This window comes from Beta vulgaris, chromosome 9 (genome assembly GCF_026745355.1).
Source record: "Beta vulgaris subsp. vulgaris cultivar EL10 chromosome 9, EL10.2, whole genome shotgun sequence".
Taxonomy (NCBI): Eukaryota; Viridiplantae; Streptophyta; class Magnoliopsida; order Caryophyllales; family Amaranthaceae; genus Beta; species Beta vulgaris.
In genome coordinates this window covers 40,276,751-40,420,929 of record NC_079210.1, presented here as the reverse complement: position 1 = coordinate 40,420,929, position 144,179 = coordinate 40,276,751, and the positions used below count along the sequence as shown (strand labels likewise).

The 144,179-nt window shown below is 36.5% G+C and overlaps 6 protein-coding genes across 7 annotated transcripts; 5 read left to right on the top strand and 1 right to left on the bottom strand.

The window, feature by feature from the left end:
- The first annotated feature begins 3,726 nt into the window (after window positions 1-3,726).
- Window positions 3,727-12,971, top strand: LOC125493447 (putative F-box protein PP2-B12). Of its 2 annotated transcripts, none has more exons than XM_048636829.2 (3): window positions 3,727-4,778; window positions 12,081-12,199; window positions 12,344-12,971. In XM_048636829.2, exons 1-3 carry the CDS (start codon window positions 4,455-4,457, stop codon window positions 12,795-12,797), a joined length of 897 nt encoding a protein of 298 aa, XP_048492786.1. In that variant the 5' UTR covers window positions 3,727-4,454; the 3' UTR covers window positions 12,798-12,971. The 2 variants fall into 2 exon arrangements, with proteins under 2 accessions (XP_048492786.1, XP_048492787.1); XM_048636830.2 differs by having other exon boundaries at window positions 3,730-4,778; window positions 12,347-12,971.
- A 48,921-nt stretch (window positions 12,972-61,892) lies between these two features.
- LOC104904154 (proline-rich receptor-like protein kinase PERK8) lies at window positions 61,893-62,474 on the top strand. Its single transcript, XM_010692345.2, has one exon. The coding sequence runs from the start codon at window positions 61,893-61,895 to the stop codon at window positions 62,472-62,474; it is 582 nt and encodes a 193-aa protein (XP_010690647.2).
- Window positions 62,475-87,913: 25,439 nt separating this feature from the next.
- LOC104904153 (uncharacterized) lies at window positions 87,914-88,375 on the bottom strand. The gene has a single exon (XM_010692344.2). The coding sequence runs from the start codon at window positions 88,373-88,375 to the stop codon at window positions 87,914-87,916; it is 462 nt and encodes a 153-aa protein (XP_010690646.2).
- Window positions 88,376-94,544: 6,169 nt separating this feature from the next.
- Window positions 94,545-95,294, top strand: LOC130590225 (uncharacterized). The gene has a single exon (XM_057392266.1). It carries the CDS (start codon window positions 94,545-94,547, stop codon window positions 95,292-95,294), a length of 750 nt encoding a protein of 249 aa, XP_057248249.1.
- A 25,829-nt stretch (window positions 95,295-121,123) lies between these two features.
- LOC104904147 (extensin-like) lies at window positions 121,124-121,783 on the top strand. Its single transcript, XM_010692338.2, has one exon. It carries the CDS (start codon window positions 121,124-121,126, stop codon window positions 121,781-121,783), a length of 660 nt encoding a protein of 219 aa, XP_010690640.2.
- A 2,174-nt stretch (window positions 121,784-123,957) lies between these two features.
- LOC104904146 (leucine-rich repeat extensin-like protein 3) lies at window positions 123,958-124,677 on the top strand. The gene has a single exon (XM_010692336.2). It carries the CDS (start codon window positions 123,958-123,960, stop codon window positions 124,675-124,677), a length of 720 nt encoding a protein of 239 aa, XP_010690638.2.
- The last annotated feature ends 19,502 nt before the right edge of the window (window positions 124,678-144,179 follow it).

Sequence of the window (144,179 nt, the reverse complement as noted above, 5' to 3'; positions counted from 1 at the left end):
GAGAACTAATTATATAGGGCTGCATTTTTTTTGAAAACGCAGCACTTTATTACTTAAAGTGCTGCCTTTTTTTAAAAAGCGCAGCCCTTCACTAATAAGGGCTGCGTTTTTTTAAAAAGCGTAGTCGTCCTTGCACCGCAGCCCTTTCGTTTTTTCCCCTAGTGCATTGCAGCATTGGGCATTATGGGGCCCAAACAACTTTGATATTGGTTTTAGAAATAGCTGATATAGCTTTTGCTATTTGCTGATGCATCTCGAATGCGACTTTATGTGTATGCCGAAAAGTGTGTATATTTTCCGAAGTATTTTAATAAGCTTCTCATTCAGAAAATTTTTTTCCGTCAAAGTCGGAGTCTATGTATAATGCTGCTGGTTTACATTTCTAGATTATACACTAGTGATTATTAGACTTTAGAGTTCTCCATCATGTTCAATTATGATTATTAGGCACTAACCTAATAAGTTTTGTGAATGTAGTTGTTTATGATCCTGAGTGTATCTCCCTAACTTGTTTCTTTGACATTTAACCTGTTTATGGACATTTGAGGCACCTTTGGCTTTTCATATGACACTATGATTTTTTACATGGCACCTTTGGCTTTGTAAGACTACCATGTTGTCATCTTTAGCGATTAAGGACCCAAATTGATTGGCCTTACTTAGAAGTCTTTTGGTTTTGTCATCATGTGAAGCATTGCAATCAGTTTCTTTTATTCTTTTAACACTTTCCTCGTTGACTAATAATTGACCGCGCAAAATTACGTTTTTTAATAAAAAAATATTCATTTGCGTCAGTTGTCCCATAAAATTGACTCAAATGACATTTTTTAATTTAGAAAACACAAATTATTATAATAGACGGTCTAATTTTAATATAAAATTAGACAATGCAAACCTAAGTTCTCCTAAGAAGCCCATTCAATTTCTCTCTAACCTAACACTATTTTTAGGTATCTTGCACCATCCTAGTCGTCCATTCTCTTCTCCTTCTTTTATTTCCCTTCTAAATTTTGAATTAGAACAAACAATTTTTAAAAATAGTCCGTCAGTCTTACAAAATGGATTAAGCTAGTCACTAAATGGATTAAATCAGTCACTAAATGAATTAAAGAATGTTATTAATGAATAGATTAAACTGGTCACTAAATAGATTAAAATGTCACTAAATAGATTAAAGTAGTCACTATATTAAGAAATATGATCTATTCTCTTCTTAATATTGGGCTTGGGCCGCGCCTACTTTTAAATTAAAAGTAGACGGTCTCTTACAAGACCAACTGTTTAGAAAAAGCCTTATTTGTCACAGTTGTAAGAATAAAACGAAGCAATAGACAGTCTGGAACAGATACATTTGCTTCAGGACAAACTGTCTCAAATAACCCTTTTCTGTATATATAAAAAAGCCATTAGTGTCGGCTTGAGCCCTCGATCCGACGCAAATGACTTCATTCCCACATCAAAAAAACGTTGTTTAGGAGCTGGCAGCAAAACGATTTGCGTTGGGCTACTATCAACATTCGACGCAAATGGTTCATCAATTGTGTCGAACTTCCATCTAACGCAAATCATCTTTGAGCAATAATTCGTATTGAGACCTGTAGCATTGCACCCAGATCCAACGGTAATGAGGCTCTAGGAGCAGACGTAAATCGTTAATTCTCTACTAGTGAGAAGTGATGACTTGGCTTGTAGACTAGGGAAGTCAAAGTAGATGCACTAAGCACAAGTTTGACCCTACTGTTTGTTGTGACTCAAACACATCCAACTTTGTGGAAAGTTCCAACTCCACTTTGGAAGTGGATAGATGCAGACTCGTTGCTTACTTTATTAGAGGTACCTAGTTGTCCATATGCCTGATCCAGGTGAATTTGAAGTACATGAGGGGAATCTTAGTTTCCAATGAGCATTAACAGAAGAAAATGTGCTTTGGAATTGGCAATTGATCGAGTGGAGTGCCATGTAGGGATGCCATCAAGGTAATGGTGCAGATACATGCAGATCCATCATTATCTGAGCTCTTGGTACTTTGTTAGTACTTACAAGCAAGCATACAACCACAACATATACCCTATCCCATATGTGCGTGAATTAGTGGCCTGATTATGACTTTCCAAAGATACTCCCTTCTTTTATAAAGAAAGGTATCGGTAGACCAAGCATAAATAAGAGGAGAGAAGAAGAATAAAACAAACAATGCAAGAGATCTAAGATTGTGAAGTGCAAGAATTGTGTTGTTTTGGCTATAGTTCTAGAATTTAAACAATGATCAATTAAATCAGTCACAAACAAAGTATATCACTGAAAGTAACAAGTAAAATTAGTTAAATATATTCCATTAATCCATTAACCATACATAGCTTAAACAACTAATAACTCCAAGTACATCACCCACATATACCCATCCACCCAAATACATCAGAACCAAATATATAACGACTACTATTTTAGAAGCCAAATTCACAAACTCACCTAATTCTTTATCTTTGAGTTGCAAGTTAACCACAACAGCATCTAAAAGCATTTTTGCCTGAGATTTTGAACCAATGACTGCACCATATCCATTCGCTGTTAAAATGTGATCTTTGCGCATCCACATGAAGAAATTGCGATGCTTGCACTTGTAGTACTACCTCCTAGAGTTGTTGGTTGAATCTGAAATCCTAATTTTTGTAATTGTTGGAGGCACGCAATTGCAGTTAATGGACTCAAATCGAATTTGGGCTACCACTCTTAAGGCTGACATAGCTGCTTTGGCATGCCTTCGTTTTATCCAAACACAAGCGAGGATTTTTCAGGATGAAGGAATATGGAGAAAGGAATGATGAAGATGGAGGAAAGAGGCTGCCTTTATGCTAGATAAATCGCGGCATCATAAATAATTGAGATATAAGCAAATGGAGGGAAAGAAAGAAATTAATCAATTAATGACATAAAGTAACTAAACCTAACGTTTTAATTGACAGATGTTTATCAACCTTTTTAACCCCTAATTACAGTAGCACCATTATGATTACAGAACTATTATATATGAGAATTCTAGAAAACTTTGGTGTACATTTTTCTTTACTATTATACCACTAACTAAAACCCAACTATAACTTCTCTAATTTTTTTTTTAAAAAAATAAAAGAAATATAAATATAATGAATGGAAAAACTGCAATTAGACTTCCCACCATCATCTTTTGATTTGTTTTCACACACATTGCGTGCATATAAGACTAGTACTAATATTATGTACTATGTGGAAAAGGCAATAGTACAACGATACCATATAGAAAAACCAAAAAAAAAAACTATCACGGTTTACTCGTCCCCCACCGAAAAACCGTACCGGGATACTGAAAAATCGGTCAAAACGGATGATAATCGTACCGATAAAAAAAATGTTTAACGGTACGGTTACAAGACCGATAAATTTAAAGGTTAAATGGTACAATTGCGGTTATGATTCTTGAGTGAACGGTTAACCGAATTACCGAAATATTTTTTTCCTCTATTTACTTATTGTGAAACATTTTCAAACAATTACATTAATTATAATATTTGTTACTAAGTTATAATAATTAGAGGTAGTATGTGATTATTTGGAAACACTATTACTAATATAAACAATATAATTAGGAAATAGAGTGAATTCATAGTGTAAGTTAGGTTTTTCAATAGATATATTATCCACTTTATAATACATTTCATATTAGAGTATATACTTCCTCCGTTTCCTAAAAATCTTCCCACTTACTGTTCCCACAGATACCAAGGAAAATTAAGTTGTGTGGGGCATGGTGCGAGTAAAGTATATAGGAGAGAGAAAGGGGTTAAGATAAATAAACAAATAAAAAGGGGTTAAAGTAGGAGAGAGAAAGGGAGTAAAATTGAATTAATAATGTAATGGTGGACCATATGATAGTGACATGGGAGGGTAAATAAGGAAATTTGTTTTGCCAAATAAGGAATAAAGCAAAAGAGGGAAGATCTTTTGGAAACACCCTTAAACGGAAAGAGGGAAGATCTTTAGGAAACGGAGGGATTATAATATAAAAAAATATGCACAAAAAAATAAAAATTATATATGTAAATTAAGTAAAACATGATGGTATAACTTAAATAAGGGTTAATGGTTAAAAAAAAAAAAACCGTACCAAAGTAACGGGTAACCGCTTAGGCAATAACCGATCTGAACGATTACGGTTATGGTTCAAAAAAAAGCGAACTGAAACTTTCGATTACCTAACAGAAATGTTGTTTCGGGACGGTCAACCATAAACCACCATAAACACCCCTACCCCTAACCCTAACCCTACCCTTACCCCCACCCATTCACCTCCTATGAAATCCGCCTCGCTCTGTCAAAGTCCTAAACACAAATTTACATTAACAAACCCTCAAAAGACAAATACATTCACAAGGTATTGTGGATAAACACAAACACAGAGAATAGGAGTATTATTGAAGATGGCAGTAGAAAGGCAAAAAGAAGAAGAGAGAGAAGGGGTAGAGATCTTCTGCGGCGCCGATTTCAACGTCCTACCAGAAGAATGCATCGCAGCCATCTTTACATTCACGAATCCTCGTGATGCGTGCCGATTCGATTCCGTATCTACAACCTTCAAGTCTGCTGCTGATTCGGATCTTGTCTGGGAACATTTTCTGCCATCCGATTACCGTCAGATTCTTGCTCGATCCAACGATGGTCAGGCCCTTTTAGATTCTCTCTCCAAAAAACAACTCTTTTTGCATCTTGCTCATACTCCTCTCCTCATTGACGGGGGTATTCTGGTATATTTCCTTTCACTAGATTCAACCGAATGTTGATGTTCTTTGAGTTCCTGTTTTCTTTTCTAATGGAATTCTCCTTGAAATTTACTACTCGGTACATTCAACTAACGTGTTAAATTGCATAATTTGTCCTTGATTTATTCACAGCTTTTTTTTTTTTTTTTTTTTGAAAGGAAAGGTTAGAGCCATATTATTAATGCAAATCAAGTTCCGCCAAATTGATCAAACTTTGGGGAAACGGATCCATACAAATAATTTCTGCATTCTCACTAGTATCTCTCCTAGCCATTAAGTGAGCTACAGTATTTCCAGCCCTTTTAACATGAGAAAACATAAAATTGCGGAAAGCATGTAATAGCCATCTAATATCATCATAAAGCATATGAAGTGGAGTAAAACCCTCCATCTCTTTTCGGACTCCTTGCACGACCTCCAGGGCATCACCTTCGAGCCATATATTCTCAAAACCATACCTCCTAGCCACCATCAATCCATAGCGCGCAGCAGCGGCTTCAGCTAGTGCAACCTCCCACCTTCCTTCCAGTCTTTTTACCGCAGCCAATGTGATGGTTCCAGCAGCATTTCGAACCACCACCCCCACATTTGCATATCTACCTTCCACTACATGAGCATCAATGTTGATTTTCAATGTACCATGAGGAGGAGGCTTCCATTTAGCATTCAAAACACTTGTTCCAGCCTGGGTGGGAAAAAAGGACACCTTCTGTTTGTATGTGATAAACTCAGCCACCATGTGAGTGAAAGAAACCACCATTCCTTGTGCATTAAGATCTCATGAGCATAGACATATTTATTCCTACAGAACCAGATAGCCCATGCGATAGTCATAATCTCGCGCACCTCATTTCTCCCTCTCTTACTCGCCCACCACAACAGCTTCGTCGCCATAGAGCCCGCAGGAGTCTCGGCTAAGAGTGCTGCGTATTTGCTATTTTCCCACACTTGCTTGATGGAATCACACTCAAATAAAACATGGTTTATGGATTCAACTTCCACTCCACAGCAACAGCATAATTCATCTTGTGCAATATGTCGCCTATATAACACTTCTTTCACTGCCATATGTTCCTTACATGCAAGCCAAACAAAGTGGGCTAATTTGGAAGGCCCTCCCAATCCCCATACTGTGCGCCATAACGTCGAGTCAGCATTGTCACCTACTTGTTGGCTTCCAAGCATGCCAACCCAATATCCAGCCTTCACATTATACGTGCCACATTTGGAGTGCTTCCAATACATGATATCTTTCCTTGGAACCAAAGAGAGGGGCATTTGTAATATTAATTTACTGTCCTCTTCTGTAAAACATAGCCTAACAACGCTTTCATCCCACTCCTTCCTGTCTCGGTTAATACAATCGGCAACAGACGTGATGGAATTCATCACTTGCAGATTTTGAGGGGTTGGTGGCCCTTCTTTCCCGAGAACCCAGCTTTGCTCCCACACCTTTATGTCGGTCCCGTCACCCACCCTCCATTGCAGCCCCTCTAGCAGCAAAGCTTTAGCACCCCACAAGCTTCTCCACGAGTAACTAGGGTCAAAACCCCTCCTCGCCTCGAGCACAGAATCATGTTTAAAGTAGCGCGCTTTTAAAACAGAATGCAGCAGCGACGTAGTATCAAACTGCAGGCGCCACATTTGTTTTGCTAATAGGGCCTGGTTAAATACTTTAAGGTTTCGGAACCCCATCCCGCCCATAGCTTTGGGCTTACACATTGCGTCCCAAGATTGCCAGTGCATTTTTTGCCTCGACCCATTGGAACCCCACCAGAATTGAGCAATAAGAGAATGAATCTCATCAATTAAACCATCAGGAATGCGGAAGATACTCATCATATACGTCGGGATAGCCTGAGCAACAGCTTTAATTAACACTTCTTTGCCGGGTTTTGACAGTAACTTCTCTTTCCACCCTTGCAATTTATTCCATATTCGCTCCTTTATAGCGGCAAAAATGACTTTTTTTGACCGCCCGATAATTGTAGGTAATCCCAAATATCGCTCATGTTTCTGAACCTCTCTAACACCCAATGTCGTCACAATCTCCTGTCGACGATGATTTGCTACACATTTGCTGAAATAAACATCCGTTTTATCCAGATTGACACTTTGACCAGAAGCTCTTTCATATTTACTGATAATATCAGTTATTTCCGAGCACTCTCTAACAGATGCTTTTGCAAAAAGTATACTATCATCGGCAAAGAAAAGATGGGAAACCCGCGGTGCACCATTGCATATTTTAGGCCCATGGATGCGCTTCTCATCAGCAGCTTTAGTAATCAAAGTAGAGAAAGCATCAGCAACAAGGAGAAATAAGTATGGGGATATTGGATCACCTTGCCTGAGGCCCCGAGATGGGATCACTGAACCCGACACTTGCCCATTAATCTTGAAAGCAAAAGATACACTCGATAAACAATCCATAATTCTCCGTACCCAATTTTCACTGAAACCCAACCGAAACATCACCTTCTCCAAGAAAACCCACTCCACCCGATCATATGCTTTTTTCATGTCCAGTTTCAACGCAACCGAGCCATCTTTCCCTTCACCCCTCCTCTTCATTGCATGGAAAATCTCAAAAGCTACCAGAGCGTTATCTGTAATCAGACGCTTAGGAATAAAAGCACTCTGATTTATAGAAATAATATCGCCCAGCAGTGGCTTCAGTTTATTCGCCAGTGTTTTTGAGACAATCTTATAAAGCACATTACAACAACTAATGGGTCGAAATTCCGAGATACGCTTAGGAGAGGCACATTTGGGGATTAACGTCACACATGTTTTGTTCACAGCCTCCAAATCAGCCAGACCCCGCCACCATTGTTTTACAAAGAAAACTATATCACTTCCTACAATATGCCAAAATTTCTGAAAAAATAAAGCATGCATACCATCCGGACCCGGAGCTTTATTTGGGTGCATTTGAAAGAGTGCTGTTTTTATCTCCTCCTCAGTAGGCTCCGTATCAAGGCTCGCGTTCATTTCCTCCGTTATTAATACACGCATCCCTGCCAACGCTGGTTCGATCTCAGAAGGGTGTTCCGATGAGAACAAATTTGCAAAATAAGACGATACAATATGCTCCAGATCAGTTTTGTTGCGTCGCCATTCCCCATCTTCATCAAATAATCCCACAATTCTATTATATTGTTTCCTTTGGCTCGCTTTTTGATGGAAGTAAGCTGTATTTCTGTCCCCATCTCTCATCTCATTCGCCCTTGCTCTTGCAAACCAATACGACTCTTCTTGCTTATGTAACTCATCCAGCTCCTGTGATAAATTGTTACATAGATTGAACATGGTCGCATCCGGGAATCGGGTTTGCGCCACCCTGAGCTTCTCCTCAGTTTCTTTTATTCTCTTTTTTATGCACCCAAACCGCCTCGCTGCCCACGAAGTTAAATTCTCAGCACACTTTTCTATTTTTGCAGTAGCATCGTCACCCACACTTCCATTCCATGCATCCTCCACCACTGCATTACATTCCGGGTTCGAGAGCCATAGAGCTTCAAACCGAAATCTTTTTTTGTGACGCCCCTGCTCGTTGAGGTTATAAGTGGAGAGTAATATCGGAGCGTGGTCAGACCGGTATGTAGCAAAATGGCGCACATTATGATTTGGGAACATCGAACACCACCCCACATCTGCCAAAACACGATCAAGTCTTTCACGCACAAAAGTATTTGGGTTATTACCTCGCTTCCAAGTAAACCGACTTCCTTTGTAACCCAAATCTCGCAAGCCACACCCATCTATGGCATTTCTAAATGCATCCATCACACGTTCACTCCTAGGTACCCCTCCTTCTTTCTCAGACTGGCACACAATTTCATTGAAGTCACCGAACATGACACAGGGGACATCACTGCTATGTTTAATAGTTTCCATCATGGTCCATGTTTTGTGTTTGTGCTCACTCTCGGGCCATCCATAGACTCCCACCGCTCTCCAAACAATATTATTATTATGATCACTAATGTCCGCACTAAAATGGTGGGCTGAATAATTGGCGGGGGACAAATTCACATCCCTCCACCAAAAACCCATACCCCCCGATCTCCCATCACTACTTACACACACGCCATTAACAAAGCCGCAAATGTTACGAATCCGCTCTAACTTACTTGCATCAATCATTGTCTCCATTAAAAACACCACATTTGGCCTTTCTCTCCAGCACCATTCGCGGAGAGCGTTAACTGTCCAAGGGTTGCCAAGCCCTTGGCAGTTCCAACTTAGGATTTTCATTGTTGTTCGCGGGGTGGTATCACCACCTCCGCTACTTTGACACCCTCATCATGGCTGCCTACAACGTTCAACTTGAGTTTTTTCTCCCCTACATCATTCGGACAAGACTCTCCATCCACCACCATATTATCTTCGATTTTTCGTTTTTCCCCACTATTGCGGTTAATATCATACCCCACTGTCTCCTCACTCCGGCTCACAGGGCTTGAAACTTTCTTTCTCACCACCTTGCCTCTTCTACTAGCTTTCGTACACCCAGGTTTGGAAGCAGAAAAATTATAGGTCTTAGCAGGACTTACATGAGATGTAGATGGTGATAAGGAGGCAATAGTATTGTAGTGCTCCTGGTGCTTGTCATCCTCCACCCCTTTCCCATTATTCTTGGAGTTTTCCTTCCCACCTGCTACACAAGGAACTAGCGCATGTGGCTCGATCATAGTATTTTCGAGCGTAACATCCTTCTTGTGGCTGCCAACCACCATCTCAACACCCCTCCTCACATCCTTTACACCAACGTCCGGGCTATCCACTAACTGTCCCTCTTCCGGAAAGGTCAAAGCTTTTGAGCATCTCAGAAATTTCTTTGCTTCTTCGATCATCTTTAAACGTCCCTTTCGCGGCGAGGCTCGTAACCATGATCCCCATTGCTTCTCATCACCTTTCTCATCCTCATGAACCATCGTACAATCACGTTCCATATGACCAATGAGACCACATACGTAACAAAAAGTGGGTAGCCGTTCGTACTTTATTTCAATCAACACTACCTGGCCATTTGAGTTTCTTATTTTTTGCACACGGCGAAGAGGTTTTGTAATATTCATCCGAATTTTAATTCTCGCTGATTTGTCCCATTCCACCCCATCCGATTCCACCTCCAAAATCTCACCCAGACTACCACCAATCATCCGAATATGTTTCACCGTCCGACAATCGAGAGGTAAATTATAAATCCTCACCCAGAAAGGGCAGTGGGTCAACGCAATATTTGAGGGTTGTATAGATCCCTCGATCTCGTTCATCATAACGAGATGTTGATCAAACGTCCATGGACGTCCTGCAAGAACTTTTTCACGATCGCGTGCAGTAGCAAATTGCACTATGAACAAGTTGTTTTCAATGGGTCTAAAAAGGGCATTTTTCGAGATGGCCCAAATTTGATTCATTGTATTTTTAAAAGCCTCAAAATTGTATGGCCTAACAGTCATCACTTTGCCGACAATCGCCAAATCCAGTTTTGATTTTTCTTCGACTGGGATTTCATCGAGTTCGACAATCTCATCTTCCTCCTCTGTAATCTTTAAATACGAACACCGCAGTGATAATTCATCTGCCATCAAGTCTCAATCCCCTCCGCAAGGGACAAGACTCACAAATCGAGACGATTCACTCGCAAAACAAGACGGCACCACTCAACCCTAGATCGCCTAGGGAGAGACTTTTTTACTTTGAATAACATTTATTCACAGCTTTTAATCACTTGATTTAGAGAAATGGTTACAATATTTTAACTTATTCAAAACATTATTTGAAGATTGTGAACGTATATTTATGTGTATGTTTTAAAATTAAATATTATTAAAGTCTTATGTCAAACTAATTAATAAAAGTATTGTTGTTAATTTCATAAGTAAATAAATGCCCTTTTGTTGTCTTTTATAATTTTAATTACACCCTTCGTTCTAAAATGTAGTTCCTGTTTTTATTTTGGGAGTCAGATTTCAAAAATATTGACCAAATACTCTCGGTAATGTATACTAACCTTCTTTACACGCGATGAATGCGTGGATTATTTTGGCGATTATTATTGAAATTTATTTAAATGTAACTTTGAAGGATATAATTTACAATCATCATTAGTTCTAATTAAATATCATGTGGTGTAATTACAAAATATAAAAATTCCTTGATGAAGAAGTTGTTTTATGGGTATGTTTATTACTTGTTAATGGATGTTGGTATTGTTATTGCATTTCAAAGTTTAGGTAAAATTAAAATTTATGTCTTTGATTTTGTAATTGATTTGAAAACTGTTTTAGTTATGTTAATTTGTTCTTCAATCATTAATTTTTTCTTTCACTACATATATTTTTATGAAAGTTTATTTTAATTACTTTGAACTTCCTATCTTTATATACATATTTTAAATTAGAAATGATGATGATTAAGGAAAATCTTGAAATTTTAATAGGTAATATTTTTTTATTGAATGAATGGTTAAAAAGTCTTTTCAAAAGGGGACACCATAGCTCTCCCTTGGCTTATATAACATAGATTAAAAAAAAATACTCATGTGATGTCTTGTTAGATTTGTATCAACATGTACATTCACAATATCAACTTTTTATATTTTTTTACTAATACGAAATAGAAGATATCGTAGGTTAAATGTACGTCTTGAATATTGTGCAAAAAGAAACAAGAATTATATTTTGAGACGGAGGGAGTACTAATTTTGCCAAACAATTATCTTTAAATTGGCGGCTTTGAATGCTAACAACTAACAACTATTTTGAAATCTAATAGCTACCTCAATAGCTAACAACTAGTTTTGCTGAACATGCTCGTAATCTGTTAAAACCAAAAACTTAGGGCCCGTTCGGTATTACTGTGGTTTTCTGTTTTTTGGTTTTTTGATTTTCAAAGTCATATGATATATGTTCTATAATGAATAAAAAATTAGTCAAATTTATTGGGAACATGATGATTTTGAAAACTGACAACTAAACCACTTTGTCTGGAGTTTTTGGTTTTTAGTTTTCAAAAAAACTGAATAAATATTACTTTAGCTCATTATCCTCTAAAAAGTTTAAGCTCATCTTAATATACTTATATATCATGATTGCAAAGATAAAAGAACTAATTAGAAACTGCAATAACGCCAAACAATCTTTGTTACTGGTACTTGTAAACTCAAAACATAGAACAATAAAAAACCAAATTGTTTGTTCCAAATTTGGTTGCTACAAAATTTTTGCTGCAGTATTGTAACTGAATCTGATGATCATATTCTTTTCTCTTCATCAGAGCTTCTCGCTGGAGAAATCAACTGGCAAAAAGTGTTACACAATTGGTGCGAGAAATTTATCCATCTCATGGGGTGATACACCAACTTACTGGCAATGGAATTCAATGCCTAAGTCAAGGTCTCTCCAATCTCCATGCATGCTTCATTCCGATTTCCGATCTTATATTATTATTATCTTGTCAGCTATTAGATAGAGGTCGCGCGCTAATTCCTCCTTCCAATATGGTTACTGATGCATAAATTTGTTACACGTAAAAATCAGCAGGTTTTCTGAAGTAGCAAAGCTCATATACGTTTGGTGGCTTGAAATTCGAGGGAAAATCAAGACATCGATGTTGTCACCAAACACACATTATGGTGTATACCTTGTTTTCAATGTTTCAGAGGACCTCTTTGGGTTATATGATCTTCCGGTAAAGGTTGGAATTAAAACCGGAGGAGGCGAATTGGTAACTGGGAATGTGTATTTAGACCCAAGGCGAGCAGGTATAATCGACGAGACGTTAATAATGTACGCTGAGGTATTTACAGAGAAAGAAGATGATGTAAAGCTTCCGAAGAAGAGAGGAAATGATTGGCTGGAGGTCGAAATTGGGGAATTATTGACTACCGGAGAAGATGAAGATGTGGAGATGTCAATATTAGAGGTGGAAGCTGGAAAGCCTAAAGGTGGTTTTTATGTTGATGGAATTGAGATTAGACCCAAAATAATTTAAGGTGATATGAATAGTATAATTTAGTTTTTTTAGTACTTATGTTCAATTGCTTTCTTAGAACCTACAATTGTGATTTTCCTAAACATATTGCAGTATTTGATTCTGATTTATCTTTCCAGGGACATTTTAATTTGTCTTACCGGATGTCATTATTTCATTTTCACTTCACCATAATTTAGGTTTTCTCGCCTTCTTCCATAAGAGAAAGTGTGTCAATAATATCTAGAACTCCCCATAACCTTTAATGAATTAACTAGTTATTAAGTCTGAATTATGCCGTGGATAAGAATTTTTTTTTTTTTTTTTTTTTGCTAATTAAGTGAACTTATATTTCAAACCAAGAAAAACCATTACAATCTACGCCTAAACTTTGAGGGGACAAACCAGTTAGGTTGGACCCTCCCCTACAAAGCTAGGATTATCTTCTAAGTACATGTTGAGTTATTGTAATACTCCGTATTTTTAGTAAGTTATTATTTATATTTTTATAAAAGTTTTAGTTTTTGAAAAAGGTTTTATTTACTAAAAAAAGGCTTATTATTTATTAGAAAGGCTTTTATAAGAAAGGTTTTGGGTATTTAAAACGAATTTTGGCCCAAATGAATTTTGGGCCTAACATTCCTAAGTTTTATATTCAAGTAGTTTGTTCAAAATAAATCATTTCAAAAAGGTTTGCAAAAAAAAAGAAAAAGATTTAAAGAAAAAGGATTTAAAAAAAAAAAAAAAGAAAAAGAAAGAAAAAGAAAAAGAAAAAGAAATTCCGCGGCAACTCACGCCACGAGTGAGTTGGAATGTAGTTTTTTAACAAACTTTTGTAACTTTTTCTTTTAACTTATCTTTTAGTTATTTTACCTTCTATAACTATGTAATATGGGATAATTTATATCTTTTCCTAATCTTAGTTGGATAAGCATAGATATTAGTTATATCCTAACTAGATTAGTTTATCTTTTTCCCTAAATCTATCTTTTAGTTTCCTAATCCTATTCCGATTCTACTTTTCCAACTAGTATAAATAGGGGTCTCCACCCATCATATTTTTCACACCAAATTTAGAAATAAAATCTCTTTTCTCAAGTTTAAACTCTCTCTCCCTCTTAGCCTACCTTTTCTCTTCTCCCTAGTAGTTATTATTATTCAAGGTGCGTGTATTTGTAGATTTTTAATAATTGTTTTACAAGTGTAGTATCATGTTTTTAGGAAATATATATTAGATTGATGTGCATGTTGTTTGAGTTTAATATGAACAACATGATTTTTTTTTTTTAGTTGAACTAGTCGAATATTATGTTTTATAATATGTTTGAAGTCGGCGTAGGTAGCCGCAGGATTATTTTAACAATCATTATCACATTCTTTGGTTGAAATTCCATATCATCTACTAGTATGAAAATTGTTTAAAGTTTTCATATCATACACTAGCATGAATACTGAAGAGCAACGTGATTAGCAAGACCAAAACTATTATGGTTTTATGATTATTTTTAAGAGTTTTCAAAGTTATTCTACGAACAAATTATTTATGTCTTTATATGGCTAAAGTCTTATATAAGAATTATTATTCTTTTTAAAGGAGGATTATTTCAGAAGGATTTTTATTAGTTATATGATCTTTTATGATCACAATTTATAAAGAGGCCACGGCTTGTTATTTATTAGCAAGAACGGTAGCTATTATATTATTTACCCATGTACTTTTTGTATAAGTCATGTGGACAAAGTAGTTCCCCTCGTAATAGACTCAGTAAGGAATACTAAACTTGGGAGGTGTGCACACTTTAGGCAAGGAAAAAGGATTTTTATCAAAGGTTATATACTTTATATTATATAAGTATTATCAAGTATCCAAGAAAGGTTTTTTGAAATTAAATATTTCAAAAGTTTAATTAAATAAAGTGTTTAATATTCCGCATATACATGTACTCAGTATTTTTACTGACACGCGTTTTGTTTTGTTTTATGGCTTTGTCCCTGTGATGACCCTTTTGGTGAGCAGAATTACAGGTTGATATGATGCATACTTCATATGGGGGAGCTAGTGAGGAATCATAATTAGTCAAGGAGTTGTTTTATTTTATTTATTTTATTGTTATTAGTATTGTACAATAAAGTTTATATTAATAAAGAGAAGTTATTTAAGTTATTTCCGCTGCATTAGTTTAAGTTCAGTTAGTAGTTAGTATTAAAGCCTTTAACGTTATCACGTGGCGGTAATACTCTCAAGTTTCTCAAGGAGTTTTATATTAATATATGTTTTCCGGGTTCTCTTTGAAAATAAAATAAGCAGTCAATGAGAGTATGGGTAGATCTAGGAAGGGCATATAAGCTAGAGTTTCGCATTCTATTTGCATTTTTTTTACATTTTATATTATGTGAAAAAAAAAATATTCTTCTTTTTAAGCAAATACTTATATTTTCAAGTATAAATATTTTCTGATTTATATTTTGAAGAACGGAATAAGTATGTGGATTTATTTTTCTGAGGAAAGTTCTGGCTAAGGAAAGACTTGGTACTTAAGTTGGCCGTTTGTGCCGCACCTCTCTTTCCTGGGAACTCACTCGACTAATTATTCATACACTAAGCCTAGTACTCAAATAAACAACCTTTTTGATCATATACATATATATGTATTTTTCAAGAATATCAAACAATTTTTTATATAGGAATTTAAATATTTTTTTGATTCATTTCAAATTATAGTTCAAATGTATTTTTATTTTGAATTTTTCAACATGCAATCCGTATTTATCTTATAAATCTATATATATTTATTTGAATTATAAAGCTGTAATTTTTATGAAGTACTGATTTTTTTTAAGAATTGTTTAGTGCTCATTGTTCTATTGGTGATATGATTATTTTGAATATATTTAAGGAAGTTTGACTTATTGTCAAGTTAATATGAAAAATCTTCGTATTTTTCATAAGCAAAAGAAAGAGTTTATATTGTTTATTATAAGAATTGAGTTATTTTTCTGTCTTTCATGACATGTTATTAAGAAAAACTACTTGCAAGTTGTGAGATTACTATCTCTTACGATATTTTTTTTGGCATGTATATTTTCTATGAGATGAACTTGGTTATTTAATGTCTTATATGACATGTATGCATGTGATCTAATTCATGCAAAGTGATTTATATACATTGTGTAAAGCATCAATATGTTTATTTTGTTGATTTATAAGTGTTAGGAGAACCTATGAGTTCAAAGTAAGCCAAGTTGACTATTTGAGATCCATTAAAGGTGAAGATTGTTCTAGTTTATTCCTTTGAAGGAAAGAAGTTTAGAGTTATTTTTTTTTAGTAGGAGTGAAGAAGGCAATACATTATATTATGGTAGGAATTGTGAAATTAGTCATTTGAAGTTTTATGTAGTTGGATGATCTTTAATGTTTATGACATGAGTAAGGAAGGAAAATTTCTATTTGTGGAAACAAGTAGGAGGTCAATGGTTTATACCGCTTGGAGGAATTATTAAGATTTAGATAAGTTATATATATTTTGTTTATGGATATATCAACACTCTTAGCAATGATATAGAGATAACCTTTGAAAGCTGACAAAATAAGGAATATTATGAGGACCTTACAGGTATACAAGGTACCATATTTGAAGTTGGATTTAATTAAGGAAATGTTTTTAATTTCCCTGTGCTGAATTGCAAATGTTTCAAAAGGAGTTACCATTGTTATAGTTAAGCAAAGAAAGTACGAAGTAACACCATATTTGAACTTTAGCAGGTTCCTTCAAATCATTTTATTTTAAAAGGTGAGTAAATATACTAGAATTCTCAAATGTATTCTAAGTTGATTTTGGAGATTATTGATGTCAAGAGGAGTATTATTTTGGGAGTAGTCTTAAACTTTGTTGAACGATAGCGTATAATTGTTGTTTTGGCAATATGAAAGATAGAGTGATTATAGGGATTGGGTATATCACTTAATATATTATTTGGGAAAATCTGAGATTATAAAGGAGAAAAAGGGAAAATTAGTCAATAAGGTAATTGATTTTGGAAAGAATAGTCGTATTTTATATTATGGATTTAAGCATTGAGTTTGTATTATATGAAGGAGTTAATGAAGATTGTATGAATTTTCAGGAAAAGATTGCTTATTTACTATCTCAAGTTATAGTTGAGTACTATCTATTTTGGAGAAATATTAATTATGGTACTTTAAGAAAATTTGAAGATAGAATTTTGAGGAGTTTTAGTTTTGAGGACCTAAGTAAGGAAGCTATTTTTTTCTTCAATTATATGTTGTGTTAGTATATATACTAACAAGTTTTGCTTGTGAATAATGCTGAATTGATTTGAATTTGATTTCTAATAAAGTAGGATCAAGGGTAATATTTTTATGATATTCATTGTGAGACCTTCATGAGTTATGTGAAGCTGAGGAGAAAGCAAACGTATTTTACAAACAAAAGAAAAAGTTGTTTGAATATTGTATTTTCGAGTAAAGCTTACGAAAGTTTTATAAAGTTCTTTTGTTCTCACTATATTATAGTATTTTGATAATATATTAGTATTTTCTCAAATAGTGTTCCTACAAAACTTATCTTTAGTATCAGTATGTAATTCTTTATTTCAAGAATTTGGAAAATTTTCCTACTCAAGTTTTAGAAATTTTTCGTTTGTCACAAACTGTACCTTTTGTACTTATTCAAATACCTTCTTTATTATGTTGATCTATTATTGAAAACAATTTTTCTATTTAATACCTTGAAATAGAGGTTATTCTTTTTAAAGTTTAAAAGTTATTTTTGAAAGTGTTATTCTCAGTGATTTTATTATTACATTTCCAGAACGATTCTTTATTATTTTTGTATTACAAAGTTGGTAAATATTTTAATAAAGTTTTAAGCCTTAGCGAGTTACGGGGGCGTAACTCCTTTTTAAGGGAGGTAGAATGCGATAGAGTTTCGCGCTTTTAACTTAAAATGTTATTTTTGACACAATTTTGACTTATTTTATGAGTTATTAAGTGAGCCAACTTACTTTAATAGAAAATTTTTGATATTTATGTTAATTATTTGCTTTATTTCTTACTTGCTTGCTTCAAGTTTCGAGGACGAAACTTCTTTTAAGGGGGGTAGTTTGTAATACTCCGTATTTTTAGTAAGTTATTATTTATATTTTTATAAAAGTTTTAGTTTTTGAAAAAGGTTTTATTTACTAAAAAAGGCTTATTATTTATTAGAAAGGCTTTTATAAGAAAGGTTTTGGGTATTTAAAACGAATTTTGGCCCAAATGAATTTTGGGCCTAACTTTCCTAAGTTTTATATTCAAGTAGTTTGTTCAAAATAAATCATTTCAAAAAGGTTTGCAAAAAAAAAAAGAAAAAGATTTAAAGAAAAAGGATTTAAAAAAAAAAGAAAAAAGAAAAGAAAAAGAAAAAGAAATTCCGCGGCAACTCACGCCACGAGTGAGTTGGAATGTATTTTTTAACAAACTTTTGTAACTTTTTCTTTTAACTTATCTTTTAGTTATTTTACCTTCTATAACTATGTATTATGGGATAATTTATATCTTTTCCTAATCTTAGTTGGATAAGCGTAAATATTAGTTATGAGATTAGTTTATCTTTTTCCCTAAATCTATCTTTTAGTTTCCTAATCCTATTCCGATTCTACTTTTCCAACTAGTATAAATAGGGGTCTCCACCCATCATATTTTTCACACCAAATTTGAGAAATAAATCTCTTTTCTCAAGTTTAAACTCTCTCTCCCTCTTAGCCTACCTTTTCTCTTCTCCCTAGTAGTTATTATTATTCAAGGTGCGTGTATTTGTAGATTTTTAATAATTGTTTTACAAGTGTAGTGTCATGTTTTTAGGAAAAATATATTAGATTGAAGTGCATGTTGTTTGAGTTTAATATGAACAACATGATTTTTTTTTGTTGAACTAGTCGAATATTATGTTTTATAATATGTTTGAAGTCGGCGTAGGTAGCCGCAGGATTATTTTAACAATCATTATCACATTCTTTGGTTGAAATTCCATATCATCTACTAGTATGAAAATTGTTTAAAGTTTTCATATCATACACTAGCATGAATACTGAAGAGCAATGTGATTAGCAAGACCAAAACTATTATGGTTTTATGATTATTTTTAAGAGTTTTCAAAGTTATTCTACGAACAAATTATTTAGTCTTTATATGGCTAAAGTCTTATATAAGAATTATTATTCTTTTTAAAGGAGGATTATTTCAGAAGGATTTTTATTAGTTATATGATCTTTTATGATCACAATTTATAAAGAGGCCACGGCTTGTTATTTATTAGCAAAACGGTAGCTATTATATTATTTACCTGTACTTTTTGTATAGTCATGTGGACAAGGTAGTTCCCTCGTAATAGACTCAGTAAGGAATACTAAACTTGGGGGTGTGCACACTTTAGGCAAGGTACCTAGGCAAGGAAAAAGGATTTTTATCAAAGGTTATATACTTTTATTATATATAAGTATTATCAAGTATCCAAGAAAGGTTTTTTGAAATTAAATATTTCAAAAGTTTAATTAAATAAAGTGTTTAATATTACGCATATACATGTACTCAGTATTTTTACTGACACGCGTTTTGCTTTGTTTTATGGCTTTGTCCCTGTGATGACCCTTTTGGTGAGCAGAATCTACAGGTTGATATGATGCATACTTCATATGGGGGAGCTAGTGAGGAATCATAATTAGTCAAGGAGTTGTTATTTTATTTTATTTGTATTGTTATATAGTTATTGTACAATAAAGTTTATATTAATAAAGAGAAGTTATTTAAGTTATTTCCGCTGCATTAGTTTAAAGTTCAGTTAGTAGTTAGTATTAAAGCCTTTAACGTTATCACGTGGCGGTAATACTCTCAAGTTTCTCAAGGAGTTTTATATTAATATATGTTTTCCAAAGAGAGAAATTTGGGGGTGTTACAGTTATTGTTCTCAACCATTCTCTATCACTTCTGTTTATCTTCTTAGGGATTACACTGTAAACTCTATCTACTACTACTCTTTGTATTCTATTAACAAGTACTTCCACTGAAACAACTTTTTTGTCCCATAGTACTTCATTTCAAGTTATCCATATATGATAAACCCCTGCTGCCACTGTGGCTATATACACTTGTTTTTTAAACTTACTGGCTCTACACCTTTGCAACCGTCTAATCATTCCATCAATAGTATTGTAATTACTATTGAGTTGCAGCCATTTCATGATCAACTTCCAGATTTCCTTACTGTATTTGCATTGAGTCATCAGATGATTTTGACTCTCCTCTTCACTATCACATATGAGGCAGTTAGCACTTTCACTAATGCCATATTTACATAGCCTTGCTGATGTCTGTAGCCTGTCCATCATTATGAGCCACATAAAGAATCTATGTTATAAAAATTAAATATCACTTGATTTAATGGTTAAGACTCTGTTATAAAAACTTGAAGTTGCGGGATTAAACTTATACTATGTAATTTCTAATTTTTTTATTGTATGGCGATTACATGAAGTAAAACACCCTTAGAAAATATATTAGTATAGATTTGCAATCCAGACTTTTTTCTTAATTAACAAGCGGGGTTAGATAAGTCATTTAGGTTTGCACCTTTACAAAGATCATAAACAGCCTAGATGTCACTAGTATCTATGGACAGTGAGTAGAAACCACTATGGTAAGAACATGCAACTTCGACAGATTAAAAAAAGCATGAATGTAAAAAGAAATTATTTGTTTTATATAATTATTTCATTTTGACTTTATGCTTTGCCAAACATAATTTTGAAATTCAAGGATTATTTAATTATCTAATAATAAAAATTATAAAAACTACATATTTTGAACCTCTAACAAAACTAATACTTTTAATAGTTAATTTTCTTAGGTCTTGTTTTCTATACTTTGATGTTTTTAAACTACTAACTTTCCTTAAGTTTTCGTATTGTTTCTCAACCTTTCTCAACTTTTCTTTTAATTTTTTTCCCAACTTTTATAAACTTTTCGTACCTTTTTTTTATTTAAAAAATAAGCAAATATAAACTGAACGGAATAGACATTCAAAAGTAGTCGAAGTAAAATAGGTGTATAAGGCAAAAATTAGAGATGGCCAATAGTACGGGCCAATCCAGCCCAACCCACCTCGTGGGCTGGGTCCACAAAAAGCCTGGTCCAGCTTAGCTCGAACCGTGAAATTGATGGGTGAGTCGTGGGCCAAATTTCTTGACCCCAACCCAACTAAAGCCCACTACTAAAACCGTCCAACCCGGACTATGAAACGGTCCAGCCCGACCCATGAACCGGACCAGCCCAGTCCAAGTAAATATTGAACCAAATTGTGTATATTTTAATCAAATTGTATATATTTTAATCAAATTGCATATATTATAATTCAATTAAATTTTACAATAATGAAATTATTCATTAATATTAATAATTGTAATATTTTAATTCATTTTAAAGATTTTATGTAACAATAGTGAATAATTTCAATGATTATATAATTTTTTTTAAACAAAATTCTCGTGTCGACCTGCCAGCCCGGTCCAGTCCACTAGACCCATGAACCGCCAGAACCGCTTTTCGAATCGTAAAAACCGGTAACATACCGGTGTGGGCCAAGATTTTTTAGCCCGCAGACTAGCCCGTCCAACCCATGAATTTGACGGTCTGATCTTGGATCGTGAAATCTCAGTCCAGCCCGCTACGACCCACAATCCGACCCGCCCAGTGTGCACCAGTGGCCATCACTAGCAAAAATCAATGTGGATTAGATATATTTGTAGGAATGAAAACTAGTAACAATAAAATCTAACTTATCTGATAACCGTGGCGTGAAAAGATCACTGCCATAAAGTTGAATTTGCCCCGTAACAACATACGGAATCGTAGCAATCAACCTCCAGGGATACACGGTTTCTGTGTTTCCAGTGTTGATGGAAAAACAGATTGAGAACGCTCTTGAATATTGCCCAGGAAATTTGAGGAGAAAGAAAGCAGTGAAGAAGAAAGTGTTTTCCTTTTTTTCTGCCCCATGAAATAATTTACCCCAGTATTTATAGAGAGATGAAACAAGAAGGTGGTTGAAAATGTGGGGAAAAAATGGTCACTTAGTGGGGAGAATCATGGCAGCAGTTATGGAGAGAATTAAGGAAACCGTCACATTAAGGGAGAGATTAAGGGGAAAAACGGTAACATAATACTGGATTAAAACGGTCATAATGATGACCCAAAAATTTAGTTAAGTTAAGTTTATTCCCCAAATCCAAAATCCCAAAGCCCAAGGCCCATGGCCCGGTCTGAGCGGCGCGCGTGTGGTGACTCCAATCACCACATACCCACTAAAAGCCTCATTGCTACAAAACTCAAAGGGTAGTAATGGTTATAAACCTTTACAGTTCCCTTATATTCTTTCAATGGGGGACAAGAGACTCTTCACATTCTTTTGAAGCAAACTTTGAGTTTATAAAAACCTCTTATAATCTCCAACAATCCCCCACATGATTCAAAAGAAGAAAACAGAAAGAAATAGGGCTGAAAACAGATGATCTAGGTAATAGATACTAAGTTTTGAAGTATCAATGTCTTATGGACTTGAATTGACACTCAGTGCATACAAATATGTCTTACTGTCATAAGAGGTAGATTTCTCTTTGAACCTTTCACGAATTCGCAAAACATAGTTGCGCACTCAACCTTTTTCAAATCAAGATACGTTCTCGCAAATATAATACAGGTGCCCCACAATTAGCCTGGATTCTCGTGAATGCTCTAGAGAGCCTAAGCCTTTGGACTCTCATAGGGATTGGGCGTAACCCCCACATTCACATAGGTAAGTTCATCAAGTTTGTACTGTCACAAACCACCTCAAATAAGGCTATGAACTTATTAAGAGCTTATGCTCAACCTTACACATATAACAGTAAATTAAAACAAAATACTACATCACTTTTATTAATAGGAATGGTAGTAGTACACAATAACTTGAGTTGTTTTGTGATTTCGTTTGACCCTTTGAACTTAGAAATTCCTAAGAAGGGTATCCATCACAATTCACTCAACACTAGGCTTTAAACCCATTCCTTGTGCTAACTCTAGCACCAATTTTCTCCAAAGGCCTTTGGTGAGAGGATCAACAATATTCCTCTCCAACTTTATATATACTCGAGTCACATTTTTCTAATTAGATTTCTCACAATAGCATTCCTTAAGCGAAAATGCCTTCTCTTTCATTATAGGTTAATTATTCGCTACCTTAATTGTTGCTTATGAATCACAACCCATAGAAACTGATAGAGCTGGCTTACACCACAGTGGAATATCAACAACCAAACCCTTTATCCACTCAGCTTCCTGTCCTGCCAATTTTCAGGCATTTAAATATTTGTTAAGCAACAATGTATTAACCATAGGCAAATGAACACTAGCAAAGTCGATCACATACAATACACACATGCATGAGGTTACATAGCCAAAGAGAAGAATAGTTCAATAAAACTTCTCAAACCATTACTTAGGTCTCTATAACTGAACCCATAAGACCTTTTCAAATGTACTCATCTTGCGTTCTTTATGGAGACACACACAAAAGAATTCATCTACTTCTCACTTTCACACTGAATTGCCACACCAGAATGCCAATCCACTATCAAATACCAAAGGATAAAAGGCAATCAACTAGAAGATAATACAAATTACTAGAGAGACAAATAAATGGTCAACACCAACATGATAGTGAACCCTCTTGCCCTTAGCCACTCTACTTGGCTTTCACCTTTCAACACACTTATAAAAGTGAACCTTACTGCCTATGACCCTACTAAGATTAGGCAGGGATGACACATCCCTAAGTATAATAAATTATAAAGTACTCATCGAGCACTAATATGGCTTCTTTTCATTAACTAGCACCAAAAGAGACTCATGACCTCTTAACCAAATTGGAAAACTAATCCATCACTTCCTTAATAATGTCCATGATTTCACCAAGACACTAGTACATTTCTAACCAAGATTGCACTGAAACAGTAGGACAAATCTAGTTTAAGGACTCCATCTATGTTACTCCTTAGCTGATCTACTCACCAACTATGGTGCACATGAAGGGAAGAATCCAACAACCATAGTTAGAAAACCCCTAAACGAACAATCCAAGTTATATCACAACTTCCTTAGACAAACACGGGAGCATATTAATTACTCACGAGCTTATCTAACGCAAAACTCTAACTACTGAAAATGACAGTCACCCCCAGGCCCCCACATAGGAGATGATACCCAAAGATGATCAGTAAGAATCTTAAGGAACACTCATGTTAATTTAACCTTGAATGATCTTACTCTCTTGGCACAAAACCACATACACAGTAAACTTCTGCTTTCAAATATGAAGCCGCAAATGGTCTCACCTAGACCCTTGACACAAGGAATGCTAGTTTCTAATCAATCAACACATGAAACATGAAAGCATTCACCAATTATTACTCGAAGTTTGCCGAAGAAGCTAAGTCCTCAAGAATTAATTCAAATAATTCAATAATTCTAATAGATATAACAATGGGGTTACTCTGAGACACGACTTAACACTTGAGTTGCAGCCAATAAACCCAGAGGGTCTCTCAACCAATACAAAAGTCTATATGACTAATTTAAACTCCTCAAAAGTTTTACAAAGCAACTCTAATAATCAAAAGTATTCAACATATATATAATAAGCAGAGTAAACCAACTCTCAACCCAAGAGTCAAATGAATGTTCTCAATCGATTAAAGTCCCATAGAAGTTTCCTTCCTTATGCTCACCTAAGTGAGTCTAATTAACTACGTGATAGTCTCAAACAGTAACTTACCCCCACATTGCACCACAAATACAGCAATAACATGAATTATTCAAAAAAGAACAAATAGTGGGGCACATAATAACATATTATGCAAAGTTAGAGTTTGACAGTATAAAAAGTAGATAGGAAACTTCCCTGAAGTTATCGGAATCACTTTGGTAATTTAAATGTGCTTAATCACTTCCCTCTTAATCTTTACCTTTCTGTTCACTTTTCTTGAGATTACAATAGCTCCGCAGCAATAACTACATTGATGCTATTTATCCTCTTGAGTCACCACATATGATATTTATACCGTCATATAAATGGGACCCTTATCAAACAAAGAACAAAACAATATAATATTCATGAACTCATTTTACGAACATATTGTTAAATTTGGGTTAGTATATGATAATCCGGAAAAAAAAAACCACTTTAATAAATGTGGTAGCCTCCATAATTTGTAGAAAAGAACAAAGAAACAGATATTAGAATATCAAGTTCCATGAACTTCTTCCTGTAGGACCAAAACTAATACATGACAACTCCACGTAATTAGAAGTGCGAGTTGACTTTGCTTCAAAAGCCATTGCTTTACTTAATTTAAAGAATTAATCAACATTTAAATTAAGCACTTCACAATTCACATGGTTAGAGTCCATCATATATGAATATGCCGAGTGACAACCCATCAGAGGAGATGATTATACTAATAAAAAACCATGAAACAAAAAGTATTAATTCACTGCATGATTTAGAGAAATCATGTGGTAATACCTCTATGAGTTGACATATCTGAATTGAACAAGATTGTTCATTGGTCCATTGCGACCCATTATTTCCTTCAACCCAGGAAATTTGAATCCTTTCCTTTTACAAGATTCAGCGATAAAATTGAGGAACAAACAGATCTAATACACAACAGCCAGAGCTTGTATTCACCCGCAACCTTTTTACACCAAGAAGTTGACTATGTTCGCTTCAAATTCACAGCACAGCAACAAATTAATTTCCGATTATAACACAATTCAGAAAATTAATCGGCACAAGATCTGAGCAACCAATAAATAATTTCTCATCCACCCAAATCAACAGCATATTCACAAACACATATAATCAACACTAAAATTACAATACCGAATAAATCAAAGAAGACATCCGAATACTCATATAATCAATAATTTAAAGACGCTTATAGATCTAAGGAAAGATCAACAAACAAAAACAATACTGAGTTACCAAGAAAAAAATAATTCATCTTTAGAATGTAGGAATGAAAACTAGTAACAATAAAATCTAACTTATCTGATAACCGTGGCGTGAAAAGATCACTGCCCTAAAGTTGAATTTACCCCGTAACAACACACGGACTCGTAGCAATCAACCTCCAGGGATACACAGTTTCTGTGTTTCCATGTTATGAAAAACAGATTGAGAACGCTCTTGAATATTGCCCGAAATTTGAGGAGAAAGAAAGCAGTGAAGAAGAAAGTGTTTTCTCTTTTTTTCTGTCCCCATGAAATAATTTACCCCAGTATTTATAGAGAGATGAAACAAGAAGGTGGTTGAAAATGTGGGGAAAAAAATGGTCACTTAGTGGGGAGAATCATGGCAGCAGTTATGGAGAGAATTAAGGAAACCGTCACATTAAGGGAGAGATTAAGGGGAAAAACGGTAACATAATACTGGATTAAAACGGTCATAATGATGACCCAAAAATTTAGTTAAGTTAAGTTTATTCCCCAAATCCCAAATCCCAAAGCCCAAGGCCCATGGCCCGGTCCGGGCGGCGCGCGTGTGGTGACTCCAATCACCACATACCCACTAAAAGCCTCATTGCTACACAACTCAAAGGGTAGTAATGGTTATAAACCTTTATAGTTCCCTTATATTCTTTCAATGGGGGACAAGAGATTCTTCACATTCTTTTGAAGCAAACTTTGAGTTTATAAAAACCTCTTATAAACTCCAACAATATTTAGAATAGACATAGAGTCAGCATAGATAAAAGCTTAAAGAGGAAAGAATCATAACTTGATTGTATTAAAGTAATGAAAAATAAGGAAACCTTTATATAGGTAACACAAACTAACTCAAGCTAAAACAAAGGAAAAGAAAGTGGGATCATGGCCCACGAAACATACTGCTAATTTGCTAATACTTAGAAAATGAATTAACAAATAAATACCCACTAACTTATGAATCCTAAATAAAAGCAAAGTCAAACAACAACTTTGAAGCACTACTTCCACTAATTATCCAACATAACCCCTTGATTCAAAGTTGCATACTCCCATGTGCAATCTGAAGTATTCTTGTTTCTTGGAAGCAAGTGACTTAGTAAGTATATCTGCAACTTGTTGATTTGTAGCACATAATTTCACTTCGATATCACCCTTTGCTACTAAGTCGCGAATGAAGTGGTGGCGTATGTCAATGTGCTTTGTACGACTGTGAAAAATAGCATTTTTGGTTAAATGGATGGCTGACATGTTGTCACTGTATAACTCTGTAGCACCTTGTTGCTCTTGAAGGAAGTCTGCTAACAACCTCCTTAGCCAAATTGCTTGACATGCTGCTGAAGTTATGGCTGCATACTCTGCTTCAGATGAGGATAAAGCCACTATACTTTGTTTTTTTGATTGCCAAGAGATAACTCCAGACCCAAGAGTAAATACATACCCGGATGTGCTTTTTCTGTCATCAATAGAACCAGCCCAATCGTTGTCACAATAGCCAACCAACTTCATTTTATCAACCTTCTTATACCAAATTCCATACTCAGAGGTACTTGCTATATAATGCAATATCCTCTTCACGGCTCCAAGATGATGCTTTGTTGGACTGTGCATAAAACGAGAAACAAGACCAACTGAATATGCAATATCCGGTCTTGTGTGAGATAGATAGTTCAAACCACCTACCATGCTTCTGTACAGCTTTGCATTTGCTGCACCTGTATCGTCATTTGCAGATAATTTCTCATTAATATTCATAGGTGTACATGCTGGAGTGCACCCTGTCAACTGAAATTTTTTTAGGAGATCTTCTGCAAATTTTCGTTGGGTGAGAAAAATACCATCAGCTTGTTGCTTCACCTCTAATCCAAGAAAATAATGCAATAACCCCATGTCTGACATTTCAAACTTCTTCATCATGCTACTCTTGAAATCAGCAACAATAGATTCACAAGACCCCATGTAGATCATATCATCTACATACAAACAAACCACCAGAAAATCAACATTACCTTGCTTCTTCAAATAGAGGGTAGGCTCATGGTCACTCCTTTGAAAACCATTCTCCAAAAAATAAGAGTCAATTTTGTTATACCATGCACGCGGGGCTTGTTTAAGGCCATACAATGCCTTCCGTAGCCTATAAACTTTGTTCTCTTCATCATGAACAACAAAGCCTTCGGGTTGGGCAACATATACCTCCTCCTTCAACTCTCCATTTAGGAAAGCTGATTTAACATCAACCTGAAACACCGGCCAACCAAGTTGAGCAGCTAAGGCAAGAAAGGTTCGTACCGTTTCAAATCGAGCCACCGGAGAGAACGTTTCATCATAGTCAACACCTTGCTCTTGTGCATAGCCCTTTGCTACCAACCGAGCCTTATGCTTTTGCACACTTCCATCAGCTTGATACTTGGTTCGGAACACCCACTTTAACCCAATTGCATTCTTTCCTTGCGGGAGATTAACTAGCTCCCATGTGTTGTTCTTCCTTATGCACCTCATTTCTTCTGTCATTGCATCTTTCCATACTTGTTCTTTTGCAGCATCATCATAATAAATAGGATCCGACACGGAGAGAGCAAAATTTGTTGTCTCATAAAGTTCTCTCAGTGAACGAAACTTGCGTTGAGACTCTGGTGTACTCTCTGGTGAAGATGTAGTGTTGCTGTCAGGTTGGGAAATAGGGCTTGTTGGCGGCGTAGTGTTGGTGTCGCCTTCATATGTGGCATTAGGTACTACACTTGTAGGGGATTCACCATCATCAATAAAAGGAACCATCTGTCCTGCATTATCAGAACTCCAGGACCAACTAGCAGACACATTAAATAACACATCTCGACTTATAATGATCTTGCCACTTATTGGATTATACAACCTATAAGCTTTGGATTTCAAACTATAACCAAGAAAAACACATTTTTCTGATTTATTTTCAAGTTTATGACGAGATGATTTTACCAAAGCATAGGCTATACAACCAAAAACTTTTAAGTGGCTTACCAGAGGCTTCACATTATGCCATGCTTTATATGAATTCTGATTCATGACTGCCTTTGTGGGAGAGATGTTGCGAAGATACACCGACGTAGCTACTGATTCTGCCCAGAACTGATTTGGAAGCCCTCTTGCCTTCAACATGCTTCTGGCCATTTCTACAATGGTTCGGTTCTTCCGTTCAGCAATGCCATTTTGTTCTAGGGTATAGGGTGCCTTAAGTTGCTTGTAGATTCCAAGCTTTTCACAAAATGCATCAAAATCATTTGAGCAAAATTCACCTCCATTGTCTGTGCGTAACTTCTTTATGGAATAGCCTGATTGTTTCTCAACAAATGCTTTGAACTTTTTAAACATATTAAGTGCTTCAGACTTGAGTGTCAAAAAGTAAACCCAACTCATCCTTGTATAATCATCAGTGAACAATAGAAAATAACGACTACCATTCAATGACTCCGTTTTCATCGGCCCACACAAGTCTGCATGTACTAACTCAAGACATTTAGTGGCTCTTCGGGACTTCCCAACGGGAAAAGGCTTTTTACTGTGTTTTCCTAAGACACACCCTTCACAGAACTCAAGTTTATTGATGTGTGGTAGGCCTAAAACCATCTCTTTTTGACTCAATAATTTCAACCCATTAAGATGTAAGTGGCCATAACGCAAATGCCATAGGTCAGAGTTACTACAACCTTTAACAAGAAGAGCCTTGTCTTCTACAAGAGACACATCAAGTGGGAACATTCTGTTTTTGGTCATACTAACACAAGCAAGAGTATGACCCGACTTCTTATCTCTAATAGCACACTGACCATTATCAAACACAACAACCAACCCATCATTCATCAATTGTCCCACACTCAGCAAATTGTGAGCTAAACTAGGTACAAAGAAAACATCATGCAATAATTTCTTTTTACCATTACTAGTACAAATAGCAATTGTACCTTTCCCATCAACCTGAACTTTCTTGTTATCACCAAGTCGAACTTCGGATTTTTTGGAGACATCCAAGGTTTCAAACAGCGAGCGAGAGTTGGACATGTGGTTGGAGCACCCACTGTCAATGAACCAGACATCCTGATCAGCGGTGTTGCTAGAAAAGTGTGCCATAAACAACGTCTTTGACGTTTCAGCTTGCTCGATCAAGTTTGCCTTTGGTTCCTCGGTGTTCTGTTTTGACCAACAATCTATCTCTTTGTGGCCAAATTTTTTGCAATAGTGGCATTGAGTGGAGCTCTTGTGGGTGAAGTGGCGTTGCTCCGAGGATCGACCACGTCCTCTACCACCAGTAGAGCGACCACCGCGGCCTCGACCACGGTATCCACCTCTGCCATAGCCTCGTCCACCAGAAAAATCAGCAGATTTCTCTTTAAAGGCTCCCCCTTTTACTTTGAATGCCTTCTCTTCAGTGCTTTCTTTCCTTCTATTCAATCTCTCTTCATGATTTTGCAAAGAGCTCATCAATTCAGCAAAAGTATAAGTGGAGAGGTCATGGGATTCCTCAATTGCAGGAACAATAAGATCAAACCGATCATTTAGAGTACGCAAAATCTCTTTGACAACCGTTTGATCAGTGATGGTCTCTCCATAAGACCTCATTCTATTGACAATTGAGCTTGCTTTAGACAAATAATCTTGCACAGATTCTTGCTTTTCCATCATCAAATTGGAAAATTCAGAATGAAGGGATTGAAGCTTTACCTCGATCACCTTCGCGGAGCCCTGAAATTCAGTTTTTAAAGTCTGCCAAGCTTCCTTAGATGAAGTTGCAGAAGCAATTCGTGAGAAGAGAGAATCACTCACAGCTTGTTGAAGGAAAAATAAGGCTTTAGCATCTTTTTTTTTATTTTCCTTCAATTTTTGTTCATCCTTGTCTTTATCATCATACCCATCTTCAACAAACTCCCATAATTCCTGAGATTTGAAGAGGGTCTTCATCTTAATTGACCAAAACTCATACTTATCCCCATCAAAAATAGGAATGAGTGGCTGGGAAGTGGCGGAAATCCCATTTGTGGCCATGAATACTCTCAATTTTGTGAAATTCCTCACTGGGTTTCACTCAAGCTCTCAATGAAACAATGGCTGCGGTGCCCACTTGTTTCTCACTCTAACTTTACTCTTTTTAACCTGGAAAATTTTTAATGCTTTGAAAGTAGAGTAAAGCTGCGGTGCTTTACTAACCAAGCCCACTCAAAGATTAAAAAAAGCTCTGATACCAAGATAAAAGCTTAAAGAGGAAAGAATCATAACTTGATTGTATTAAAGTAATGAAAAATAAGGAAACCTTTATATAGGTAACACAAACTAACTCAAGCTAAAACAAAGGAAAAGAAAGTGGGATCATGGCCCACGAAACATACTGCTAATTTGCTAATACTTAGAAAATGAATTAACAAATAAATACCCACTAACTTATGAATCCTAAATAAAAGCAAAGTCAAACAACAACTTTGAAGCACTACTTCCACTAATTACCCAACAAGCATCAATATACATTGACCTTTGGAGTCCTGAACTTGGTCTTGGTCTAAAGATCAAGGAAGTGATTGATCCTTTCATCATTAGTTGACGGCGAACAAATGCAATTTGGATATGCTATATATTCTTCAACAAATTTAAGGTATAGCGACTGTATCACATATAACGTGTCGAGAATAATTCAATGTCCTTTTGTTTTCAATGACATTACGGCTATGTTTGGTAGAGCGTAAAGCCAATATCGAAATGTGGAGCTACGGAAAAGAGGCGCCGTTGCTCCTTGTGGTGGTATTGGTAATGCCCGCGAGTTTGATCTCCACCACCATGTCACAAGTACCCACATCACGCAATCCCTCTCCTGCGCCATCCCTTGTCCCGCCCTCGAATGCTATTAATTACCTCTTTCAAGTGCTAGTCCACAAACAAATCCTCCATCATTACCTCCAGCTAGTGTTGTCCCTTCACGAGTAGCTCCAAAAGTACAATATCCCAATTTTTTATAATTATTTTATTAAGTTTATTTTGTATAATAAAATTTTACAAATATAAAATTTTGAAATAAAATATAATTATAATAATCAGATTTTTTTTATGAAAATTTGTTTTTATAATACCAGATTGAAAATACAAAAATTTCGAAATTAGACTACAAAAGAAGATGAAAATGTGGAGATGTCAATATTAGAGGTGGAAGCTGGAGTGACTAAATGTCGTTTTTATGTTGAAGGAATTGAAATTAGACCAGAAATGATCTAAGGTGATATGAATAGTACTATAATCTAATTTTTTAGTGCTTATGTTCATTGCTTTTTTAGAATCTACACTTGTAATTTTCCTAAACATATTGCAGTATGTGATTCTGATTTATCTTTCCGGTGATATTCTAATTTGTCTTAGCTGATGTCATTATTTTCAATTTCACTTCACCATAACTCAGGGTTTTCTCCTCATCTTCTATTGGAGAATACTCCAGCTCAGCTCAGCAACTTCAGCTTAGCAGCTCTCAACTCTCAGTAGCTCAACTCCAGCTCAGCAACAGTTTATATTTATTTCTCTTTTTCTATTTAAGTTAGTTACAATTAGTTAGTTTGTTACATGGTTGTTATAACCATCTTGATGAGTCCTTTGTAAGTAGTATATATAAACTACAAATCATCCAATTTCACTTCTGTAATTCTGTACAAAGTTTAGAGAGAGATAATAAAAATTCCCTGAAGTTTTCTCTCCTATTTTCTCTGGATTGCTGTAGATTACAACAATCAACATGGTATCAGAGCTAACTAAAGCTCACTGAAAATTTCTTCTGCGCAAAATTAAGAATCGATTCTGGAAATTGTAGAAATTCAGAAAAAATAATTTCAGGTTTTACAATCTGAAACTCTTAATCTTCATTTCCTGATTCTTAGTTGCTTATTTTTTACAAATCTCTTGAACTGAAACTGTTGTGCTAATTGAAATTCTTGCCTGAAATCACTGAAACTAATTGATGTGATTTTCTTCTCAATATTTCTGTTTAGAATTTTGTTTCTGATCAATCTGATTTCATTCATCAACCTGACATTCTTCAAGTTTTGTGAATTACTTGAACTCTGAAAAATTCCATTATCTGATTTTCATTTTGATTTACTTGACATTTATCAACTGAGATAAGAATAGTTCTATTCAAAATGCCTCAAACAAACAATGATTCAGAAAATACTCTTCCACCTAATACTCTTCCACCTAATCAAAATCCTTCTAGTGTTTACTATATACATCCTTCCGATTCAAACTTAGCTCAAATCGTTTCTGTCAAATTCAATGGTGATGGATATAATGATTGGCGAAGATCAATGATGATAACATTGTCTGCTAAGAACAAACTGTAGTTTTTTGATGGCAGTTTAACAATTCCTAGTGAAACTTCTGCTGAATTTGCTCCTTGGAAGAGATGCAATGACTTGGTTATTTCTTGGTTACTAACTAACCTAGATCAAACTATCAAGAAGAGTGTTCTATTTTTTAGTACTGCTGCAGAGATATGGAAAGATCCCCAAGATCGCTTTGGTTACTCATCTATGGCACAAGTTTACTCACTTGAGCAGAAACTATCTGAGATGCATCAAGAAAGTGCTAGTGTATCTGAATTTTACACTCAAATGAAAACTGTATGGGATGAATTACATGATGCAAATCCTCTACCCTACTGTACCTGTAACAAATGCACCTGTAATGTTACTAAGAAGATCCATACCAGGGATCAAGAACACAAACTCATTCAATTCATGATGAAGTTGAATGATATGTTTTCCACTGTCAGAGGCAATGTTCTCATGATACAGCCTTTGCCTAAAGTATCACAAGCCTATAGAATCTTTGCTCAAGAAGAGAGGCACAAAGAGATTGTTAGCTTTGCTAATTCTGAACCAATAGCTTTTGCAGCTGACAGGTCCAAAAATTACAGACCACAACCACAATCATACTATTCTAACAGTTCAAACAATTCTTATCCTAAGAAGTTTTATCCTCAGAAGAATGTTACTGGCACTAAAAGGCTTGCTTCTAGTTATTATTGCACACACTGCAAGATACCTGGTCATAGTCTTGAAAGATGTTTCAAGATCAATGGTTTTCCACCTGGTTTTAAAGGCTTTAAAGACAACAAGAAAGTAGCTGCAGCTACTTCTTCAGTTCACTCTGATGGTCAAGAGTTCAAGCAAGACACTATTACTGTGGATCAATATCATCATTTGTTGTCTCTTATTCAAAGCCAACCATCTACACAAGCTTCAAATGAAGAGCCTACTGCATCTACTACTAGTCATGCACTAGTTTCAGGTACTTGTTGTTTAATTTCTTCTCTTAATGATCAATGGCTGATTGATAGTGGAGCTTCAGACCACATATGTTCTAAACTATCTTGGTTTAGCACTTACAAAGCTCTTTCTCAAAGAAACACTATCACAGTCCCTGATGGAAGAAAAGTACCAGTTACTCATATTGGTACAGTTTATCTTACAACCAATTTGGTGCTTCACAATGTTCTTTATGTTCCTGACTTCTCTTTTAACCTTACATCTGTACCTCAACTTTGCAGAGATTTAAACTGTACTATCAGATTTACTCATAATCAGTGTTTCATTCAGGATCATTGCCAGACAGGGCAATCAATGCTTCTTGGTAAACTGCAAGAAGGTCTCTATCAAGTTCATATTCAAGATTCATATCCTGCTGTTGCTGAATCTATTACTACTACTCATTGCTTGTCTGCTATTGATCAAGCTAAGTTGTGGCACCTTAGGCTTGGTCACTTACCTTTTACAAAAATAAAACATTTGTTACCTACTTGTGATATAAGTACATGCTTACATGATGTAATCTGTCAAGTATGTCCTGCAGCTAAGCTTTCTAGGAAGTCTTTTCCTCATAGTAGTATCAAAACCACTAAGCCTTTTGAACTTTTACATATAGACCTATGGGGTCCTTATAGAGTCAAATCTCATTCAGGTTGTACTCAGTTTATGACTATAGTAGATGATTACACTCGATATACTTGGATTCACCTTTTGAAGTTTAAATCTGATGCTACTCATATCATGACTGCTTTTCTTGCTTATGTAAAAACTCAATTTTCTGCACAAGTTCTTTGTGTCAGGTCAGATAATGCTAAAGAATTCACTGAAGGTCCTATGCAAATCCTTTTTAATTCACAAGGTATTATCCATCAAACAAGTTGTGCAGATACTCCACAGCAAAATGGAGTTGTTGAACGCAAACAAGAGCATCTCTTGGAGACTGCAGAGCCCTATCTTTCAATCTAAAGTACCAGCTCACTTCTGGGGAGATTGTGTTCTTTGTGCAGCTATTTGATCATAATGCACTGTCCACTTAAATAATACCACTCTTATGAGAAGCTTCATAAAACTGTGCCTTCTTTAGATCATTTAAGAACCTTTGGTTGTTTGTGCTATCTATCTACAACAAAGTCCATAGATCTAAATTGATCCTCGTGCACTTCCTGGCATTTTCTTGGTATTCAACTACTCAAAAGGTATAAGGTCTGGAATCTTTCTACTACAAACTACACATTACTAGAGATGTTACTTTCATGAAAGGCACTTTCTTATACCACCTTCCTTCTTTCTCTTCTTCTTCTCCCATTTTCACTACTTCCTCTACTTATGATTTCTTTACTGATGATGATTATTTTCCTCCACCTCCCTTTACTGAAGTGGAAACACTTTCACCTACACCTTCTATTCCTGAAGAACAACTCTCAGCTTCTTCTTCTGCTTCACCTGTTTCTAATTCTCCTCCTCCTACTACCACTATTTCAACTCCATCACTTGATTCTCACCCCTCTATTCCTTTAGCTGTTGATCTCAGCTCTTATTTTCCCAGCTCAGCAGCTCCTAGACAGTCTTCCAGAATTCATAAGCCTCCTTCTTACTTAAATCAGTATTATTGTAACACTTCTTCTCTTCCTAGTCATTGGTGCAACCTCATTTCCTATAACCATTTTCCTTCCACTCACAAATCTTTTCTTTCTCAAACTTCTATTTCTCTCACAGAACCTACTTGTTATTCTGAAGCAGCTACTAAACCTGAAAGGATTCTTGCTATGCAAAATGAAATCAAGGCACTCAATGATAATCATACCTGGGATCTAGTGGATTTACCTCCTAACAAAAAGCCAATTGGGAACAAATGGGTGTATAAGGTCAAATTAAAAGCAGATGGTACATTGGAAAGATGTAAAGCAAGGCTTGTAGCCAAGGGTTACAATCAGAAATTTGGCATAGATTATGAAGAGACATTCTCTCCTGTGGTGAAGATGCCTACAATTAGATGTTTATTAGCCCTTGCTGCTAGCAAACAATGTTCTCTTTACCAATTAGATGTCAATAATGCATTCCTGCATGATGATCTATCTGAAGAGGTGTATATGAAAGTTCCTGATGGAGTTCCTAATCCTACTAAAAAAGTTTGTAGGTTACTCAAGTCCCTCTATGGCCTCAAACAGGCTTCAAGGCAGTGGTTTGCTAAACTTGTTAGTGAACTCATTTCTCAAGGCTTTCATCAATCAACCAAAAATGATTACAATTTGTTCATCAAGCATTCAGGCCCTCATACTACATATGCTGCTGTCTATGTAGATGATATAATTCTTACTGGCTCAGATTCTCTCTCAATTACTCAGCTCAAGCAACATCTTCACTCTACTTTTGGAATTAAAGATCTGGGTCTCTTACATTACTTCTTGGGTATTGAAGTTGGGTATCTACCTGAAGGTTTCCTTCTCAATCAAAGAAAGTTTAGTTCTGAGCTCCTAGCTGAATGTGGTCTTGACCTTTCAAAAAGAGATGTTACTCTCCTCTTCCGGCAAATCTCAAGTTGCAAGCTAATAGTGGTGATTTACTTCCTAATCCAGAAGCATACAGATCTCTTGTAGGGAAGCTCAACTTCCTCACTTGTACTAGACCTGATTTGGCTTTTACAGTCCAGACTCTTAGTCAATATATGCACTCTCCTCGCAGCTCTCATTGGGATGCTTTACATTACACTCTCAGATATCTCTCTCATTCTCTTGGTCAAGGAATTCTTCTCCAAGCTACAGACACACTCACTCTTCAGGCTTTTTCAGACTCTAATTAGGCAGCTTGTTCTGATTCAAGGGGGTTAGTTACTGGGTACATTCTTCTCTTAGGTAATTCACCCATTTCTTGGAAATCCAAGAAACAAGCTACTGTTAGCTGATCCTCTTCAGAAGCTGAATATAGAGCAATGGCTTCAGCTGCTTCTGAGGTAGCTTGGACTGTTAGATTACTTGAAGAGCTGGGACTTACAAACTTGAAGCCTATTTCTCTCATTGTGATAATCAGAGTGCCCTTCATATTGCTATGAACCCTGTGTTCCATGAGCGCACTAAGCACATCGAAATAGATTGTCACTTTACTCGTGACAAAGTGTTAGAAGGTCTGCTGCAACTCACTTACTTGCCCACTCACTCTCAGTTAGCAGATGTTTTCACTAAGTCCATGCCTTCTCCTCATTTTAAGGATCTACTTTCCAAGTTGGGTATGTTTGATCTTTCATCTCAATCACCCCAAACTTGAGGGGGGTATTGGAGAATACTCCAGCTCAGCTCAGCAACTTCAGCTTAGCAGCTCTCAACTCTCAGTAGCTCAACTCCAGCTCAGCAACAGTTTATATTTATTTCTCTTTTTCTATTTAAGTTAGTTACAATTAGTTAGTTTGTTACATGGTTGTTATAACCATCTTGCTGAGTCCTTTGTAAGTAGTATATATAAACTACAAATCATCCAATTTCACTTATGTAATTCTGTACAAAGTTTAGAGAGAGATAATAAAAATTCCCTGAAGTTTTCTCTCCTATTTTTTCTGGATTGCTGTAGATTACAACAATCAACATCTTCCATAAGAGAAAGTGTGTCAATGATGTCTAGAACTCACCAATCTTTAATGAATTAACTAGTTTCTAGTCCCCAACTACGCCCCGTCGCTCGGGCAATTATATCTTTCAAATGATCACAACAACTATCACTTGATTTAGTGGTTAAGACTTTAGTTTACATGCTTGTGATTATAGGATTAAATCTTATACAGTGTTTTTGTTTTTAGTGTACATATATTATGTGAAGTAAAACACTATATAGAGAAAGTTCCTATGTGACATCATTCTTTGTTCACAAACGCTTTTTAATATAGTAGTATAGATTTGCAATATGACTTTTTTCTTAATTAACAAACAGTTTAGATAAATTTATAAGGTTTGCACCTTTACAAAGATCATAAACAGCCTAGACTTCACTATACATTGACCTTTAAAATCCTGAACTTGGCCTTGGTGAAAGATCAAGGAAGTAAATGATCCTATCATCAGTAGTTGACGGAGAATAAATGCAATTTGGATATGCTATATATTCTTTCAGCAAAGTTAAGGTATAGTGACTTATTACATATAACGTGTCGAGAATAATTCATGGCATTTTCTTTTGGCAGCGAATTCAATGACATTACACGTAGCTATATATGCTTGTTAATCAAGTGCCGTTAAACCCAAAATTGAAATGTGGAGCTACAGAAACCAGGCGCCTTTGCTCCTTTTGGTGGTATTGGTAATGCCAACGAGTTTGATCTCCACCACCGAGGCCCGCTAAAAGTTAAGACCCCCTAAAGTTAAGACCTACACAGGTTAATCAATAGTTCAAACCTTTTAAAAATTATCGCCCAAAGTTCAGACCTCTATTGTCAATTTTTCCTTAAAAAATGCTACAAAATCCAAATAAAACCTCAAAGTTTTTAATAACTGAATTTATAAGGGGTTTTATTAATATGGTGCAAATTAGTACATACACGCGTCCGTAGGAGTAACACCATACACACGATGAACATCAAACACTAGATTATGAACATAAAGATCAACGCCAATGAACATGTACTAACAAAAATGCACATATGTTCATTTGGCTTGTTAGCTGTGTACATGTGTTTATTTGACTTGTTATTCATGTACATTTGGCTTGTTAGCCTTAGCCATGTGCATGTGTGCACCATGCTCTACGTACAAACGTGTGCACATAGCCATTGCAAGGGTGGCCTCTATATTCTAAACTATCACAAATGATCCTTAAAAGTGTTTTTCTTTTGTTAAGTCAGCCTATTTCCCTTCATAACAAGGTAATTATACTAATTTTTTTGCTAAAGTGAGTAGATATTATAAAACCAACATCAAGTAACATACAACCTAAAGCTCAAACTAGTAAGGGCAAACCAACTAGGTTGGACTCCCCTCACAAGAAAGGCTCACACAACTTAGATACAAACATCAAGAGTGAGCTCTCTTAACCACTCTCTATCTCTTCTGCTCACATACTTAGGTAAAACACCATAGCATCCATCAATAATACACCTCTTGATTCTGTTAACCAATTGCTAACAAACAGTTACTTTTTGATTCCATAAAGAATCATTCCTAGCCCACCATATGTGATAGACCATAGCTGCAATACTCACAGCATAAACCTGTTTTGTAAACTTTGAGCTTCTGCATCTGGCCAAATTCTGAATCATACCCTGAACTGTCCTTCTGGTGATGTTCCATCCAAGCCAAATCCCAATTTTCTGCACAACTTCAGCACTGTAGCAGCAGCTAAAAAACAAATGATCCTGAGTTTCATCCCTTGCATCACAAATCAAACAACTTGTGCTTAGACTTACACCCATTTTCTGGAGTCTGTCCCCAGTTTGTAGTCTGTTCTGCATAACTAACCAAAGAATGAACCTGTGTTTAGGGATCACCAGTCTACACCAAACAAACCTGTCCCAGTAAACCTTCTCATACTCACCAACCAACCTATTATATATTCTTTTGACAGTAATTGGTTCAGATTCATAAGCTGTGTTTCATTCACAACACGCTTCAAATTCTCCTTCACTTCACAAACTTTCTTCAAGTACCAACTACTGTTCACAGGTGGTTTATAAGCCCACCATTCCTGCTCCTTTATGTACACAACATTTATCCATTGAATCCACAAATTATCCTTCTTAACTGATATAGCCCAGGTGTATCTGCCCATAGCTGCTGTATTCCATTTAGTGATATTTCTGATTCCTAAGCCACCTGCATACTTAGGAATACAAATCTTTGGCCACGCCACAAAACCACCCTTTCAGCTATAGTACTCTCCAGTCCATAGATAGGACTTCCAAATCTTCTCAATCTCTTGCAACACTTTTCTAGGTAAAACAAAGATCTGGGCCCAATAAACATGTATACTACACAGAACTGAATTGACCAGTATAAGCCTCCCTTGGTAAGAAAGGTGCCTGCTGCTCCAGGTTCTAACTCTTTTTGTCATTTTATCAACTAACACCATGCATTCCTTTGTAGATATTCTCTTGTGACTGATGGGAACACCCAGGTATCTAAAAGGAAGTGAACCTTTTTTAAACCCAGACACATCAACTAGCCTATGGACTTCATCTTGTTTCATTCCAGTTGTATATAATTCTGACTTACTTTCATTAACTTCTAGGCCAGAAACTTCAGAGAAATGTTTGAAGCCTTGAAGAAGCATGTACACAGATCTATACTCACCTTTGCTACACAATATAATGTCGTCAGCAAAACATAGGTGATTAAGCTTCACCCGAATACATCTTGGGTGAAACTTGAATAAAGAATTATTCCCAACCCATCTCAAAGTCCTTGTTAGGTATTCCATACCTATGACAAAGAGAAGAGGTGACATAGGATCACCCTGTCTCAACCCCTTTTTCCCCTGAAAAAAACTACTACATTTCCCATTTATCAGCAGACTAAATCTAGGATGTCCTCACACATTCCATAATGAGCTGCACAATCTTTTCGGGGAACATCAAAGCCTTAAGCATATCTTCCATGAATCTCCAGTCAATGGAGTCATAGGCCTTCTTCATATCCATTTTTATGATACATCCAGGGCTAGTATTCTTCCTACCATAAACCTTGACCATGTCCTGACACACCATCACATTGTGTGCTATAAATCTACCCTGAATGAAAGCACCCTGTTTCTCAGCAATTATATTAGGAAGTACTTCCCTTAACCTGTTGCACATAAGCTTTGTAATACATTTATAGACCACATTGCAGCATGCAATTGGTCTAAACTCAGTCACATTTTGAGGGCATTTGACTTTGGGAACTAAGGTAATTAATGTATTATTTACCTCTTTTAAAAGCTTCCCAGTCATAAAGAAGTCCTTGATTGCAGTTGTTACATCAGGCCCTATGACTTCCCAAGCTTTTTTATAAAAAGCAGTGCTAAAACCATCTGGACCTGAGGACTTGTCTTCAGGAATTGAGAATAGAGTAGATCGAATTTCATCATCTATAACTGGTCTCATCATGGCTACTTGTTGATCAGCATTTAGGCAAGGACCTTGAGCAATGATTTCATTACTGATGCTACAATTATTCACCCTTGCTGTACCCAACAGCTGCTTATAATAATCTATAAAAGCGTCTGCCACTTGCTCACCTTCCTTCCTTTCCCCCTGAACATTATTGATGCCATACACAATGTTCTGAATCCTTCTCTGCTTAATAGCTTGATGAAACATGGCTGAATTTGTGTCCCCCTGCTTTAGCCAATCAAGCTTTGCCTTCTGTTGCAGGAAAGCTATGTATTTAGCATGAACCACCTTATAGACCTTTGCTGCTTGCCTTTCATTTGCACTTGTTAACTCATTATGATTTTCCTGGAGCTTCTTTTGACACTCTATCAGCTCATTGTAAGCTTTAGTGTCAGCTATGTGAATGTCATTAAAACCCTCCTTATTCAACCTCTTCATAGCTGCTTTAACCAATTTCATTTTTTGCACCACACTAAACATTGTTGTGCCTCTCATATTACAACTCCAGACTTCAGTAATCTTCCTCACAAACTCAGGATCTGAACACCACATCTTGTAAAATCTGAATGGACTTGTCCCACCCCTCATAACTTGGTGAACCTGAATTAGCATTGGAGTGTGATCAAACATTCCTTCAGGTAAGAACCAAGTTTCAGTTGTAGGGAAGACTTCTTGCCACTTGTTATTACAAAGAGTTCTATCAATTTTATAAAAAACCCTTTGCTCACCCTCTTGTTTGTTATTCTAGGTATAAAAGCTCCCAGATGATTTCATATCAGCTAGACCACATACTGAAATACATCTTCTAAAAGGTGCAATTTCAGAATCTCTAACAGCTGACCCAATCCTATCATCTCTATTTAACACATTATTAAAGTCACCAAGGACCAGCCACGGTTGTCTCATACCATCAGCTAATCCTTCAAGATCCTTCCATAACTCTTCTCTCTGGCCTGCAGTATTGTAGGCATACACAAAGGTACACCAAAACTCCTTTTTACTACTTACAGAACATATATGACAATGTATCAGCTGGGCTGTCATATACCTAATACTCACATGAAATGACAAATCATTCCAGGCCACAATCACTCTACCCCCTTCACTACATTGTGAATTTGTGCAAAAACGCCAACCACTGCATATACTTTGGTACATTATTGATCCCATCTTCTTTGTTTTCACCTTAGTCTCAAGGAGACTAACCAACCCCAGGGATCTGGTGCTCAGCATCTTCTTAACCTCCTTTTGTTTGCTGACACTAGAAATTCCCCGGACATTCCAACACATGATGTTATCCATCAGGTCTAGGGGAGTTCCCACCCCCACTACCATTCTTTCCCACTTTAGCACATACCACATTACCAACCTGAATACCTTCACCATCTAACTCACCCAATACCTCAAACGCATTGTGAGTAGTTGTAGTTATAGTTGCTTCTTCCTTTCCAGTACTCTTCTGAAGTACTTCCACTACATTATCACTCCCAGTCTCCTGAATAATATCCACTGGTGCCTCAACATCTAAATTTCCTTGGGCCACGCCTACTGCCTTTTCTTTTGGCATCCAGACTTGTTTCCCTGTTGTCTTTTTTTCCAGCCTCCTACATTCCTCCTTTGCATGCCCTAATGTCTTACATTCAGAGCAAATTATAGGTTTCCATTCATAATGAATTTCAAAGGTAGTTTCAACACCTTTTTCATTAATGAATGTCAACTGGTCAGGGAATTCCTGATTCACCTTCACTTCCAGTAAAACTCTAGCATACTGTAATTTGTCACGTTTTGCAGTAGCTTGGTCCACCCTCACAAACTTACCTATTGGCTCCGTTAATTTCATCAAACACCTCTCATGCCAGTATTTGAAATCAATATTAAACTGAATCCAGGTTGGAAGAACATTAAATTCCTCCTTCATAATATTCATGTCAGGATCCCAAGCTTTCACAATCAAAGGTTTATTGTCAAAGAAATTTAAATTTCCCGCCAATATTTTATCACGCATCTCCATCGTCAAAAATCTAACAATGTAGACTCCCTTCTTCAGTAATCCTACCTTATCAACCTTATAGTTTCTCCAGATTCGCCTAATGTATCCTTCCATAACCATTGGAGGAGGATTAGCTCCAACCACGTAACATACAATAGAGGATTTCCAGTAATCAACCTCCGGTTGTATATCATCATCAATTTTAATTACAGTTTTACTAACATTCACATCCCTATTATCACAAGATTGAGGTTGAATTTGTGGATTTACCTCTTCGCCATCCGAGAACGGGAGAATCGGAATTGGATCCACCATTCGCTCACCATTCGATCGATCAGACCAGTTGATTTTCCTACTCTCCTGATTTCCCGCCAGAGAATGGATTGATGATAACCATTCGGAGAACATCCGATGAGTTTGCTGACTCTGTTTCAACTCCATAATATCCTCTTCTGGTGATCTTAAATTCAATTCTAATTCCATCGCTGCTACCCCAAGCAATTCCTCCACTAATCGTATCTTTTTTGCCTCCGAGTCCGATGTTGGACCCTTAGGCTTACTGTTAGATTACCTTCTCTTTGAGCTCCTTGCCATTGCTACGAATCTCTTCGAGAGAAAACTCTTAAAGAGAGAAAATCGAAAAACCATACTTTTTATTTTTGTTTTTATTTAAGGTAATTATACTAACCACGATAATATATCATAGTTAACCTAAAATAATACTTCTGCTTCTTCTCTTCTATGGAATAAATAAAATTCAGAATTCGAAATCACTAACGTTTAATTTAGTGATCCAAGGGAGTGCAATTATTTCTGGGCAAATTTTGATGCGTTTTGAAGAATTAGGTAAATGAAGTTGAAACAATTTAGTTGATACAACCAATCTGCAAATTTTAGACTTTTAGATTTTTAGTTTTAGTGCTACTAGTGTTATTTTAGTGCCAAACTAAAATTTAGTTTCAAAAAGCATCTTCAAGTAACTTCACTTTACCAGTTGTTATTAAACTTCACCAGTTGGGTGCCAATCATAAATCATCAAAAAGCTCAAACGATTTGGTTTTTTTTTTCCAAACATTAAGTGCAGTAATTAACTGGACTAAGGAGAGAGAGAGAGAGAGGAGGCAATTGGACTAATGGCGGCCATCGCACTAGACAACGATAAAGTTTCAGATGAAGAAAGGGACTTGGGTGTTGAGAGATAAAGAGAGGAAGCAACTGGCTAGAACTCATCTTCAACCTCCACGCTTTCCACTTTCTCTTGGTTTCTTTTCAGAAAAAAAACTAATTTTTTTTTTTAAAAAAATTAGGGGTAGCAGATGCTACCCCTTGTGACTTAGTGGCTCCGCCACTGGGTGTAACTGTATTTTATGCAACATGTATGAAAAATTCAATAGCATTACACGATTACATATAGACGGGTATAGCTATATTAACTAGTTCATCTAAAGGCTAAAGCCAAATAAATAGTGTTTCACTATTGGAAAGGGAACTTACTAAACCAGATTGCCTTTCGCCCTTGTGGTGGTAATACTGGTGAGTGTGATCTCCACCACCATGTCGCAACCACTAACATCACCCAATTTCTCTCCCACGTCACCCATTTTAGCTTTTTTTGTAATTTCTTTCCACCAACACAGTCACCATCACCTCCTCCTACAAGTCTTAGTACTCCCAGTACAAATACTACCCAAACTAATTCTCCTAACACAACCCCTACACCGCCTACGCAGAACGTCCCCTCGCCACCACAATCGCCGAATTAAGTCCAACTACCGCCCCTTCACCATCAGACATTGTCTCTTCACCAGTGGCTCCAGAGGAAACTCCACCTCCCTTATTAAGCATTGTCCGTCCGCCACCAGCTCCAAGCAGTTCTATTCCCCAACAAAAGAGTATTCCATTTGATAAAATAACTGAATTTTTTCAAAGTCCATTACCGGCATTTCCACCTAAAATACAATATATCATTTCAAAATAAACTATATTATTTCAAAATACACTATGTCATTTCAAAATACATTATCACGAGAGAGAAGTTATTGGAGGAAAGATAAGTTATCAGAAGAGAGAAAGAGTGGAAGACTAAGTTCAGATCAGATCAGATCAGATCTGTCAGTTTTTAAACTCATTTTTACTATTAAATATCTTTCATTACATATTAGTAAAAATTATAATTATTGAATATTAATAAAGTATTCATTGAGACGAATCAAACAAGACCCCACATGACTATATTTTTTCTTATATATTGAGAGAAATCTAAAAGATAAGATTAATGCGACAAAAACTAATTGTTGTAATTATTACAACTCACGTGAGATGGATCGGGTGCACAGTTAGTGTGCACGGGCTTCATATTAGTTTTTTTTATAGCACTTTTTGTTAAAAACAAACTTTTAGAAATTTTCCAGCAAAGAAACAAAAGAATTTGTAACAAATCCAAATAAAAAAATTTGACAATTTTGTCAGAAACAACATTTGATATACTAATTTTTTATCATAAATTGTTGGAGCAGAGAAAGCAAAACAGGAGGAAAAGAAAATAGAATGAACTTATATTGCGGTATTTTAACAATAGTAGATTACCAGGCTTTATATAAGGTAGTACCCCATAACCAACAACTAGAAATAAGGAAACCATGAATAATGAGCATAACATGGACCCACTAAACTATAAAATCTCAACTACATAAAACAAACTAATTGACTAAGTAAAGCACCAACCCACGTTTATTCCTAATGCAATTATAACATAGGAATTAATAATTAAATATTTGAAGCATTTAGTTAAATATTCCCCCTTGCTTCAAATCTGCACACTCCAAGTCTCTGCCAGAAATAATTGTGCTTCACCTCAGGAAGTGCTTTTGTTAGAAAATCAGCTAGTTGTTCATCTGTCCCACAGAACTTCAGCTCTACTTCTCCATTTTCGGCAAGACTACGAACATAATGACAACGAATATCAATATGTTTTGTACGACTATGAAAAGAAGGATTTTTTGTCATTGCAATGGTAGCTTGGTTGTCACAAAATATCGGTGTTGCACTATTGCTCATGCTCAATATCAACCAGCAATTTTCTTAACCATACAGCTTGACACGTAGCAGAGGTTACAACAACATACTCTGCTTTAGATGAAGATAAAGCAACGACATCTTGCTTCTTTGAGCTCCAAGAGATAGCTGCAGATCCCAGGTTGAATACATAAGCGGAAGTGGATTTTTTGTCATCAATACTGCTTGCCCAATCACTATCGTTGAACCCAACTAAGTTATAGCTTGTTGTGCTTGAATACCAAAGTCCAAAATCAGAGGTTCCATCAATGTAGCGTAGAACACTCTTAGCGGCACCTAAGTGTTGCATAGTAGGAGAGTGCATGTACCTGGATAAGAAACTAACAGCGTACATAATGTCAAGTCGAGTATGGGTGAGATAATTCAGCCCACCAATGAGACTTCGGTAGTAGCCCGGGTCTGCATGTTATGTTCTATCTTCAAGCTGCAACTTTTCATTTGTGTTCATGGGCGTTGTTCACACTCTGCAATTCTGCATACCAAGCCTTAGAAGAAGGTCTCTGGCATATTTTCTCTGTGAACAGAAAATACCATCAGTTTCTTGTTTCACTTCCAAACCCATGATGTATTGTAAACTTTCAAGGTCTGACATTTCAAATTCCTGCTGCATACAAGACTTGAACTCAACAACCAAGGGTTCTGATGATGCCATATAAATCAGGGTTTTTTGTCAGAAAGGACCTAATAAAATACATGTTTTGTGGGGAAGGACCTAATAAAATTTTTTTTGTCAAAAAGGACCTAATAAAATACTTTCGATTGTGAACAGGAACCACTTTATGAATTTCCGGCCAAATTTACCATTTACCGGCGTTGACCCTTTTTTTTACCCTTAGTTAAGTCTTTAATGTTCTGTTTCTATTACCGTAAAATTAGGAGGAGAAGAGAAATTACAGTAAAATTAAGAACCCTAATTTGCGTTTTTGGGAAAAACGTATAATAGGAGCCCTAAATTTAAAAAAACCCTTAAACATTGAGAGAGTAAAATCTGAAGAGCAAAACATAGCTTGGATTTGATGAAGGTTGCAGGATAAGATCGAATAAGTTGATACTTCACTTCAATGGAGATTGCGCTGTTGGGAGAAAAGTGTGAGAATTCAATATGTTTGAGTCAGTTAAAATAGGAATTGAACATTAAAGAGTCAACTAGGGGTAAACAAAAGGGTCACGCCGGTAAATGGTAAATTTGGCCGGAAATTCATAAAGTGGTTCCTGTTCACAATCGGAAGTATTTTATTAGGTCCTTTTTGACAAAAAAAAATTTATTAGGTCCTTCCCCACAAAACTTGTATTTTATTAGGTCCTTTCTGACAAAAAACCCTATAAATCATGTCATCTAGATAAATGCAAACAACTAGAAATCCACCCTTCTCACATTTCTTCATATATAACGTGGGCTCATTCTCACTCCTCACAAATCCATTTAACAGGAAATATGAGTTGATTCTTTTGTCATGCCCGAGGAGCTTGTTGAAGCCCATAAAGTGCTTTCCTTAACTTGTACACCTTGTGTTCATTTCCATTAACAACAAAGCCATCAGGTTGACTCACATAGACTTCCTCCTCTAAATTTCCATTTAAAAATGCTGATTTCCCATCCAACTGAGAAATTGGCAATTTTAGTTTTGCACGAAAAGAGACGAGAGTTCTCACCATTTCAAATCGAGCAACCGGTGGGAAAGTTTCGTCAAGGTCAATACCTTGATGTTGTGCGTAGCCTTTAGCAACGAGCCTTGCTTTATACCTCTATATTGTCCCATCTGCGTGACGTTTGACTTTAAATACCCATTTTAGTCCAATGGGTGTCTTACCTTATGGTAAATCTACCAAATCGCATGTATGATTGTGCTCAATTGCTGCCATTTCTTCCATCATTGCATTTTCCTATGCTTTATTATCAATGGCTTCTTCAAAGCATGTGGGTTCCTGTACATACAAAGCAAATGAGCAAGATTCATATACCTCCCTCAAGGACTTGAATTTTCAAGGAGGTATTTTAGAACTTGAGGATGAGTTGCTTGATGGAGACCCACAGCCTGTCAGTGAGTTTCTTGATGGAGATGACCTGCTGCTGCTGTTTGGAGATGATGAAGTGCTGCTTCTATTTGGAGATGATGGAGTGCTGCTAACTCTAGAAGGATTGTTATTTGTATATATCTCCGTTAGTTTCAGGGATTCTAAGATCAAAAAAGTCTGCACTTGTGCCATTTTCCCAGGTCCAGCTAATTGCTTCACTGAATATCAAATTCCTACTCACAATCACCTTGCCACTTACAGGGTTATATAACTTATATGCTTTAGCTTGAATGCTATACCCCATAAAAGTGCATTTTTTTGATTTCTAATCAAGTTTTGAACGATAAGTATTAACCAAAGCATAAGCTACACAACCAAATATACGTAAGTGACTAACCTTGGGTTTATGACCTTTCCATGCTTCAAATGGAGTCTGATTGAGGTCGGCCTTTGTGGGAGAAATATTTAAGATATAGACAGTAGTGGCTACTGCTTCTTCCCAAAATTGCTTTGGAACTCCTCGTGCCTCCATCAAACTTCTAGCCATCTGAACAATGGTACGATTCTTTCGTTCTTCTACACCATTTTGCTTTGGTGAATGGTGTTGTGAGCTCTCTGTGAATTTCATGCTCCTCACAAAAGGCACGGATTTCATCTGACACAAACTCCCCTCCACGATTAGTACGTAAGATCATAATTGAACAATCACTTTACTTTTCAACAAGAGACTTAAATTTCTTGAAATAATCAAATGCTTCAGATGTATATTTCAAGAAAAATACACCCAACTCATGCGACTGTAATCATCAATTAAGAGTAAAAATATCGACTGCCTCCAAGTGACTCGATGGACATGGGACCGCACAAATCGGCATGTACTAGTTCAAGATGAGTTGAGGCTCTCCATGCCTTTCCTACAGGCTATAATGATCTACTTTGTTTCCCATACACACAACCTTCACAGAAACTAACATCATGAATTTTTGGCAACCCAACAACCATGCCTTTGTTTTCTAACAATTTCAACCCTCTATTGTTTGGATGACCATATCTGAGATGCCATAAATTAAACTCAAAATTCTCCTTAACACCAAAGCACTATGCTTTAAACCAACAGACACATCAAGAGAAAACATTCTATTCGGAGTCATTTTAACATGAAATATTTTGCTGCCAGATTGCTTATGAGAATTGCTACATTCATTTTTAAACACAACAGAATAACCACATGATATCAATTGTCCTACACTTAAATAAATTATGGGCAAGACATGGAGCATACTGCACATCATGAATAAGCTTAGCATTCCCACATTCAGTTTTAAGAGCAACGGTACCTTTGCCTTCTACCTGAATTGGCTTTCCATTACCAAGTCGGACCTTTGATTTTTTTTTTTTTTTTTTTTTGTTTCATCAAGGTCCTTAAAGAGCAATCTTGCACCAGACATGTGATGGCTGCACCCACTGTCAATGAACCAGACACCCTCTATTTCGCTATCTTTACTTGCGTGAGCCATGAATAAATTGCTCTCCTCATGTGCTAATTCTGTGATATTGGCATGTTTCTGCTCATCCCTATCTTCTTTGTGACCACTTTTCTTGCAATAGTGGCATTGATTATTGCTCTTGGATTGACGACCTCTAGATTGACCATGTTAAATATAATGTTACTGAAGCTGCTAGTACAAGCCAGCTCAGCACTACACAGCAACCACCTCATCTTACATTCAGTTAGTTTGTTACAATGTAGTTAGTTATTCTGTTATGTTTTTAATTAGTTTCTTTTCCCTTTTATTCTTTTCTTTCTTTCTTCTTTTTCTTTGTATAAATAGTTAAGAGTTTACTACATTTCATTCATTCAGAAATATAGATTGTAAATATACTGTAAGAATCTCTTCTATCAATGAAATTAGTTCTAAGTCCTGAGCTCCCAATGTAGAGCAGTGAAGGAAGAAAATCTCCTGTGTTCTTCATTGAATTTTTCTGAGTTTATACAATTCAGCTTATGAATTGTAACATGGTATCAGAGCTCCAGAATATGATTCTGGAAATTGATTAAACCTCAAAATCAATCGAGTGTTATGAAGGTATTCTTCATAAATATTCTTTCATATATCTCTTAAAATCTTCTCTGCTATAATAATCTGTAGATTCTTGAATGAAGTTAGTTTGGTGATTTGTGCTTCTGATTTCATTTGTTTCATCTGAATTCATCTTCATTATTCATAAATTCAGATTGTTAAAATTCTTTTCCATTCAAAAATGTCAACTCAATCAACTGAAAATTCCGCAAACAGTACACAAAACTCACAAAATAATCCTAGTTCTCCATATTATATTCATCCTTCAGATAATCCTGGTATGAAACTAATTTCTATTCAATTCAATGGAAGTTGTTATGGAGATTGGAAAAGATCAATGTTGATCAGTTTATCTGCGAAAAATAAAATAGGTTTTGTTAATGGAACAATTCCAAAACCTAGTTCTACAGATTCTTTGTTCAATGCTTGGGAAAGGTGTAATAACATGTTAATTTCATGGTTACTTGGTGCACTAGATCAGAATATAGCTAGAAGTGTGCTATATTTTGGTACAGCCAGTGAAATATGGAACAATCTTGAAGAAAGGTATGGACAATCTTCTGGAACTCAATTGTTTTCTTTAAAACAATCATTGAATGATCTTAAACAAGGTCAAGACAGCATTTCTGCATTTTATACAAAGTTGAAAATGCTTTGGGATCAACTTGACTCTATTGATCCAATTCCAGTATGTGAATGCACGAATTGCACATGTTTAATCACAAGGAAACTTCTGAAATCACAGCAAGATAGAAGGTTGATAGAATTCATGATGAAGCTTAATGAAGGATATGGAGTTGTCAGAGGAAGTATTCTTGAATTCACCTTTACCTCACATCACTCATGCTTATAGACTTCTAATGCAAGAAGAAAAGCATAGACAATTGTATAACAATTCAAGCAGAGAGGATAACAATATGGCTTTTGCTGTTGCCAAGAGGAGATATCCTGATTATAATGATAAGTCCAGAAACTTCAACAACAATTACAATAATCAGAATGACAGACAGAGATGGAATAGCAATCTTTACTGTGACCACTGTCATATGTCAGGACATATAAAACAGAAGTGTTACAAGATAGTTGGATATCCAACTAGTTACTTCAAGAAGAGAACTGCTGCTACAGTTCTCACTTCATCTGAAGAGAAGAATAATGATCCACCTGAGAGGAATGTCTCTCTCACAGCTGAACAGTATGATATCTTTGTTCAAATGATGAATCAACAACAAACAAATGTTGGTTCTAATAGTGCTCAGACAACTTTTTCAGCAAATGTTGCAGGTACTTCTTGTTTCACTTCTTGTTTAAATACTACATGGATAGTAGACAGTGGAGCTAGTGACCATATGTGTCATGATTTATCTCTTTTTGCTTCATATAAAGAAGCACCTGCTGATAATTTCATTACAATTCCTAATGGGAAGCAAGTCAAGGTTACTCATGTAGGTTTGGTTCATTTGAGTAATGGCATACATCTAACAAATGTGTTATTTGTTCCTGAGTTTAGGTTTAATCTTGTTTCCATACCTAAACTCTGCACTGACTTGGGTTGTTTTGCCACTTTTGACAATGCTACTTGTCATATACAGGGCCCTTCAATGAGGCCACAGCTTCTTGGTAAGCTCAAGCATGGTTTTGTACTACTTGGATAATTCCCTGGTTGCTGCAAACACAAGTTCTACTGCTTTGGTTAACACTGCTGATAATGTGAATAAGGTGAAATTGTGGCATTTGAGGATGGGGCATCTACCTGCCTCCAAACTTCACTCATATTCTTCCTTTCTTTGACAATAAAACTACTCTAGAATGCTTGTGTCAAATATGTCCTTCAGCCAAGCAAACTAGGTGTAGCTTTCCTATTAGTAGCATTAAATCTACACATGCTTTCCATATGTTACATGTAGATGTGTGGGGCTCTTTTAAAATTGCTACTCACAATGGGTGTAAGTTCTTTCTTTACCATTGTAGATGACTACACCAGGATGACCTGGGTGTTTCTTTTGCACCATAAATCAGATGTTATTACTATCATTCCTCAATTTTTTCAATACATAGAGAATCATTTTCAAGCATCTGTTAAATACATAAGAACTGATAATGCTCCTGAATTATGTGAAGGACCTCTCAAACCATTTTATCTCAATAAAGGCATCATTAATCATAAGAGCTGTGCTGATACCCCTCAACAAAATGGAGTAGTTGAGAGGAAACACAGACATCTTCTTGAGGTTTCTAGAGCTCTCTTCTTTCAAGCTAAACTACCTTCACAATTTTGGGGAGAATGTATCTTATGTGCTGTTCATCTTATAAATAGGATGCCTCTCCCAGTTCTGCAAAATGCTAGTCCTTATGAAAAACTATTTGGTCACAGTCCTCATCTAGACTATTTGAGAACATTTGGTTGCCTATGTTTTGTTTCTACTCCTAAACACAATCGTTCTAAGTTTCAACCTAAAGCTTCTCCACATGTTTTCATTGGCTATCCTACTGGCCAAAAGCCTACAAAGTTCTTAATCTAGATACTTTTAAAATTACAGTATCTAGAGATGTTGTTTTAAAGAGCAACACTTTCCTTTTCACTATTCTACTTCTCCTAATTCCTCTTCATCTTTCCAGTTCTTTTTACCCACTACTACTGATTACACTCCATTCTCTTTTGAAGATATACCTGATGTCTTTCAATTTTCTCCACCTCATTCTCCTCCTACTTCCCCTATAACTTCTCCTCCTACATCTTCTGAATCTTCTAATGATACTTTAGTTGATCTCAGTTTATCTTTACCTCTCAGAAAGAGCTCTAGACCTCATATTCCTCCCTCACATTTATCTGACTATGTCTGTACTACAGCAGCTGTTACACCTTCTTGGTGTGCTCTCATTGCCTTCCATACTCTTCCTCCTTCTCACATTGCTTCTATTTCTCTCACTGAAACTCTTACTGAACCAGTTTCTTATAAAGAAGCAGTTACTGACCCAAGATGGGTAGCTGCTATGAATGCAGAAATCTTAGCCTTGGAGAAAAATCACACTTGGCTTCTGGTTGATTTGCCTCCTTCCAAGAAACCCATAGGCTCCAAGTGGGTATACAAAATCAAACATAAGTCAGATGGTAGCATTGAACGTTTCAAAGCCAGATTGGTTGCTAAGGGTTATAATCAACAGTGGGGAATTGATTTTGAAGAAACTTTCTCTCCAGTCATCAAAATGACCACTGTGAGATGCTTGATTGCTTTGGCAGCTAGTAGAAGTTGGGATTTATTTCAATTGGATGTTAATAATGCATTCTTGCATGGTGATCTCAAAGAAGAAGTTTATATGAAAGTGCCAGAAGGTGTTCCTAATCCTAATAACAAGGTATGTAAACTTGTTAAATCACTATATGGCTTGAAACAAGCCAGTAGACAATGGTTTGATAAACTTGTGGGAGAGCTTCTCTTGAAGGGTTTTACTCAGTCTAAAAATGACTACTCTTTATTCCTTAAGCACTCTTCTGGCCACATCACTATCCTAGCTGTTTATGTGGATGATATTATCATCACTGGTAATGACCTCTCTGTGATTGAAGACATCAAAGCTCATCTACACACTGTTTTTAGTATCAAAGATCTTGGCAAGCTGAGTTATTTTTTAGGTATTGAAATTGGTTATCTACCTTCTGGTATTTGCTTAACCCAGAAGAAGTTTACCAAAGAGTTAATCTCCACTGCTGGCATCACTCCTACTAGAGCTGTTGCCACTCCACTGCCTATCAATCTTAAACTCTCTGCCACTGAAGGTGCTCTCTATGATGATCCCAGTCACTACAGGTGTTTGGTAGGCAAATTGAATTTCCTTACTCACACCAGACCAGACTTGGCATACACAGTTCAACATCTGAGTCAGTTTCTACAAGAACCAAGAATACCTCATTATGATGCTTTAATTCATGTCCTCAAGTATGTTGCTTCTACTATGGGTCAAGGTATTCTTTTACATGCTTCTGATCATCTAGTCTTGCAAGCTTATTTTGATTCAGATTGGGGGCTTGCATTGACTCCAGAAGGTCCATATCTGGTTATGTCTTATTACTTGGCAACTCTCCAGTGAGTTGGAAGTCTAAGAAACAAGGCATTGTTTCTAAAAGCTCTTCAGAAGCTGAGTATAGAGCTATGTCTGCTGCTGCTGCTGCAGAGGTTACTTGGTTGGTAAGGTTACTTGAAGAACTTGGAGTTACTAACCTTAAACCTGTCACTCTTCACTGTGACAATCAAAGCTCAATCCATATTGCTAAAAATCCTGTTCATCATGAAAGGACAAAGCACATTGAGATTGATGTGCATTTTACCAGAGACAAAGTATTGGAGGGTCTTCTTCAATTGACTTACTTGCCTACTACCTCCCAACTTGCTGATTTTTCACCAAGATCCTCCCTTCTCAGCAGTTCACTCATCTGCTTTCCAAACTAGGCATGGTTGACACCTTGCCAAGTTTGAGGGGGGGTGTTAAATATAATGTTACTGAAGCTGCTAGTACAAGCCAGCTCAGCACTACACAGCAACCACCTCATCTTACATTCAGTTAGTTTGTTACAATGTAGTTAGTTATTCTGTTATGTTTTAATTAGTTTCTTTTCCCTTTTATTCTTTTCTTTCTTTCTTCTTTTTCTCTGTATAAATAGTTAAGAGTTTACTACATTTCATTCATTCAGAAATATAGATTGTAAATATAGTAAGAATCTCTTCTATCAATGAAATTAGTTCTAAGTCCTGAGCTCCCAATGTAGAGCAGTGAAGGAAGAAAATCTCCTGTGTTCTTCATTGAATTTTTCTGAGTTTATACAATTCAGCTTATGAATTGTAACAGACCATGTCCTCCAAATTGACAGTGTCCTCTACCTCCTGCACAACCTCGTCCCATGAATCCTCCTCTATTATATCCTCTACCTCCACCTGAGTGTTCATTCTTCCCTTTATTGGAAAATTCTCCTTTCACTTACAAAGCTTTCTCTTCATTTTTTTCTGACGGTTTATTAAACCTTTCTCCATGAGCTAACAGGGAACTCATCAAATGTATAAGTTGTCAAGTCCTTAGACTCTATATAGCAGTAACAATATAATTATAATATGAGTTAAGGCTTCTTAAAACCTTACTAACAACTGTTTCATCTGGAATAGTTTCGCCATATGTTCTCATATGACTTACAAGTCCGGAGACTTTATATAAGAAACCTTGAATAGGTTCCTTGTCTTTCATGATAAAATTCCTAAACTCTAAATGCAAGGTTTGTACTTTTACAACAATTACCCGTTTATCGCCAAAAAATTCAGATTTGAGAAACTCCCATGCTTGCTTGGAAGAGGAAGCTGCTGCAATTCGGGGGAATATCTGATCATCCAATGCCAATTGAATGAAGAATAGAGCTTTTGCATCCCTTTTACGGTTCTCCCGCAAATGCTAGTTCGGTACAACCAGAGTCTCCGATGGTTCTTCATAACCATGTTCCACCATATCCCATAATTCTTGAGATTTGAACATGGTTTTCATTTTCGAGCTCCATAGGTGATAATTCTCCCCCTTAAATAAGGGAATTAAAGGTTGGGATGAAGAGGTAACTCGATTGTTGGCCATGTTTTTTGTTTTGTTTTTGGGGTTAATTTATGGTTCACTCCCTCACTGTGTTTCACTCTACGAATTTGGTTTCTCTCTCCTACTTTACCAAATTGAAGACTTGAAAGCAAACTAAACAAAGTCTGCACGTGGCTTGTTCTTTTATGCTGGCTCTGATACCAAAAACATGTTGGAGCAGAGAAAGCAAAACTGGAGGAAAAGAAAATGGAATGAACTTATATATTGCTGTATTTTAACAATAGTAGATTACAAGGCTTTATATAAGGTAGTAAGTAACCCATAACCAACAACTAGAAATAAAGACCAATACACTGAATAATGAGCATAACATGGACCCACTATGTAATACACACTAAGCTGTAAAATCTCAACTACATAAAACAAACTAATTGACTAAGTAAAGCACCAACCCACGTTTATTCCTAATGCAACTGGAACATAACAACTAATAATTAAATATTTGAAGCATTTAATAAACATAAATAACCTTTTAAAAATATCTTGCAAATTCAGGCCTCAAAATATATTTTCTTTGTGAGAAACAATCTTGTTTGGTTTTCTGGCTTTGAGTACTTGTTTAAAACACCCATGTGAGATGCACATGAGACGTTCTTTTATTTCTATTTATCACCTCCCCCCTGCATTTCCTTAGCAGTACCCTAGATAAAATCCCTTCTCCCGGTTAATGGCAAAAAAAATCTTCAAATTTGGAGAATTCAAAACTCCCATATAATGCATCTGTTGCAGAAGCTTCAAAATACCAATCAAGTCAAATAACCAACTTCAGCATAATGTTTTTGACGCGTCTCCTTATGCACAATGCCATTTCGGTAGTTATATTCAATTTTAGTTGTAAAATGGAGTCAGATGTTTGGGTTAGTATAAGTGATCAAGGGGTGGTAACTCATATCATAGGAGAAAACTCTACATAAAGTTATATTACTATTAAGGGTGACTCTGTGATTTCTTATGGGTGCAATGGTGCATACATGCATCCAGGTAATTCAGTCTTATGGTTCTTCATTATCAATTACTCTCAAGTAGGGATGGCAATGGGTCCTGGACCCGACCCAGACCCGCTAGGACCCGACCCATTTATATGGGTCTGGATCTAGAAATTTTAGACCCAATGTGTCTGGGTCGGGTCTAGGTCCCGAAGAGCATGGGTCGGGTATGGGTCCGGGTCCACATATGCTAGACCCAGACCCGCCCCACGGACCCATTTACATATTATATTTTTTTTTACCTAAACTCTGAAATTTCACGAGTTGTGATTTTGAGAACTCTTTAGTGTTGTAACTCCACTAAGACATGTAACTTTATAAGTTGTAACATTTTAAAATTTTATGAGTTAATTTTTAAAATTTTATTTAGAGAATGTTTTAACCATGGATACAAGAACCTATATATATTAGGGCTAAAATTTTTAATTACATATATTCAAAAATGTGATGAAAACTTAAAACTAAGGACCCATTTAGGACCCAGTATGGACCCATGGACCCGCTAGACCCATCGGATCTGGGTCTGAAAAATCTAGACCCAACGAATCTGGCGCGGGTCTGGGTCTGTGAAAAATAAACGGGTCTGGATCCAGGTGGACCCGACCCAGACCCGCCCCATTGCCATCCCTACTCTCAGGGTTGCAAGTCCACCTGCATAGCACACATGATCCCCCTTGAAAAGTGTCAAATTTAATTAATAGAGCTATTGCGCTAGCAATCTCAAGCATAGTCACCACCACTCCTAGAAGTAGGCTATTATCGGTTCCCTGTAATGTTCTGTGAAGTGTAACTAGTCAGAGATGGTAGGAAAAAAACATAAGATTGGGAGATTAATTGAAAGTGGGGAAGGACGAAGTATTTTATCTAGGCCAAGTTATTGCAATCTGGTTTAGAGAAAGGGAGGGAAGGGGCCGGGCGAGATAAAATAAAAAATTGTCACATGCATCTAACGTGCACGGGGTTTTTAAAAGAGTCAAGGCCGGAATATGGGAGTCAATGCAGGAAAATCAAATAAGGTTGTTTTTCATAAAGAAAAAATATGTTAAGGTTTGAATTTGCCACAGATTTTTTAAAAGGTTGTTTATGACAAAAAGTGGTATATAAAAGGCCATTTCTGATAATTGTTTTTAAAAACGTAATGCTGACTTAGTTGTAATTTAGTTTAAAGATGCAGTGATGCACACATACATGTGAATATGTGATGCCACGTTCTTGTTGTGCTTCTCCACTATGTCTTATTGAGGACTAGGTAAGTAGATAAATGATGTAAAACCTTAATTTTTTAAAAGACATTTTGGTTAAACTTAAATTTTTGTTCGGAAATCCTTTTTGCACTACATTAACTGTAAAAATTTATAGAGATATAGTTAGAGGAAGATAGGATAGTGCCACGGTGGTGACAACTGATCACGCCTAAGGAAATCATCAATGAAGAACAAAAGAGTATTTTACTGTACCTTTTAGGACAAAAAAGGATAAATTTAGGGTGACAAATACGTGGTTTTAATATATTTCTCGGCTTGTATTGAAAATATATGTAGTTAAATAGCAGCCCACTTTTGAAAAAATAAGTTTACACCACATATTCTAAAAACAAATACAGGAAGAATCAAAGTTGACTAAGTTAGTAGGACATTCTCCTTCACCCTTGTGTTAAATTCAATTGTTGGCCTGTATAAAGTGGGATCCCCAATGCTCCCTCAATTTTTTTTTAACAAATATACGAGCATAACACACTCCTCTACAATTTTCGGGGGGAGTGAGTAAATAAAGTGATATAACTCATTAGGCTAATACTTCAAAGGCATAAAAGAGATTGAATAATAAAAGGAAATAATAAATTTCCTATTTAGTTTGTATTCTACATTATTATTCAAGTCAGGATCTGTAAATTAAACTTTTAATTTTTTTTGTTTTTTTTTTTGTTAACTAATATTGAAGTTGTTACCACCATTTTTAAATATATGGTACCATTTATTATGATACATTGTATTAGACCCCTAAAGGTTTAATTTTGCCTTAATATGAAGGCCTAACTAGAAAATAAAGCCCATGGACAAAGTCAACATAAGTCAAAATCAAAAGAAACAGATCGTCAAGGCCATCAAGAGATGCATGAGAGTCAAGAATAGTAAAAGTACAGGACCGTGTTAAGAAAACACACCAGGGGGCTCGGCTTCACAAAAGCCTAAGGCGGAAAGGGTCGTGTTGCTCAAGATATACTTGGCACACGGCAGCCTGATGAGTGCGACCGACACCCTCTTTTTATTGACACATGCCGGTATGCAAGAAGCTTCAAAAAACTCGAAAGCCTCTTTCTCTTCGCGTGAAAGACCCCGGTCCGGGTGTGCCCCATCCTGGGGCGAGGTTTGGTCCACTACCGGCACAACAGAAAGTCACAAGGCACCATCACCATGAAGAATCTGGGTCGCCATTGCTTCAAGGAGGTAAGCTTGGGATATACTGTCAGCTTACCACCCTTGGTGTACAAGGACATCCATCCACCCTGGCCAAGATCCTCATCGCCCCGCGATCTCTTTCTCTTCCAACACCCCTTTTCTTACGTTGAGTCGTCTTCCTTGATCCAATGCAGTTAGCGAAACAAGTTAAGGGTTCGGGGAACTTCTTATACCGGATAGTCCAGACATGCACTATCAAATTGCGCAATCCTAACGGCGTCAATTGCGATAAGCATATGTTCCATGCCTGAAAAATCTTCACTATGAATGGGTCTAACAGGAAACAAAGACCGAAGTCCAGCATGTGCGCATAATTCACGACATGCCATGTTGGGAAATGCATTACTCGGCTCCCTACAATCGGTAACACTAATTGGTACCCGTCCGAAAAGGAGAAGAATTTAGGCCCTTTAATGCAGAATCTCTTTTACTCATAGATCTCTAGCCACTCTGAATTGACTTGTATAGAGGCCGCCCTGCCAACCTCACTGGGCGGCAAGTACATGTCATCTAGTGCGTCATCATCATCCTCCTCTGGGATAACTTCAGGAGGGTCCTCATCCACCTCGGCCTCTATGGTGGTCGACTCCACGTCAGATATCAGAGCATAAACCACGCTATCTACCTCGTCTGGGTCAATGGACGACACCTTGTCCTTTTTGACATTTTCATCACCTAACGGTTCTAGAGTGGGTGCACCCTCATCTGTTGCCCATGCCGGCTTAGAAGATGAGGGTTAGCCAAGGGGAAAGAGTAGGGGGAATGTTTGGCATGCCCCATCATAGTCCCATATTGGCTGTAAACAGGCACTCCTGAGGCACTCCCAAGCGCCGTGATAGCGGTAGGAGGGGGGAACGTACTACTGGCTCTTCGACAACCCTACCAGAGGTACTACAGTCATGATGATTTCAAAATTTTTAGTCCTAGTAAAATTAGCAGATACTACGGGGCTAGAGGAAGTATTATTAGAGTTATAATCACTATCGGTCATAGAAAAGGGACTTTCAAAAAGATTTTGAGAATCATATTGGAAGACAAGTTTATAAATTAGAAGAACGATAGAGGAAATTTGTGGGAAATACCTAGAAACAAAGAGCTAAAGGAAGAAATTTGCAAACGAGCACTCAGTTCAGCTGACAGGAAAGAATGTCTGCGGACGAGATGAGAGCAGTTTAGAGAGAGAACGATTGTTTGGAGAACGCAAGCAAATGAAGAGCAACGTGAAAATGAGCAGCGGAGGTCATCCACTCCCTATTTATAGGAAAATTCATGGATTGGATTAGGCGACTCTTTATCTTCTCGTGTTTGATCATGCCACGTGGTATGAGGCACGGAAACAGCTGTGGAGCACTTACTCCAAAATCTCTGACACCATTTGCGTAAAAACCAAGATGATATGACGATTGGCATTCCCACGCAATTCCCAATTGGTTATATCCATCGAAGTTTATTACTCATTAAGCAAGACATGCCTATACCAGGCGTACTGGCTTGAGGGCTAGTTGTATGGGGATTGACTAAGTTCCAAACCGGTCCTGAAGAACCGCTAAAAATTGTCATGGTCAAATCATTTACGGAAAGGTCATTGACTATGTCATAAGGGCTTTATTGGGACTTTGACGGTACTCCTAACTTGGGCCATTCTCGGATGAGCGTGGGTCTAATCCAGTATTTATCTAATTCACCTATGGGCCTCAAGATAAGTATGGAATAGGATAGAATTGCATCCAACTAATATGAGTAGATACCTATCTTAACAAGGACATTGCCATCTCCTATATATAAATACCTCATGATCTGAGTCATAAGGTACGTTCACACACACACTATTATATTCTACCTCAGATATACCGGCTATTACCCTTTATTGATTTAGGCATCGGAGCGGTGTTCTGTCTTGCAGGATATTAAACCGGCTTACACACTTGAAGGATACCGGTCCACTCCAAAGCATTTATTCCATACCCAAACAATATGATTTTTTTCTTTTGAATGATATATGATATAAAAGTATGTTTATTAATTCCTCCAACGAATTAGGGTGTACAACTGTATCACATTTAACGTGTAGGAATATTTCAATATATGGGCATTTCATTAGAAGCCAACTAGTTGTTAAGACATTCCATATAAAAAATGGTGAAGCTATTGCCAAAACAAAATGCCCTTGCTCCTTCTGGTGGTAATGCTGGGGAGTATGATCTCCACTACCATATCACAACCATCCTCATCACCAGATCTCTCTCCGACACCGTCCCCTACCACCAATGCTACGACTTTGGCGTTCTATTTTATAAGTTTATTTCCACCACCGCAACCGCCATCATCTCCTCCTCCTTCAAGTAATAACCCCGGCAACAACCCTAAACCGCCTGCGCAAAATCGCCCCTCCCCACCACAACCGCAAAATGTAGTCCCTCCAATGCGTCCTTCACCACCAGGTGTTGTCCCTTCACCAGTAGCTCCAGAGGAAACTCCGCCTCCTCCATTAAGCATTGTCCGTCCACCACCCAGTCCAGAAAGAGCTCCTGTCAAGGCCTTCTTCATATTGCCATTTTTAAACATAACTCTATTGGCTCCAAGTCCTTCGCCTTCATTTCCACCCACGCCGGATTTTTCAACTCCTCCACCTGCTAGCGCACCAGCAGGAGAGAATGAAGTTCCATCATCTAATACACCATCACCTTCAGATGAAATTCCTCCTCCAGATCCGGTGGAAAATGAAGTCCTGTCATCTACACCACCGCCATTTGATGAAATTCTACCTCCATCACCTGTAAGTGCACCTCCGGTGGAAGATCAAGTCCCATTATCATCTTTGCCTACACTTACCGATGATACTGATCCACCTTCACCTCCGCCGCCGACGGTGGATCAAGCTCCACCTTCACCTCCGCCGCCGACGGTGGATCAAGCTCCACCTTCGATGCCCACTGATGATACTTCTGTCCCGCCAACACCGGAGGTGGATGCCACACCATCCGATCCCCAGACTGATGACTAGGACTCATTCTCCCTCTATTAATTTTATCATAATGGATATGCACTGTACTGTGCAGTGGACGTTGTGCGATTGAAAAAGCTTCGTTCTTCGCTGGGCTGTTATTGTAGTTTTAAATACTAATAAAAAATAACACAAAACATTGTATGCAATGCAACTGTTGTATATAGAAAATCTTTGTTAACTAGTATCCTTTTAATTTCTTCTCAAAAATTATCATATCGTATAAAAGTCGGTATTTATTTTTTTGATATAATATGTCTGCACTTTCTCATATGGATCAAGAATCAAGATACACGGTCACGTATCTAATTAATCACCCTATATAGAATATTTGTCTCATGAAATGAAATAGGTGAATCTAACTTGATGCAGATTGTTATCAACCATATGTCAACCAAACCCAAAAATAATAGTCCGTTTTTGGTAAAGCAGACCACACACAAACAAATCTTGCAGCCAAAAAATCCCCATCCTCCTTCCTCCTTCCTTCCTCAAATCTCCAACTACTTTACTGTACCTCTTCCTCCTTCCCCTTCACAATTCATCTTCTCCTCATATTTGTCATTTTCTCTCTCCTCCTCCAAACAAAAATCCTACTCCCTTCTCTCTCTCTCACCTTTTCCATTTTCTCTCTCCTCAGTTTCTTCTACCATTAAAGTTGTAATGGCGGACCACAAAGAGGAGCACCACGAGTAATTGTCGACTTGTCGTTGATGGAGAAGATCTTCGACAAGATTCACGAAGTTCTTTGAGTTCGCGAACAGTGATTTCCCCTGAAGATTGCAGGCGCTGGAAAACTTCAACGACGATTGAAGAGAGGTATTCGACGAATTTGGTGCCGCCTTTTTGCTAGTTAATGAGGCCATATGAACCTCGTTCGCGATCTAATGATGGTGGTGGGTTATGGAAGTGGAGGCCTGTATTTGAAATAGTTTGATGGAGGAGTTGAGAGGCCAGTGATGGTGGTTGGTTATTTGAGTTGGTGGTTGCGGTGGTGCTGTGGTGGTGGTGATGATTAGGAGGACGTGGTGGTTCCATGGTTTGATCAAAAAGAGGGGAAGGAGATTGAGAAATGGTTTGGTGTTTGTATAAAGTAATCCTTATAATGCAAAAAGTAAGCCATACTTTCACTAAAAAGTAAACCTTCAACATTACAAAAAAGCAATACTTAGCATTTGAAAAAGTAACCCATAGTTTCAGTAAAAGTAACACCTATTTTTCATAGAAGTAACCCTTTATAATTACAAAATGTAACCCATACTTTCCGTAAAAATAACCCTTAGTTTCACTAAAAGTAACACCTAAAAATTAGAAGAAAAAACAACATAGATTCAACAAAAGGAACCCCCACTACAACATAACTGGGCTATAGCAACGCTTCAATAGCGTTGCTACAAGGTATAAAAACGTTGCAAAAGATCAAATGCAACGCTTTAAAAGTATTTCAATAAGTCATGTTGCATTAGGTCTAATGCAACGCTTACAAGGGGCTATTGCAACGCTTCATAGAAATGTTGCATGATTTGTCCAATGCAACGCTTTTTGAAGTGCAACGTTTTTAGCCTCCTATTGCAACACTTTTAAGATTATAAGTTGATACATATTGGCAACGTTATCTTTGTTTATATGCAACACTTTTCTTCAAATATTCAAATCATATGCCCGCAACATTTTCTTAACCATATGCAACACTTTTTAATATAGTTGCAACGCCGAATCAATTACTTTCTAATTAATTCCCTGTAATTCCATTACTAAAAGCTACTAAGACATTAAAAATGACTTCGAAAAAGTCATATATTATAGCAAAAAGTCGACATCAAATATGTACAAGTACTAGTATCTGTACAAAATTACAAAATGATTATCTAGCCAGTTTGCTAGCTATATAAAAAGTTTTTAAACCCAAAATAATGTTCAGCACAAAATAGAAGCCAATTCTTCATTCTTGATTCAACGAGAAATATATAAATATCAAAATGCTTCCAATTCGGACTTTGAAAAGCTTTGTACCTGTCACAAAGAAAAATTTAATTGTTAATAATATGTTGTAAATATTTAAGTTGATTCAATATTCATGCTCAATTATTTGGGAGAATATAAAAAAAACCAAACTGCTATATGAAATGGAGATGAAATTAAGATAGCACAACATAGTAAAAAAAATCATGTTTTCCACCCATCTCGCACCACGTCAGCCACTAGCATTTCACATACACGAAAAGCAAGACTCTTAAACTTCCCCTGAAGAGAACCGATGGACTACCAACAATGAGAGACACAAGATGCAGAAAGCAATCTACAGAGTTCGAAGATGACCCAAAATTAAGTCTATGGTTGCTAATTGTTATATGCTATCTGCCACATCTTTCACCTACATGAAATCTTGGAATGTGGTTTTGGAAGGAGGAAACCTCCAGATCTAGCCATTATCGAGCTTTTTACCATGTAAACAGTTGGGATTTGAAGAATGGAAGTGATTTTGAAAGGGTAACCTAAGTCCTAGAGGGTTTCGTGCTTTCACAGCTTAAGACGGTCTTCTAATCAACATCATTTCGCACTGAAAATGTTAATGCTCTAAAATGATTGCATAATTAAATAAGTAAATCACAATTAAAAAGAATTCCCTTACATCATCTGTAACTCCCACATTCATCATAAGTCATAACATTCCACATTTGAATACCTTCTATTTTTTGGGACATAACATAAACTTCACTCAAAATCAACTTCCAATTTATAATTATATTTTCTTCCTCTGCAATCCATATCACCATATAGTAATCTCATAAGTACCACATTCTTCATAATAACCTAGACTTTCTTCTACTTCTCTGGACATAGTCATCAAGACCAAAAATTCAACATTTAATCACCAAAATCTTCACAATTTGCTTCATTTTCCCATACTCTCACCATACACAAATACAAAATCTTCCTATCATTAAAAAAAGTGACTGTTTTTTTTTTTGTAAAAGGAGGTAGCAGTATTTCAGAGTAAAAATTGTAGCAATGAGAAGAATCTATAAAGCAAGGAAACAATAATTCAACTTCCGTAGTGTTTATAGTTTGCTAACCTTATACTTGACCAATCTATGCATATAATATTACCTTATGTAACTAAATCCCTAACTATATATGATGCATATAATACTTTTGAGGAGATGAAACTGATTTGTGATTGTGTACCTTCTAAACTAAGAATTCGGACAACATCAGATGAGCTTTGTTATGAGCTTCTGCAAGATGTCTTCAACCAGACTTTCCCTTGACTTGTCGAACTGCTCCATTTTCTTTGAGTAATCTGCCTCAAGGTTTGCTTTCTTTTGCTCATAGTCTGCTTCAAGTTCCTTTCTCATGTCAGCAATCTCAGTCTTTTCGGCTTCCATGTCTGCCCTCACAGCATCCATTACCTCTTTTGGCACCACATATGAACGCAGCAAGCAACACTCTTCTTCAAGACCTTATTGGTGACCCCCACCAAATAGCCGCCTACGACCAGGGTACTCCTTGTCCATCACACCCATAAAAGCATCTTTAGGGTCACTTTCATCTTCTGTGGGTTGGTAACTCTTCATAGCTTCCTATAATTCACATAAACAGAATTATAGGTAGCGAAATCAATATCAATATCAATATCAATATCCTAAATCAAGGTATCATAAACAAAATTATATTGTAGGCAGAATCAAGGTATGTTGCTGCCTATAATTCAGCATCCTAAATCAACGTATCTAGTAATATCAACACATGGATAGCCAAAAATAACAATATCAGCATCCTAAATCAGCGTATGAACAAACATACAATTTTTCTTGCTGTATCCTCAAATGTATCAGCATATTTCTTCTTTTCATCTCTTGCACGAGTGCGCTCAAATACTTGAGCCAACGAGGGGAACTGCTTGTTAGGATCTTCATTTTTCTACCCGAAAAAGAAGACAGTTTACCATTACAAGGGCCACAATAAGAGTATTTACCATGCATTAAGTGAGATCTAACTAGAATTAGTTTGATTGAGAGCTAATCTTTGGCTTCCTAGCATACTCAAACTACACAAAAAAAGTGACACTAGAGAGAACATTAGGGAAGTGACTTACCATTCTTCACGTATCCTTGCAAAGCTTTTAGGTCCAGCAGTGTGATTGTTCTTTTGAGCTTTCCTTCGACTTTGATTAAGTGAACATCGGGCCTACACATACATGCACAATAAAAAAGCTAGGTCCTATCAGAGATCACTTAAGTCAAATGCAAAAAAAGTATCAATTTAAACATATTTCGAACTAATCTGAAGTTCTGAACTATTGTGCAGGCAAAAATGTGTCAAATGAAGACATATCATAATTTAATTGACAGTCTTGTCATTATTGGCTACAAGATTTATCCAAAAGTTACAATTTTGATATTTCATAATTTAATTGACATGTCTTTCATGATTACAGGCACAACAGGGCGAAGTTACATTGGCAGCAAATCTTTCTGATCCGGATACAAATTTGAATTGGCATCTAATGTTCCTTCTATTGGTTTGGTGAGCTTATGTGGTTTTTACTATGTCCACTTTTCCAATTTCTTTAGCTGTGTTTAGAGGTTTGTGATCCAAAGTATAAATTGAGTGGCTTCTCCTTCTCCATATTGTCTATTTGGTAAGGCTAGTTGGTCATCAGAATTTGCCTTGTTCACATTCATAAGCTTGTTCTAGAAGGTACTTCTTTTATTACTATTTTATTTTTGTGGAACCAGAAGCATGTCAAATGTCTTTTGTTGGTATTCCATGACCAGGGGAAAAAACAAAGGTGGAGGGGTGGGGAGAAGATTTCCTTAGATTATTACTTGTTGCCATGGTTCTATCACTTCTGTGTCCATGCTCTCCAGTTTCATGCTGTTTTTTTTTAGTTTCTGTCTTAATACAATTGAATGGTGATGATTGTGTTCTGTATTTATGATGCTGCAGCCAAAGGCAACTTTTAGATTTCCTTGTGGTGAAGTTTCATTAGAGGAGAAAGAGGATGAAGAAGTGAAGAGAGTTTTATCAGTGAACGGTATTGTGAAAGGCTCAATTCTTAATGGGGTTTGCACTGCTTTGTACAAAGATGAAAATTTGAACCTAAGATACTCCTATAAGGTCAGTTTTAAGCATACCTTCTCTTCTTTCTTGTTCCATAGAACCAGCAGCTGCTTGAAATCCTCTCCGGTATAGTTTAGGCCTTTTCATCCATCGCAGATTGTTGGTGGTGTACTTATGGTAATGCTTTTCTTGAATCGGCACTTATGAATCCTCCAGGCAGCACCAATAGACTTTAGTACCCATTCCTTTCCTTCTTCGGGAACCAGGTATTTGGACTGAAGATGAAGAACAACATTATTAGTTTAGTACGTAGAAGGGAAGTACAGTAGTGTTGCTGTATTATTGCACTTAGAAGCAGACACAAGACCTACCAAAACGTACTCCCACAACTTATCTTTGCCAGGCACCTTTCTCCAACTCCTATATGTCAGTGGAGCATTACCGTAGTCTCGAGCAATGGTCCCTAGGAATCTTGAAAATTCACCTATTGTGTCCTTTTCAGGTGTGACTGGTCCAATAGGCTGTCCAAACTCTTTCAAAATAATGGCCTCACGCTTCTCAAGAGGGCGCATATGCACTGCATGCATCATAGTAGGACCCCTTCCAATTGCAACTAAGCAAAAAGTTCAAAGTAACTATAAACAACCCACATATAATATATATATATATAAACAATTTGGAAAAAATAATAATGCATATGGCGGAACCAGATCAGAGCTCAAAATAGTCTTTCAAACATATACTACATATATAATGCATATGGCAGAACCAAAACATTGAGACTCAAAGTTGCAAGATTTTATTCTCGCTTCATCACCTCATCACTGGAGCAGGATTTCAGAAACAGCACAGAAGATGTAAAATTTATAAAGCAGAAACAACACAATTAATATTGCTCCAGGAGGATTCTTTTGGCTTGCACTTCTTGATTCTCTACGTGCCCTTCCTTGCCCAAGTGTTTGGCATAGTCCCTCTCAGCCTGAACACAATGTAAAACTATTCATAGGGCGATTTTGCAGTAGGGAAAAACAGTTGCGTTTCATCTTTGCTGAACCAAACAATATGCTGTCATGGCTGATTGATTTTTTCTGTTTAACCATTACAATGTAAGCTGTATTGAGTTGAACAAGCAATGAAATTAATACATTTTCAGCAGTTGTTGCTCATTTATGTTTCTACAGTTATGCTATTTCTGACTGTTTCTGATCAATGTTCAGCTGGCCAAGTTGTCCAGTAAGTTGTTGGGTAATGGTCAACGATCGATTTTCTATCGGTTGTTTGAGAACTGGCCCTGGCTAGGTACCTGGGTTCTGTTATCCTCTATGCCCCTGGCTAGGTAAGGGTTCTGTTATCCTCTATGCCCCATCGTCTTCTTCAAGTGTCTTTCTAGTCTAATCTGGGTTTGTTTTCTCACTTTGTATCTCTTATCACAGGGATTGTTCTGTTCATTTTGAGAATTGACTATTATAAAACAAAGTGAATATTGTTTTCTTATATCTCATATATACAAGTCAAATTCGATGATATTTCTGTTTATAGTTGATCATGATAAATTAGTTGATCAAATGATCGCTATCGATAAAGAATTAAACTTGATCTCCCCACATAATGCACAAAGTATAAAACCTTTAGCATATTAGTATATGTTTGGCTAGTATTAGTAGCTCTTTTTCATGTTGATTGAGTTGGTCATGCTAATACACTTTCAATGTCCTCATTCATTCAACCAAGGTCAAAATTCATCATATATTCTGATCACAAACTTTATCTCCACATTTTTTAAATCTTTCCTAATGAATTTCTTAAATTTTTTACCTTGTTGTTCAGTCTCATTCACAGTGTTTTGTTCAGCCTCGTTATCATCCACATCCTCATTGCCACTATCATCCATCTCCTCTTTATCACTATCATCTTCCTCGTCATTGCCATCATCATCAGCACCTTCGTCATTTTCTTTTGCTGCTGATTCACCATCATCTGCTGGGTTTTGAGATTCTCCATCACTTTTATCCTCTTCATCTACATTGACATGTCGTGTTTCATCCAATTCTATCACAGACACAATTTGTATGTTAGAATCACATGCATTTGCAGGGTCTATATTAATTCAACTTCACAAAAAAGATTTACCTAAGAGCCATTCTAAGTCTGCATCAACCACAAGTTGATTTTCAAGACAACCAGCTAAAGGTGTAGGAGTTTCCAAGGCGGCTTCCTGATTTGGTTGTTTCTTCTTCAAGATCAGTTCAGCCATAGTTGGTGCTTTCCCTTTTCCATTTTCACCAACTTGTCTCCGTTGTTTACTCTGCTTTAGAAGTTTGTTTAGCATCATTGGAGGTACATACTTTTGGGAAGGAGCAGATGATCGAGTCATCACCTGTTTATGTAACAATTTCTGCATTTTCTGCATTTTATGTGCTAATGTTAGATGATAAATAAATAAGTAGCTTCAAACAGAATAGGGTTCCGAAGACCGACTAACTGGCTTAGTGGGTTCAAAAGCTGCTGTAGCACTTCCTTCCTGCAGTATAAAAAACATGATTGTCATGAGAATTGATGCATAATCAGCAGATCACATAAACCATTACATCCATATAACAACCAAAAACATATTCTTGCACTACAAATTACAAAAAAAAGCTTACTGTTCTTTCCAATTTTGTGACCCATCCACAACACAAACACACAAAAAAGAAGTGTAAGCAAGAAAATACGATGAAAAAAGGGATCCATACACCGGATGTCATAACTTCAAGGCATTATTAACAAAAAATAAAATAAAAAACAGAACTGTTGGGTTTTAAATCAGATGCTCGCAAGTAAATCACAGAACTGTTGGTATCTAAAGGGTTGGGAGGTGTAAATCACAAAAATAAAGTAAATCACAAAATAAAATAAGCCTATTGACAAGCAGGAAGAGGATGCCTTGGGAGGTGTAAGATTTATGGGACAAAGCGATTCCAAATATTACTTCTGTCATTTCAATTTGTTTAAGAAGTGTTCTCAGATCAATGAGCGATAATAGTCACAACAACGTACCAATTTCGAAACTGCTTTAGCATTATTTGACCTTTGTTGTTCCTCCTCTTGCTCTTCTTCACTAGACTGACTACCAGGAGAATAATCAGGATCCTTGTTTCCCTCTTTAGATCCCTTTGCTTTCTCTTCCTTTTTTTGTTCTTTTTGCCGTCCACCAAGTTCGTCAGTGACCTGCTTATGTCTAGGATTCCAGACTCAAGCAATCTGGTCCTGCACTCCTCAACTCGCTGCATTCTGCCTTTCTCATAAGCATTCATTGTCTTCAAAGCCTTACTTCCCTTTGCCATTTGTAACCTACACATTACATTAGAAACTGATTCAGTAGCAATCTCATTAACAAGGCATATTCAGATAATAAAATCTACAATAATTCAAGTTAAAGGTACAACAAAGCACTGAAACAGATTCATCATGCAGATTTAGATACCCTGAAAAAGAGCATGAAACAGTTGGAAGTATCATTAACAAAGAATAAGTAGCAGATTGAACATGCATTAACTAATTAATAAGACAACCTCAAAGAAAGTAATCTATACGTTCAAATCATTCAACAACATTGTCGAAATCCTCATCTGCTTCCATCCAATCCCACACGGTATCATCAAAATCTGAGTCTTCACGGTTTTGCTCATCTGTTGCAACACCATCAAGAGTGACATTTGCATCCATTACCATAGGCTCTATATCTTCCCTTGATAAGATAATTTCTGTATCATCAATACTAACAAGGGAAGTTGAGGCATTGTCTTCGGGCACACACCTATTAGAGTGTGCAACCTCTTCACCTTCCCCAAAATCATAAATGTCCCTTGGAATTGCATTCATAACATAATTCAACCTCGAGCTAATAGGATCTGGAGCATACCAAACTTGGTGCACTTGAGACGGCAAAACAAAGGGATCATCCAAGGAACAAAACTTGTTGATATTAACACAAGGAAGCCCATAGTTATCCTTTTCTTCTTGGTACCACTCACACCGAAACAAAACAACGCTAAACTTAGACCAATAATTCAGCTCTATAATTTCAAGTATCGAACCGAAGTAAGCCACCTTCCCCAAAACTGGATTCTTGTCCTTAGTGCTTGCAAAGCTTGGAGTTAATGCAACTAAAGATACACCACTATTTTGAGTTTTACATCTAGTGTCACGTTCTTTGGTGTAAAATCTAAAGCCATTAACGTAATAGCCTGAATATCTCTTTGTTGTACACTTGGACCTTTAGCTAACCAAAAGATGTGATCCGGGACATCGCTCACCACTGCTTTATTTCTAAACCACTTAGTAAACTCATGGCTATGGTCTCGTGCCTGAGCCCACTTACTTTTCCTTGACTGACAACTAACATACAGTTCATGTTCACTGCATTAAAATTTTCAAAAAGAATTATGAGCAGGTAAGTTAGTAAGTTAATTAATGCTATTATTTATTTTTACCTGATATACTCATTGACTTCTTCACTATCAGAATTGAACAAGGCATATCGATGCGCCTGTTGAAGGGAATTAGCATCCAAAGTGAATAAGTTGCCTTTCCTTCTCTTCTTTCCTCCCAATGGACGACCAACCCTTCTAAAGATGATAACATCCGATTTACCTTCCTTGTCTTCATTGGAATGAGTTGACTTCACTCCTTGCATATACGTGCAAGAAAATTTGAGCACTCATCTAACCAAATTCTGCCATGGATCCCTCTGGATGGCTTCGATTACGCACGTATGACTTTAATGTACAGAGATATCGTTCAATGAAGTACATACAACGCCCATGCACAGGACCCCCAAGCTTAACTTGATCCACTAAATGAACAGGAAGATGTACCATAATATCAAAGAATGAAGGTACAAATATCTTCTCAAATTCACATAATGTCTCAGTTATTTCAGTTTGCAAGCTATCAAGGTCTTTTGGATCAATAACCTTGCCGCAAAGCTTTCGAAAAAAAGCTCCAAGCCTAATGAGAGGAATTGCCACATGCTTGGGTAAAGATTTTCTCACAGCAACTTGTAGTAGGTAATGCAATATAATGTGTGCATCGTGACTTTTATACCCAACAACTTTCCTTTCGGAGGAACGCACACAACGAGCAATATTAGATGCACATCCATATGGTAGTTTTGCTTCCTTCAAAGCTCGACAGAAGATATCTTTCTCTTGAGGTGACATAGAAAAGCTCCCTTTTTTGAAGAAAACATGTTTACCATCATCTGCAAGTTGAGGATGCAACTCTTCTTTGAAACCTAAATCCATAAGATCAAATCTACCTTTTGCATGATCCTTTGTTTTTCCCTTAATATCCAACAAAGTCCCAAGTAGATTATCACAAAGGTTTTTTTCAATGTGCATCACATCCAGATTATGCCGACAAGAAATATCCTTCCAATATGGCAAGTCAAAAAACCATGGTCTTTTTTTCCATGGATACTGGGGATCATTCCTCCTCCTAACAGTTTTTCCAAAAAATTTCCAAAATTCAACAACTCACTATGAACTTCGATCCCAGTTAAGGGTTTTGGAGGAGGTCGTTGCTCCTCTTTTCCATTGAAAGACTTCTTACTACTTCGAAAAGGATGATTTGCATCCAATAGTCTTCGAAAGTCCATGTAACACATCTTTCTACTATTCTTCAAATACAAGTGGGGAGTTTCAAAATTGCACTCAGGACATGCAAATTTACCCTTGGTTTTCCAACCAGACAACATTGAATACCCTGGAAAATCACTAATGGTCCACATTAATGCGGCATGCAACTGAAAAGTTTGATCATTGTACTTATCATATGTTTGAACTCCATTATTCCACAAATCTAAAAGTTCTTCCTTCAAGGGTTGCATGTAGACATCAATATTATTGCCTGGAGACTCGGGACCAGGGATCAACAAGGACAACATAAGGTACTCCTGCTTCATAAACATCCAAGGGGGCAAATTATAATTGATTAAAACCACAGGCCATGTGCTATGTGCAATGGTCATTGTTCGAAAAGGATTGAACCCATCACTAGCTAAACCCAACCGGACATTTCTAGAGTCCTTGGAAAAATTTGGATACAAAGAATCAAAATTTTTCCATGTCAATCCATCCGCCGGATGACGTAGATTCCCATCTTCCTCACGTTCATCAGCATGCCAAGCCATGGATTTTGCTGTCTGGGAACACATGAACAACCTTTGAAGCCTAGGTTTCAATGGAAAATGCCATAATACCTTGGCCGGAATGCGAGACTTCTTCTTAGAAGGCTTAGCTATACCGTTTCCTTGATTCTCTTCCGGTTGTTTCCATTTTGATGTATGGCAAACATGACATTCTTCTGCATCTTCATATTCTTTCCAATACAACATGCAATCATTAGGGCATGCGTGAATTTTTCGATAATCAAGTCCCAAATCTCTTATTATTTTTTTAGCTTCATTAAAATTTGAAGGAAGGTTAGCATTGGGAATAACCTCTTTCCAAAGCTTAAGAAGATCATCAAAAGCCACATTACTAAGACCATGAAGAGTCTTGTAAAGGAGGAGTCGAATGATGAAAGATAGCTTTGAAAAGGTCTTACATCCAGGAAACAACTCTTGGTTGCCTTCTTCCACCAATCTATGAAACTTTCTAGCTTCCTCATTTGGCCCTTGGGAGTTCCCAGCCCCCACTATGGTCTCTCTGAACCGTCATGCATTAATTCATCTATGCTATCATGCATGACAAAGTTATCTTCTTCCATAACATCGACTTGCCCCATGGATACATGGTCCTCCCCATGGAAACTCCAAATTTCATAGTCATCCACAAAGCCATCCACTTTTAAGTGATCATAGACTTCACTTCTATGACACCAATACCGATTCTTACATTGCTTGCATGGACATCTAATTTGATTCCCTCGGGATGCCTTAGCAAATGAAGCATTAAGGAAATTAACCAATCCGTTTTCAAATTCAGGCAAGCGTCTAGGTAGCCTCATCCAACTCCTATCCTCCCTCATACTAGCCTGAAATTTTTAGTCAACTAACGTGAAATTTTAAATTTAAATGATAAAATTTCATACATAAAAATATAAATGATATTCATTGACAAACACTTTAAATGAAACCATTATCATCAATCAATGAAACTTATATAGTTGAAATACTACTATAACCGCACGAACAACAATATTATAGGAATTACCATTAAAATTTAACCCAATTATTGTAATTGACTCCACGATATGCATAGAAATTCATGAAGATGAGAAAAGATTTTCAATTGCCAAAGCCTTTGAAATACTAGCAATGAACCTTGAGATATCTTAGTCTTACGGTGCCAACATTAGTCAAGTTTAAATTTACAAAACAAATGGAATCACAATAATAGCTGCAGAAGTAGAGCTATACAGCAGTGATGCAGCAACGAGCACAACAATAATGACGACCAACAGTAGAAGAATCAAAAAAGAAACATCAAACCTAGCATCCGAAACTTTAAACTTAGAAGCAACTTAAAATAACAAAGACAAAACATTAAGAGTTACAATAGCCACAAGATGATGAGTTAATCTTTTTGAAAAGAGGAATGAATTTGTTTAGGGGGAAAATTGGCACTATAATAGGATGTTCATGCAAAGTCTAAAAACCCATCAACACCCTCACTATATTCGGGCAATGAATGATCACTTATTTTCATCCATTCCTTACAAAAATCCATCCCCTAAATTCAGAGAGTAAAGTAATTCAGAAAGATGTATACAACATCCCAATGAGATATGCACAAAGTGAAACTACATATATATATTAATACACACGTAACAAGAAAAACAAGTATTAGCACCATGAACATTAGTTTAACTATACAAAGTTATTTCATAAAGTATAACACTTACCTTGTCCACAACCACAAAGCTATAGACCTTTTGAATTTCACTAGTTTGGTCAAAATCAACCTGACCAAGAATAAGAACACATGAATTTTGTGTCAATGTTTGATAAATTGATTTAAAATTTTGGTCCTAAGTTAATGTAAGTTAACGAGAGAGTTTTTCATTTAAAATTTAACACCCTATAAAACACATTAAAACAACAATGAGGGGGCAAAATCCATGATAGTCAATCAACAAGAACATTTGATATCACTATAATGGAATAAATTAGGCTAAATCACTTACTCAAATCCTAGGAGCATCGTAATTCAAGAGAATTCATGTATAGATATGAAATTAATGTAAAGATATAATTTTTATCAATAGACCATCACTACTAACACATATCTGCGCAAACAAAATTAAATTGGGGGCTAGTAATAAAACAAGTAATTTAGAATGAAGAAAACACATTCATAAGATGCATTCTCAAATCACATTTAACAGAAAGTTTTAACACAAATTATCTAAAATCATAAAACTAGTGTTGAATAAGTTACAACTTATGTTTTCAGTAATTTGAGTAATCCGACGAACCCCAGGAGAGAGAGAGTGGAAAAACTTACCGGCGGTTGACCGAATCGACGAACCCCAAAGTCAGTAATTTAGAAGCAAGTATTACCGGCGGTTGACGGTGGTCTTTGGTGGCCGACCAAACAGCAGCCCATTCTGCAGAAGATGACCGAAGTGAGGACGAATAACAACAAGGCAACAGAGGACGTCGAAGAATTGAAGAGCATAACACGCCGGACGACCGGACGACAGCCGTTCTGCAGAAGACCAACAACAAAGATGATGGAGTGGCGGAGTATTGGGTGTAGCTCAGTCGCGTGTAAGTTTTGAAGGGGAAAACCCTTTGATGAAAGAGAGAGTTGGTGGGAAAATGGGAGAGTTTGTGGGTTTTGTTTTATGATAGCCCGCTTCTTAATATTTTTTTTTTGTTTTATTTCCTACAATGCAACGTTTTTCATAAAGTGTTGCGTGTAAACGTTGCTTAAATCAGTAGCATGCAACACTTTGGCTAAAACGTTGCTTAAAATGTTACATTAGATTGTAATATGCAACGTTTCGATTAAAAGTGTTGCAACATTATACTATTTGTTAAATAATGCAACACAAAAAAAAGTGTTGCAACCATATTGTTGCAATAGCCCAGTTATGTAGTAGTGCCCTGTTATGGAAAGTAACCCCTCTGAAACAAGTTCAAAAGTAACTTCTGTTACGAAAAGTAACCCCTCCGAAAACGAATTTTACGCTTGGGCTTTTTTTATGGGATGAGAGCTTCATTATAAAGCCTAGCTTGGGCCTTTATTAGCTAGCCACACTATTTGTTCAAGGTGTGTCATGCCTTATACAAAAGTTTGTGCAAAAATAATTACTATTATTGTCAATTCATATATAGTAGGTTTTTTTTTACTAAATAATACAAATTTTTACCCATTCTCTCGCAATAATACAAATTTTAGATTATTTTTCAATAATACAAACTTTGCATCAAAATTCCTCCAGTAGCTCAAGTTAACTTGTAACCGCTAAAACAGGACAAAAAATTTACATAATGATCTTTTTTCTTTCTCCCTCCTCCCCCAACCCCAAACCACCTGACCACCTCACCTTGTTGCCTCCTACAACAAGTTAACAACCGGTATTGTCCTACTGGAGGACATATGATCAAAAATTTGTATTATTAAAAAGAATTAAAAGTTTGTATTATTGCGAGAAAACGGATAAAAATTTGTATTGTTGTTAAAAATTCCTATATAATATACTCGTCTTAAAAAAAAGATGCAATAGGTTGATTTGTATGCTTGTCAACTCAGTAATTTAATTATTATTAATATCTTAAATAATTGATCGAGTAAAAGTTATATCAAATTGATATATAAAAGAAGTACCTTGTATTGAAACTTAACCAAAATTGTTATACATAATTGAACAAAAAAATTCATTATATAATACTTTTTTTGTTCTGTTTTAAATGAAATATGGGAAATTGACATAAGGATTTAGGATAGAAGAGCAATAGAGAGACAAAAAAAAGAGGATTCATGTTATGAGGAGACAAATAGAAAGAAGTAAACACCAAATAAATTAATGTTTCATTTATTTTGAAACCAAAAATAGTAAGTATTTCGTTTATTTTGGAACATTGAAATATGTATGATACAAAATTCTAGGTAAGAAATGGATCACGGATATATGTAATTGTATTTTTTTATGCAAAACTGATATGTATATGAAATAAAATCTGATTAAGTCATTGTATTTGAATTAAGTAATATCTGATCAAGTCATTTTCTTTTTAACCGTGATCAAGTCTTTGTTTGACAGTGTAGTAAAGCACAAGAATAACGACATTATAGGACGTGATATCACGTATGCAGGCTACAACTAATTTTAGTGCTTTGGTCCTTTAAATTGAAAGCTTCACATACTATTTTTATGGTGTACTTCTATATGTGAAACAGTGAAATTGAAGTGTACGCCAAAAATGGCAGGTAATCGCGTATCCCGTTTATTATTGGTGGCAGCGCTGTTGACTGTGGCATTATTCATTGTGGAGTCCATATCCGATCAACATGATAGTCCAAGTCTACCATGCCCAAACCGGAGTTGGTCTAGCCTACGCAACGATGATCCACCAACACCAATAGCACCACCTCGTTCGCCGCCTTCTCCATGTCCAGCTCCTCCCCAATTCCCACACAAACCGGCAGTAGGCGGTAATTAGTATTCAGTATATATTCACACGCGATTGCATGGGAGAATAAAGGCCTCTTCTCTACCTTTTCCAATAACTTTTGTATCCTTCGAGGCTACGCTTGAAGGCCATAGAACCACAGGATGGCATAATTGTAGTTTTGTTTGTCTAATGATCTTTTGTGTTGGAAGATTTGTTGAATTGAGACTTGAGACTATGTATCGTGTTAAGCTTTAGCTGTATTAGTTTGACAATTTCGTTAAGATATTCCTTTTTTTTTTGGAAAAATTGTCAAGAATAAGTCAACCTTTGTGTTGACCGCTTTTAACAAGTTAACCTTCATTTATTCCAATAGCAAGTAAAGCTTGTACATGAATTAGCTTTTAACAAGTTTTTTTTAATGCTAACCTGCAATAGTAGGTTCCAACAGGTAATTAAAGATCCGTTAGGTTTATTGCAATTAATCTTTAAATTTTTTCCCACCTGTTATAAAACCCACCCAACTGCTTCTTCCTACCTCTTTGATACTCTGCTTCTTCTTCCCTTCTTCCTCCTTTTCGTTTTTTTTTTCCTCTGTTATCTGATCCCAACTGACATTACTCCTCAAATGAACAACACATTAAAGCTATCATTTTTATAAGCCCTACTCAAATTTTCATCATAAATGATAAACCCATTTGTTAAATTAACAAAATTATCACCTACAACACCCCACCATAGCACATGATCAGACCCAGGTAGCATACCAAATTCACTAACCTTAAAAGAACAATTGTCAACTATTGTAAAAACACCTCTCAATTGATGTTGCAACATTACAAATTCAGACTTTAAACCAGCCAAAGAGGTGTCATTCGAACATTTTGAATCAGAAGAATCAGAAATACAGCAGAGATTCAAAACAATAAGGTCCATTAAAAGGGATCTTAGAAACCCTAAAAAGACCAGTTTATATGCCATAGGAAGGGACGATCTAAAACACATATGGGCACCCCTCCCTACCTATTCCCCACAACTTAATCCTCAAATTTGGAGGATACCCTTTTCAATTGAACATCAAAATACCCGAAATCAGGTCAGAAATCTGACTAATATTGTGTAGATTGAAAGATAGAGGAGAAAGAATCAAATCAAAGAGTAGCAATAATAGAAACAATGAAGATGAAAAAGGAAGGTGAAAACATAGAAATAGTGATTTCTTTGCCCAACAAATATGTCGAGAAAAAAAAGAGATGAAATTCGTGAAGGGTTTACCTTACTGGCGGAAACCCAGAAAGTCAGAAACTTTATCGTGTCAATGAAATCGGGACTAAGCACGGTGCAGAAGAAATAGGTAGGAGAGAGACAGGGGGAATTCTGGTGCGAGAAGAAATTGCAACCCTAATTGGAGACGAAGAACAGGATAGAGAGAGTGTGTTATACGAACAGTTAGGGGAAATGAAATGTAAAGGGAATTTTTTTTCCAGAGTCAATAAGTCAAAGGGAATAGTAAGTTTAAATTGAAAGTTTACAGGTTGTTCAGGTCATAAGTAAAAAAACTCGTTAAAAGTTAATTCATGTACAAGCTTTACTTGAAACTGGAATAAATGAAGGTTGACTTGTTAAAAGCGGTCAACACAAAGATTGACTTATTCTTGACAAATTTTCCTTTTTTTTTTGTTCTTCAAAACTAGGGCTTTATGTAAGTGTGACATTAATAATTCGATGACTTACCTACCAAGGGAGCCCTGGTATATTACACATTTATTCCTTTGTTTTTCTTTATTCCAGTCACATTCTATGAGATTTTACTTCCCATGTACATGTTGAACATTATATCTGTGATTACCTCTCAGAAAACAATAACAGATTCGTATTTCAAATATATATAGGGTTTTGCTAAACGACGTTCTAGAATTTTCTACTAACGCCTTAACTACAGTATTTTTATACTGTATTTATATATTTCCTTAAACCCTCCTCCAATTTCAAAATTTCACTTCCCCCTACACCACCACCACCATCTTCTTCTCCACGGCACCACCACCATCATCTTCTCCACGGTACCACCAACACCATCGTACCCCGACACACCACCACCACCATCTTCTTCTCCATGGCACCACCACCACCACCACCACCTTCTTCTTCTCCACGGCAACGCCACCGTACCCCGACACACCACCACCACCCCATTCTCTCTTTTGTTTTTTTTTCCTTTTTTTTTAAAAAAGGGGGAGCCCACCAAGGACGCCCCCTTTGTTCTGAATTTTTTTATACAAAAAAGGAGGCGTCCACTAAGGACGCCCCACCACCGGCGGAGGCGTCCTTGGCAGGCGCCTCACCATGTGGTGCAGCGCGTGCCAAGGACGCCTCCATCAGTGGTGGGGCGTCCTTGGTGGATGCCTTCCTTTTTTAAAAAAAAAAATTCAATGTAAATGAAGAAAAAATAGAGAGAAGAAGGGGGTGGTGGTGGTCTGTGGGGGCACGATGGTCTGTGGGGGTACGGTGGTGGAGGTGGTCTGTCGGGGGTAAGGTGGTAGTGTGGCGGGAAGTAAACTTTTGAAATTGGAGGAGGAAAGGTTAGGGAAGTGAGTCAAAGGGAAGGAGAGATAAAAGAAATGGGAAGTATTTAAATACAGTATAAAAATAGTGTATTTAGGATATTAATAGGAAATTTTAGGACGTCGTTTAGCAAACCAATGTGTATCTAACATCTAGTTACTAATGTGTGTTTTCATACTCATTTGCTAAATCACGCCCTAGAATTTCCCGGTAACGCCCTGTATTTATATAAAATACTGTATTTTTGTATTTTTCATTTTTTGTATAATACTACATTGATTGTATTCTCCATCTCTCTTATTCTCCCTTTCTTCACTTCCCCTCCCTATCTTATTACACACCACCACTGGCCGGCAGACCACCACCGGCCGGCAGACCACCACACCACCACCACAGCAAAAATGTTCAGACATTCACTCTTCAACCAACATGCTAACTTCATCATTGATTATATTTGGAATTCCATGACCATCGATTATCTACTACTACATATAAACAGAAGTACCCAAATTGAAGATACAAATTAAGAGCTTTATCAAAAATTGCAAGGAATCAGCAAAATCCAGCAATAATTTCACAATAAACTGCTACTTATAGAAATTGAGAAAAAAGAACTCGTATACAATGATAGCAAATAGGTATATGTTTGGATTTACAATTGTGCAGTAGTTACACAATTCAAATGCAGAAGAGGAATGGATGGAGATAGGAAATCAGATATAGAATAATATAATCAATGATGAACGACTCAAATTACAATCATTCTGGAAATGTAAACAACATGCTGAATCTTCTTCTCTCTGTTTCCCCCCTTCTAATTCTTCAATTGATTAAAAAATTAAAAAAAAAGGTAGGCGTCCACCATGGACGCCCCACCACCGGTGGAAGCGTCCATGGCAGGCGCTCCACCAAAGGGTGAGGCGCCTGCCATGGACGCCTCCACCGGTGGTGGGGCGTCCATGGTGGACGCCTACGTGTTTTTTTCTTTAAAGAACACCACAGGCGTCCACTATGGACGCCCCACCACCGGTGGAGGCGTCCATGGAAGGCGCCTCACCTTGTGGTGGAGCGCCTGCCATGGACGCTTCCACCGGTGGTGGGGCGTCCATGGTAGACGCCTACCTTTTTTTAAAAAAAAAACCAGTCTCCCAACTTCAATAATTGGGCCGCCGGTTGTGGTGGTACGGCGCGATGAAGTCGATGGCAGTGGTGGTGGTATGACGGTGATGATGAAGTTCAACGGTGATGATGGAGTTCAGCGGCGATGATGGAGTTTGACAGTAGTGTCAACTGTAAAGTGTGTCGGTCATGTGTGGAAGAAGGGGGAGAAGAAATGGAGGTATAATGGTATATAAATAAATTACAAAAATACGGTATGTAGGGCGTTAAGAAGAAATTTTAGGGCGTCAAATAGCAAAGCCCTTTTCATATGTAAGTTGAAAATTTCCGGTTTAAAAGTTGTCTTGCTTGGAAGCCATAGCACATACATATTTCCCCATACAAGCGTTGTTCCATTTGATGACATTCCTAAAACCCAAAACTTCCTGCAATCTTGTCAGTTGTCACAACACAGCTGCGCTCCCGAGCAACATTTTCAGGCTTAGTGCAAAAAGAATCCCTACTCCACAAGAAAGTTGTACCTTCTTTCCTAGTGGTGTTATTCTCGTTTTTGTGTCATTGATTTTATTTTTTTGGGGGGGGGGGGGGACTAGCTAGATAACATCTAACTTATAACACTTTCTAAAAGCTACAACCTTTTTATTATTGTATCTATCTATTAATTACTACACATTATTTAAGTTCAATTTTCAAAAGTAACTTATTATAGTAATGAAAATATTAATATTAATTCCTATTATTAGCACATATTAGTAATATTAATTACTTTAAAGATGTATATAATCCTAATTTGCACTTTTAGAAAAATTATGTAACAAATTTGTTTTATGTTTGGTAACACACAAAATTGACCATTAGAATCTTTAATTATGAATTAATTAATATAATACTTCAAATTATTCCAACAACATCTTAATTTCTTAAGTTCGTCATATATAATTTTCAAAAGTTATGGTGAATATATATATAAAGGAATGGGAGAGGAAGATGATGTCCCCCTCTGAAAATCAAAAATTACACTTAATGATCTAATTCATGGAACGAAAAAAATTTACAAAAGAAACAATTTAAGAACTCTTCCTCATTTCAACTTATCATTCTAAACAAGTTAAAAATGGTATATGCATCAAATACTTCAATCAAAAAATTAAACGGACAAAATATCTTGACCTTTTTGAAAAAAAAGAGAAGATGATATATATGACATCCACTTTTGATACTTTTTAATTCAGTCAAGCCAATTCATTATTTCTATTCTTTGTACTCAAAATTCATTCACAAAAGATTAAATTAAAAATCACTCACAATCCTTTGTTGGTTTTTTACATTAACGAATTAATATATACTTAAAGTCATCTATTCATTAATCTTGCGCAATCTTAAATATTTACGGATGTAGTATATATAATAGAATAACAAGTTTTAAAATCAACGCAGGCATCACATGCATAGGAGGATAGTATATATATAGTTAAAGCATTACAATGCTAGAGTTGGAGAAGATGGGTCGATTGGGTTAGGGGTGGTTACTCGTGATGCAAGGAAAGGAATTTGTTTTGCGGCTGAGAGGAGGTGGCGAGCTTATTTGCCCTCAAAAGTGGCAGGGTGCAAAGCAATTCACATTCAGTTCAATTAACAAAGGCCCATGGTATGGAAGTTGTGATCATCGAGTCGGATGTGTAGGTTGTATCCACAAGATTAACAAAGGTTGCACTCTTTTTTTCGGACATATATTGCATTCTTGGTGATGTTGTTTCTATGTCTGATTCGATTCATTCTATTAGCTTTATTCATGTTAAAAGAGATGGGAATCTATTGCCCACGATCTTCCTAGAGTTGTTCCGTTTGAAATTCAGCAATGTTGGGAGAACCATTGTCCTGGAGATGTAGCTCCATATGCACTTATGGATACTTTATCCCTTCTTTAATGTAATTTTCATTTTCCCCTCAAAAAAAAAAAATTGAAGAGGTTGTTCAAAAAATTTGAATCGACCCACCCAATAATTTATTTCTGGAACCGCTGATAGATTATGGTTACCTCCCTTGGGAGTCTCCAAAATATTATTAACAATATATACTAAGTACATACTAGGGTTTACAAGAGATATTTACGGAAACTAAATATACACACAAAATATTTAGATAATTGTATTCTAACACACCCCGCAGTTGGAGCGAGAGGAGGATGAACGCTCAAACTGGAGCGAAAGTCATAAAACAAAGGCCGAGGGAGCCCTTTGGTGAAGATGTCGGCATACTGATACGTAGAGGGTACATGAAGGACACAGACATGACCAAGACCAACCTTCTCACGCACAAAGTGAATATCCATTTCGATGTGTTTAGTGCGTTGGTGTTGGATCAGATTGTGAGACATGTACATAACACTAACATTATCACAATAAACCACTGTGACTTTAGCGAGTGGACAATGAACCTCGAGAAGAAGGTTGCGAAGCTAACAGGACTCGGCGATGACATTGGCAACGCCGCGGTATTTGGCCTCAGCACTGGACAGGGAGAGGGTAGGTTGCCGTTTAGAAGACCAAAAAATCAAGTTGTCACCAAGAAATACGCAGTACCTAGATGGTAGAGCGGCGTAGGTCAGGGCACCCACCCCAATCAGCATCAGTATAAGAGACGAGGTCGGTAGCTAGGGAAGAAGAATAATGCATGCCATACTCTAAAGTGCCTTTGAGGTATCGGAGAATACGCTTTAAGGCATGAAAGTGATGCTCATGAGGGAATGCATAAAGAGACAAATTTGCTCAACGGCATAGGATATATCAGGATGGGTGAAGGTAAGATATTGTAGAGCACCGACAAGCTGGCGATACATAATAGGGTCCTTAATAGGTGGACCGCTGGAGGCGCTGAGTTTGGCCTTAGTATCAACTGGTGTAGCACATGGGTTGCAGGAGGACATATTAGCGCGATCAAGAATTTCTTCGGCATACTTTTTTTGAGATAAAAACATGTGTTGATTGAAATCCCAAGAAAATATGATAGGGGACCCAAGTCAGTCATAGCAAATTCGGACCGTAAAAGAGAGATGATGTGGGACCGCAATGAATCCGAAGAAGTGGCAAGAACTATATCATCCACATATAATAAGAGATAAGCCATATCCTTCCCATGCATGTCTGTAAATAAATAGTGAAGGATCACATTTGCTGCTGACGAAACCAATGGACAAGATATAAGTGGCAAATCGTTGATACGAAGGCCGAGGTGCCTGTTTAAGACCATTAAGAGATTTTTGCAAAAGACAAACATGCTTGGGATGAGTCGTGTCCTGAAAACCTGGAGGTTGAAACATATAAACAGTTTCCTGCAAAGTACATGTAAGAAGGCATTTTTAACATCAAGTTGGTGGATAGGCAACCTACGGGAAAGAGCAAGACTGAGAACTGTACGAATAGTATTAGAACGAACCACAGGACTAAAAGTCTCATCACAATCTATGCCAACCTCCTGATTCTTACCATTAACAACCAACCGTGCCTTGTAGCGCTCAAGAGACCCATCAGACCTGAAATTATGTTTCAATAACCACCTACAACGAATCACATTAACCCCAGATGGTCGCTCAACAAGGGTCCAAGTATTATTTTTAAGAAGCCCATTAAACTTATCACACATGGCGGTCTTCCAGTTAAGGTCCTCTAGGGCTTGAATATGGGAGCGCGAAATAGGTGATAAAGAGGGTGGAGTTTGGACAGCAAATAAGCGGTGGCCAAGGTATAGGTTGGGCTTAGAGATGCCAATTTTGCTTCGAGTAGTGATGGGGCTAGGGGGCCGTGAGGGGCCAGGTGGGGGTGATGAGGCAGGTGAGAGTGCAGGGACTGGGCTGGGCTGGGCTGGGTGAGGTAGATGGGCTGGGAGGGGAAGTGGGTGGGGCGAAGTGGGGGTAGGAGTGGGAGAGATGGTGTGACGGGCTAGGCTTTGGGTGCGGTCAGGAGAGATGGTGTGGCAGACTTGGCGGGGAAGTGGGTTGGAGCAAAGGGGGGGAAGGCGGGGAAGTGGGCTGGGGAGGGGTGGACTCGGGGGGCTGGACCCGAGATGGAGAGTGGGCGGGGGTGGGGAGGGAGATGGGTTGGGCGCAGGAGTAGAGTGGTGGGCTGAAGGAGAGGAAAAAGGCGAGAGGGGAAGGAATAGACCGAAAGGAGTGGACTCGGTGGACTGGGCCCGATAGGGGATAGGGATTGGGTTAGGAAGTTGTGAAGGAAGAGGGGGTGGAAAGTGCGAAGGAAATCATAGTCGGGAAGGGTGGAGGAATGAAAAGTGGAGAAGGGGAAGTGAGATTCATCGAAAGTAACGTGGCGAGAGATGATGATTTTGTTGGTGGAGAGATCGAGGCAGCGATAGCCACGGTGATTGGGTGGATATCCAAAGAAATGCAGGGAATGGAACGAGGATTGAGTTTGTAGGGCATGGTCGCACTGACATTAGGGTAACAAAGGCAACAGAAAGTATGTAAGTGATTATAAGAAGGGGAGGGGTTATAAAGGCGAGAACAGGAGTAAGATAGTGGAGAGATTTTGTGGGGCGAATGTTAAGGAGATACACGGCCATGTTAAGAGCTTCAACCCAAAAACAGGGGGAAAGCGAAGCATGAAAGAGTAGGGAACAAACGACATTGTTAGTGGTCCGTATCATTCGTTCCGCTTTGCCCTTTTTGAGGAGATGTGTAGGGACAAGAATGGCAAAAAACAATGCTATTGGTAGCACAAAACTGTTGAAAAACATTTTTGACGTATTCGGTGCCATTATCGCGTTGTATTATTTTAATAGTGGAGTGGAATTGAGTTTTAATGTGAACAATGAGTTGAAGGAAAGTGGAGAAGACATGAGCTTTAGATTTGAGAGGAAAAATCCACAAGAAATTAGAATATATAATCGTCTAGACAAAGCAAATAATAACGGTAGCCAGTAGGACTAATAATGGGGGAAGTCCATTAATCAGTGTGAATAATAGAGAAGGGGGAAAAAGGTAAATGACAGTGTTTAGCTAATTGACATGCATGACAAAGAGGGGAGTGGGAGTCTTTATTAAATTGAATGCACTTATGAGTCCTAAAGAATGCTAAGATATTGGCGCTGGGATGACTGAGCCGGTTTTGCCATGTTGAAGGAGAAAGGGCGGAAAAAGTTGAGGGCGTGGTGGAGGGCGGTGTGGAGAGTGGGTATAAGTCCTTGGAACTATTGCATCTCGTCAAGGTGGTCCCCGTTCTCAAATCCTTCACATTAAAACCAAAAGGGTCAAATTCAACGGAAACATGGTTGTCAGTTGTCAAGCGACGAACAAAGATAAGACTTTTAACAATATTAGGGGCATATTGAATATTACGGAGGGTTAGGGAGGGGTGGGGGGGGGAGGTGGAAGTGCTGGTTCCCTTAACTGGAATTAAGTTGCCATCACCAACCATAATGTGAGAATTTAAATGATGCTAATTAAAAATATTAGAAAGAATAATACCTGGATCATTCATAAGATGAGTAGAGGCACCGGTGTCAAAATACCAGTTTTCATCCGGTGGTTGAAGAGTCATATCATTAAAAAGTTGCGGAACTTCATTGGAAATCGGGTCCATGGGCTGCGCAGCAACAAAGGCCTGCTGGGCAGGTTAAGTAGAGCCTGCTGGGGATGTAGGCTGATAAGGGGAGTAACCAAGGAGGCCTGCAGACTAGGAAGAGAAGTTGACAGGGGGCCGGGTGGGATATGGGCTGGGAGGGAAAGCCCAATATGGCTGCCAGGGAGCATATGGACCAAAATAATGAGAGTAATAAAAACGAGAGAGTTAGGGGGAAGGAGTGCCAGTGGTGGAGGGATGGTGACCACGACCACCTTTGTGAGAACGGCCGCCGCGGCAATGCTGGTGTCGGCCCCCTTGTTGGCCACCACGCTGGACGGTGGGTGGTTTCAGGCGGTAGGATGGTAGCGCATCAGGCACAACTGGGTCAGTAGTGACGAGCATAGTGTTAGAGGGTGAAGGGTCGGATTTTCGAGATTATTCCGGCAAGTTTCTTCTAGAGCAACCATAGACCGAGCATTTTGAAATGATGGGAGGGGCTGAGACTGTTAAATAAATGTGGCCACAATAACAAATTCATCAGTAAGACCCAAAACAAGCTGAAAGACGAGTCTTTCATCCGAAACACGATGACCCGAACTAGTGAGTTGATCGGCAATGGATTTAAGAGCCTGACATAATGCAGCAAAGGAGGAATAGTCGTGCATTTTTATGGAGCCAAATTGATTTTCAAGATGCACAATACAAGTACCTTTATTATCCTGCAATAGGTCACGAAGTTTACCCCAAGCCACCATGGCGGTTGCCCTTTCATCAAGTATTGCATAGAGGAGGTCCTCGTGAATAGTGTCGTATATCCATTGAAGGACGATCGAGCCGAGGCGGGTCCACAGGTCATCATCAACGTTAGTAGGACGGTCGACGGTGGAGTCGATGTGATCTATAACTTGGTAGGTGCGAGCCGTATTACGGAAAAGCGTGGCACAAGCATTATATTGGGGCTTGTCCATATTAAGGGTGAGAGGGAGAGCATGTTTGTAGTTGAGATGGATGGCAGGGTGATAGGTGGAGGAAGAATGGGGGCTCGACTTTGCCGCGAGTGCCATGGAAAGGCATGTAAGATTGACGAGTGGAAGAAGATGAGAGGAGAGAGAAAAAATTATGGTGGCTAGGGTTAAGCTTTGATTACCATGTCAAAGGACCAACTCAACAAAAAATTTAAGCTGATGGCTGAGGTCAGAGGAATAGATTTATACTCTATCATGCCCCCTCACGCAAGAAACCTTTGGGCTTGAAATGTGGATGCAGCATAGGTCACTCTCATACCTAGCGCTAAATATTCTACTGAGAAAGGAGAGGGGGATGAGATTCGAACCCGTGACCTTTTTGTCACGCTGGCTCTTGATACCATGATAAATTCTGGTTAACTCCCTTGGGAGGCTCCAAGATATTATTAACAATATATACTAAGTACATACTAGGGTTTACAAGAGATATTTACAGAAACGAAATATACACACAAAATATTTACATAATTGTATTCTAACAACCGCCACTGATTTTTTGCACTTCTTACTCAATCTTGGGTATACTATTATAACACCCCCTCAATATACTTAGAGATCCACCTTTGATGAGCAATTATGATTTACGCTCTCGAACAAACTGATAATAAATCTTCATGTATATATGGCAATAGTGTTCAGATAGGTTCATTTTTAAAACAAGAACCTAAAACATTATTGTAGAGCACATATAGTGATGTACCAAAACTTCAGCAAAGGATGAGGCTATCCCAAAATCTTTTGTCAAGACAGCGAAGAGTCGCAAGAAAATAAATCTATGCAACCCTAAGGGTGCTTTTGATGGAAATGTACCCCCTCCAATGCTCAAGTGTATGTGAGCAAAATCAAAAAAATATTATTCGAGATGAGATGAGATGTAGATGGATGTTTTAATTTCTAGTGATAGAAAGACAAGAAAATTATTAAGGGAGGGTTTGGTTTGGGTTTTTTAGAAAATGGTGGTAAGAGAATCAAATAATGATTTTCTTACTTGTTTGTTAACATATTTCAATCATTTTCTTTACAGGTTTTAGAGTTTTTATAGATCTAGAGTTTTTATACTCGAATTTGACTTTTAAAACCTCGAAATTCATCTTTACTGGTTGTGAGAAGCTAAGAAAAGGAAATAAAGGGATGGTAGTAAGAGGTGGCTGATGTTGCAGTGGCGTAGGTGCAACGATGACGGACGACCTTAAGGGGGCGGCAGTCGACGTTGAGGGGAGGGGGCAAGGTCGACAATCAGGGAAGGGGGTGGTGGCTGGCGGTAAGGCGAGGGGTGGCGGATGCAATACTTGAGAAATAGGGGAAAGTATGGTGGAGCAATGGTGAGAAGAGGAATATGGAGTTTTTACCCAAACATCAATTTTAATCAAAGGGTTTGCTATTCTTTCTTTTTGTTTTTCTTTCTTAAACCCTTTTCCTTTTCTTTTCATAAACCAAACGCCCCCTAAAAGTATCAATGTTCCCTTCACTGCGTACACTTATGGTATCAATAAATGTACTTGATCATTAAAGTCTTTCCCCTCTAGGAATAGGCCACGTGGAGCACTCAGATTGATGAGATAGATCGCATGCCGGCTATTTGCAGTAACAATGATCTAGCGAACATAACAATAAGCAGAAAAGTAGTTATGCCTTCAAGAGGAGTATGGTCTCTGGTGAAAGACGAGGCTTTGTTCATCCACGTTGTGTTACATGGCCGCCTTGTGCTCGGGTCATATCCCGTAAAGAGGAAACTTGGTCTAGTATAGGTCACTTTCAATATGATAGACCTATTTTGTTAGAAGAACTAGTGTAGTATACTATATTACACACTCACAACGAGTCCCGACTAGAGCTAACAATAGTGTACTCTAGTTACGCAATTTTCAAAGGACATATTTTGGACTTTAGCTAGGCAAAGTCAAAGTACTTTTTTTGAAGCAATTGAACGCTAAACTTTATCTCCTTGCGAAAATTTCGTGGTATATACTTCTTGCGAAATGCGACGTATACATATAACTCCGTAAAATGCAGCCACGATAATGTTTTAGTGTAAAACATATGCAATTTCTTATAAAAAATTGAGAGTTTTGAAAGTTGAACTTTTAGCGATAATGGCTAAGCTAAACAAATCGGGTTTGCTCCTAGTGGTGATGTTGGCAAGTATGGTCTTCACCACGGAATCCCAACCTCAAATGACTACCATGACCCCAGCTCCATCACCTGCAATTCCAGAGATTGAAGTTTCACTACCACCGTTGCCTCCACCACCGTCGGCGGAGAATGGTGTTCTAACGCCACCCGTTATAACCATACCCCGACCACCCCCTCAACCTATGACAGCACCAATTAAGATACTCCAAGCCCCATCCCCTCTGCCACCTCCACCGACCCAATCGCCGTCTTCTTTTTATATTCCTCCTGGCCATGGAGATTATAATTAGGTGGCAATTGGTGGGTTTTCATCTACAAATGATACGCCGCATGACATAGAATTATTTGTCAAGTCACTATATTAAGTAATGAACTTGCTCATTCCCATTATCTTCGAATCTATTATGTTTTCACCTCTGATCTCTTTGTTGGTACTGTCATGATTCATGAACATGGTTTCCTATTGTGATTGTTCTATATACCTTTTGTAATATTTGAACCTTTTTTTATAAAGATTTGTTGTTGACTCATGTTATGTGCCTGTGTGCTTTGTTTTTATTATTTTTCTTTTTCCTATCGGACGAGGAATTGTTACACTTTCTTTGTTTTTTAGGTGTAACTTGTACCAGTAATTATTTTAGGGTGTTTTATACACTAAATTTTAGTTTTGGCAAAGATTTTGATACTATTTTGTTTCTTTTTACTTTTATACTTTTTTATCTTATTTTATTTTTAGCAATTTCTTGTCAATTATTAAATTATTATTTGTCTCATTTATTAGGACTTTAGGAGTTCGAAGTTTGGGTTTCTTACTCTCCCCTTGCAGGATTTTAAAGCTTGGTATTCAAGATGTAAGATATTGATCTCTGTCATATTATTTTGCAATCGGTGTAGAATTATCGCTTGTCATATACACGATAATCAAATAAAAAGTTATTTCATCTAAAAAAAACATGTCAAATTATATATGCTTTATACAAGGCTGCATGATATAGCTGGGATATACTTCCTCCGTTTTTATTTAGATGTTATATTGAGAAAGTGAGAAGTTTTTAAGAAAGGTAGAGAGAAAAAGTTGGGGGATCACCACTTTTTGAATAAAAAATATTGATTAAGGAAAAAGCGCAAATTATAACATACACCCAGGTGTACCTTGCGGTAGGTACACCCGGGTAATCTGTTATATAAATTTTGCGTGCTAGTTTATTATAAAACCACAATTGCTTCAGTGGTCACAGTGCTGCGCTTGCTCATCGTTCCCATTTTGCATGGAGGTCGAGGGTTCAACTCCTCACTTCAACCACAATTGCTTTTTTTAAATTTCATTTTCATTTTTTTTATATAATTCATACTAATTTGTACAGTTCATACTTATTTGAACAACTTTCATACTCATTTGGACATTTCCATACTCATTTAGAAGCGTTTGACTATGTTTAATCAATGAGTACAAAACGCAAATGATTATGCTTATTTTATAAATCAAGAAATATCATAATTAAAAAATTAAATAAAATCCCAACCCGACTCATACTCAATTGACAAACTCATACTCATTTGAACAACTTTCATATTCATTTGGACATTTAATATCATAATTAAAAAATTAAATAAAATTACAACCCAACTCATACTCAATTGATAAACTCATACTCATTTGAACAACTTTCATATTCATTTGGACATTTTCATACTCATTCATAAGCATTTGAGTATTATGTATAATCAATGAGTACATAAACTTAAATGAGTATGCTAATTTTATAAATCATGAAATATCATAATCAGAAAATTTAATTAAACCCCAACCCAACTCAACTAATACCCATTTGAACAACTTTCATACTCATATAGACATTTCCATACTCATTAATAAACATTTGAGTATGTTTAATCAACGAGTACATAAAATACAAATGAGTATGCTTATGTTATAAATCAAGAAATACCATAAATGAAAAATTAAATAAAACCCCAACCCAACTCTTACTCGTTTAACAAACTCATACTCTTCTGACTTTATACTCATTTAGGTAACACCTACTCATTTGGAAAACTTATACTCATTTGGAGAATTCATACTCATTTGGCTTCATACTAATTTGGAAAACTCATACTCATTGGAAAACCCATACTCATTTGAAAACTCATACTCATTTGAGTTCGTACTCATTTGACCAATTCCTACTCATTTGGTTTACGTACACCAAGGTGTACTTTTTACCTTATGAGGAAAAAGTATGGGTATTTTAAAGGTAAAAGTGGAAGACCACCAACTTTTTAATACTCCCTCTGTCTTTTTTATTTGCTACAAGCACTTTATCACAAAGACCAAGGAAAAGGGTGGGGACCACTGTACAGTGGGTGTACAGTGGGTGTACAGTGGGTGTGCAGTGGGTGTTTTGAAGAAAAGTAATTGTGGTTAATTAAGTTGTGAAAAAGCAGATTAGAAGGCAAAAAAAAGAGTTGGCCCACATTTTTTTTAAGGAAGGCGCCATTTATATAGAAAGAGGGATTTCATTTCCCTCCAAAATTTTTATACAAGCAATACAACTAAACTATTCTGTTACAATTATACAACCAAAGGGAACACAAATTTTCCCTCCAAAATTTTAAAGGTAGATTACATAACAGGTACTGAAATTTTACCCAAAAATTCGAACTTAAGGGGGAATTGAATTTTCCCCCTAAAAACATGAAAAAAATCCTAACAAATTGTGGACTATATATACACAACCACTTTTACACTTGCATTTATTATTTTCACCACTTCCATCAACATAACCAAACAGACCAACAGCAGCCAGCCACCACCACCATAAAGACACCAACCAGCAGCTTAAACCACCATAAAAACCACCCAGCAGTACCATTTCCTTGGGGGGGGGGGTTTGGGTAGATTAACTCTCAGAGCAAAATCATCATAGAGTTTTATACAAGCCATTTCTGATTTCATAGCTTCACTTGAGGAAAGTGTGGAAGCTTTCTCAGCTTGAACATGTCTGGCATCCATAGCTTAGCTATGGCCCCCTAGACAGTTCTACTGATAACACTTCAACACCATCCCCATCAGCTCTTAATTCACCACCAACTTACCCAAGTTTTGATCTGAATGACCCACTACCAGAACCAGAACCAGAACCAGAACCACAACCATTACCAGACTTACAAGTTCAACCACAACAAGAGGCCTTTGATCTTAACAGAGCACCAGCAACATCAAGTGAAGAAGAAGAAAAACTTCTCAGCAATGGAACATGGGAATGATGAAGAAGAGTTGGTGGCTGAATGGTTAGATGATGATTCAGATGTACACGTCTCAGAATATGATTGGACAGATAGTGAATCAAAGGAAGAACATGAAGAACAGCAACAGCCAGAAATAGTGGTCAACAGCACACATTTTTTGCACAACAACTCAAGATGTCATGTTGCAAACAGGCTACAACAAGTAGCTTACACAAATTTAATGGCATATTCACTATACCTCAAGGGGCTATCAAAAAAATTGCCATTGAATTGAATACTTCAAGGTGGACAATTGGAAGAATATGGAAGAAGTTAAGACAACAACTTCAAGAAGATGCAAGAATAGATGTGAATCACAGAAAAACAGGGAGGGTAGGAAGAAAAAGAATTCAATTAGATCCTCAAAGGTTAATGGCAATTCCTCTAAGAAGAGGACTACTATAAGAGCAACAGCAGCATCCCTAGGCATACACAGGTCTACATTGCACAGATTGGTGAAAAGGGGAGCAATCAAAAAACACACTAATGCCATAAAACCACACCTGACTCTAGCACATAAAATTGCAAGGGTTTTGTGGTGTTTGGGTTCTATCATACCAAACACTATCCAAACAATACCAAAATTCAGCAACATGTATAATTTGGTGCATGTGGATGAGAAATGGTTTTGCATGAGCAAAATTTCTCAAAGGTACTACCTAGCTCCTGGTGAAACAGAGCCATATAGAAGATGCAAAAGCAAGAGGTTCATTGTCAAAGTGATGTTCATAGCTGCACTAGCAAGGCCACACATAGCACTAAGTGGAGGGTCAGTTTTGATGGGAAGATAGGAATCTTCCCATTCATAGAAGAGGTGGCAGCAAAGAGGTCAAGTTGTAACAGAGATGCTGGGGTGATTGAAACCAAAGCTCAATTAAGCATCACAAAAGATGTGATAAGGGAGAAACTCATAAATCACATACTGCCATCTATAAGAAACAAGTGGCCAGATAATGGATGCAAGCAAATATGGATTGTCCAAGACAATGCAAGGCCACACATAGCAAGTACTGATGAGCAGTTCATGTTGGAAGCACAAAAAGATGGTTTTGATATCAGATTAATCAATCAGCCAGCACAGTCACCAGATATGAATGTGTTAGATCTTGGTTTTTTTAATGCAATTCAAACCTTAAAAGATCAAATAGCACCTAGGAGTGTGAAACAGTTGGTGAAGGCAGTGAACAAGGCATTTGACAACTATGATCCTAAGCTATGCAATCACATTTGGTTAACTCTACAACAAGTGATGAAGGAGACTCTAATAGTTAAGGGTAACAACAATTACCACATACCACATATGGGGAAGAAATCACTTGAGAGGAGGGGTGAGTTACCAACAAGTATTGTCATTAGCCCACAATTAGTAGAAGAGAGCAGAAAATGGGCAGAAGAAGGTCATCTTGAAGATGATCATGAAGAAGCAAAACTATGGGGATGAAGATTCAGATGATGGTATTGGGATAATATAAAGCAAAAACAGCAAGCAATGGGCATTTGAAGGCCAATTTTTTGGGCATTAGAGTGCAAGAACATTTTGTAAGTAAAATACAACATATATAGGTTGTTAAACATTTTGTATATGTGGTTAAAAACATTTTGTACTAAATCTTACATTTATAATATGTAAACATGTTGGGTTATGTTAAGTTAAAAAAATAAAACACTTGATATATCATCCATAAAAAACAGTTAGTAAAAATAAAAGTTCAAGTTTAGTTAGGTTTACAAAAACTGTAGTGCAAAAAACAGTTAGTAAAAATAAAAGTTCATGTAAGGTTAAGAACAAAAAACAGGGTATCATTGTATCAAACAAATGATCGAGAAAAAAAGAAAATCAAATTGAACATTGTTTCACAAAAACTTCAATTAGATTTCATTTTTTTCTCGATCATATTTAAGACAAAATGATAATGAAGGCCAATTTCAATAAAACACAGATCAAGGCATGATTTAAGTTCCTCTCAGGGAGTCCCCACTCATCCATATTACTCAACACATGCTATTAAAACAGAGGAAAAGTTGAAAAGAAGAGCACAAAAATTGGTGGCAACATGAGTATACTGGTCTTAAAAGGCATAATGTCCTTAGTATAAATCATCTGACCTCATTCATCATTGAGGAACATAGTGCACCTCTCATGTAAACTTTGTATATGTCATTAAAACTAAATTGGACAGCCAAACAAAAACCAAAATATAACACAAATGCCTCATCAATTCTTTATACTATAATTCTATTCATTTTACCACTGATTAAATGCAAAATGGAGTAACAATTTGGATGTAACATCCTATTTCATCATAGAGGATCACACCAACACACACACAAATAAAGGCAAATGAACATATATTAACAAATCAAGGTAAAATATCATATAAACAGAACTAATCAAGGGTAAAATGCACAAGTTTTAACAAATCAAGGCAAACTATCATATAAACAGAACAAGTTATGGCTTCAATGAACAAGTTTTAACAAATCAAGGCAAAATATCATATAAACAGAACAATTCAAGGATTAAATGAACATGTTTTAACAAATCAAGGCAAAATATCATATAAACAGATCAATTCAAGGATTAAATGAACAAGTTTTAACAAATCAAGGCAAAATATCATATAAACAGAACAATTCAAGGATTAAATGAACATGTTTTAACAAATCAAGGCAAAATATCATATAAACAGATCAATTCAAGGATTAAATGAACATGTTTTAACAAATCAAGGCAAAATATCATATAAACAGAACAACTCAAGGCTTAAATGAACATGTTTTAACAGATCAAGTGAAAATATCATATAAACAGACCTAATGAAGGCTAAAATGAACATATATATACAGATCAAGGCAAAATATCATATAAACAGAACAACTCAAGGCTTAAATTAACATGTTTTAACAGATCAAGTGAAAATATCATATAAACAGACCTAATGAAGGCTAAAATCAACATATATATACAGATCAAGGCAAAATATCAGATAAACAGAACAACTCAAGGCTTAAATTAACATGTTTTAACAGATCAAGTGAAAATATCATATAAACAGACTAATGAAGGCTAAAATCAACTATATATACAGATCAAGGCAAAATATCATATAAACAGAACAACTCAAGGCTTAAATGAACATGTTTTAACAATCAAGTGAAAATATCATATAAACAGACCTAATGAAGGCTAAAATGAACATATATATACAGATCAAGGCAAAATATCATATAAACAGAACAACTCAAGGCTTAAATGAACATGTTTTAACAGATCAAGTGAAAATATCATATAAACAGACCTAATGAAGGCTAAAATCAACATATATATACAGATCAAGGCAAAATATCATATAAACAGAACAACTCAAGGCTTAAATTAACATGTTTTAACAATCAAGTGAAAATATCATATAAACAGACCTAATGAAGGCTAAAATCAACATATATATACAGATCAAGGTAAAATATATAAAACAGAACAACTCAAGGTTAAATTAACATGTTTTAACAGATCAATGAAAATATCATATAAACAGACCTAATAAGGCTAAAATACAATGAACAAATAATATATACAGAATCAAGGCAAAATATCATATAAACAGAACAATCAAGGCTTAAATGAACATGTTTTAACAGATCAAGTGAAAATATAATAAACAGACTAATGAAGGCTAAAATGAACATATATATACAATCAAGGCAAAATATCATATAAACAGAACAACTCAAGGCTTAAAATGAACATGTTTTAACAGATCAATGAAAATATCATATAAACAGACCTAATGAAGGCTAAAATGAACATTATATAACAGATCAAGGCAAAATATCATATAAACAGAACAACTCAAGGCTTAAATGAACATGTTTTAACAGATCAAGTGAAAATATCATATAAACAGACCTAATGAAGGCTAAAATCAACATATATATACATATCAAGGCAAAATATCATATAAACAGAACAACTCAAGGCTTAAATTAACATGTTTTAACAGATCAAGTGAAAATATCATATAAACAGACCTAATGAAGGCTAAAATCAACATATATATACAGATCAAGGCAAAATATCATATAAACAGAACAACTCAAGGCTTAAATAACATGTTTTAACAGATCAAGTGAAAATATCATATAAACAGACCTAATGAAGGCTAAAATCAACATATATATACAGATCAAGGCAAAATATCATATAAACAGAACAACTCAAGGCTTAAATTAACATGTTTTAACAGATCAAGTGAAAATATCATATAAACAGACCTAATGAAGGCTAAAATCAACATATATATAACAGATCAAGGCAAAATATCATATAAACAGAACAACTCAAGGCTTAAATTAACATGTTTTAACAGATCAAGTGAAAATATCATATAAACAGACCTAATGAAGGCTAAAATGAACATATATATACAGATCAAGGCAAAATATCATATAAACAGAACAACTCAAGGCTTAAATTAACATGTTTTAACAGATCAAGTGAAAATATCACATAAACAGAACAACTCAAGGCAAAATAAACAGAAATTAAACAAATCAAGGCAAAATAAACAGAAATTAAACAAATCAAGGCAAAATAAACAAGTTTATAAACAGATCGAGGCATAAACAACATGCGTATAAACAAATCGAGGCTAAAACATGAAAAAAACACAAAAACCTAAACATGCAATCTAATCAAACGCAACCCCACAGGCAAAGCAAGTTAAAAAAACTTCCTAAAATTTTAAAAACAAAGATTTAAGTTAAGGAGTGGACCGATCTGAGTCAAAATTTGAAAGGGGACTCTCCGAAACCATTTCGAGATGGTTTTTATACCAAGAGAGGTAAGCTCGCCATGATTTAAAGCCTTCCGGAGGTGGATCTTCCAATTTTTCAGGTTTTTTGCCCTCAAATACACCACCAAATTGAAGATCTGGTGGTTTTCTTGAAGGCGCGCCACAAGACCAACAAAACGAACCAAAATCCAACGATTTTTTTGCAACCCTAGAATTTTTAGCCTCCGCATCTAACTCGTCCATCAAATCAAAGACGTTTCTTTGATTTCGGAGTAAACTCATCCATGAAATACCCAAAATCACTCAAAATACCGAAGAAACAGGGGACTCGTTTCTGAAATCACTCCAAAATGACAAAATCTAGGTTTATAATGATCGCAGAAAAGAGTAGATAATTAATCTACTGTTTTTTCAACAATTTTGGAGTAAAAAACCCTAGATCTGAGGGTTTGAAGAAGAAGAAGAGAGAGGAAAGTGACAGTCAGAAGGAGAGAGAGAGTCAGAAGGAGAGAAAGAAAATGACGGAAGTTATGAGATTAGGGTTTTGGAGGAGTAGTTATAGGGGGTTGGGGTAGGGTTAAATGGAGGAGGGGGTAATAAATTGAGTTAGGTGGGTTGGGTAGGTTTAGGGAATTTGATTAAGTGGGCTAATTTTTTGGGCTGAACTTTTGGATGTTTGTTTTATTATCATTTGTAGTAATGTTGGCAAATGTAGCAAATAAATTGAGACACCTCTAAATGGCAAAATGTAGCAAATAAAAAAAAACGGAGGGAGTAGCATTTTAAAATTTAGGGTGAAAAGGAATCCATTTATAGTATGTAGCAGCTACCAATTAATATGACACTTTCATTTTAGGAAAATGTAGCATGTATTTTAAAAAACGGAGGAACTAGGCTGCATGCTTCAGTGTCAAATGTGGTTCATCGTCACTATAGTCACAGCTCACAACAAAGAAGATTTTTATTTAACTGAGTCATATTATATTTCATTTTTCCTTAAATACCTATTATAAATCTCGTACGATTTGCAATTTAACAAATTCATCATTTTCCTTACAAACAGGTATATTCATGATTCATCAGCTAATTCTCTATTATTTCTTCCATCTAATTTGTTTTTATTTTGTTATAAGATTTTTAAAAATGTTGGAAATCCTCTTTTTTCAACCAGTCACTCTTAAGTCTTAACAACCCTGATGTTCCGGTAGGGAGAAGAAGTGATGATTAACTTTTGGAAAATTTTCCAAACAAACAATTTCAACGTAAATCATTCAATTTCTTATTTTACTATGTTCAATTCTATGAACTCCTCTAATAGTAGAATACGGTGAATGTAAAACATATGCGTAAAACATATGCTGAATATGCTGAATGTAAAACATATGTGTAAGCTCTATTCAACTTTTTCTTCTTTTCTATCGTCAAATCTCTTTGCATAACGTTATGGAGAACAATTCAATGGAAATTGTTATAACGGACGTAAGAGAGAAACAAATTATGAATGCAAAAACGATAAAAACAGACAACAGATTTACGTGGTTCACCAATTTGGCTACATCCACGGCAGAGAGAGGGAGAATATTTTATTATATGAGAAGAACAGATTACAGAGAGAAAAGAATGTATTTCGTAGAAGAAACCCTAGAATATAAACAGAGTATTTATATCCCGTCAGAAAAACGCGAAAACGCGTTAACCGGGCAGCCGCCCGATCGGGTCGGGCGAACCCGCCCGATCGGGCGGTAATTTACTTCGCCAGAACTTGTTGCGCGCCCGGTCGGGCGAAGTCGCCCGAGTCGTAATTCGGTACTTCGCCCGATCGGGCGAACACGCCCAATGCCATCGGGCGAACCCCTTTTTCACTTCAGCTTCTTCTCTCGTAACGGGCCCGATCGGGCGGCCTCGCCCGATCGGATCGGGCGGAACCCCGAAGACGTTATTTGACGCATTTTGTCGAACAACTTCGATGCACAATGATTCAAGGCATATTTCTACAAATCTCCACCTTGACTTGAATCCTCTCATAATAACCCAAAAACAGATGCATTGATCACGACGCCCAGAATCTCCCAAACACCAGATTTGTCCCAAAAGACAACCAGATCAGATTAGTCCCTAAGGACCCCAGAATTGCCCAAGGAGGGCAATTAACAATCACGAACATTGAGTAAGTCCAAACAATGTTGAAACTTACTCTGCGGAACCGGCTTGGTGAACATGTCAGCAGGATTATCAGCAGTTCCTACCTTTTTCACCTTAATCCTAGTCTCACTCCTTAGGAAATGGTATCTCACATCAAATATGTTAGTCTCTCATGATGGACTTGATCCTTATTGCACTCAGACTGTCACAGTAAACAGTAGCCTGATCATGATGCAACCCAAGATCACTAACTAGTCCCTTTAGCCATATTCCCTCTTTAGCAGCTGCTGTCAAGCCATGTACTCTGCTTCAGTAGTAGACAAAGTAACTGTAGCCTGCAAAGTTGCCTTCCAACTAACGACAGAACCACCAAGAGTAAATACATAACCAGTCATTGACCTCCTACTGTCAACATCTCCAGCATAATCAGAATCCGAATAACCAGTGACTAAACACTGGGTATCATTCCCATAAATGAGACCAACATCAGAAGTACCTCTTAGGTACCTAAAAATCCTCTTGACTGCCTGCCAATGCTCCTTACCAGGATCACCCATGAACCTACTAACTACACTGACTGCATGTGCAAGATCCGGCCTAGTGCAAACCATAGCGTACATCAAACTCCCTACTGCACTAGCATAAGGAACCCGACTCATGTACTCCTTCTCCTCAGCAGTTTTGGGTGCAAAAGCCACAGACAAATGATTATTTGAAGCACTTGGAGTGTCTATAGGCTTTGCAGTTGTCATGCCAAACCTTGATAGAATCTTCTGAATATAACCTTTCTGAGATAAGAAAAGTTTCTTCTGACTTCTTTCCCTATAGATCTCCATCCCCAAAATCTTCTTTGCAGCACCCAAATCTTTCATCTCAAACTCAGCACTGAGAAGACCCTTCAACCTCTGAATATCAGACTTAGCCTTAGCAGCTATAAGCATATCATCTACATACAGAACCAGATATATGAAAGAACCATCACTCAACTTGTTATGGTACACACAGCAATCATACTCACTCTGTTGTAGCCCAACTCAATCATGTAGCTGTCAAACCGCTTATACCACTGCCTAGGAGACTGCTTTAGCCCATACAAGGACTTCTTCAATCTGCAAACATAGTCTTCTTTTCCCGGAACTTGGAACCCATCTGGTTGTGTCATATAAATCTCTTCTTCCAACTCCCCATGTAGGAAAGCTGTTTTCACATCTAGTTGCTCAAGTTCAAGATCCTGATGTGCAACCATTGCTAGTAGCACCCTGATGGAAGTATGTCTGACTACTGGTGAGAAAATCTCATTATAATCTACCCCTTCCCTTTGTGTGAACCCTCTTGCAACAACCCGAGCTTTATATTTAACCCCCTCAGTAGGTGAAGACCCCTCTTTCTTCTTGAAGACCCATTTGCATGTCACAATCTTCCTTTCCTTAGGACGTTTAACTAACTCCCAAGTCTGATTTTTATCGAGAGACTCCATCTCATCTCCCATTGCAGCAAGCCATAAAGTAGACTCACTTCCAGAAACAGCTTCCTTATAGGTGGATGGCTCATGATTTTCAACCTCCACCTCCTCAGCAACCTGAAGTGCATAGGCCACCATATCTTCAAAACCATACCTCTTTGGAGGCCCCACACCAACTCTTCTAGCTCTATCAAGTGCTATGCTTGGTTGATGAATTTCAGATGGCTCTTCTTCATGTTGATCTTCTCCACCTTGGTGCTGTGATTCACTCTCAGCCTGAGTGACTTGCAGCTCCACCTGTTTATCAACATCTCCACTGAACGGACACCACAGTAGACTTTACAGAAGGGTTAAGCATGGAATTTTCATCAAATATTACATTCCTACTAAGTATGACACGATTTTCAGAAGGTGACCATACTCTATAGCCCTTAACCCCAATCCCAAAACCACAAATCTACCCTTCTTAGCTCTAGGTTCTAATTTTCCCTCATTTACATGATAATAGACAGTAGAACCAAAAATTCTCAACAAAGAGTAATCTGCAGGCTTACCAGACCACACCTCATAAGGTGTCTTGCAGTCAATACCTGTGTGGGTCCCCGATTGATCAGATAGCAAGCTGTGCTTACAGCTTCTGCCCAAAACCTCCTAGCCATCCCAGCATTTGAGAGCATGCACCTTGCCCTCTCCAGAAGTGTCTGATTCATGCGTTCTGCAACTCCATTCTGTTGTGGCGTGTTTCTAACAGTATGATGGCGAGCAATCCCTTCATTTTTGCAGAACTCATCGAACTCAGACCAACAGAACTCCAGACCATTATCAGTTCGCAGCCTTTTGATCTTCCTTTCAACTTGATTTTCCACTAAAACCTTCCACTGTTTGAAATTCTTGAAGCATCACTTTTATGCTTCATCATAATCACCCAAGTCATTCTTGAATAATCATCAATCATAGACACAAAATACCTGTGACCTCCAATAGATGCAACTCGGGAAGGTCCCCAACAATCAGAGTGAATATAATCAAGTGTACCTTTAGTTGTATGAACCGCCTTTGGAAACTTGCTGCGATGAAGCTTCCCAAACACACAGTGTTCACAAAACTCTAGGCTCTGCACCTTGTGCCCACATAGAAGATCCCTTTTTGACAGAATTTGCATCCCTCTTTCACCCATGTGCCCAAGTCTCATATGCCACAACTTGGTCAACTCCTCCTTGTGAATCTCAGATGATGCAACAGCAGCAGAATCTGTCATAGTAGACCCCTGAAGAATATATAAGGTACCAACTTTAATACCTTTCAGAACCACCTTTGAACCCTTGTAGACACTCATAGCTCCACCTTCACCTTGAAAACTGAACCCCTTACTATCTAGAAGACTCAGAGATATCAGATTCTTTGTCATTAATGGAACATGCCTAACTTCGTTCAAGGTACAGAGTGTACCATCATGAGTCCTCACCCTTATAGAGCCTATCCCAACTACTTTGCAGGCAGCACTGTTAGCCATAGAAACATTGCCTCCATCTATCTGCTTGTAAGTTGAAAACCACTCCCTGCATGGACTAATATGATACGATGCCCCAGAATCAAGAACCCACACATCCCTACAATGTGACTGGCTATTAACTACTAGGGCCAGATCTTCCTCAGAATCACCTCCAGTTTCTGCCAAAGCAGCAGAACCTTCACTTTTATCCTGCTGTTTCTTTTTCTTAGGACACTCATTCTTCCAATGCCCCTTCTCCTTACAGTAATTACAGATATCAGTAGTTTTAGGACCCTTAGAATTCGAATTTTTAAAGTTCGTTTTCTTTTTACCAGATTTCTTTTGTCCCTTCCCTCCAGTAACTACTAATCCAGATGCCTGATTTTCTGTACTAGACCCAGAAGCCTGGTGACGGACTTCTCTAGTATGCAGAGAGATCTTACTTCTTCTAACGACAGACTATCTTTACCAACAATAAATGAATCCACAAAATTCTCATATGACATAGGCAAAGATACCAACAGAATTAAAGCAGCATCCTCATCATCTACTTTAACATCAATATTTCGCAGATCTAGTAAGATGGTATTTAATTTATCTAAATGATCTCTTAAAGACGTACCTTCCTGCATACGCAGGCTGAACAGACGTTGCTTCAAAAGCAACTTGTTGGTTAGAGATTTCGTCATGTACAAGCTCTCTAACTGCAACCACAGACCAGCAGCAGTGTCCTGCTCCGCAACTTCAGTAATTATGTCGTCAGACAGACACAACATAATTGTTGAATGTGCTTTCTCCTCCAGAATTTCCATCTCAGCGGTAACTGAATCCGTTGCCTTCTTGGCCAACGGTGCCCACAACCCCTGTTGCTTCAGTAAAGCCCGCATCTTGATTTGCCACAGACTAAAACTATTCCTCCCAGTAAATTTATCAATTTTGACATTCATCCCAGACATCTTTCTCACACAGATCATCACCAAAGCTCTTGATACCAATTTGTTATAACGGACGTGAGAGAGAAACAAATTATGAATGCAAAAACGATAAAAAGACAACAGATTTACGTGGTTCACCAATTTGGCTACATCCACGGCAGAGAGAGGGAGAATATTTTATTATATGAGAAAGAACAGATTACAGAGAGAAAAGAATGTATTTCGTAGTAAGAAACCCTAGAATATAAACAGAGTATTTATATCCCGTCAGAAAAACGCGAAAACGCGTTAACCGGGCAGCCGCCCGATCGGGTCGGGCGAACCCGCCCGATCGGGCGGTAATTTACTTCGCCAGAACTTGTTGCGCGCCCGGTCGGGCGAAGTCGCCCGAGTCGTAATTCGGTACTTCGCCCGATCGGGCGAACACGCCCAATGCCATCGGGCGAACCCCTTTTTCACTTCAGCTTCTTCTCTCGTTGCGGGCCCGATCGGGCGGCCTCGCCCGACCCGATCGGGCGGAACCCCGAAGACGTTATTTGACGCATTTTGTCGAACAACTTCGATGCACAATGATTCAAGGCATATTTCTACAGAAATGTTCAAAAAATTATAACTTTTTGTTGATAAAGACATATTAAAATAGCAATTTTGTTGGAAAAAGACCTAATAAAAACTTTTTTATTAAAAAAACCTATTATAATATTTTCCTTTATTACTTAAGACCACTTCAAATATTTTCCAGTCAATTTTCCGACATTGACTTTTGTTACCCTCCCTTTATCAATAAATGGGACTAACCTTTTTTTTCTATCCTAATCCCTTAAAATGAGAAGCAAGAGGAAAGGATTGGGTAGAGTTAAGGGATTAGGATAGAAAAAATAGGTTGGTCCTATTTACTAAGAAAAGGAGGAAAAGAAAAGACAATGTCGGAAAATTGACTTTTTGGCCGGAAAATTTTGAGGTAGTTTTAAGTAACAAAGGAAAGTATTATAATAGACCATTTTTATCAAAAAAAAGTTTTTATTAAGTCTGTCCCAACAAAATGATTATTTTAATAGTTCTTTTTTTTATAGGTAAGTGTGAGTTGAGATGATCAAAAACAAAACTATTTATACCCTAATTTTCCTTGAATAGCCTAACTAAACCAAGGACCACCAACAACTACTTTACAAAGCTTCCAGCCAGCATCTATTACTATGGCTAATCTTCTTACGAATAACACTAAGACATCTATATTTCACATTTCCTTGTATTCTCTTTACAGTGTAATCTATACAATTAACATTCCCTTCCCAAAAAGCTTGATTTCTAGCCTGCATGCCAAATGCAGTAGCTAACAGCTTCTAGTGCAGCAGCTTGCACCATTCTTCTGAGCTTTGTGCCGCTCCTTCTGCTAACCAGCCAATGAAACAAATGTTGTATGTCCTGACTTCTAGTATTAATGCCACACCATTGTTTAACACTATTGAGACATCTCTTGCTGAACTCACAGTTAAAAACAATAAATGCCTATTGTCCTCCACATGAGATTCACAAACCAAGCAGGTGTCAGTATCACTCACCCCCAGCTATGCAGTTTATCTCTAATGTAATCTGCCTTTGATAGCCAGCCAACTATAGAATTTGTGTTTTTGTACTCCCATTCTTCCCCAGACAAAAGTAATCCACTGAAGCTTCTCATAATCACCAGAGAGTTTATGGTAAACCTCAGTGATAGAGTAATGAGATATTTGCTGAATCTGGGCCTAAGTGTAATATTCCTTCAACTTGTCCTTTACACTATACATCTGCCTCCAATACCAGCTACGAGTACTTTTTGGCACATAATCCCACCATGAATTTTGCTGAATACAAACTGCATGAATCCACTTGACCCACATATTGTCAAGTTTCTTCTCAACAGCCCATACATACTTGCCAATTGCAGCAGTGTTCCATAAGAATATGTTTCTTATTTCTAGACCACCTGCACTTTTAGGAGTGCAAACATCAGCCCACTTTACATAACCTGCCTTCAAGCTAAAATGATCACCTGACCACAGGAAGGCTCTATAGATCTTGGTAACATCCCGTAGTACCTGTTTAGGTAGGACAAAAACCTAAGCCCAGTATGAGTGTAGGCTTATTAATACAGAGTTGATGAGTTGAACCCTGCCTGAAAAAAAAGATATATGTCTAGTACTCCATATTTTGATTCTAGCCACCATCTTCTCTGTAAAATTATCACATTCAGCAATATAGATTCTTTTTGAGCATATTGGTACTCCTAGATACTTGAATGGCAAGTATCCTCTGGTGAAACCAAATCTATCAAGAGCCCTTTGGATGTCCTCATCCTTCATTCCACTACAATACATTGTTGACTTGTTTACATTAGCTTGCAAACCTGAGGTTGCAGAAAAGAGCTTGAAGCCTCTAAGTATTAGATGTATTGAGGATAATTCACCTTTACACCATATCAATATGTCATCAGCAAAACATAAGTGAGTTAACTTCAGAGCATGGAACTTAGGATGAAACTTGAAGTTCTCTCTCTCACTCACCCTTTTCATGATTCTTGAGAGATATTCCATGCATATTATAAAGAGGAGGGGGGACAATGGTCACCTTGTCTTAGACCCCTTTGTGAAGGAAAATATCCATGCATGACTCCATTTATCATGAGAGAAAACTTAGGAGAACCCACACATGTCATCACATAGCCACTGAACCTTGTACGGAACCCTAAACTTTCAAGCATTTCTTTCAGGAAGCTCCACTCTATAGTGTCATAAGCATTCCTCATGTCTACTTTCATCATGCAATTAGGCCTACAACTCCTTGTACCATATTGTTTCACCAAGTAATGACATATCATGATGTTGTGCATGATATATCTACTGTGCACAAAAGCTCCTTGAGTATCCATGATAATATCAGGGTGCACATCTCTCAGTCTATTACAGAGAACCTTTGTGATACACTTGTATATCACATTGCAACATGATATGGGTTTGTAATCACATACATGACTAGGGCAAAGGGTTTTAGGTATAAGAGTGATTGTGGTGGAGTTTACCTATGTTAACAGCCTTTCACCCTCCTCCCTTCTCTCTTACCCTCCTCCCTTCTCTCTCAAGTCTCACCGTCCCTTATCATCACCATGTCGGTCATCATCTCACAACAATAACAACAACGACAACATCATCTCACAACAATAACAGCAACGACAACATCATCTCACAACAATAACAGCAACGACAACATCATCTCACAACATCATCTCTCATGTACCTTGGTGCACCACCAACACAAGCTAACGAACATCAACCGACGCAGAAAGAGGAGAGAGAAAAAGAATACTAGTGACCCCGTCAAGGAGCACCACCAACAACACCAACAACAACTTTATCGCGCGGCCGCAAGAGCAGGAGCGACAGAGAGAGAAACAACGCGAGTAGGGGAGGGGAATTCGAGGCAACTCACCCACAAATAGAGGAGAGAGAAAGCGAGTGGGACGCGAAACTCCGATGATACCACAGCGGTGCTTTGTGGATGCTATTGCTTTTCATTTTCAATTTTTTTTTTTCATTTTCATTCGTTTTTTTCATTTTCGTTTTTTTTTCATTTTTCTTACTGTAAATTAAATTTCGACTATTCTTGATATGGAATTTCGTTTTTTTTTTATTTTCGTTCGTTGATCTCCTATAAATACAGTGATTGGGAAGGTCATCCAATCTCTAGGAAGTCTACATATGGCTGTTGCATTCTCTTGGGTGAATCATTGATCTCCTATAAAGCCAAGAAGCAGCAAGTGGTGGTCATATCCAGTGCTGAGGCTAAATATAGGGCCATGGCCCTCACAACATATGAAGTCACATGGCGCACTCAACTTCTAAAAGACTTGGGTCTCAAGTCCCTTTTTCAAGTCCTACTCAAGTGTGATAATCAGCCAGCTTTGTCCATTGATGTCAACCATGTCCACCATGAGATGATCAAGCATGTGGAGGTAGATTGACACTTTGTGGAAGACAAAGTCCATCAGCAACTCATCAAACCAGTGTATGTGTCAACCCATAATCAGCTGGTTGATATTCTCACTAAGTGTCATCCTGTTACTAAGCATCAATTTATTTAAGACAGACTGGGAGCTCTACCTACAACCCCTCTCCCACCTTAAGAGGTAGTGATGAAGTATCATGGACCACCTGTCCATCTTAAGCCCACTAAAGGCTCTTTACTACATTGTTATTTATTCCTTGTTAAATGAAGTGCACATGATTGACACATGTGCTAGGTTAAGTCATGTAGTGATGTGATATAAATATAGTATCACTACTACATTAAAAGGCAAAGGCAACACACTAAAACCATTTTAATAGGCCCAAAAGTCGTTGCAGTAGACCTATTGCAATGGTTTTGAACCGTCGCATTTGGAGGCGTTACAATAGGCCTAGTGCAAAGACTTTTGGGAGCTATTGCAATGACTTAACGAACTTTTGCTCTAGACCAATCTTTTAGGCAACGACTATGTGAGTCATTGGTTTCATGTAGGTTATGCGGACGGTTAGGCTATTGAAACGTGCATTAGCAAAAGCTATTGCTACGCCCATTGGCAACATCTACTCCAAACTATTGCAATGCCTATTACTCAAAGCTATTGTACCGTCGATAATATATATATATATATATGTATATATATATATATATATATATATATATATGTATATATATATATATGTATATACATATATATGTATATGTATATATATATACATATATATACATGTACATATACATATATATGTATATATGTATATGTACATATACATATATGTATATACATATATATATATATATATATATTTATATATTTGTGACAAAATATTAAAAGGCACTCCAAAAGCTCAAAAAAGTTACTACATTTGTATTGAAATTGCTCAATACTAATGAATTTATAAGAGTACTATGTAATATGTAGCGCTGTAATCAAGTTAGATCATTGAGACGTCGTCATTCTCTCTAACTTTATTGAATATTGAGCAATATGAATGCTCAACAATTGACTCATGAAGCTAGCGTGTAAGAAGTTTTATCTATATATATAGGTTTACTTATAACATGTTTCCAATAGATTGATACTCCATAACATCAGGTTTAGTGAAAGGAAAAATTGCAATCCCACATTGACATTGTGAGACATTAATTAGCTGCCACACATCATCCCCCTCTTTTGATGCCAATCCTTGTTATAAAAAGATCTGAATACTACTATTTTTACATCTTAATTTAAGTCAATTTTGATACCATAGTTTTTTTTTTTTTGGTGAACAAAGGTAACTAAGCAAATTAAAGAGTTATGGCAAAAACCCTTTTACAATCCGATGATAACAAATCTTGACAATAATTAGGAGGGAAAGGAAAATGCCTAATTGCATCAAAGTTTTGTAAATCCTGCCTACATTCACTGGCCATCCTATCTGCCACTTGATTGTCTTCTCGTCTAGTGAAGGTAAGGCTGATTTCCTGGAAGTAAAGCCGCAGCTCCCTGCATTCCGTAATCAAGTCACTATAGAAATCAGTATGATCCACACTACCATTAATAATATCCACTGCTTTTTTACAATCTGACATCAAAGCCACATGAGTGTAATTTTTCTCTCTAGCCAACTCAAAGCCTTCCCGAATAGCCAACAATTCTGCATGGAATGGGTCAATAGCATATGATATAGAATAACAACCATAGAGCCAAACTCCTAAACAATCCCTATCAACAACGGCCATACTTGACTTGGTTTCAATGTTCACAAAGGAAGCGTCTACATGTATATGGACAAAGGGAGAGGGATAAGGACCCCACTTACTCGGCCGGACCTTGTTATCAAGCACGGGAGATGTTTGGGCAGCCCTAAACTCTTTAGCAAGGTTTACAGCTATGGAAAGCGTGACATTGGGCAAAGCATGAGGTTGTTTATCAAAAAAGGCTCGATTTCTAGCCTTCCATATTTCAAAGCAAACTAAAGGGAATAGGAGAGACCAACTCAAACCATTACTCAAGTCATGTGTACTATGACAAATTTTTAGCCAATCCTTGACATTATTCAAATCCCAAAATCCTGAAGGGGTAGTGAGGAGATTCCAGATATTCGAAGCATGGACACAATCTCGAATGACATGTAGCATGGATTCATTTAATGAGGTGCAAAGGGAGCAAAGAGGGGAGGGGATGATGTTTCTTCTATGTAACAATAGACAATTTGGGATCCTATCCCACCATACGAGCCAGATGAAAAAACGAACCTTAGGGGGTATATCTAAGTTCCAGACCCACTCCCCACCCTTCTGCGCCCTCCGCTCCTTAACCATTTCATAATACATTCCCGACAAGTAAAATTTATCACTCAGCACGCACGGGTAAAAGGGGAGATCGTCCCTATGATAAGATAAGGTCATGGTATTAATTCGATCCGAAATATATTTAGGGAGCTCTAAGGAAATCTTCTGTAAGTTCCAACTATTGTTCACAATTAGGTCCCCCACTGATAGGTTCATTTCTCCTTCTGACAAAGGACCCTGAACCAAATTTCTGATTTTACCAATACCTAGCCAATCATCCTCCCAAAACCTAATCAAGAGGCCATTTCCCAATTTCCATTTTTTACATTGGTCAAGATTGAACCTACCTATCCCCACATTCTTCCAAATTTGAGATCCTTTCTTGAAGGAAGTGGTGTACTTACGGTTTATGTATTTAGAGACAATACATTCTTTGGCTAAGTTCATTGGACCCTCAATCAACTTCCAACTCAGCTTTGCCAACAGAATTAAATTCAGATCCCTATGACTTCTAATCCCTAGGCCCCCCATTACTTTTGGAAGGAAAGTATGTAATTGGCCTACCAAGTGAATTTTATTTTTCCCCTCACTTTCCCCCCAAAGGAAGTTATTGCATAGTCTATCTAAGTCTTGGAGAGAAGATTTCGGAAAGTTGGTGACTTGCATATAGTAGGAAGCAATGGTATTCATAGTTGATGTTATGAGCGTAAGCCTCCCTGCCCTAGAAAGAAGTTTAGTTTTCCACATTGCTAATTTTCCCCTTACTTTGTCTATGACAAACTGGACATCTTTCCTACTAGGTCGCTTATGGGATAACGGGAGGCCTAAGTACAGCCCCAAGTCCTTATTTTCTTTAACGTTCAACGTCTCTTGAAACAACAATTTATGTTCCTCCGATGTATTAGGAGAGAAAACGAGCCTACTTTTTCCTTCATTGATCTTTTGCCCTGATGCTTGACAGAAAAGCTTCAGGATCTCTCTAAGTTTAAATGAAGTAACCTCATCAACCCTACCAAATATAAGAAAATCATCTGCAAAGAGTAAATGGGAAATTGGTACCCGATCCCTACCCACCCAGAAAGGGGTCCAAAGCTTGTCACTGCAAGCTTGATTTATAAGACCAGTAAGGAATTCCAGGCATATATTAAAAATGAAGGGAGACATTGGATCCCCTTGCCTAAGGCCTCTAGAATGGTGAAAGTTATCCGTCTTTTTACCATTCACTAACACGGAGGAACTTGCTTTATTAATGCAATTCATAATCAAGGAAATGGAATGGTCATCGAGGTTATGCATGGCTAAACAATGGCGAACAAAGTCCCACTCAAGACGATCATATGCTTTTTCCAAATCTACTTTCAGGACAAACCATCCATACTTCCCTCTTTTCTTCTGCATTGAATGCAAAATTTCCAAGGCAACCACCAAGTTAATTTCCGTACCTCTACCTTGGATGAAACCATTTTGATTATGAGAGACCCACTCAGGAATCAGGGGTTTAAGGCGGTTAACCAGGATTTTTGTGGTGAGTTTATACAAGGTGTTACACAAACTGATAGGTCTAAATTGCTTAACGTTATCAGGGTTGGGCTGTTTAGGGATAAGACAAATAAGGGCTTGGCCAAGGTCAGCTGGTATATCCCCTTTTTGAAACCATTGCCTGATACTATTACAAATGTCCTCTCCCACAATATGCCACTCTTTTTGGAAGAAGATCGGATGGAAACCATCAGGCCCCGGGGCCTTAAGAGGTTTCATTGAGAAAAGGGCATTTCTTATCTCAACATCGGAGGGAGGTGAGCTAATGGAGACTAAGTCCTTTCTTCCCCCTAGGTCGACCCTATTAGACATCCATTTTTCGGTTGAGTAAAGATTGACATAAAAATTCCTAATAAGGGACGCGAGGGCTTGAGGATCCGTTATTTGATTACCACTATTGTCAGTCAAGCATCTAATCGCATTGAAATGCCTGGGATTTGGAAATATTTCATAATTTGAATCGTAACAGGTTTAAATTATTTTTCGCTTTAGCGTTGTCCCATTTTCAAAGGAAACTCTGCCGGATTTTCTGTAGAAATTTATGAGAATAGAGTCTGAGAATCAGAGCGTTGTTGTAATAGTTAATCAATTTGAATAGAATTTGGGAATTGGGTTCCACACTCTCTGATGTAGTTTGGTGAGTGTGATGGTAATAGTTCGGGTTATGTCAGCCAGAGTCTCTTTCGTTGTGCTTAATCCTCTACAAGCTGGTCGGAAGAATCCGAGATGTTACAATTGTAATGGCTTCCGGCGAATTCTTGTAAAGCGATAAGGGTCTTCCGGCGAATCAACAGGTCTTATGTCTTTATCTCTTGTGTTCTCCTTACATTTATATGGCAACTTCTTGATGCAAACTTGTTGATTCTTTCCCTTTCTTAATCTTGATTTTTTTTTACATCATTCAGATTGAAGAATATTGAAGAAGTTTTTAGTATATCAGAGTGACGTTCAAATCAAAGAATTTAACTGTGAAGATTGAAGAATATTGGATTTACCTTCGAATCACCATCCATATTTGAGGTTATTTTTTTAATATAATTTTTAATTTCCCCCTAAATTGTTTTGGATTAGCCGATTTCAGATTAGATTAGCCTCCACTTTTTTTAATTTTCTTGGATCTATGTAAATTAAGCTGTAATAAATTGTATATTTTTTTTCTCATTTCTATACTAGTTCTTTGATTTGATTTTATTTGATATCAAAGAAGTAATGATTTGATTCTTTGGATTCACATTGTATAATAATAATGTTTAACTGCTCTTCTCTTCGTATCTTTCTCTTAGCTATAACAAAACCAAAACCAAATGCTATTGCGCATATTACCTATTTGGTAGATCTTGCCTGTGAGTATATCTTGATTTTTTTTGGAATGGTATTACCTATTTGCGTCGGATGTAGTCCAATGTCTGATGCAAATCACCAATCATTTGCGTCGGATATTGTTCTCCATCTGACGCAAATCACGAACCATATCGCATGATTTTGGACGATGTGCGTCGCATAGTGCCACTCATCCGACACAGATGGCACAAATTTGCGTCGAATGCGCATCCGACGCAAATTATAGTTGCACAATTTGCGTCATGACTTGTGCTGTCGGACCTAAGTCTAACGTAAATAGGGGTCCCGGGTCCGACGCAACTCGTCCTTTCTCTACTAGTGAATGATGTTACTCGTATGATTTATTGAATTTACTTGTATAAATAAATGAGGTTACTAGTATGAATTAATTAGGTTACTCATAAGATTAAATGAGGTTACTCATAGATTAAATAATATTACTAGTATGAATTAATTGGGTTACTCATGTATATGATAAAAAATGGGGTGACTCATATAATAAAATGGGGTTACTTTTGTGAACAATTGGGGTTAGTTGATCAAATAGGATCATCATATGATTAAATAAGGTTAATATTGTGAACTATTGAGTTTAGTCGTATGAAAAAACGAAGTTACTTTTGTGAACAAATGAGGTTACTCATTTGAATAGATGAGGTTACCAATCAGTTTACTTTCATGAATGAAGGAGGTTACTCGTTTGAATAAAATGCGGTTACTTTTTGTGAACCTTTCGGGTTACACGTATGATTAAATGAGGTTACTCGTATGATTTGTTGAAGTTACTTGTATAAATGAATGAGGTTACTATTATAAATTAATTGTGTTACTCATAATATTAAATGAGGTTACTCATAGATTAAATGACATTACTAGTATGAATTAATTGGGTTAGTCATATGATAAAAATAGGGTTACTTTTGTGAACCGTTGTGAGGAAGATGGATGAGTAACCCCAATGGACACCTTTTTATTATTAAAAGTAACCACATAATCATACAAGTAACTCCATTAGGTCATAAGAGTAACTTTATCTGTTCATAAGAGTAACTCCATTTGTTTATAAGTGTTTGTGCATAAGGGTCAACTTCAAAAGGTCATATCTCATATAAAACTTAATACTTTGGGAAGATTCAAGTTGGAGATGAAAATTTGGCTCGATAGCTTCCAACGCCTGGTCAAAAGCACGATTCCGATGAGAAACGAGTGAGATATGACTATTTGAAAATGAGCTGACGGGTTGACAGCGTGTCGCGCGCGACCACACTTGTAATTTCGCGTGTGGCCGACCACACGCAAGACGAATGTTTATATTAAGGATGATGATTATGATTTTTAAAATTTTTTTGTACCCTCATCATCACCGGAATTTTGGCGATTATCCGATCCCCAAGAGGATTGATTGAGTCCAACATATTTGGAGTTTGGAAGTGGTCCACTTCCAATTTAGCGGACCTCTGCGTTCTAAGGCTCTAAGTATGTAAATGGTTTAAGTTCAAATATCTATCAATGGCGAATTTACTTAGGGTCACTGTTGGTCAAGTGACCAACTATTATTTATGGAAAAAAAAAATTCATTTGAAGCGTTATTTTCTCTCACACGTGAAGTAACCTAGTTCCTCTTTCTCTTTCTTTCTCCTTCACGAATGGTGAATCCAACGCGAAAATTAAAACCCTAAGTAGAAGCGATGGCCGATGCAGTTCAGATCGAGATCTTCAGGCGACTCGCCGGTGACTTTGTCATTTTTCTCGATCTATTTTGTTTGATTTGGTTTTGTTTAATTTTGTTAGGGTTTTGTTCGATCTATTCCTTTTGTTTGATTTTGTTAGGGTTTTGTTCGATCTATTCTGGAATTTGTAAATTTTTTTGTTGGATTTTGTTAGGATTTTGTTCGGGTGGCAGCGGGCGACGAACTTCAATCTTCATGTATTCTTCTAATTCAACCTTCTTAATCTTCGTCTAATCGCTTCTTCAATTATTCTTCATTGCATCATTGTTGGGTTGTTGCTGAAAATTGATTGTGTTTTTCTGTATTTTTGTCAATTGGATTTCATTAGGATTTCATTACGATTGTGTTGTGATTTGGGAATTAGGTTAGGATGCCAAATTGACAAATAATTGTGTATTTATATATTTTTGTCAATTGGATTTTATTACGATTGTGCTTTGATTTAGGAGTTATATTAAGATACGAAATTGACAAATGATTGTGTATTTGTGTATTTTTGTCAATTAGATTTCATTACGATTGTGTTGTGATTTAGGAATTAGATTAGGATGCGAAATTGAAAAATGATTGTGTTATGAATTTGTGATTTAGGAATTATGTTACTAAGGTTAGGAATTAGAATGTTTTAGAAATCATTTTTGAATGATGTATTATGTATTATGTGCTTGATTGTATTGTGTTGGCCTTTTCAATCGACTTATTTAATCTCATTCAAAGTATTAATTTAATTTTCAGAATGAAAAGGAAAAAAACGAAGGATATTTCAATTTTTTTTTTGAAGGTTAGCAAGGATGATATTATAAATCGATATCAAAATATGAAACTCGTCGAGAACAATTGTAATATTTTCTAAGTAGTATTTGGTTAAAATAAGTACTATTTTTAGGTACTATTATATTGTAATATGAACTATTATTAGTCATAAATTGATTCTATTTGAAGTAGTTTTTTTTAAAAAAATCATAGAATCTTATATGGATACGCGTATCCGAACTCGTACACGTAGCCCTATTTGTATCTGTGCAACTATTCGGTAGTGACCAACTATTCATAAATTCCTGGATCCGCCACTAATAACTATATGTCATTTTTATATGGGTGGAATGTGAAGGTAAAGTACAAAGAAGGGTAGGGGGATGCGAACCTGTGACCTGTCGTTCATAACATCTCAATTTTAACCATTAGATCAAGACATTCTTGGTAGCAACAAGTATTTTTATTATAGCAGAAAAGTAAAACACACTAAAATGGCGTATGGTATTTTATAATAACAACTAGTTATTAGGCCCGGGATATGCCCCGGGTAAGAAAAATTTTCATTTATTAATATTGTACTTTGATATGATATCACTAATTACAACTTGGTCTAGTGGTTAAAACTTTAGTACATGAACTTGAGGTCACAGGATCAAAACCTATACCATACAATTTCTAATTTTTTTATTGTACATGAATTACATGACCTAAAACTCCCTAGGGAGAGCGCCACGTGGCACCGTTTCTGATTTGCGCACGCCTTTTAATATATTAGTATAGATATAGATTATAACAGAAGCAATAAGATGGACAAAGAGTTGGTGTGAAGCTAATAAATCAAGCATGCACATGTCTATGTGATAAATGTTTTTATACGATAAGACTGGAAACGCAATCCGTAGATTATACACCAAGGTGTAGGATGAGCATCCTACACCTTGTCCAAAACTACGTAGTTTTGATGGTTTTAGGGGAGCCAAAAGTTGGCAGGCTTTTGGTAGTATTTATGAAAGTGGGGAAGCTCTTTCTCTCTCATCACTCACTCATTCCCTCCCTTTCTCTCTCATTTATTTTTCAAGAACCATTTCAATTCTCTCTCTCTCATTTATTTTGTTCTTCATTTATTTCTCCCTTATTTTCATTCATTTGTATTATAAATTTCCAAATGTTGATATTTGATTTTATTTTATGTTTTGCATTTTTAAACCTTTTTTTGATGTACAAATGCATATGGTTTGATGTACAATAATATACGAGTGTACATTTGGGGATTTTCAGTGATCAAAGTAATGACCATCAGTGTACATTGTGATTTATCCTTATTTACGTTGGTTGCGGTACCTTTTTTATTATTATTAGCTCCACCTACAGTTGCATGTACATGCACGTACCTAGCATGTACACTTTGTTGACATTCATGTACATTAACTGGGTTAACGTTACAATCATGTTGTTATGTGTTGACCTTTTGTTTTAATACTCGTATTGAGTTTTTTTTTTTGTTTTGGATGTCTATTATTGTTCATTGTGTGTTATTGACGATTTTATGGGGGATGTCATTGTACATTTTATTTTGTTAATGAACAACCACGAAGCCAAGAATGTACAAAGAAACATAATAGAATAAAAGTAACCCAATTCCTAAAGCTGATGTCAAGTGAGTAATTTGCAATCTTTGTACACTGGTGTGTTGATGTTTGTTCGCTAATGAAATTCAATATGTACAATTACAGTCCTATACCTCATAGTGCTCCAGGTGCCACAAAAAAAACTCAATATGGGTATTAAAACAAAAGGTCAATACATAACAACATGATTGTAACCCAATTAATGTACATGAATGTCAACAAAGTGTACATGCAAGGTACGTGCATGTACATGCAACTGTATGTGGAGCTAATAATAAAAAAGGTACCGCAACCAACGTAAATAAGGATAAATCACAATGTACACTGATGGTCATTACTTTGATCACTGAAAATAAGGATACATTATTGTTTGATTGAATGTTCACTGGATATGACTCAATGTACAATTATTCTAGCAAGATTGTTCAATTATTAAGCCTGAATGTACAATGTTGTTATGACTGAATGTTCAAGTTATTCTATAGAGCTGACTTTGTTCTGTGTACATTAAAATTGCGTTAATGATCATTGTGTATGACTAAATATACATTAGCTTCACTAACATGCATGCATAACATATTCTATAGACAAAAACAAAACAAAAAAAAAAACTCAATATGGGTACTAGATTAAAAGGTCAACACATAACAACATGATTGTAACCCACTTAATGTACATGAATGTCAACAAAGTGTACATGCAATGTACGTGCATGTACATGCAACTGTAGGTGGAGCTAATAATAAAAAAAAGGTTCCGCAACCAACGTAAATAAGGATAAATCACAATGTACACTGATGGTCAATACTTTGATCACTGAAAATCCCCAAATATACACTCGTATATTATTGTACATCAAACCATATGCATTTGTACATTAAAAAAAGTTTTAAAAATGCAAAACAGAATATAAAATCAAATATATCAACATTTGGAAATTTAAAATAGAAATGAATGAAAATAAGGGAGAAATAAATGAAGAACAAAATAAATGAGAGAGATAATTGAAATGGTTCTTGAAAAATAAATGAGAGAGAAAAAGAGGGAATGAGTGAGTGATGAGAGAGAAAGAGCTAGCCCACCTAAAAATTCTGCCAAAAGCCTGCCAAATTTTGGCCCTCTTAAAAGCATCAAAACTACGTAGTTTTGGCCAAGGTGTAGGTTCCTCATCCTACACCCTGGTGTAGGATCTAAATTGCGCTGGAAACGTTGCTAGATGACTAAGACAAAATGTTATATTCTAGTATAAAATATCATATTGTATAATTGTTGATATTGACTTTTCTAGGTGTTTATGTCCACTGTTTCAAGTTGATACTGTTTATACTCTTATTCAATTGTATAACTATTCTATTTTCTGTAGTAAAAAATATGACTTCGAAAACAATTTTGAAAAACAACTTAATTTTTATTTTATTATAATCATCATATATTATTATGTAAAAAACAAACTACAAAAAAAATTATAATACATATACTCTTATTTTATTATATAGTAATTTTGCAAAGACAAAGGGTCACTTGATTTAAGAAACAAACATAATATTTAACTATCTTGTTATGTCACAATACCGATGTATGGTGCAGCCATACTAGTTGTACCTGTCACATGATAATACAACCTTATATTCGTGTAACTCATAATAATATCGTTTTTCAAATGATACAAATTGAATATAGGCAAGTGGTTTTTGTTAATAATTGTTGAGCTTGTAATATTGTTATGTACAACATTAGCTTGTTTTTTGTTTTTCCTGGAGGGTGCGGGGTAAATGTGTTATTTTCCTAGTTATTTTGAATGTACATTCTTTTCTTTTTGGTACAAGTATAAAGGAGAGGTTCTAGGTTGGCACTTAGTTGCATAAAATTAGAAAAAAAAAAATTGGAGTTAGTGCATTATTCTGCATTTATGGGAGAGAATGTAAGTAGGTAAGGTAAGTGGGTGGAAATCATGATTGATTTATAGAAAAGTGATATGAGCAATGTGTAGTAAAATTTGAAAGATAAATAATATTATTTTAATAGGTGGATTCATCCCAAATAAGAAAATGAAAAATGTATTTGAGACAATCATAAATAGGAAAATGCAAAATCTGTTAAGGGATGAAGAAAGTAAGTTATACATTTATTTGAGTTTAATATTATTGATTGGTTTGAAAACATTATATAGGTTAGTTTTGGTTCTTTCTATTTTTATGTTGCTTTTAAGAGCAAACTTTGACCATAGTTTTCGTTAATTATATATTAGTATCTATGAACTAAAAAAAAGTATTCTTAATAAATTGGTAAAATATAATTTTCTGACATAAAATTAATAAGATATTAAAGCTCAAACATATTAAAGTTTGACTATAAATGTATATATAAGAAGATAAAAAACTTTAATTGATAGTAACTACGTCTCGTCATATAAGTAATGTAAAATTAGACTGCTACATTTTATTGCACTTCCCTTGAACAATGATAACAATTCCTACTATGTTTCATGATATCATGTCTTTAAGACACGCTCCTACACCCTTGATTCTAATTTCTAAAAACAATAGGTTTAGTTGACCTTTTCGTTTTGACACTTTGAGTTTAAATTACTAGTAGGACTACACCTCGAACGGAAATCATCCAAACAGATGTATATATAGACTTAGATCGATCAAAATGGAGAAAGATAATGCTTTGTGCAATCCAAGAGTGGTTGTCCACAACCATAATATATCTGACCAATTATATATTGTTGTGTACGTTTGCTTGATGCTACAAGTCTACAACATAATGACATAGATGTCACTTGCAATATTTATTTATTGGGAGAAAACATCACTTGGAATATGATATTAGAAAAGCTAGGGCAGCACTGCTAATCCTTTCCCAAGTGGAGAGGCACAACTCTACAATTTCTGTCAAACAATAGTAAATTTGCATTTGATATGACTATTTTGGAACAATCAAACAGAATTATTTCACATAAGAAAACTTCCCCAGCACAATATAAGTAGCCTCATGATAACCAAGTCTCGCCACAATTGCCCAAACAAGATAAATATATAAGCTAAAGGAAACAATCTAGAGAAATACTATTTGAAATGGCAGGCCACAATAATATGGTGTGGTTGTTTGTGGTGGCAATACTGCTCGCAAGTATGGCTATAACAACCAAATCTCAGCAGTCTCAGACGACGACTATAGTCAGCCCACCAGCGCAGTCTCCGTCTCCTTCTCCTTCTCCTTCGCCAACTAAGGTATTTAGTCTGGCAATATTTTTCCTCAACATTTTCCAAACTCCACCAACTCCAACGGAAATGCCCCCTTCACCATCACCACCAATGGTGCTTGAAACTCCAACACCGCAATCTCCGACGTTGGATACAATTCAACCACCACCATTACCATTAGAGGTGGCTCGTCCACTTTCGGAACCTACAACCAATCCCAATCCTACACCAAAACCCCCTGCAGTACCATCACCAAATAATGATGATCCACCTCCACTTGAGGTAGCTCGTCCACTTCCAGAACCTACAACAAATCTCAATCCTACACCAAAAGCCCCTACAGTACCATCACCAGAGAATGAAGTTCCACCTCCATTTGAGGTGACGCGTTCACCACCTACTCCTACACCGAATTTCAATGCTACACCAAAACCCCCTAATAATACAGCATCACCACAGAATGATGTTCCACCTCCAGAATTAATTAGTCGTCCCCCACCTGATCTTTTATTGGCTCCCATGATCTTTATGTCCCCTGCACCTTCAACTCCGACAGAAGTGGATACCACACCACCACCAACAGAGTAGGCCGCCTTAATGTTGTGCTCCTGTCTGTCGTCGCTGCCACTAAAGCTGACAAGCTATAGCTCCTTTTATATTGCCGCCATCAGCTTTATTTTCTTGGTGTTGATTTATATGGGTTAGGTTTATAAAATTTTTCTTGAGATGAATTTTTCACTAAAATTTATTATTGATGATAAGAGTTCTTATTGTACTTCCATCTTCTATTCGTCATGAAATTGATGTATGATCGACTAGTTAGCTGAAATAGAGAAGGGAAAGAAATCATTGAAACTGATGGTAAGGTGCTAAAATTGACAATATACGAATCACTCGATCATAAATTAGTGCTCACTCCATTCTAGAATAGACTTTTCATTTCTGATTTTTGCACATTTTATAGTAAAGAAAATCTTCCAAAAAATTTCTAATACAAAAGAAAAACAGTTATGTGGTGTTTTGTTTGAGTCGTCTCATCGAGTATTATTACGAAAATCAAACTTTCATAATTTAGTGACGTAGGCAGACTAGGGGAAAAGTTCGAAAAGAATTTGCGGAAAAAAGGCCTGAATTGTTTTGCGGAAAATGGGCCGACGGAGTCCGATTGACTATTGTAATACCTTTTCGGAAGCGGAACGGCCCAACGAGTCAAACACACCACTCCGCCGTGACGTATAGGCGTTTTAGGCCATCCGGGTCCGTTTAAGGCCCGAAATCAGCTTTTTAATTATTTTCAAATTTAATTATTTCCTTAATTTCGTTTTAAGGTTTTGCTTAACGTATTTAAACATTATTAGGTCAATGTTTGGAGGCAGTTTTTGACTTTTAATAATATCACAGAGTTTATACTCTTTCTGGTGGATTCCGGAGTTTTTACAGATTCATCGCTTGTGAATCTGCTTGTTTTTAATTCGAGATTAGTGCTTGCTAATCTCCATAGTTTCCGACTGCGTCATTTAGACTAATATGTAATTAAAGGTATTTGTGATACAAACATGCATTTCCAAATGTGAAAAATGAAAAAGGGAAATGGAAAGTCTATTGAGGGATGGAGCGAGTAATTGGTTAAGTAGTTGACATTCTATATATTTTTGCATTTAGGAAATTCTATATATAAAACCAAAATGCGAAGAAACTAAATTGGGCGAACACTTCATTTCTACCATTTCTTACCACTGGGAAACCTAGAAGCTCCGAGTTTTGTAAGGAATAAACAAGTGGAAAGCAAAAATAGCAACACATACAAAAAAAAATAAAACATTTGGTTTATCCAATCTATGTGGATAAGGTAAATAACAATTTGTACAAAGTAAGTGTATAATAATTTGTATAGCTGAGTTGAAAATTGAGTATATTTAAACTCAGACGCTATTAATTGAAGTATATTGTCAAAAACCTCAAGTGATCAGATTGTGTTAACATGATACATTCGTTGAAACTAATTTACCATGATCCTAATTCACTCTAAATCCGATCCTAATCTACCCTAAGAGGGTGTTTGGTATGGAAAACGTAAACGAAATGGAAAGGATTTGAATAAGGAGGAGAAATGGAAATAATAACCGTTACCTTTAATTGTTGTTTGGTATCCTAGTGGAATGGAAACAGTTGAGAGGATTATGATTGAGGGAGGAAACGTGATTTGTTTCCACTAGTTTGATAAGGGTAAGAAATGGGGCTATTATGTTTCCCCTTGGAAACGGTATTTGTTACTTAATACTCATATCAAATAATTAGAAATGGAAACACTTATTTGAATCCGTTTCCTACATTAAAATTTTCCATACCAAATACCCTCTAGTTTGTAGTCTACAACGCTACAAGTACAACATCATAATATATCTGACCAAATAGGACTCCTGTGGGCTGTGGCTAATTTGATGCATAAAGTCTAACAAAAGATTGAACTTGCAATATGATATTAAAAAAAGCTAGTCTCAGACTTATTATCCCCAAGTGGAGAGGCACAGCACAACTCTACAATATCTAAGTCAAACAGAAGTATATCTCTATTGTATGCTACTATTTTAACAATAATTTGATTGAACTATGACCCTATCAAAACTTCCCCAGACCAATATATGTAGTCTTCATAATCCAGCCACAATTGTTGTAAGAAAACAATCTAGACATAGATACTTGATATGGCAGGCCATAATATTATGGTAGGGTGGTTCTTAGTGGCAATAATGCTCGCATGTATGGCTTTATCCACTAAGGGCCAGCAACCTCAAATGACGACTATTGCAAGTCCACCTGATGCGCAGTCTCCTTCGCCTACAAAAGTCTTTAGTCTTGCAATATTTTTTCTGAACATTTTCCAAAGTTCACCACCACCAACCCCAACGGTGGTCTCCCATCCGCCGCCACCATCGATACCACCACCATCAGCTTCGACCTTCGATACAGTTCAACCACCTCCATTACCATTAGAGGTTGCCCGCCCACCTATAAACGATACTGGTTCACCCATCACACCGTCACCAGAGAATGAGGTTCCAACTCCAGGGTTGCAGGTTAGTCGTCCACCGCCAGAACCTACAGCCAATATTGGTGCACCCATGTTTAAACCCGATCCCAACACACCATCACCACAGAATGAGGTTCCAATTCCAGGGTTGGATAGCCGTCCCCCACCAGAGCCCATTAGGGCTGGTGTCCCAGTATTTGCACCAGCACCTCCCACCTTTGAACCGCCTCCACAGCCACCAAACGATGAAGTTCAACCACCATCTTTTATACTCCGGTCCCCGCCTACGCCTTCCACGGCTCCCATGATCTTTACGTCCCCTGCCCCTTCACCTCCAACAGGTACTTTTCAACCAGACGATGATTATTTCCTTGTTCCAGCTATAACAGCCGAAACCACACCACCATCACTAGAGGAGGAGGATTATTTCTCACCACCATCAGAAAACTAGACACCCTTAAGGTGGTTGTGCTGCTGTCAGCTGTCACTGCCAGAAAACTGGCGCCTCATCCCCTTTTGATTTTCCGTATCCGTGCTGTAGTTGATGTCGTCTTGCAGTTGATTTGCTGATAGGTTTTTAGCTCTTTACAATATGTTTTGAGCACTCTATCTATTGAAGACAAAAGCTTCTCATTGTGTTATGACTATGCATCTTGCATTTTGATTAATACAAATTGATAAATTTGAAGGAATATGTCCTTAGACATTCCGGCAATTACTAAATATAAATAGGAATAATATTATGAATGTTGGGTTTGTGGCCCAAATTTTATGGCTCATTATCAATAGTCAACGTTAGTGCTAAATTGTACATGAAACACTCATCAAGATTTCTCTAGAAATCAAGAGAAACAATTTGAGGATATCTAAGCATTATGTCGGCGAAAATGGAGCATGTTGGTGATGGAAAATTCTAGACCAATATAAATTAATTGAGCACATATTTTGCCGACTTATTACACCGCCATTACACACCTATAAATAAGGTGTTTATGATCCATTTGAAACCAACCAAAATCATCCACCAACATCCACAAATCCTAGAAGCCATACATGTAAGTCCTATTGACTATCAATCGTAGAATAATAGCAAACAAATATAGAATATCAAACAAGAAAGCAGGAAAATCACACCAGAAACTTTTTACGTGGAAACCCAAGAACTGGGAGAAAAACCACGAATCTGCACTAGGAATCAATGAATGTTTTTGATAGAGATTACAAAAGCACTCAAGAGCTCTCTCTAAAGCTTTTTCTCTCTCAAAATATGTGTTAAAGATGAAGAATTACATTAATCGTAATTAGGGCACCTATTTATACCATCATTAATCGAAAAACGGAAAAAACGCGTATTGCCCGATAGGTGCGGGCGCACCAGCCCGATGTGGGGGCGCACATCACTATGGTGCGGGCGGACAAAACTCACTGCCTCAACTGAAGAAATTCATCGAATATAATGTGCGGGCGCACAACAGACCTGTGCGGGCGCACCACCATTTGGTGCGGGAGCACCACTCGTGCCGAGCCCTGAATTCAATTCCTTCTTCATTCGTTTTCCTTCGACGCAACCTTTCTCCACACCCCATACACCCCATTGAACCTCATATGAACCCATATACCCAACAATCTCCCATTTGGAGATAGGTGTAAGTGAAGAAAATTTCCATACCTTCATCATCTTCTCATTCATCTCAACTCCTAGTTAACCATCTTCGCCATCAATCAACGAAGACCAACTACGGTCCTGCACAACCTTAGTTTATCACAACTCACACTCTTAGTGAGCATATCTGCTGGGTTCTTAGCACCCAACACTTTCTCCAGACTCAACTCATTCTCCTCCACTAAACTCCTGATATAGTGAAAACGCCTACGAATGTGTTTAGTCCTACAACGATACATGGGATTCTTAGCGAAAATGCACTCACTTTGACTATCACTATAAAGTATCACCTTTTCCTGTTTATGCCATTTCCTCAAGAAAACCAATCAACCATACCATCTCCTTACCTGCCTCCGACAACCACATACTCAGACTCTGTAGTAGACAAAGAGATACACTTCTGTAACTTGGACATCCAACTCACTGCAGTACCCCCCACAGTAGAGACATATCCTGAAGTGCTTTTGCTTGTATCGATATCTCCACTGAGATCAGCATCAACATAACCCTCTAGCTTTACTCCCTTCTGCCAGAAACAAAGCCCCATACTTGAAGTACCCTTCAAATACCTTAGTAACCACTTTACAGCCTCCCAATGTTTCTCACCTGGATTTGAAACAAACCTACTAACAACTCCCACTGCAAAAGCAATGTCTGGCGTGTGCACACCATGGCATACATCAAGCTACCAACAGCTGAAGCATAGGGAACAGTGGCCATCCGCTCCTTTTCTGCTTCTGTAGTTGGTGAATGCTCCCTTGTCAATTTGAGATCACTAGGAAGTGGTGAATTTCTGGGTTTAGCATCACCTACATTAAACCTCTTCAGCACCTTAAGAATATAATCCTCCTAAGACAACTTCAACATACCAGTAGACTTGTCCCTGAAAATCTTCATGCCTAAGATTTGTGTAGATTCACCTAATCCTTCATCTCAAATACTTGTGACAGCTTTCCTTTCACTCCATTTATCACATCCATACTAGTACCAGCAATCAGCATATTATCAACATACAGAAGTAAATAAACATAGTCATTTTCATACCTCTGAAAGTAATGACAATGATCACTATCAGCTCTCTTGAACCCACTGCTACACATGAATGTGTCAAACTTTATGTACTACTGCCTAGGAGCCTGCTTCAGTCCATATAAGCTCCTCTTGAGCTTGCACACCAAGTTCTCCTTTCCTTGAACTTGAAAACCATTGGTTGTTTCATGTAAATTTCCTCCTCCAGATCACCATGTAGAAACGCAGTCTTTACATCCATCTGTTCTAAGAACAAATTTTCAGTAGCAAAAATAGCCAACAAGATACGAATAGTAGTTAACTTCACAACAGGAGCAAATATTTCATTATAATCTATACCCTCCTTTTGTAGGAACCCCTTTACTACTAATCTCGCGTTATACCTGACACTTCCATCAGGCTCTTTCTTCAGTCTGAAGATCCACTTGTTGCTAAGTGCTCTCATACCTTTAGGTAATGCAGACAACTCCCATGTCTGATTCTTTTCCAGGACTTCATCTCATCTTTCATGGCTAACTCCCACTTAGATGAATCTGTCGAATTTATTGCTTCCTTGTATGATTCTGGTTCACCTGCATCAGTTAGTAACAAATAATACATAGAAGGTGAATATCGAACAGGTGTTTTGGACACCCTTGCGGATTTTCTCAAGTCAACTTGAGAGACAATTTTCTTGTACTAGAACTGGAGCCTCTTGGTTGTATGACAATTGTATCCTCTGAATTTCCAGGCTGTGAGATATCTGACTCCTCAGAATCAGACCCTGGAGGAGTGTGAACTTCATCTCTATGTTGCTCACCCAATTCTGGAACAATGACATCCCTAACATCAATGCCACCTATCTCCACAATTCCTTCTCCTGAACTCCCACTACTTCAGTATCTCAGATTTGTCACCAAATACATCCTTATACAACTTAGTCTCATCAAATGTACATCACAGTGTCTCAAAATCTTCCTTCCTTTTGGTTCCCAACATCGATATCCATACTTCTCAAACCATACCCAATAAAATAACTTTAACAGCTTTTGGGTCTAACTTGTCACGTTTCTCAGATTGAACATATGCAACACAGCCAAATAGTTTTAGAAAAGAAAGATTTACCTCCTTTCCACTCCAAACCTCCTCTGCAATTTGAACTCCAAAGGTACTGATGGTCCTCTGTTTATCAAATAAGCTGTTGTACTCACTGAATCTGCCCAGAAAGTCTTAGGTAGCCCTGCATGCAACCTCATACATCTAGCCCTCTCAGTCAGTGTCCTGTTCATCCTCTCTGCAACTCCATTCTGTCGAGGTTTCCCTGGAACTTTCCTCTTCAGAATTATGCCGTTCTCCTTACAGAGTTTTGTGTACTCTGTCAACTAATACTCACCTCCATTATCAGACTTAATGCACTTAATCTTTCTTCCAGTCTGATTTTCGACCTCAGCTTTCCACTCCTTGAAAGTTTCATGAAGTTCAGATTTCTTCTTCATGAAGTAGACCCACACTTTCCTACTGTAGTCATCAATGAAAGTAACAAAATACGTGAGCCTCCAAGGGATCTGACTGGTGAGGCCCCACAAGTCAGTGTGCACCAATTCTAGCTTCTCAGTTTTCAACTCCTTCTTGGCTTTTGTAAAGTCACCTTTTTCTGCTTGCCATAGACACAGCTCTACAAAAATTCCATGTCAACTGATTTCAACCCTGACAACTTGCCACCTGAAGCTAAAATCTTCATCCCCTTCTCACCCATGTGACCAAGTCTAGTATGCCATAACTTAGTCTCATCTACCATGGCTGCACCAATCATGTCTATACACCCTGCAATGTGTATAAGGTTCCCATCTTAGTACCTCTAGCCAAAATCATGGAACCTTTGGAAATCTTCCACTTTCCCTCACAGAACACAGTTTTGTAGCCACATGAGTCCAGTTGACTCACAGAAATCAGATTCTTTGCTAGGCCTGGAATGTACCTAACATCATGCAGTTTTAAAGTTCCCCATTCGTAGTCCTGACAACCACAATCCCTTCCCCATTATATCCAAGGTCTTATCATCAGCAAGATGGACCTTTCCTAACTTCTTTGCCTTGAAGTCCTTAAACATCTCCCTCATGGGTGAAGAATGAAATGATGCCCCCGAATCTAGGATCCACGACTCTATAGATATATCAACACTCAAAACCAGAGCATCCTCAATCTCATTCGATGCAGAAAATATCGATGAGTTGTCACTATCCTCCTGTCTCTCATTATGATCAGATTTTCCACCCTTCTTCTTGGGATGTGGACAATCCCTCTTTGGATGACCCTTCTCACCACAATTCCAACAGGTAAAATTTGTTCTGCCCTTAGACTTACTTCGCCCCCTTGATTTTGATCTCCCTTGTGAACTCTTCCCTTTTCCCTTTTGTTTTCCCCTCCCTCTACCCTCTGCACTGTATGCTCCAGATGATTCTCCACTCTCTTTCCTTCGAATGCTCTCACTCAAAATAAGATCACGGACAACATCATAAACCAATTTCTTCTATCCAGAGGAATTACTCACAGCAGTAACAACAGTTTCCCAAGCAGTAGGTAAAGAGGACAACAAAATTAAAGCTTTCACTTCATCCTCAAAAGCAATATTAACAGATGATCATTGACTTATTATTGAATTAAATTCATTAATATGTTCAGCAGCAGAACTACCATTATTCATCTCTAAATCAAATAAACGGCGCATCAGATATACCTTATTCATAGCCGAGGGCTTCTCATACATATCTGACAGAGCTTTGATCAATCCAGCCGTTGTTTTGATGTCCTTGACATTGAACGCCACAGTCCGAGCCAATGTCAATCTCACCACCGCTAGTGCCTGCCGATCCAGTACCTTCCACTTAGCCTCTTCCATGTCAGCAGGCTTTTCAGATAAAGGTTGATACAGATTTTTCTGATATAAGATGTCCTCTATTTGCATCTTCCAATATCCAAAATCTGTCCCATCAAACTTCTCAATTCTAATCTTTGAATCCTCCATTGTTAATTATTCTAGATCTAGACAATAATCAAACCTAGCTCTTGATACCACTTGTAAGTCCTACTGACTATCAATCGTAGAATAATAGCAAATAAATATAGAATATCAAATAAGAAAGCAGGAAAATCACACCAGAAACTTTTTACGTGGAAACCCAAGAACTGGAGAAAAACCAAGAATCTGCACTAGGAATCAATGAATGTTTTTGATAGAGATTACAAAAGCACTCAAGAGCTCTCTCTAAAGCTTTTTCTCTCTCAAAATATGTGTTAAAGATGAAGAATTACATTAATAGTAATTAGGGCACCTATTTATACCCTCATTAATCGAAAAACGGAAAAAACGCGTATTGCCCGATAGGTGCGGGAGCACCTACTTTTGGTGCGGGCGCACATCACTATGGTGCGGGCGGACAAAACTCACTGTCTCAACTGAAGGAATTCGTCGAATATAATGTGCGGGCGCACAACAGACCTGTGCGGGCGCACCACCATTTGGTGCGGGAGCACCACTCGTGCCGAGCCCCGAATTCAATTCCTTCTTCGTTTTCCTTCGACGCAACCTTTCTCCACACCCCATACACCCCATTGAGCCTCATATGAACCCATATAGCCATCAATACATACTAAGCCTTCCTATCATATTAACCCACCTTGTAATATTAATCCACTATTTCCTTTTGTATTACTCCTTTGTGAGTTTGTATGACAGTGAGAGTTTTATTGTATACTTACCCTAATAATATTTAGGGTTCTTGTACTCTCCTATTTTCATATAGTGGATTTTGGGTACTCGTCGTCCGTGGGTTTTTTGCCTCTATTTGAGGATTTTTCCCACGTTAAATTCTGTGTCCATCTTTTACTACTTTTCTTGCCACATCTTTCCATCTCTATTTATTTATCTCAATCTCTACATCTTTAATTTGCTTCCGCCACACACTCACAATCCTAACAAGTGGTATCCGAGCCAAAGGTTGTTTAGAGTATAGTGTTATTATAATTAAGATGTCTTCGGTAACGAAGTTCGAGATTGAGAAATTCGATGGCAAAATCAGTTTTAGCATCTGGAAAGTCTAGATGAAGGTCGTTCTCACTCAGAGCGGATAAAAAATGGCACTTGATGGCAAACAGAAAAAGCCATTTATTATGACCGACGAGCAGTGGCAAGAGTTGGATGAAAAAGCGTTATCTACAATCCAACTATGTCTAACTAAGGAGGTACTACGCGAGGTTATTCACCAGGAGACCACTGCAGGGCTATGGTTAAAGCTCCAATCCCTCTACATGACTAAAAGTCTCGCTAACAAGCTCCGTCTCAAGGAAAGGCTTTACACTATTCGGATGGCCGAAGGTACTTCCATTCAATCTCATCTTAATGAATTTAATTCTATTATTATTGATCTTGAAAATTTGGATGTCAAGATTGAAGATGAGGATAAAGCCGTGTTATTAATTGTCTCCCTACCTCTTTCGTACAAGCACTTCAAGGAAATCATGTTATATGGTAATAATGATACTTTATCTTTTGAGGATGTTAAATCACATTTACTCTCAAAAGAAAATTTTGACCTTGAAGTGCATTCCAATGATAATGCCGAAGGATTAAATGTAGAAGGGAGATCACATGGAAAAATAAGTACCAAAAATTGGGTCATATCTAATGGGCATAAATCTAAAAATTTATGCAAATATTGTAAAATGCATGGGCACGATGATTCTGATTGCTCAAAATTAAAGAAAAAGCTCGAAAGGGAAGAAAATGAGAAAAAAGCATCGGAAACTGCACATGCCGATTTTGGTGAAATAGAATCCGATGATGTTCTTTTGGCTACTTCTCCTGGAAGAAGTAGAACTTTTAATTTGGTGCTTGATTCCGGTTGCACCTACCATATTTGTTCTCAAAAGGATCACTTTATCGATTACAAATCGGTGAAGAATAGATCCGTCTCTATGGGCAACGGTTCCCGTTGCAAAGTTCGTGGTATTGGCACTGTCCGGATCAAGACACATGATGGTAAGATCAGGACTCTGTCTAATGTTCAATATGTTCCTGATCTGAAGCAGAACATCATTTCTTTGGGCACTCTAGATTCTAAAAGGTGCAAGATTTCGGCTCTAGGTGGAGTACTTAAAGTCTCCAAAGGTGCTCATGAACTTTTGAAGGCTATGATACATATTAATCTCTATGTATTACAGGGGTCTTTAATTATGGCTTCTTCCTATACAACTCCGGTTCGGCATCAATGTCGTTATAAAACGGTTTTGAGCATGTCACGTTTTTCTAAGTCCAATTTACGATTGGGTCAGGGTGACATATCTACCTAATTTCATTCGGGGTTCATACGACGAGTACATACATTAAATTTGGTCCAAGGTGGAGATTGTTGGGTTTGTGGCCCAAATTTTATGGCTCATTATCAATAGTCAACGTTGGTGTTAAATTGTACATGAAACACTCATCAAGATTTCTCTAGAAATCAAGAGAAACAATTTGAGGATATCTAAGCATTATGTCGGCAAAAATGGAGCATGTTGGTGATGGAAAATTCTGGACCAATATAAATTAATTGAGCACATATTTTGCCGACTTATTACACCGCCATTACACACCTATAAATAAGGTGTTTATGATCCATTTGAAACCAACCAAAATCATCCACCAACATCCAAAAATCCTAGAAGCCATACATACTAAGCCTTCCTATCATATTAACCCACCTTGTAATATTAATCCACTATTTCCTTTTGTATTACTCCTTTGTGAGTTTGTATTATAGTGAGAGTTTTATTGTATACTCACCCTAATAATATTTAGGGTTCTTGTACTCTCCTATTTTCATATAGTGGATTTTGGGTACTCGTCGTCCGTGGGTTTTTCGCCTCTATTTGAGGATTTTTCCCACGTTAAATTCTGTGTCCATCTTTTACTACTTTTCTTGCCACATATTTCCAACTCTATTTATTTATCTCAATCTCTACATCTTTAATTTGCTTCCGCTACGCACTCACAACCCTAACAATGAAGATAATAAAGTTGATTATTTTAGTGATCGTATGTTCTTGCTAGAAAATAAATATGATTAATAGTACAATATTGATTGGGCCTATAACTCAAATAGATTAATCTTATGATGTCACACATTGTAGCACAAGTTAGACAAAGTAATCCAAATCCATTTAGGATTAGGATTGGGCTGGTCCAAAGGGGAATAGGAGGAGAATTAGTTCTCCTAACTAGCCTATGTCTCTTTTATTATATATAAGATATAATATTAGGATTTAGATGATCAATTTCATTGATCAGTTTCTTTTCACTAGAGAGAGAAAGTGAAACCCTAAATCTATTCCCTCTAAACCGGCGCCTATACCATCAAAACCAAGAGAATTTATACTCTTCCGTTCTATAGCAAACGTTGGTGTTCAACTGATGCTCTTGGACTAATTAGATGAGCAACACTTGGGGTTCTCAAATCTTCAAAGTTTGCATACAATAGGGAAATCACGCTATAAAGGTTTGATATTTAATTGAATGATTCATGTGTTTGATTATATTTGCGATTCTATGATACTCCCTCCGTTTCCTAAAGATCTTCCCACTAACTGTTCTTACAGATACCAAGGAAAATCAAGTTGTGTGGGGCATGGTGTGAGTAAAGTAGGAGAGAGAATGGGGTTAAGATAAATAAACAAATAAAAAAGGGTTAAAGTAGGAAAGAGAAAAGGAGTAAAATTGAATTAATAATGTAATGGTGGACCATATGATAGTGACATGAGAGGGTAAATAGGGAAATTTGTTTTGCCAAATAAGGAATAAAGCAAAAGAGGGAAGATCTTTTGGAAACACCCTTAAACGGAAAGAGGGAAGATCTTTAGGAAACGGAGGGAGTAGATGTTAGGAAATTGTTTCCTGAAATTTTGCTATTTGCATCTATATATTCCTATAGTGGTTTCAGTTGTTCTTAATTCATAATATTCATATAATCATGTAATTATATACAAAGTTATTATTTTTATTCAATTAAGGGAGGATTTATTTCTAGCTTGAATTTGCATAATTAATATTTGATATTAATTAATTAGAAATTATAAATAATTGATTTATTTGTGATTTATGCTCAAATAATTTTATAAAGGATCGAATTTTTTTATACTATGGATGAAATAAATTGTTTATTCACACTAAAATTTTCAGAATTTTATGAATATATTTTTTAGATTTTAAATCATTTAATGTCTAATTTGATTAATCATTGAAATAATTTGTTAACAATTTAAAAATTTGATTTTGTACTTGTTAAATAAATCTAATATTCATCACCCACATACATCTAGAATAATATGATGACTGAAAATAATATGATTATTTTTCTCACTAATTTTTTAATATTTAGCATATTATTTTAATTATGGTTAAATTTTATGTTTAATTTGATTCTTCATAAATTTTAAGGATAAAAATTAATATATTTGATTTTATTTGTTATGATAATTCAGTAGATCACCCTAAAAATTATTTTCAAAATTTTCAAATTTTAATTGTTAATTTTCTTAATTTTTGGAATATAATTTAATTGATTTTTGCTTTATCTTGCATTCTTGTTAGATTTAATGTTTAATGGAGATTACTCATTCAAATCTAATCTCAACAACCTTAAAAATTTGTTTAAGATTTGTTGATTGATTTAAATTTCTGCCATAATTTTTGAATTGTTAAAACCCAATTAAAATCCTAAATCTTTAAATAAATTATTTGTTAAAGATTTAATGGCAATTTTGTAAATTGTTACAAAATTTAAAGATTAAAGTCAACGATGGCTGGGTGGACCACCGGTGAGGGTGGTACCATAGTTAGGGATGGGCATGGGTCCAGGACCCTACCCAGACACTGTTGGACCCGACCCTAATTTAAGGGTCTGGGGCTAACTTTTTCAGACCCTAAGGGCCCGGGTCCGGGTCTAGGTCCAAGTGAATTTTTTAGGGTCTGGGTCCGGGTCTTAAAATTTTAGACCCAGACCCTACCTAGACCCGACCTTAAACTTATTTAATATATACATTTTAACTTTTTTTGAAAAAACTAAATTGATTTTCTAAAAGACTAAAACCTAAACTAAAACACCAAAACACCCAATTTGAACTCTTATGTAAGTTTTGTTTGTCTCGTTTTTTTCAGTTTGTATGTTTGTGTTTGTTTCATTTTTTTTCAGTTTATATGTTTATGAATTGTGGTTGTTTCGTTTTTTTTTTTTTTTTTTGAACTCTTATGTAAGTTGTGTTTGTCTCTTTTTTTCAGTTTATATGTTTGTGTTTGTTTCGTTCTTTTTTCAGTTTATATGTTTATGAATTGTGGTTGTTTCATTTTATTTTTTCCAGTTTATAAGTTTGTGTTTGTTTCGTTTTTTCAATTTATATGTTTGTGTTTGTTTCATGCAAATTCTTGTGTTTGTTTCATGCGATTTTTTATGTTTGTTTCATGCGAATTTCAGATGATTATTGATATTAATAATGCTAAAAATTTGGCAAAATAAATAATTAGACCTGGACCCTCCAGACCCTCTAGACCCTCCAGACCCTAAGGGTCTGGGTCAGGGTCCAATTTTTTCAGACCCTTAGGGTCCGGGTCCGGGTCTGCAAAAAAATTTAGGGCCCGGGTCTAGGGTCCAGCTGGACCCGACCCAGACCTGGCCCTTGCCCATCCCTAACCACAGTGGCTGACAAAGGGGGTACCGGAGTATGGCGGGACGGCTGGACGGCGCCCGTACGACGAGTGCAGCCCCTCCATCCTCGCGTGGCTGCTGACGCGCGCTGGCAGGGGTGCTAGTGTGGGATGACGTTTTTGCAGGAGACCCGTCGGTGGATGGGGTGTGTGCAGTGATGGTCGTGCGCTGGCATTGAGTGAAGGCTGGTGTTTTCGAGCGCTTTTTTTTATTGTGCGTGAAGTTGAATATGAGTGTTGAAACTCATGGGTCTTTTGGCTGTTGACTAGCAGCCTTGAGCTGCTGGTCAACGTCCAAAAGGTCAACATTTTTTTACAAAAAATATTTTAAGGAAATTCTGATTTTCTATAGTTGAGCATAAATCCAAAAGTTTCCTATTTCGCAAATTTGTGAATTATAATGATTATTGTCATATTTAAGTAAGTAATTGAATGAAAATAATGAAGTTTCCTAAATTATGGAAATTTTTTTTTGCTTATTAATTGTTAATAAGTAAATAGTTTGTGTTATTTTATGATGATATTATAAACGCGTGGATGTTTAATGTAATATTTATGATATTATATTTTTCATGCTATGACAATTATGGCCCAAATTAGGATAGTAAATACGATTTGCGAATCGTTATATTTGAATGTAAATTAAATACGATCTGAGAATCGTTTGTATTTAAGTAACTTTAAATTTTTGTTATTCATTTAATTCAAATTATGTAATCAAAGCATGAGGATCCAATGAGTTTCAAGGACCGCGATCCATGGAGATTCAAGGGAGGATTCATGAAGATTAGTTATTTTCCTAAGTATATGGGCCATACTATATCATATAATTATTGCTTTTATAATTTCTTGCATTTATCTTGTTTAAATGCTTGATTCTAAGTTTGTTTGTGGTTAATTGATTCATGTGTTCACTATTAATTGACCATATTAGTAAACTTAGGTCCCCAAAAGTAATACTGAGTTTTAATTGTGTTTCCAAACAACACCTATAAAGCCTTAGATCATGAGTAGTAGGTTATGTCAAAGCAGGGTGTTGCTCATATTTTCGGTGATTGTAGGGTATGTTTTTTTAAACTTACAGGTTAATGTTTGGTTTAATTTAATAAAATCATCAAAAAGATAAAGTTTTGGTTTTGAAGCTAAGAGATAAGAGTAACAATGAGTTGTTACCCTGTCTACCAAGAATTATAATTAGTTATAATTAGTAAAGTGCTTACTTACCTCAACTACTATAAATTGAAGGTAGGGACAAAGTCTGTTTGATTGTACTGGGAGGGGATCTTGGTTATTTCTTTATCCAATAGGAGGCTTTCATTTTGAATAAAGGATAGTAGTTAATTAAAATTTATTTAATTGTTGCTTTCGTGATAAACATTGATTGAATCTTACTTTAGTATTCTTTTTTGTTGTAATTATCATGTCTCGTTCAAACAACCACAACACCCCCGGTTTTAATTTGCGATATTTACTCGAAAAGGACAAGGTGAATGCACATAACTTCCTAGAATGGGAAATGGCTGTGAGAATCGTTCTTAGAGCTGAAGGAAGGAAAATGTTCTTGACAATCCTCTCCCAGAACCCCTGCCAGAAAATGCTACTATAGTTGAACAGAGAACAAGGCAAACCCTAAAGGCGGATTATGTGCAAGTAACATGTCTGATACTTGCTTGCATAGAACCAGACTTTCAAAAGCATTTTAATGGTCTGGATGCCTACTCCATCCTCCAACAGCTGAAAACTATGTTTCAGAAGAATGCTAGATTGGAGAGGTTTGAAGCTCATTGTAAGTTGCTGGAGTGCAAGTTGGGAAAAGAAAAACCCGTTGGGAAAAGTTTTCATTAGAATTTAATATTTAATAATTTCTTAAATTTGCTCGTGCGTTGGGGCGATATTTTAAATTTTACCTAGGGCCCAATAATAATATTCAGGTTTGGCCCTGTGCAAGCCATCTCCCACATTGTTGGGGTCAATTTGATCTGTTTTAATTTTGACGTAGAACTTGATTTAATTCAACTGATTGTAGGCGAAAAACTAACACCTATGAAGCTACACAAATTTCCACCTATGAATCATTTTGTAAGAGAAAATAAAACATCGAAAGCAAAATACTCAAACTCTCACAAAGAGAGATAAAGCCTAATATATGGATATATACAACTCAATGTATGAGTAAAACGACTCTCAATTAAAGAGAGATTGAAGATTTATTTTCAATAAAAACTTAAAGACAAAAATAAGGACATTATAGTTTATGTCCTTACATAATATTGCAAATAACTTTATCGATACACTACTAAAAATCGACCTTACACCATCAACTCAGTATAAATAAGAGAAAGGCTTGGTAACCAACGGTTTGAGTCCAAAAAAGACTCAAACACCCAAAATAAAACACATTGGTACCATTATAACCTGACATTGGTATCAAGTTGTTATCAGGACTGGTACCAAGGTATCAATATTTTCGGAGAATGGTACACCATTATAACCTAGCATTGGTACCAAGCAAATGTCATCCACACGCGCGTGAAATCTTCCAGCGCATAAAATGACCAAATTACCCCCATTTGAGTCTTCTAAGAGACTCAAACAGTTGGTTGCCAAGACAAGCTCGTATAAATAATGCTCAAACAAAGTAACGTTCTAAAAATTGGCTCAAAATCATAGTAATTTACTAGAGGAGCTGGGCTTGGGTGGGTGGCCACTACAATATAGTTCCTCCGTCATTCAGTAAAAATATAGAACAAAATATATCAAACAGCAATAAAGAGGTTTTGGCCCAACATAATTGGAACTGGTCCATTTCTGACTTATTAGGGACGGTGAACCGGCCCCACTATGCCTCGGAATAGGAATTTAAATGGATGTGGCTCAGATCGGGTTGGAGCGACACCCCCCAGGCCCCCACACGACCACACCCACTATGAAATGCTCCTTCCTTCGTGTAATAAAGTGTCCATCTATACTATTATCTAAAGCAGAAGAAAAAAGCTGACGTGTCAAGCTCACATTAACCGAGCAATTCTAGAGCTCCTCACAATTAAACGCTCAATGAGGGTGTCCACGTGGCAATGCATGTTTTTTTGGCCGAAAATTTAATGAAAAATGCAAAGGAATTCGGAAATTAATTGATTCATTTTTTAAATTAGGCAATTAATATCATGATCTCATAAGAGATTTCCGGAAATCAAGGATATTCCATTCATATATTAATGTGATTGAGAGTTAATTATGGGTATAATTACGTAATTCAAAATTCAAATTAATATTGGTGTTGACCGAAATTTTTAATTTCCATATTGGGTTTTTACGAATATTTTACTAACCAACTAAATACGGGAAGTGATTTAAATTGTCAATCAATCTTAATTATTGCCTCGCTTAATGGTAATTGTCAATCAATCAGTTAATTTAAATTGATACTATCCGAAATTATATTACCAATCAATCAATAGTTATTCTGATTGTCAATCAACCATAATTTTGGATAGTAATTACCTAAATAACGTAAATTTGCAAAATAAACATAACATTTTTTAGTATAAATAGTGTCGTTTTCTCTTCAAACATCCCCACTCATTTTCGTCTTTTCAATTTGCATATTGATGTCAACTTCTTCCCCTATCTCTAAGTCAATATTATGTTCTCCTCGAAACATAATAGAAAATCCGTCCAAAACATGTCCCGCTAAAGTTGAATATTCGAATTTCTTAGATGTTGAATCTATGGTTTTAACACTTTTTCGTGGATGCCATCTTTATTTCCACAATGTGTCCAGTATGTTCACATATCATTTTAATAAAAGCAGTGAAGTTTGGGCTTATGTTGAAGTCTTTAAGACAACAATACATGGATATCGCCCATATTTTGATTTTTCGAACATAATGTTTATGATCTACAATGCATTGCATCAAGAGCTTACAAGATTGATGATGGGTATTTTGAAGATATTGATTTAAACAATACGGAATGTTGTGGCGTTAACAACAAAATATTGGTTGATTATCTATCAATTGATTAAAACGTAGTAATTAAATTCACTATGTAGTTGTCATTACCATTTTTATTATCTATAACCTTTATATTTTATTTTGTTTCAATATTTATTTTTTAGTATGTAGTTGTAATAGATTAATTACATCTTTATGCCCTTTATCTATGTACTTATTTATCTTTTTCTCATGTCATTATCAATTTATTAACTACTTTGTCCCTTTTATGTATATTTAATATAAAGAGGAAACATATAAATAAAGGGATTATATATAATTATATTTTGATTATATAAATATACTGATACGAATTCAAATAATATAGTACATTTTATGGATTTTTTTTTTTTGGTTCGATTTTTGACCTGATGGCTGCATGGCTCCTCAAAGCCAACTGAGTTCTTGTGTATATATTCTCCTGCATCGAACAAAATTAAAAAGAAGAAAAAAAGGTAGGAAAGGAACATGTCAAGCATTCATTCACTCATATTTTAGAATCTAAGTTTCTATCAAAGACTAAAAATGTTCATTTTCTCTTTTATTTCCTTATGGTAAAAAAAAGCAAGTGAAGAAATATAAAAGACAACGCTATATTTATTGTCAAGGAGTCTATGAGCTTGCCTTTCCCTGTCTACAATTTTTTCACCTACTCAACTGTGTTTCTCGCGGTTGTTTCATGATACTATGCCTTTATGTACCATAAAGATACATATCGCATAATGGAAAACGAATATAATGCTATTTTAATTAATTTATGTGATTGATATTAGATATTTTAATAATATTATACTAATTAACGGTATAATATTTTATAGACATGTGCGTGAATTAGTTAGATATCTGTATTATCATCATATCATCTATACTATTATCTAAAGTAAAATCCTAAATCCTACGTGGCAAGCTCACAATCACCGAGCAATTTTAGAGCTTCACAAACTAAAACTCTCAAATCGAGTGTCCGCGTGGCATTTTAGAATATTATGGCCGAAAATTATATGAAAAATGCAAAGGAAATCGTGATTTATGTTGATTGATTTTCTAAGTTAGGCAATTATTTTCATGATATCATATCAGATTTCTGGAAATCAAGGATATTCCATATATATATATATATATATATATATATATATATATATATATATATATATATATATTAATGTGATTGACGTTAATTGTGGCTACAATTACGTAATTAAAATATCAAATTGATATATTTTGGCTGAAATTTTTATTTGCCATATTGGTTATGTTCGAAAATTTGACTAACCAACTTAAGATGATAAGTAATTTAAATTATCAATCAATCTTAATTATTGCCTCCTTTAATGGTAATTGTCAATCAATCAGTTAATTTAAATTGATATTCTTTAAAACTTACTAACATGGTAACAAAATTAATTAATCAATCAATATTTATGTTAATTGTCAATCAACCATAATTTTGGATACTAATTAGCTAATTGGTTTTCGAATGATGGCCGGATTTTTCCTCCATTAAATTAGGAAGGCAATACTAATCAACGCCTAAAATCACGCTCGAAATTAATTCATTTCAATTTTTGCCAAATCTAAAGATTCGTTCAACACTCTGGTTGATATATAAATGACTAAATCACTGGAAAATAATACTCCATTACAGATTTGTTCAACGCCTAAGTAATCCCAAAAAATTGTGAATACAACAGCCCATCCCAGAGGTGAGAGAAAATGAGTGTAGCAATGAGAAGGAAAAAGCACCAGCAATTGAGGCAGCAAAATGAGACTTAACCCCGTCATTGTTGATCGGAAAAAGTGGTGGTCGGACAATTTAAGAGAAGATGAGAGAGAAAATAAGGGTTTAGCTTTCAATTAATTTGAATATTAAAGCAAAAACAAAATGTGAATCTTTATCAGTAATTCAGTATTATAGAATTTGAATGATAAACAAATCAAGAAGAATTTCAACAATAATAAGAAAAAGGAGAGGAATGGAAGTAGATTGAGGGGAGAGATAAAAGCAAGGCATCTGATTTTGATCCTATAAAACACTTACCATGATCCATATAAACAAATCTCAATTGCAATATATTGAGGGGAGAGATAAAAGCAAGGAATCTGAATATGAAAGAATACGATTTGGAAAAAAAATGGGTTGAAGATAAGAGTGAGGTAGAAGAAAATAATTGGAAGATTTAAAATGTTGGAATTGATTGAAATCAAGTGCAAAATGATGTGGTAAACTACAATGAAGAGGAAGAAAATGGGTTTACATAATGTGAATATGTGATGGGTGTGTAATCATTTTCCTAAGTTTAATGTTACTGTTGCTTGGAGGGGTGCTTATTTTCCTAAGTTTAATGTCAGTGTTGCTCATCATTGTTCTTTTTATTTACAATAGAATAATTATCTATCCTAAATGGAAAAGGGACAAAGATTAATTTGTGATTTTTATATGATTATCATTGCTTATAATCACTTGTGCCGTGGATTTAGAAATGATATTTTTTTATGTTATTAAATTTTTTTAATTTATTGAAATTCAAGTTATCATTATCATTGTTTATGAAAATGATTCTATTATGTTATTTAGAATTTTTATAGTGTATTATCATGATTAGGGATTATTTTTAAATATAATAGGCTTTTGTTTATTGAGTTATATACTCTATCCGTTTCTTTTTAATAGTTAGACTCTTACCTTTTCACGCTCACCAAGGTAAATATTTGAACATTAATAATATCTATAATTTTGCATTTGCAAAAATTTTAAAAAGTTGACATTCTAAAAGTACTTATTACATATCGAGATGAATCAAACAATATCGCACATGACTATATGTTTTTCTTACCCATTAATCACAAATAATAATCAAACATAAAATTGTGAATGGTATCAAAAACTCAAAGTGTAAACGTTAAAAAGAAAGGGGTAGAGCATCTGATTTCTGATACTTATAAATATATATGCATATAATTATATAATTTATAATTACATCTATGATAGTGATAAAAAATCATATATATGTAAACTATGTTAGTGGATATTGATATTTCAATTCAAATAATGATGACGAACTAATGATAAAAATAATTATATTGATTCATATATATAATTATGATTATGTTTAGAAACATAAAAAGAAATGGTTATACACCATATGATTAAAAATAACTAACGTTCAATTATACAATTGTCATTCTAATTTTAATAAATTTTAAATTTGTTTGTACAATATGGCAGTACAATAAATTAAAAGATCTCACTATTAATAAGAAAAAATTGCTTTCATATAAGGATAGCTGGTTTAAAATTTTTGCCCACTTTTTCTATTGTTACTTCTTAGCTTATTATTATGTGAAAAATTAGGTAAGCATTATGTTATAATATGATTGCCGTAGTTTTGTTTTTTTTGTAAAAACGATTATTCATTAATGAGATTGTTTGATCGACAAATTAGGTAAGAAATTTCTTGATTATTTTAGGTCGTTTTCCAATATCTTTTTCCGCAAGGTTAGCATTGTTAATTTAGCTGATTATGATTTTAGAAAGTGATATGAGAATTTTTAAAAGGCGCTACAAAATATGTTTTACCTATAATAGGTAAAATTGAATTCGATATAATATGTATTAGCCTATATAACAAACTGATTTATTTTTATGATTGATTGATCGCCTATATACTATCGAAATTGATTCCCTAATTATTCCTAGAAATAATTTGATTATGTAATTGAGTGTTAGTTGTGGGTTTCACACTAGCTTTCTTTAACAGTCGCGATGCTAAGAAAAATTAGTCTAAAAGTCGATCAATCAATTATGAAAATAATTGCACTTAGTGTTGTCAACCTGTTTTTCATATACCCAGTATTTACTATTTAGGGAGATTTATTTAGGGATAAATTAAATAATTGAAAATTAATACCTTCTTATTTGATGTGTAAATGTAGATAAACACCAAATAAACATATAAGATCAAATAACTGCAGGTTAACAAAAATAAAATTTGATATACTCAAGAAATAAGATCTAATAAGTTAAAATAAGGTTCAATAAGTTTGGCTAAATTCAGATAAGTTCAATCAATTAAGTTCAGAAAAGTTAAAATAATTTTTGATAAGTTGACAAAAAAAAACAAGCCAATATACTTACAACGAGAATTTAAATGCTAGAAAAGTTATTCAAAAACAGCTAACTATCATCATTATCTTCTATTTTAAATAACACATGCGATGTTCAAACAATGAAGTATACACTAACACCACAACGACTATTTGATATTATATCAAGTCATGTGGAAATGAGGTTATAAGGTGAGTTGTAAAATTAGAAAGGAGCCCATAAGGGTTAAGAAAGAGGAAAAAGTAGTTAAAAGGGACATGATATAAAAAATGAAAAAAAAAGTATGCAATTTTTTTGAGATGGACTATAGAGAATCTAAATACTTATTAGATTAATGTTACATGATTCACTCCCAATCTTTATATTACATGTACTCAAAGTTGATAATGTATAATTCTGATTCCGTAAAGTATTTTAGCCAGATTTTGAGCATTATATAGATGGATAG

What these genes read in the sequence shown, in the direction of transcription:
- LOC125493447 (XM_048636829.2), top strand. Translation starts at nt 4,455, where the DNA reads ATGGCAGTAGAAAGGCAAAAAGAAGAAGAGAGAGAAGGGGTAGAGATC. An exon ending in TCATTGACGGGGGTATTCTG is followed by an intron (nt 4,779 to 12,080) that starts GTATATTTCCTT and finishes TCTCTTCATCAG; the next exon opens with AGCTTCTCGCTGGAGAAATC. An exon ending in AATTCAATGCCTAAGTCAAG is followed by an intron (nt 12,200 to 12,343) that starts GTCTCTCCAATC and finishes CGTAAAAATCAG; the next exon opens with CAGGTTTTCTGAAGTAGCAA.
- LOC104904146 (XM_010692336.2), top strand. Translation starts at nt 123,958, where the DNA reads ATGGCTTTATCCACTAAGGGCCAGCAACCTCAAATGACGACTATTGCA.
- LOC104904153 (XM_010692344.2), bottom strand. Translation starts at nt 88,375, where the DNA reads ATGGACAAGCCCCAATATAATGCTTGTGCCACGCTTTTCCGTAATACG.
- LOC104904154 (XM_010692345.2), top strand. Translation starts at nt 61,893, where the DNA reads ATGCGTCCTTCACCACCAGGTGTTGTCCCTTCACCAGTAGCTCCAGAG.
- LOC104904147 (XM_010692338.2), top strand. Translation starts at nt 121,124, where the DNA reads ATGGCTATAACAACCAAATCTCAGCAGTCTCAGACGACGACTATAGTC.
- LOC130590225 (XM_057392266.1), top strand. Translation starts at nt 94,545, where the DNA reads ATGCAAAAGCAAGAGGTTCATTGTCAAAGTGATGTTCATAGCTGCACT.